We start from the raw sequence: 144179 nt of genomic DNA on the forward strand, positions 1-144179 counted from the left end.
AAATCGACAGAGACTCGGTGATGGAGCCTTCCATAATTAATCTTCACGACCCAGATTCTTCTTTATCAGACAGCGAAGATGAAGACGATGTTTTGGGACACCTGTGACAGTACTGCAATGATGCATTAACCATTTAAACATATATTGTAAATCATAAGCCTATATTATATAACTTGAGTCTAGGTTTGCCTGGCTAGTAAAGTAATTATAAAAGTATTTTAGTTTCTTACACAATTTCATTGTGGACTTTGTTTAAAGCTTGTCTTCAGTGATTACACTCTTCGATTTTCTTACTGAATTATCCGTCAAAATATGTAAAATTTCGTTTGTGTTTATGCTAGTCGGGCTGCTGTCTTCATTTCTGAAAAAGTAATTGTTCTTGCTTTCCCGAAAATTAGTCCCAACAAACAGCACATGGAAACTTGTTTTATATTATGTATGACAATAACTGTGTACAATAGACACAATATCAACAACTATAAATTATTTGTTGTAGTTGTGGTGTCTAGAAACAGAAAGTGCCTTTAGTTCTTTTAATAATAACGATTTTTAATGTATGACAGGCTCTTTTTTATTTTCTGAAATGTGATTCTTTCAGCTATGTGCCGAAAAGATGCTCTGCATGTAGACTGCTCAGACGTTTGCTCAGGTCACTTAAAAAACTGGTATGTAAAAATTTCACATGTGTGAATATTTCCCTTGCAATCCAAATAAATAATTTTGACTACAGATGGTTAGCCATCACAGGGTGAACGTATTCTCTGGGTTTGAAAGGGAGACAGAAATACCCCTGTATGTGCCACGATTTTTCCCAGTACTCACACGTATTGAAAAACATTTTATGTGTATTATAAAAATCGTTAGAGTATCAGTAGGTATACATTTTTTTGCGAGGTTTCTTCTACTTTTCTAATTTTATTTTTCAAGGCAGCACAAGAAGATTGTATTTTCTGAGTCAGAGTAGGAAAGATAAATAAATGCGCAGCAGTTTTCCCAGTTACCCAAGATGGTATTCTTGTGGTGATCGACAGACACAATAAACAATGTAAGTCTGTCTATTATTCTTGCCAATCTTGATAGCTTCTTTTTTTTTACACATTTTATACAACTCCATATTTTAAAGGCAGACGATTCGATGACAACGCCTTTCTCACAAAGACGTGTAGGGTAGGTGTTACTGCGTTCGTCTCCTTTCCTGCATGCGCGCGTACTGCAATGCGCGGCAGTCAGTAGCCGACTGTCGAATGGAGTGGAAACGCATAGTGTGGCTACATTGCCACGGCTGGCAGCTGAGCCCCCCCCCCCCCCCCCCCCACCACCACCGCCACTAACTGCTGGCTGTGCAGAACTCCCCCACCACCCGCCAACATACGTGACGCCCGCTCTAGGAGACTGCAACCCAACATTTGTTCTGATTTGTATCTTTACAATACCAGAAATAAAGAAAAAGTTTACATCAACAGCCGCAGAGCAGCACTCTATGAAAAGGGTCCACAATATGCAGGTTTAAAATTAGCCAATGCATTGCCCAGTAAAGTTATGACCCTATCCACAATTAACCTTAAATTTCAACTAAAGAAATTCCTGTTACAAAATCCATTTTTCGCATTATAAGAATACCATACTGACATGCAGAATAAGAAGTGCTTCGAAAAAAATATGTAAATAGTGTTAAGCACCATCATGTTTGTAATTTATTTATTCTGTTAATCAATGACATATTCAGAAGAATGTGTTATTGTGCTATGTATCAAGAATTGTAACCTGTTTTTATACATATGTAGTGAATCATTTGACATTGAATAAAATATTATTATTATTATTCTCCTGCCACTGCTAGCCCTCATTTCTCATATATATTTTATATAGAAAAGTGATTTAAACGTATATAGGCTGATCAAACAAGTATACATGGTCATCAGAAACAGACTGAAAAGCTTTTAAGTGTGTTCCAAGGAAGGTTGTGCTAAGAAATAACTGTTAAGAAAAAAATACGACAACTTGTGCCATTTACAACTTATTTGGCATTGACATTAGCCAGCAGGTCATTAAATGTGCAAATTAAAGCATTTTCACATGGTAAAAATGCAGTAATGCACAGATATCTGTGGGTCTGTGAGTTACTGCTTGTTTAGATGCTCATTACCAGTTGAAAATGTGCTTTTTCAGAAGTGATAAATTTAAGCTAGGTGAGAAAGTTACATTTGCTCTGTCTGAGGAAACCAAATGATGAACAAGTTTGGTGACATTATCTCTGGTGGGCTGCTTTATTGGCTAACTTAAGTGCTAAATAACTCAGAAATGGTGCAACATATCGAATTTTTTTCTTAACAATTACTTCTCTGCACAGTTTCCTCTGCAACACCCTTATAAGCTTTTCAGGCTGTTTCTGACCACCCTGTACAGAATGGTCTGTGATTAAAATGTATAAACTGTATATAGACTGAAAAAAAGCTATTGCAAATTAAATGGGAAACAGTGTTTAAATTCTTCTGTACCTGGTAGCATTAGTAATGTATATAAGTCTTCAGAAAGAAACTGTAAGAAAATGCTTTGTAAGTAATCCAATGTATACATGTCACAAGAAAAATTAGCTTTGCAAATTATTGTTTAACAGAAAAACAGGCTTCTAAATAAATCAAAAAAGGATTAAAAATAACTTTGCAAGTTATTGTTTATCAGAAACAAATAGATTTTAAAAGAAACCATCAAAAGAATAAAAATTGTTTGTAAAAAATCAAACAATACTGTTACAAATTGTATTGCCAAACTAATTGCTACAAATAAAACATAGCAAAAGGGATAGATGAAGAGATAACACGAAAAGTCAGAAAAATGTATGAGGGAAGTGAGAGTTGTGTGAAAGTGGGGAGGGAACGTACTGCATGGTTCAAGCTGGAAAATGGGCTGCGACAGGGAAGTGCACTTTCGCCTTTATTGTTTATTATTGTTATGGATGAAATCCTACAGCAAGTATCAGATGCAATTGGAGATCATAAAATGAAAGCAGTGCTTTTTGCCGATGACCTGATGTTATGGGGAAATTGCGAGAAGGAGGTGCAAGAGCAGTTAGATGTATGGGAGGCAACGGCAGCACAATATGGAATGCATTTCTCTGCAAAGAAAAGTGAAATAATTGTCACAACAAGGAAGAAGAATAGGCCAAATGTGGATATAACTTGTGGAGGGGAAAAACTACAAGTGGTAGAGAACTTCAAGTACCTGGGAAGCATGATTGAAAGTAAGGGAGGAAACGCAATGGAAATAAATGAAAGGTGCAGAAAAGCAGGGCAGTTCTACAAATGCATTAGGGGGCTTATTTGGAGCAAGGAGGTGCCACAGAAATCCAAGGGAATTATATACCGAACATACTTTGTCCCCATATTGACATACGGAAGTGAGACATGGGTAATGCACAAAAGCGACAAAAGTAGAATACAGGCTAGTGAAATGAAGTTCCAGAGGAGCAGGTTGCGTGTAACAAGACGAGACAGATTGCGAAATGTGTATGTGAGGGAAAGACTAAAGGAGGAACCAGTACAGGACAGGATAGAAAAATCAAGACTGCAGTGGTATGGACACATGAAGAGAATGGATGAGGGAAGAATTCCAAAGAGGATGTTTGATCTGCAACTGGAGGGGAAGAGGCCCAGAGGAAGACCAAGAGATAGATGGGTGAAGGGAGTGAAGGAATGTGTGACGAGAAGAGGAGAGAACTGGACGAAGGTGGAAGAGGGGGAATGGTGGAAAGACAGAACACGATGGAGAGGCTTGTGTTCCCGACAGACCCAGCCAGTGGCTGGAAACTGTCCAAGATGATGATGATGATGATGATTATTACTGTTATTTCTTGACCCTTTCACCACAGGGTTATTGTTAATATTAATATGTTTATAACAAACGGAATATCTTCCTGTGATGCGCAGACCTTGAATGAAGTGTCCTATGCAATTGAACACATTATGAAGGACAAGTGGGAGGAGGGGTAGTAACTTGAGTCTTTTTGGTTCATTGGGAGGAGGGGAGTGGGGAAAGGGTTGTGGGTACAGTGGGGGTTCTCCTCTGTGCTCTTGAACAATTTGAAGTGGTTCCCTGGGGTACAGCATTGAATCTAACTAGTCCTGACGCAAAAGGTGTTTATCTCCGACCATGAGATAATGTTAGTATCAATCTTAGAACTATTATAGATATGCCACTACTTATCAGCTACAGTGTTATCGTTTCAATGACCCTTTCTTGTCTTCTTTTGGTGTGTTTTGTGATCCATACATACACTATATAGCTACTTACTACTTAAACATCAAAACTATTCTATTGATGTCAGTCAGATGCAGACAATTATAGTTGAACTGTGGGGCAAAGCTCATCACCATACCATGGACATGTTTGCTCTCCAATGTGTTGTAACCATTTTCCATCGCCATGCAGACGTACCAGCTGCTCGCTTGGCTGCTGACTTCTGGAAAACTTATTGAGGCAACCATCTATGGAGGTGAAGCAAATCCTGCATGGATGACAGTCACCAAGATGTCAGGAAATCTCACTGACATCATCATCAACAGCCAACCTGTCCAGGTGCTAGTCAGCTCCTTTTCCTTAATCTCAGATGCTTATGGTAGTGAAAGAGAACTTTGGATCACTAAGTATCAAGAGCAGCTACAATTTATCCACAAAGGTACGTGCATAGGGGCAGCTGGACAGTCCAGTAAGGGCAGCTTAGTGTCATCAGTGATGAATTTGCTCCACTAACACTGCAGACAATGCAGGGCTGGAAGTTACTATTGAAGTGCCAATAATATTTGGCCTGGCAGAGGAACAACATCAGCTAGTAAAAGCAATTCTATGTCAATTTTCAGATGCTTTAAAATCCCAAAGTGGAGAAAATACAGACCAAGTGGCCCACAGGAAAACACTGTATCATTACTGGGTATCATCCAACAACTATCCCGTGCTCATATACACTCCTGGAAATTGAAATAAGAACACCGTGAATTCATTGTCCCAGGAAGGGGAAACTTTATTGACACATTCCTGGGGTCAGATACATCACATGATCACACTGACAGAACCACAGGCACATAGACACAGGCAACAGAGCATGCACAATGTCGGCACTAGTACAGTGTATATCCACCTTTCGCAGCAATGCAGGCTGATATTCTCCCATGGAGACGATCGTAGATGCTGGATGTAGTCCTGTGGAACGGCTTGCCATGCCATTTCCACCTGGCGCCTCAGTTGGACCAGCGTTCGTGCTGGACGTGCAGACCGCGTGAGACGACACTTCATCCAGTCCCAAACATGCTCAATGGGGGACAGATCCGGAGATCTTGCTGGCCAGGGTAGTTGACTTACACCTTCTAGAGCACGTTGGGTGGCACGGGATACGTGCGGACGTGCATTGTCCTGTTGGAACTGCAAGTACCCTTGCCGGTCTAGGAATGGTAGAACGATGGGTTCGATGACGGTTTGGATGTACCGTGCACTATTCAGTGTCCCCTCGACGATCACCAGTGGTGTACGGCCAGTGTAGGAGATCGCTCCCCACACCATGATGCCGGGTGTTGGCCCTGTGTGCCTCGGTCGTATGCAATCCTGATTGTGGCGCTCACCTGCACGGCGCCAAACACGCATACGACCATCATTGGCACCAAGGCAGAAGCGACTCTCATCGCTGAAGACGACACGTCTCCATTCGTCCCTCCATTCACGCCTGTCGCGACACCACTGGAGGCGGGCTGCACGATGTTGGGGCGTGAGCGGAAGACGGCCTAACGGTGTGCGGGACCGTAGCCCAGCTTCATGGAGACGGTTGCGAATGGTCCTCGCCGATACCCCAGGAGCAACAGTGTCCCTATTTTGCTGGGAAGTGGCGGTGCGGTCCCCTACGGCACTGCGTAGGATCCTACGGTCTTGGCGTGCATCCGTGCGTCGCTGCGGTCCGGTCCCAGGTCGACGGGCACGTGCACCTTCCGCCGACCACTGGCGACAACATCGATGTACTATGGAGACCTCACGCCCCACGTGTTGAGCAATTCGGCGGTACATCCACCCGGCCTCCCGCATGCCCACTATACGCCCTCGCTCAAAGTCCGTCAACTGCACATACGGTTCACGTCCACGCTGTCGCGGCATGCTACCAGTGTTAAAGACTGCGATGGAGCTCCGTATGCCACGGCAAACTGGCTGACACTGACTGCGGCGGTGCACAAATGCTGCGCAGCTAGCGCCATTCGACGGCCAACACCGCGGTTCCTGGTGTGTCCGCTGTGCCGTGCGTGTGATCATTGCTTGTACAGCCCTCTCGCAGTGTCCGGAGCAAGTATGGTGGGTCTGACACACCGGTGTCAATGTGTTCTTTTTTCCATTTCCAGGAGTGTAGAATGTCACAAGCTGAATGATGGATAATCCAGGAAGAAGTGGAGAAGATACTTCAAAATCGTTGAACCTTCAGAGAGGTCTTGGTCCTCTCCAACAGTTCTTGTGAAGAAGGACAGCGAATGCATTTCTGTGTCAACTACTGATGACTGAACAAAATCACACAGAAAGATGTCTGTCCATTGCCACACACCGATGACATCCTAAACTGCTTGAAAGGAGCAAAGTATTTTTCAAATGTGGATATGCAGGCAGGCGACTGGGAAAAGACTAGCTTCATAACTCCAGATGGCCTCTATGAATTCACAGTTATGGCTTGGCCAATGTAATGCTGCAGCCACCTTCACATATCTGATGGACAACCTGCTTTGACATCTTAAATGAATGATGTGTATTTTCTGTCTGGATGACACTGAGTTTCTTTGAAGATATTTAATGAACATCTCAGCCACCTGACAACTGTGCTGGAGTGCATTCAGACTGTAGGTCTCTGCCTGAATCCAAAATGTAATTCATGGTCACCCAAGAAAAAACAGTTTTGTGGCATCAAGTGAATGGTGATCGAGTCCATCCAGATAAATAGAAAATAAGAGCAGACACAGATGTATCGAGTCCTTAGCATATTTGTGATGTGAAAAGTTTTCTCGGAATTTACTCATACTGTTGGCGATTCATTAGGGACTTCTGTACTAAGACACCTCCCTTGCAAGATCTGCAGCAGGGAGATGAGAGTTTTTTCTGGAATGAGGTGCGAGAAAGCATTTTCCTTGTGCTAACAGCTTCTCCAGTTGTAGCAATGGGTGATGAAAATTATGAGACAGAACTTCACACTGACACGAGTGATTTTGGGATATGGGCAGTTCTAGTAATAATACAGGAAGGTGCTGGAAAGGTGATGGCTTAGCCCTCCAGATTACATTACTCTCCAAGATGAACTACTCTACAAAAGAGAAAGAGTGCCTTTTAGCTTTTTGGCCCATCCATAAGTTTTGGCCATATTTATTTGACAAACCATTCGCAATTGAGCCAGATCACCATTCTCTATGTTGGCTGACCAATCTGAAGAATTTTTTGGGCCAACTGCAAAATGGGCACTCACATTTCAGTTGAATGAAGTGCAGTGATCTACAAAAGCAGATGCCAGGATTCCTTTGGCAGAACACGGTGGCGTGGACGAAATCTCGGTCATCACTGCATTAAATGATATTGCTGGAGAATAGAGAGAAGATCTAGCATTGCTGAAAACCATAGAAGCCTTGAAGAAGGAGACACTGACCAAAGGAGAATTTTGATTAATAAACAGAACTTTTTTCAAGAGAAGCTAAGATCCAGTGTGGCAGAAATGGTTGCTCGTCATCCCAAATCACCTATGGCCAGCTACCCTGACACTCTGGTCTCCGGGAATATGTGACAACTCTAGAGAAAATCAGACGCTGCATTCATCAGGTCTCTACTGATCTGTTAGACACTAAGTGCACCTCTGTAAGAAATACCAATGGCAGAAGCAAGTGCTTCAATTACCTCTGGGGCATCTAGCACCTACCCTGCCAGCAGCAGCACCATCCCACCAATAATGGAACTGATCAGTATCTCATTTCCTCCTTGTATTTAACTTGACAGTACACACAAACACTCAGTTTACTCACCAGCAATCGGTTTACTTGCAACACAGAAACAACATTCTCGGAAATTGCAAAAATTATTATTTTTGAGTAATCAAATGGTAAAATATTCTTTCATTCGTGTTCAAATATAAGAATATAGGTGCAAAACGTGAACCTGATATGAATGGTATTAATATAATTACTTTTAAGATAATATAACAATTTTTCATGTATTTGATTTATTTCCAAATTCTAATTGATTTTGAAGTAACTAACATTGGAAGTGTTACTTATGATCTTTTAAAATAACTTCAAACAAAAGCGTATCAATACATAAGTCATTTGCTACTTAAAAAAATTTCTTTGATGTCTGTGGGAGTATCGATCTCAATGCTGTCTGTAGGGACTCTCTGCCTCAAGAAGAGAATGATTTTTTGTACTGTGCACATAGAGATCAGTGTGATCTGAGTCTTGGTCTGAAGTAGTTGCATGTATTTATGTTGGCTAATAATATTTATGTAGGTGTATTCGCTACAGATGTTATTTGTGGTAGTCATAAATACTGGCCCTTACTACAATCTACCCACATTGGTAACCAACATTAGTCGTGAAATGCATGGGTCTTTGCATTTTTGTCATTTCTAATCACAACAATGTGGCTGCCACACAACACTCTTTCTGAATAACAGTGACGAAAGGACTGCAGTGCAGAATGCGAAGTGTTGTCAGTGCGCAAATCGTTGAACCTTCATTACATCAACAGTGCCTGCCACTTATGAATCTATGAGTGCAACTCTGCTGTTAATTGTATTACTGGTGTACAATGATCCCAGAGTAAGCGTAGGAACATTGTCACGTGATCTGCACCTTCTGCATAGTGTGTGCAATATGAACATCCATGTACTGCCCCACAACAACCATTCATGTGTTATAAACAACTGCCCGCTGTGTTGCCTCGCACTATGGACCTGCTTTCAGATTTGCTGGATAGTGTGTTCACTGGCAATACAGCCATTGGAAAGTGAGTGGAACATATGTCTAACACAAACTGCATGCCTCCAGGGTCTTCTGCATCACGAAATGCAAAAGTTCAGTTGTTTACTGTTTCGCTGCAACAAACTGGGTTTCATGCACAATCTCAGCCACCTTGCCTGCTGCAAGAGACAGTGCTGCAAATTCGACCTTCACTGCATGTCTGAAGCTTACAATACTTAGTACTCACCTCAGATTGCCACCTAGTGATGTCACCCCACTATGTAGGTTGCAACAACTGACAAGATTGTTGTGAAAGAAGCTGAGTAGCACCGTGGTATAGTGGTTATGATACTAAACTGTTTAATTGGAGGGTTGTGAGTTCCAAACTCACCTGGACTGTACAATTTTAATTTCTATACTCGATTCAAGTACATTCTAGAAGCATCCACAAATGTCAAGAATCATTGTACTGGAATGTTCTGTAGTTGTATATACACTGTATGTGTTCTGGCCGGAGGCAGTTCACCCCATGCTCTTGTATGTGCAAGTGCTGAATAAACCTTCGTTAAGTGAAGTTAGTGTTTGTCATTCATCCAATTACTCCTTCTTCTACATGACATTATTTTGGTGGAGGCGGTGGGTATTGGAACTTGTGATAGCGCACATTATCGATGATGCAGTGGCTCCCATCAGGCCATGACAGAGCCGCCGTTTACGTGGCGAGAAACCCAACTTCGAGCCATATTCAGCAGATCGCAGTCTACCAGAGACATAAGAAAAAGAGGACGTTACGATGACAGCATCTGTGTGCCACCACGTGAGACATCCTTCTGGGTTCTCTTGTGACAATGGCCAAGATCCAAACAAGTGGCTGAAGGTATATGAGCGTACAGCCAAATATAACAAATGGGATGACACCGTGTGTTTGGATAACGTATTTTTCTACTTGGAGGGCACTGCCAAGCAATGTTATGAGAACAACAAGGAGAAGTTCACAAGCTGGGAAGTATTCCAGGTGGAACTGCACAAGTATTTCGGCGACACACAATGACAGAAGTGCAAGGCTGAAGATAAATTAAAGTGCGGGGCACAGAGTCCAGGAGAAACTACAGCACCCTACATTCAAGACGTCTTGGAGCTGTGTAAAATAGTGGATCCTAGAATGGAGGAGGAAGATTAGGTTGCACATCTCATGGAGGGTGTTGCTAAGGAGATGTATAAAGCCATACTCCTGAAGGAAGTTTCGACAGCAGACGACTTCATAAAATGGTGCCAGTATATCGAGACAATGCATCATAAAAAAATTACACGCAAGAAGTTTGAACGGCTTCCAAACGTCGTATCGATGTCTGTGATGGAGGAAGCAACTGATTTCACAAGTGTTTTTCATCAGATAGTGAGAGAGAGGAAGTTCAAAAGGCACTAGGATTGCACGGCGAGCAAAAAACCGAGACGCTTCAAGAGGTCATAAGGGAGGAAGTGGAACAGACATTGAACCCAATGTCTCGTCCTTCATTTCCCTTTAAAACGGTGAAAAAGTCGAGACCTAGGCGGAGTTATGTTCCTACAATGCCGCATGAGGAACCTGTTTGGGCACCAAGGAAGACTGACGTCTGGAGGACCCAGGATAACCAACCAGTATGTTTCCACTGTGGACGGCTGGCATATGTGGTGCGGTATTGTCGAGAAAGGCGGCAGATATTTGATGACGCCCGTGCCAGAAGACAGCAGACCAACCTTAGCCGACGCCAACTCCGGGACGACGACGATAAACAAGAAGTTGTGGGTGCAGGACGATGAAGGTCACCATCACCGCGAGCTAGCTGCTGGAGAGGACGCTCCACAATTCGCCGATCAAGGTCTCCATCGCCGTTTAGAAGCCCCAGCCGATCGATCCCCTAGCTGCTGCAGCAACCTGGAAAATTAAAAGGTGCGACCTTCCTTGGAGGCGAGGCTGCCGAAGAGAAAAATCCTCCGCCGTCGATCTCTACAAAAATGATAGGAAACTACGTCAGTATCCTCATAGATGGCTGACCAGCCCAAGCTCTGTGCACTCTGGAGCATCATATTCAGTCATTTCGGAGAAGTACTGTTGCCAGTAGCAGAAAACCGTATTCATCGACAGCAAAATATTTCTGCTGAAGGTGGCTAATGGGAAATATGTAAAACCTCCAGGAAGATGCACCATTCGTGTGGGTATAAGTGGACATACACAGCCCTTAGATTATGCTAGACGAGATGAGATACTGTGGACAGGAAGATGCCCATCCGAATGTGTGGAGACTATGTATGCTGGATGAAGTGATAATTCCTGCACTCAGCACTAGATTGATAACTGTCATGTGTCATGCCATGCATCAACCCATGGATCTTGTAGTGTAATGTAAGAGAAGCATACCATTGGAGAATAACTTGGTCATCCCAGCCTCTGTCATCTCGTTTAAGAACGGATTCGGTGAATTGTGGATAGTTAACTGTCGCCGAGAACCGCAGATCCTTCCAAGACGTATGTGCGTAGCAAACGCTGAGCTGTTAATTGCAGAACAGCTGAGTGTCATAGAAACCTCCCATGCCGAGTCTGTGGGCGAAATTAGTGCTACCACTACGAGACAATATCTTGTAGCTCGACTATCACCAAATCTCACTAAGGAACAACAGAAGGAGCTACTTGCCATTCTTGAAGAGTTCTCTGAATGCTTCATTCCACAGGTGAAGAGCAAATTAGATAAATCGACAGTGAAGCACCGGATTAGCACTGGAGACCATCAAACAATAAGCCAGAGAGCATACCATGTGTCAGCAATGGAACGTCGAATAATTCGCGACGAGGTAGAGCAAATGATGAAGAATGACATCATTCAGCCTTAGCAGAGCCCATGGTCGTCACCAGTGGTCCTCGTCAGGAAGAAGGATGGCAATTGGCGTTTTTTTGTTGATCACAGGAAGCTTAATAAGGTAATTAAAAAGGACGTTTACCCTCTTCCACTAGATTGTCTGATGGAGGCTAAGTTTTTCTCAGCCATGGACATGTACTCGGGGTGCTGGCAAGTCGAGGTAGATGAGGCTGATCGTGAGGAAACTGCATTCATCAACCCTGAGGGCCTGTATGAGTTTAAGATAATGCCTTTTGCTTTGTGTAATGCACCAGTAACTTTTGAACAGATGATGGATAATCTTCTACGTCACCTGAGGTGGACGATGTGTCTTTGTTATTTAGATGACATTATAGTGTTCTCAGAGACATTTGATGAACATATAAAAAGACTCAGGGCCGTTCTTAAGTGTCTCCAACAAGGCGGACTGAAAATTAATCCAAGAAAGCATCTCTTTCGAGCAAAAGAAATGAAAATACTTGAACACCTTGTGTCAAACGACGTGTGCGGCCAGACACAGGAAAGGTGAGATCTGTAACGAAATTTTCTATTCCTAAAAGTATTAGAGATGTGAGAAGCTTCCGCGGATTATGTTCTTATTAGCGTCGTTTTATCCAAGACCTTGTATCCACGCCAGACCACTCCAAGAATGGTTAAAAACCAATGCCAGATATTTTTCTAGCCAGGTTTATTTAGGAGTGTCTGTCACTATGTGTCGCACTGTAGAGAGTGCCAGAGGAGAAAGGAGTTCTTCATAAACCACCTGGCCGACTTATACCAATTCCACCAGCCGAAACGCCTTTCCAGCGTGTTGGGATTGACCTCATCGGACGATTTCCAAAGTCTACTAGTGGCAATAGATAGATTATTGTTTGCACTGATTATCTGACACGCTATGCCATTACAAAAGCAGTGAAAACAGCCGAAGCATCCGAGGTAGCCAAATTCATCGTGGAAGACATTGTATTAAAACACGGTGCCCCAAGTCGTTAATTATGGATCGAGGGAAATTTTTTCAATCGAATCTTGTGACAGAGATAAACCGTCGGTGCAACATTACTCATCACATGACGTCTGCCTACCATACGCAAACTACTGAGCATACTGAACGCCTTAATAAGACCTCGGCTGACATGCTATCAGTGTTCGTCAATGTTGAGCAGAGCAACTGAGATGAGGTGCTGCCTTTTGTGACGTTTGCCTACAACACCGCCAAACAAGACACCACAGGATTTACGCCATCTTTCCTGGTGCATGGGCTTGAGGCGACTACGACGATGGACACTGTGTTTCTGTTATGTCCTGATGACGTGAGCGAAGACTACATTGGCCAGGCGTTAACCAGAGCTGAGGTAGCTCGGCAGTTAGGTCAACTCCACACGCTGCAGGCTCAAGAAAACGATCACAGAAGGTATGACGCGAGCCACTGCCCTGTTGTTTAGCAGCCTGGTGACCTCGTCTGGATCTTCGCTCCTTTTCAGATGGTTGGTCTCTCTGAGAAGCTCCTCAGGCGCTAATTTGGACCTTATAAGGTTGTAAGACAGTTGTCTGATGTTACTTATTAAGTTGAAGATTTCGACCCCAACGCAAGGCGACAGTCCACGTCCTTTAAATGAAGCCCTACAAGGATCCTGCCACCCAGAGTAAATTCGAAGCTCTAGCAACAGGCAACAAGCGGAAAGGTGACGAAGAGCGTAATGGCAAAAGAAGTTCTAAGAAGATCACCGCCAGGGCGAGCGTCAGTCATCGGGAGTCGGAGTACGCAGGACCGATGACTCGTTCCCAGACTAGGACGACGTAACACCGACACACTGTTCTCTTAAGGAGGGAGCAATGTTGCGGAAGAAGCTGAGTACCACCCTGGTGTAGTGGTTATAATACTAAACTGTTGTATGGAGTTCAAAACTCACCTGGACTGTACAATTTTAATTTCTATATTCGGTTCGAGTACATTCTAGAAGTATCCACAAATGTCAAGAATCACTGTACTGGAATGTTCTGTAGCTGTATATATACTGTATGTGTTCTGCCCAGAGGCAGTTCACTTCGCACTTTTGTATGTGCAAGTGCTGAATAAACCTTCGTTAAGTGAAGTTAGTGTTCGTCATTCATCTAATTACACCTTCTTCTATGTGAAAATATTTTTGTACCAACAGGAGTTCTCAATGATGACATCAGTTTACTCTGCCATCCAGGAGGTCAACTGAAAGTCATCAGTTACATCATACAGCCACCATCGTAAGCAAAGTGTGATGCAATGAAGTCAACACTCCTACAATCCCTCTCACATACCTCTACACAACAAGTACAGGAGGCTATGTATGATCAGCTACAAGACAACACACTGTCACACCTCTGGCGATGTCTCCATGCAACCGTTGACCATGCCCTCATGCCAGACATGGTTTATGGACACTATAAATGGTTAAACTACTGATGAAAGTACAACAAGCGATGATTACGCATGAGTCTGAACCTCTCGACAAACGACTCATGCTAGCTGACCATGTGTTCTCCCTTATCCATCATTTTTAATTAATAAATAATCATGAAGATGTCAGACGAGGCAGCACACAGGCATTATTGTCTTCAATGCTGACCACTGCCAGCTGAACCAGCTCTATACAAACTGGGGATGGCATTACACTTGACCGTCTGACTCCAACATGCCACAACAACACCACCCTACCCCCACCATGGGACAAGGACACAACTGGTGATGTGGTCTCTTCACAACTGTGGTTTTTCTGGTTTCATACTATTTTCTGTCAGACAGTTTGAAAATGTTGAAAGCCATGTGAATCCCAAAATGCCTTCAGGCAGCTGAAATAGATCACCTGAAATAGATGCTTCAGCCCACTCGGCACAACACAGTCACCCATCATCCTTGCATGTTGCATGGGCTCACATCACTTCTACAGTGACCATGGATGGATGCATCTTCATTCAAGACCTAACTACAAAACAATTCTTCCTTTTGGATATAGGCTCTGATATCAATTCCCTGTGTTATGACAACAAGCCTGCTGCTGAGCCATTGTTGACTATTAATCTCCTCAGCAGTTTGATCTTATAGGAACTTACCAGAAATTTCCATTATTAATCTAGACTCTGCAGCTGACTCAGAGATCTCCATCCACAGCACCAGCTTGCACACTGTCCAGCTTAAACCAGATTTACAACGCACCTGGTCATTTTATGTATAGATGTGCGTGAGCTTATTATCAGCATGGACTCCTTATGCCAACAAAAACTTTCACCTGATGTAGTGCATTGACACATCAGATTTGAGGGTGATTCTCTAAGTCTGCACCCACTACACCTCGTTCTGCCAGGTGCGTTTCTACTCTTGAGTCTATGACAGAGGCAATCCATCAGTGTGTCTCTATGATTCAACTCAGCAGCAATAAACTGACTGCTTCATGGAAGCATGATTACTTTGCAACAAAAATTCTGACCTCTGTCACTGCATCACTGCGTCGGAAGCTGAACTTGCAACAGTACGTGAGCTTGCTTCACAAATGCCAGTTGTGGCAAACAGGATGCCATCCCATGCCACACATCCCCCTTGCAACCATGGTCTGGACTTAATAGGCATTTCATTGTGCCACCTGCAATTACCAGATATCGACAATAGTTTCAAACTGGCTGCTGCAGATGGGGAGCTCCTCCACCCTTCTTGCCACCAGCTTTGTCACCAGTCTCCAAGCAGAGCTCACCACAGCTTTTGACTGACACCAATGTACATCTCAAAGTCAGTGTGCTGCTACCTGCAGCGTTAACAAACAGTGCGCTGGCTCTGGGCACCACCTGCACTTGGGCTTATGCAAATACTGTATTTGATGGTACAGTGCATAGGATTGTGACAGTAGATGGTCCTCCCACAGATACAGACCTTGCTGCCTGTGTCCAGTAGGCTTCCAGTCAGCTAAATACACCACTCATAAACTTTTACAAGCAGGCATTGTCAAACCACATGGCAGCTTGTGGGTGTCATGAATTAAAATTGTTCCCAAGACAGGTGGTACAGCAAGACTTTGTGGCGACTGCAGAGTTCTTAACTTTAGAACAATCCATGACAGCTACACTGTCCCAGATCCCCATGACCTTATACATGTCCTTGCAAGTGTGACACTCTTTAGTGTCATCAACTGTATCATAACACGACTCAGACTTTATGAATACCTCTTTATGCCTTATAGCTTAAAGAATGCTGCACAAACATGGCAGTGGTTCAATTATGGTCTTTTCTGCCACTTCCCATTTTGTTATATGTGTCTTGACAATATTTGTTTTCTTGCATTCGTTAGACAAGCTCACATTTCACTTAGAATAAGTTCTGGCCATGCTGTGGCAGTGTGGTGTCATCATCAATGATGGCCAGTCACAGCTAAATCAGGCAGAAATAACATTTCTTGGTCACCTACTTAATGCATCCAGCACTAAGCCAACCACTGCATGAACGGATATAGTTAAAAACTTGCCTCTTCCTGAAACTTACCAAGACTTACATTGTTGAGACATCTCCCACATACTGCCAAGCTTCACAAGTCCCGTTACAGATGCATTATCAGGCAAGGACAAGCAATGTAAGAGGGAAACTGATTGGACGTAAGAGATGTCTGAGGCATTCCATAAAACAAAGAACAACTTGGCACAACTTGGCACTCTCTCTCCCTCTTTATATATATATATATATATATATATATATATATATATATATATATATATATATATATATATATATATATATACTGGCAGGTCGATAGACACACAAACAAACACAAACACGCACACAAAATTCAAGCTTTCGCACCAAACTGTTGCCTCATCAGGAAAGAGGGGAAGGAGAGGGAAAGACAAAAGGATGTGGGTTTTAAGGGAGAGGGTAAGGAGTCATTCCAATCCCGGGAGCGGAAAGACTTACCTTAGGGGGAAAAAAGGACAGGTATACACTCGCACACACACACATTTCCATCCACACATATACAGACACAAGCAGACATATTTAAAGTTTGGGCAGAGATGTCAGTCGAGGCGGAAGTGAAGAGGCAAAGATGATGTTGAATGACAGGTGAGGTATGAGTGGCGGCAACTTGAAATTAGCGGAGATTGAGGCCTGGTGGGTAACGGGAAGAGAGGATATATTGAAGAGCAAGTTCCCATCTCCGGAGTTTGGATAGGTTGGTGTTGGTGGGAAGTATCCAGATAACCCGGACGGTGTAACACTGTGCCAAGATGTGCTGGCCGTGCACCAAGGCATGTTTAGCCACAGGGTGATCCTCATTACCAACAAACACTGTCTGCCTGTGTCCATTCATGCGAATGGACAGTTTGTTGCTGGTCATTCCCACATGGAATGCACCACAGTGTAGGCAGGTCAGTTGGTAAATCACGTGGGTGCTTTCACATGTGGCTCTGCCTTTGATCGTGTACACCTTCCGGGTTACAGGACTGGAGTAGGTGGTGGTGCGAGGGTGCATGGGACAGGTTTTACACCGGGGGCGGTTACAAGGATAGGAGCCAGATGGTAGGGAAGGTGGTTTGGGGATTTCATAGGGATGAACTAACAGGTTATGAAGGTTAGGTGGACGGCGGAAAGACACTCTTGGTGGAGTGGGGAGGATTTCATGAAGGATGGATCTCATTTCAGGACAGGATTTGAGGAAGTCGTATCCCTGCTGGAGAGCCACATTCAGAGTCTGGTCCAGTCCCGGAAAGTATCCTGTCACAAGTGGGGCACTTTTGTGGTTCTTCTGTGGGGGATTCTGGGTTCGAGGGGATGAGGAAGTGGCTCTGGTTATTTGCTTCTGTACCAGGTCGGGAGGGTAGTTGCGAGATGTGAAAGCTGTTGTCAGGTTGTTGGTGTAATGGTTCAGGGATTCCGGACTGGAGCAGATTCGTTTGCCACGAAGACCTAGGCTGTAGGGAAGGGACCGTTTGATGTGGAATGGGTGGCAGCTGTCATAATGCAGGTACTGTTGCTTGTTGGTGGGTTTGATGTGGACGGACGTGTGAAGCTGGCCATTGGACAGGTGGAGGTCAACATCAAGGAAAGTGGCATGGGATTTGGAGTAGGACCAGGTGAATCTGATGGAACCAAAGGAGTTGAGGTTGGAGAGGAAATTCTGAAGTTCTTCTTCACTGTGAGTCCAGATCATGAAGATGTCATCAATAAATCTGTACCAAACTTTGGGTTGGCAAGCCTGGGTAACCAAGAAGGCTTCCTCTAAGCGACCCATGAATAGGTTGGCGTACGAGGGGGCCATCCTGGTACCCATGGCTGTTCCCTTTAATTGTTGGTTTGTCTGGCCTTCAAAAGTGAAGAAGTTGTGGGTCAGGATGAAGCTGGCTAAGGTGATGAGGAAAGAGGTTTTAGGTAGGGTGGCAGGTGATGGGCGTGAAAGGAAGTGCTCCATCGCAGCGAGGCCCTGGATGTGCGGAATATTTGTGTATAAGGAAGTGGCATCAATGGTTACAAGGATGGTTTCCGGGGGTAACAGATTGGGTAAGGATTCCAGGCATTTGAGAAAGTAGTTGGTGTCTTTGATGAAGGATTGGGGACTGCATGTAATGGGTTGAAGGTGTTGATCTACGTAGGCAGAGATACGTTCTGTGGGGGCTTGGTAACCAGCTACAATGGGGCGGCCGGGATGATTGGGTTTGTGGATTTTAGGAAGAAGGTAGAAGATAGGGGTGCGGGGTGTCGGTGGGGTCAGGAGGTTGATGGAGTCAGATGAAAGGTTTTGTAGGGGGCCTAAGGTTCTGAGGATTCCTTGAAGCTCCGCCTGGACATCGGGAATGGGGTTACCTTGGCAAACTTTGTATGTGGTGTTGTCTGAAAGCTGACGCAGACCCTCAGCCACATACTCCCGACGATCAAGTACCACGGTCGTGGAACCCTTGTCCGCCGGAAGAATGACGATGGATCGGTCAGCCTTCAGATCACGGATAGCCTGGGCTACAGCAGTGGTGATGTTGGGAGTAGGATCAAGGTTTTTTTAAGAAAGATTGAGATGCAAGGCTGGAAGTCAGAAATTCCTGGAAGGTTTGGAGAGGGTGATTTTGAGGAAGAGGTGGTGGGTCCCGCTGCGACATAGGACGGAACTGTTCCAGGCAGGGTTCGATTTGGATGGTGTCTTGGGGAGTTGGATCATTAGGAGTAGGATTAGGATCATTTTTCTTCGTGGCAAAGTGATATTTCCAGCAGAGAGTACGAGTGTAGGACAGTAAATCTTTGACGAGGGCTGTTTGGTTGAATCTGGGAGTGGGGCTGAAGGTGAGGCCTTTGGATAGGACAGAGGTTCCGGATTGGGAGAGAGGTTTGGAGGAAAGGTTAACTACTGAATTAGGGTGTTGTGGTTCCGGGTTGTGTTGATTGGAATTTTGAGGTTTTGGAGGGAGTGGAGCTGGAAGTGGGAGATTGAGTAGATGGGAGAGACTGGGTTGGTGTGCAATGAGAGGAGGATGAGGTTTGCTGGAAAGGTTGTGAAGGGTGAGTGAGTTGCCTTTCTGGAGGTGGGAAACCAGGAGATTGGATAGTTTTTTGAGGTGGAGGGTGGCATGCTGTTCTAATTTGCGGTCGGCCTGTAGGAGGATGCTCTGAATAGCCGGTGTGGACGTGGGAGAGGAAAGATTGAGGACTGCCTGGAACAGTTCCGTCCTCCGTCACACCGGGACCCACCTCCTCTTCCTCAAAATCACCCTCTCCAAACCTTCCAGGAATTTCTGACTTCCAGCCGTGCCTCTCAATCCTTCTTAAAAAACCTTAATCCTACTCCCAACATCACCACTGCTGAAGCCCAGGCTGTAGGGACTCTCTGCCTCAAGAAGAGAATGATTTTTTGGACTGTGCACATAGAGAATAGTGTGATCTGAGTCTTGGTCTGAAGTAGTTGCATGTATTTATGTTGGCTAATAATATTTATGTAGGTGTATTCGCTACAGATGTTATTTGTGGTAGTCATAAATACTGGCCCTTACTACAATCTACCCACATTGGTAACCAACATTAGTCGTGAAATGCATGGGTCTTTGCATTTTTGTCATTTCTCATCACAACAATGTGGCTGCCACACAACACTCTTTCTGAATAACAGTGACGAAAGGACTGCAGTGCAGAATGCGAAGTGTTGTCAGTGCGCAAATCGTTGAACCTTCATTACATCAACAGTGCCTGCCACTTATGAATCTATGAGTGCAACTCTGCTGTTAATTGTATTACTGGTGTACAATGATCCCAGAGTAAGCGTAGGAACATTGTCACGTGATCTGCACCTTCTGCATAGTGTGTGCAATATGAACATCCATGTACTGCCCCACAACAACCATTCATGTGTTATAAACAACTGCCTGCTGTGTTGCCTCGCACTATGGACCTGCTTTCAGATTTGCTGGATAGTGTGTTCACTGGCAATACAGCCATTGGAAAGTGAGTGGAACATATGTCTAACACAAACTGCATGCCTCCAGGGTCTCCTGCATCACGAAATGCAAAAGTTCAGTTGTTTACTGTTTCGCTGCAACAAACTGGGTTTCATGCACAATCTCAGCCACCTTGCCTGCTGCAAGAGACAGTGCTGCAAATTCGACCTTCACTGCATGTCTGAAGCTTACAATACTTAGTACTCACCTCAGATTGCCACCTAGTGATGTCACCCCACTATGTAGGTTGCAACAACTGACAAGATTGTTGTGGAAGAAGCTGAGTAGCACTGTGGTATAGTGATTATGATACTAAACTGTATCATTGGAGGGTTGTGAGTTCCAAACTCACCTGGACTGTACAATTTTAATTTCTATACTCGATTCAAGTACATTCTAGAGGCATCCACAAATGTCAAGAATCATTGTACTGGAATGTTCGTTAGTTGGTGCCAGAGGCAGTTCACCCCATGCTCTTGTATGTGCAAGTGCTAAATAAACCTTCGTTAAGTGAAGTTAGTGTTTGTCATTCATCTAATTACTCCTTCTTCTACATGACATTATTTTGGTGGAGGCGGTGGGTATTGGAACTTGTGATAGCGCACATTATCGATGATGCAGTGGCTCCCATCAGGCCATGACAGAGCCGCCGTTTACGTGGCGAGAAACCCAACTTCGAGCCATATTCAGCAGATCGCAGTCTACCAGAGACATAAGAAAAAGAGGACGTTACGATGACAGCATCTGTGTACCACCACGTGAGACATCCTTCTGGGTTCTCTTGTGACAATGGCCAAGATCCAAACAAGTGGCTGAAGGTATATGAGCGTACAGCCAAATATAACAAATGGGATGACACCGTGTGTTTGGATAACGTATTTTTCTACTTGGAGGGCACTGCCAAGCAATGTTATGAGAACAACAAGGAGAAGTTCACAAGCTGGGAAGTATTCCAGGTGGAACTGCACAAGTATTTCGGCGACACACAATGACAGAAGTGCAAGGCTGAAGATAAATTAAAGTGCGGGGCACAGAGTCCAGGAGAAACTACAGCACCCTACATTCAAGACGTCTTGGAGCTGTGTAAAATAGTGGATCCTAGAATGGAGGAGGAAGATTAGGTTGCACATCTCATGGAGGGTGTTGCTAAGGAGATGTATAAAGCCATACTCCTGAAGGAAGTTTCGACAGCAGACGACTTCATAAAATGGTGCCAGTATATCGAGACAATGCATCATAAAAAAATTACACGCAAGAAGTTTGAACGGCTTCCAAACGTCGTATCGATGTCTGTGATGGAGGAAGCAACTGATTTCACAAGTGTTTTTCATCAGATAGTGAGAGAGAGGAAGTTCAAAAGGCACTAGGATTGCACGGCGAGCAAAAAACCGAGACGCTTCAAGAGGTCATAAGGGAGGAAGTGGAACAGACATTGAACCCAATGTCTCGTCCTTCATTTCCCTTTAAAACGGTGAAAAAGTCGAGACCTAGGCGGAGTTATGTTCCTACAATGCCGCATGAGGAACCTGTTTGGGCACCAAGGAAGACTGACGTCTGGAGGACCCAGGATAACCAACCAGTATGTTTCCACTGTGGACGGCTGGCATATGTGGTGCGGTATTGTCGAGAAAGGCGGCAGATATTTGATGACGCCCGTGCCAGAAGACAGCAGACCAACCTTAGCCGACGCCAACTCCGGGACGACGACGATAAACAAGAAGTTGTGGGTGCAGGACGATGAAGGTCACCATCACCGCGAGCTAGCTGCTGGAGAGGACGCTCCACAATTCGCCGATCAAGGTCTCCATCGCCGTTTAGAAGCCCCAGCCGATCGATCCCCTAGCTGCTGCAGCAACCTGGAAAATTAAAAGGTGCGACCTTCCTTGGAGGCGAGGCTGCCGAAGAGAAAAATCCTCCGCCGTCGATCTCTACAAAAATGATAGGAAACTACGTCAGTATCCTCATAGATGGCTGACCAGCCCAAGCTCTGTGCACTCTGGAGCATCATATTCAGTCATTTCGGAGAAGTACTGTTGCCAGTAGCAGAAAACCGTATTCATCGACAGCAAAATATTTCTGCTGAAGGTGGCTAATGGGAAATATGTAAAACCTCCAGGAAGATGCACCATTCGTGTGGGTATAAGTGGACATACACAGCCCTTAGGTTATGCTATACGAGATGAGATACTGTGGACAGGAAGATGCCCATCCGAATGTGTGGAGACTATGAATGCTGGATGAAGTGATAATTCCTGCACTCAGCACTAGATTGATAACTGTCATGTGTCATGCCATGCATCAACCCATGGATCTTGTAGTGTAATGTAAGAGAAGCATACCATTGGAGAATAACTTGGTCATCCAAGCCTCTGTCATCTCGTTTAAGAACGGATTCGGTGAATTGTGGATAGTTAACTGTCGCCGAGAACCGCAGATCCTTCCAAGACGTATGTGCGTAGCAAACGCTGAGCTGTTAATTGCAGAACAGCTGAGTGTCATAGAAACCTCCCATGCCGAGTCTGTGGGCGAAATTAGTGCTACCACTACGAGACAATATCTTGTAGCTCGACTATCACCAAATCTCACTAAGGAACAACAGAAGGAGCTACTTGCCATTCTTGAAGAGTTCTCTGAATGCTTCATTCCACAGGTGAAGAGCAAATTAGATAAATCGACAGTGAAGCACCGGATTAGCACTGGAGACCATCAAACAATAAGCCAGAGAGCATACCATGTGCCAGCAATGGAACGTCGAATAATTCGCGACGAGGTAGAGCAAATGATGAAGAATGACATCATTCAGCCTTAGCAGAGCCCATGGTCGTCACCAGTGGTCCTCGTCAGGAAGAAGGATGGCAATTGGCGTTTTTTTGTTGATCACAGGAAGCTTAATAAGGTAATTAAAAAGGACGTTTACCCTCTTCCACTAGATTGTCTGATGGAGGCTAAGTTTTTCTCAGCCATGGACATGTACTCGGGGTGCTGGCAAGTCGAGGTAGATGAGGCTGATCGTGAGGAAACTGCATTCATCAACCCTGAGGGCCTGTATGAGTTTAAGATAATGCCTTTTGCTTTGTGTAATGCACCAGTAACTTTTGAACAGATGATGGATAATCTTCTACGTCACCTGAGGTTGACGATGTGTCTTTGTTATTTAGATGACATTATAGTGTTCTCAGAGACATTTGATGAACATATAAAAAGACTCAGGGCCGTTCTTAAGTGTCTCCAACAAGGCGGACTGAAAATTAATCCAAGAAAGCATCTCTTTCGAGCAAAAGAAATGAAAATACTTGAACACCTTGTGTCAAACGACGTGTGCGGCCAGACACAGGAAAGGTGAGATCTGTAACGAAATTTTCTATTCCTAAAAGTATTAGAGATGTGAGAAGCTTCCGCGGATTATGTTCTTATTAGCGTCGTTTTATCCAAGACCTTGTATCCACGCCAGACCACTCCAAGAATGGTTAAAAACCAATGCCAGATATTTTTCTAGCCAGGTTTATTTAGGAGTGTCTGTCACTATGTGTCGCACTGTAGAGAGTGCCAGAGGAGAAAGGCAGTACCTCATAAACCACCTGGCCGACTTATACCAATTCGACCAGCTGAAACGCCTTTCCAGCGTGTTGGGATTGACCTCCTCGGACGATTTCCAAAGTCTGCTAGTGGCAATAGATAGATTATTGTTTGCACTGATTATCTGACACGCTATGCCATTACAAAAGCAGTGAAAACAGCCGAAGCATCCGAGGTAGCCAAATTCATCGTGGAAGACATTGTATTAAAACACGGTGCCCCAAGTCGTTAATTATGGATCGAGGGAAATTTTTTCAATCGAATCTTGTGACAGAGATAAACCGTCGGTGCAACATTACTCATCACATGACGTCTGCCTACCATACGCAAACTACTGAGCATACTGAACGCCTTAATAAGACCTCGGCTGACATGCTATCAGTGTTCGTCAATGTTGAGCAGAGCAACTGAGATGAGGTGCTGCCTTTTGTGACGTTTGCCTACAACACCGCCAAACAAGACACCACAGGATTTACGCCATCTTTCCTGGTGCATGGGCTTGAGGCGACTACGACGATGGACACTGTGTTTCTGTTATGTCCTGATGACGTGAGCGAAGACTACATTGGCCAGGCGTTAACCAGAGCTGAGGTAGCTCGGCAGTTAGGTCAACTCCACACGCTGCAGGCTCAAGAAAACGATCACAGAAGGTATGACGCGAGCCACTGCCCTGTTGTTTAGCAGCCTGGTGACCTCGTCTGGATCTTCGCTCCTTTTCAGATGGTTGGTCTCTCTGAGAAGCTCCTCAGGCGCTAATTTGGACCTTATAAGGTTGTAAGACAGTTGTCTGATGTTACTTATTAAGTTGAAGATTTCGACCCCAACGCAAGGCGACAGTCCACGTCCTTTAAATGAAGCCCTACAAGGATCCTGCCACCCAGAGTAAATTCGAAGCTCTAGCAACAGGCAACAAGCGGAAAGGTGACGAAGAGCGTAATGGCAAAAGAAGTTCTAAGAAGATCACCGCCAGGGCGAGCGTCAGTCATCGGGAGTCGGAGTACGCAGGACCGATGACTCGTTCCCAGACTAGGACGACGTAACACCGACACACTGTTCTCTTAAGGAGGGAGCAATGTTGCGGAAGAAGCTGAGTACCACCCTGGTGTAGTGGTTATAATACTAAACTGTTGTATGGAGTTCAAAACTCACCTGGACTGTACGATTTTAATTTCTATATTCGGTTCGAGTACATTCTAGAAGTATCCACAAATGTCAAGAATCACTGTACTGGAATGTTCTGTAGCTGTATATATACTGTATGTGTTCTGCCCAGAGGCAGTTCACTTCGCACTTTTGTATGTGCAAGTGCTGAATAAACCTTCGTTAAGTGAAGTTAGTGTTCGTCTTCATCTAATTACACCTTCTTCTATGTGAAAATATTTTTGTACCAACAGGAGTTCTCAATGATGACATCAGTTTACTCTGCCATCCAGGAGGTCAACTGAAAGTCATCAGTTACATCATACAGCCACCATCGTAAGCAAAGTGTAATGCAATGAAGTCAACACTCCTACAATCCCTCTCACATACGTCTGCACAACAAGTACAGGAGGCTATGTACGATCAACAGCTACAAGACAACACTCTGTCACACCTCTGGCGATGTCTCCATGCAACCGTTGACCATGCCCTCATGCTAGACATGGTTTATGGACACTATAAATGGTTAAACTACTGATGAAAGTACAATTAGCGATGATTACGCATGAGTCTGAATCTCTCGACAAACGACTCATGCTAGCTGACCATGTGTTCTCCCTTATCCATCATTTTTAATTAATAAATAATCATGAAGATGTCAGACGAGGCAGCACACAGGCATTATTGTCTTCAATGCTGACCACTGCCAGCTGAGCCAGCTCGATACAAACTGAGGATGGCATTACACTTGACCGTCTGACTCCAACATGCCACAACAACACCACCCTGCCCCCACCATGGGACAAGGACACAACTGGTGATGTGGTCTCTTCACAACTGTGATTCTTCTGCTTTCATACTATTTTCTGTCAGACAGTTTGAAAATGTTGAAAGCCATGTGAATTCCAAAATGCCTTCAGGCAGCTGAAATAGATCACCTGAAATAGATGCTTCAGCCCACTCGGCACAACACAGTCACCCATCATCCTTGCATGTTGCATGGGCTCACATCACTTCTACAGTGACCATGGATGGATGCATCTTCATTCAAGACCTAACTACAAAACAATTCTTCCTTTTGGATGTAGGCTCTGATATCAATTCCCTGTGTTATGACAACAAGCCTGCTGCTGAGCCATTGTTGACTATTAATCTCCTCAGCAGTTTGATCTTATAGGAACTTACCAGAAATTTCCATTATTAATCTAGACTCTGCAGCTGACTCAGAAATCTCCAACCACAGCACCAGCTTGCACACTGTCCAGCTTTAACCAGATTTACAATGCACCTGGACATTTTATGTATGGATGTGTGTGAGCTTATTATCATCATGCACTCCCCATGCCAACAACAACTTTCACCTGATGTAGCGCATTAGCACATCAGATTTGAGGGTGATTCTCTAAGTCTACACCCACTACACCTCATTCTGCCAGGTGCGTTTCCACTCTTGAGTCTATGACAGAGGCAATCCATCAGTGTGTCTCTATGATTCAACTCAGCAGCAATAAACTGACTGCTTCATGGACGCATGATTACTTTGCAACAAAAATTCCGACCTCTGCCACTGCATCAATGCATCAGAAGCTGAACTTGCAACAGTACGTGAGCTTGCTTCACAAATGCCAGTTGTGGCAAACAGGATGCCATCCCATGCCACACATCCCCCTTGCAACCATGATCTGGACTTAATAGGCATTTCATTGTGCCACCTGCAATTACCAGATATCGACAATAGTTTCAAACTGGCTGCTGCAGATGAGGAGCTCCTCCACCCTTCTTGCCACCAGTTTCGTCACCAGTCTCCAAGCAGAGCTCACCACAGCCTCTGCCTGACACCAATGTACATCTCAAAGTCAGTGCGCTGCTACCTGCAGCATTAACAAACAGTGCGCTGGCTCCGGGCACCACCTGCACTCGGGCTTATGCAAATACTGTATTTGATGGTACAGTGCATAGGATTGCGACAACAGATGGTCCTCCCACAGATACAGACCTTGCTGCCTGTGTCCAGTAGGCTTCCAGTCAGCTAAATACACCACTCATAAACTTTTACAAGCAGGCATTGTCAAACCACATGGCAGCTTGTGGGTGTCATGAATTAAACTTGTTCCCAAGACAGGTGGTACAGCAAGACTTTGTGGCGACTGTAGAGTTCTTACCTTCAGAACAATCCCTGACAGCTACAATGTCCCAGATCCCCAAGAAGGCAAACTGCTAGGTCATTGGTCTCTAGTTCCGATTAAAATAATTCCACAAGGGTGGGAATAAACAGTTGGGACATACAAAACACAGCTGGAAGAAAGGAAAAAACCACTAGAACAACAGAAGGGCAACAAACACTAAAATGGACAAGAAAACCACAGAGAGACGCAAGAAACGGGTAGAAGCAATAAAAACAAGAAAGCAGATTACCACGGCTGGCTGATCATGAGAATAAAAAGGAGAAGCCAGCCACTCTGCAATACATTGAAACCTCCAACCTAAAAGCACTAGGGTGGAGGACACAGAGGGACAAAGGACATGTGCTAAAACTTAGATCAGATGATAAAACCCACCCTCACAAATAAAATGTAAAACTAAATCAGCTGATGAGGCGTTGTCACATAAAATTAGTGGCAACGAGTCTGTCAACCGAAGATTTCATAGCAGGGCAGTCAGAGTGGGACAGTGCACCATAATATAGGCCACTGTCAACCGGGCGCCACACAGACACTGAGGTGGGACTTCACTGTGCAGGAGGTAGCCATGGGTCGCCCAAGCAAGGCCAATGCAGGGCCGACAGAGAACCACAGAGTCCCTGTGAGAGGCCTGCATGGAGGACTTCCACACATCCATAGTCTTCTTAATGGCATGCAATTTGTTGTGTGTACAGAGGTTATGTTATTCCGTTTCCCAAAGCCGAAAAACCTGGTGGCTTAATTATGAATGCAGGTCAGACTCAGAGATGCCTGTATCCAGAAGCGGTTTCAGCATAGCCTGTTTGGCCAGCCTGTCAGCAAGTTCGTTGCCTGGGTTTCCGACATGTCCCAGGGTCCAGACATACACTACTGAATGACTGGACCGTTCCAATGCATAGATGGACTCTTGGATGGTCGCTGCCAAAGGATGACAAGGGTAGCACTGGTCGATAATTTGCGGGCTGCTCAAAGATTCAGTAAACAGAAGAAACGACTCCCCAGGGCATGAATGGATATACTGAAGTGCATGAGATATGACCTCCGGCTCTGCAGTGAATACACTGCAGCCATCGGGCAAGGAATGCTGTTCAGTATGGCCTCTGTGGACGTATGTAAAGCCAGCATGACCAACAGCCATCGAGACCCGGTGTAAACCACTTCAGAGCCCTGGAACATGTCAAGAATCGAGAGGAAGTGACAGCGGAGAGCTGCGGGAGTAACTGAGTCCTTAGGGTCATGCAAAAGGTCCAGAAGAATCTGCAACCTAGGTGTACACCATGGAGGTGTATGCGGATGAACCTGGATGGGAGGTGGTAAGGGGAAGAACTCCAGTTCAGACAGAAGGGATCGGACATGAATCACAACCGTGAGCCCTGACCTGGGCTGCTGATGCGGGAGATGAACCGCCATGTGTGGGAAAAGGAGATGTAATTCAGATGCACAGGAGAACTACGAACGTGTGCAATGTAACTGGCGAGCAGTTGTGCATGTCTAACCTTCAATGGAGGGTCTCCTGCTTCCACATGGATGCTGGTCACTGAACTCGTCCTAAAAGCACCTGTCGCTAAGCAAATGCCACAGTGGTGCACTGGGTCGAGTAAACGTAATGGCGAGGGCGCCATCGAACCATAAACCAGAGTCCCTTATTCAAGGCGGGATTGAACAAGGGCTCTTTAGAGCTGCAGCAGCATAGAGTGATCTGCACCCCAGTTGGTGTTGCTCAGGCAGCGGGGGGCATTGAAGTCCTGCCAGCACTTCCACTTAAGCTGACAAAGGTGAGAAGCCAAGTCAATTGGGTATCTAAAACCAGTGCTACTAATCGATATGTCTGCACTACAGTGAGTGGATCGTCATTAATGTAAAGTTCTGATTCCGGATGAACGGTACAACGCCAACAGAAATGCATGAAACACGGCTTTGCGGCTGAAAACTGGGATCCATGGGCTAGGGCCCATGACTGCGCCTTGTGGATGGCTCCCTGGAGGCACCACTCAGCAACACCAGTACTGGAGCAGCAGTACGAAATGCAGAAGTCATCCGCATACAGAGAAGGTGAGATGGACGGCCCTACAGCTGCCACTTGGCCGTTAATGGCCTCTAAAAATTGAGATACACTCCATACAGAGCCCTGTGGGACTCCATTCTCCTGGATATGGGGGGAACTATGGGAGGCACCAACCTGGATACGGAAAATAGGAGCGACAGGAAATTTTGGATAAAAATAGGGAGGGGGCGCTGGAGACCCCACTCATACAATGTGGCAAGGATATGATGTCGCTAGGTCGTGTCATAAGATTTTCATAAATCAAAACAGCCGGCAACAAGGTGTTGGCATCTGGAAAAAGCTTTTCGGATGTCAGACTCAAGGGACACAAGATTATCAGTGGTAGAGTGACCCTGGCAGAAACCGCCCTGGCATGGAGCCAGTAGGCCACATGACTACAGGACCCAACCCAACTGCTGACACACCATACGTTCCAGCAGCTTACAAAGAACATTGGTGAGGCTGACGGGCCGATAGCTATCCACATCAAGCGGGTTTTTGCTGGATTTGATGATTGGTATGATGGTGCACTCCCGCCATTGCGATGGAAAGACGCCATCGCACCAGATCCGGTTGAAGATGCTGAGGAGATGTCGCTTGTAGTCAGACGAGAGATGTTTAATCGTCTGACTGTGTATCCAATCTGGCCCAGGAGCTGTGTTGGGGCAATGTGCAAGGGCACTGAGGAGCTCCCACTCTGTAAATGAGGCGTTATAGCGTTCACTGTGGCGTGTAGTGGACGAGAGGACTTTTACTTCAAGCTGCTGTTTGAGAGTGCGAACGGCTGGGGGGTAATTCTCCGACACAGAGGCTCGAGCACAGTGCTTGGCAATCGTGTTTGGTTCGGTAAATAACACGCCATCAATGGTAACGCCAGGGACACCTGTTGGGGTCTGGTACTGCTTTAATGGTATTGTGCCAGCACTAGACTAACCCATAATTTTGGGAATGATAGATTTAATGTGCAGCCAAAGTGAGCAATCCAAGAGGCAACAAATTCACGAACAACAGTAACTGTGGTAATACCCGGAAGAGGAACAGCCTGGACTCGCCTGGTGATGTGGTCGACAGTTTATGTTCATAAAGTGCTTAATTTGTGCATATAAGTGTGTGTTAGTGATCTCCTCTGCCCAACAATTCACTGTAGGAAAAGTAATTGCCACATTGGTGGCCTCTGACATCTTCCTTTCGACCATGTTGTCATGTGTTGCATTTATGCCTTTACATCTAAGGTTACGCAATGGACTAGCTAAAGTTTTGTGACTTGGACTCTGTGATGGGTGCACAGACAGTGTTTTTTTGATAGTGACACTCCAATCGTTCAGCCTATACTTATTCTGCACTCGTGTGTGCCTGCCACCTTGCATCCATCCAGAAATGTGATGCTCATGTGTGTCTACAAGCTCACATCCATCCATGAGTGTGAACTATGGCTCGCAGTCACTGTGGTGGGAACTGCATACAGTATGTATTTGCACCCATGCGGGGGAAGAGGGCCGAAGAAGTTGAGATGGGCATATTGAAACTGTCTTTTGGTTATGTGGGACTGACCCAGGGGAGGGTGGGCATTGCATCCAACTTTACTGCATTGGCATGACAGACATGTATGTGTCCAGGTGCAACAGTCTGAAATAATGGCAGTCCAAATGAAATGTTCGGTAACAAGGTGAGTAATGGCCTTAATGCCCAGATGAGCAAAGCCGTGGTTCACTGAGAAGACTTTGCAGTATAAGGGACAGGGATGAGAGGACAGACTGTCAGACTGAGGAACTGTCAGATAGCTCCAGGTGTGAAGAAACAGATGGGCATTTTGGCTCAATAAGCAGTGAGGTAGTATCATCTCATTATAAATGGCCTATATTTGGCTCATGTTGTTGCAGCTGCATCAGTTCATCCAAGTCCAACAGTGAAGAGATGGTGCATATATGAAACATGTAGCTGGTGAAGACGTTCTTGACTCCTTTGATAGAACAAACATCAGTAGTATAATGGCAAATGAGGTCCATGTGTCGAAAGCCCCAAGGTGGCATGTCATTAGTAGGATTACAGATGGCATTCATGAGTGGTTTGTAATCTGTGCAGGTGGTTACAGACTGGCCTTCTATGTTCTTGTGCAAGTGGTGACCTCATCATATACCAGCAACAGTTCCCTAAAGAAGACAGATCAATCGCTAAAAATTATGTGGAACCAACATAATGGGTGTGTGGCATGCAGCGTCTGCTGCACATCATCCAAGCTGATGGGTGCACTGTGTGATCACTCGGCTAGGAAAGAAGAGTGAGAGGCAGGTGTTGGTAGTGCAGGCAGTGATGATACAACTTTTCTGAACAGCAGTAATGACCTCAGTAGCCCTAAAACTTTTGTTACAGAGACAATTGCTCAAGCATCATGCTGGTCTAAAGCAAATGGATTTTTGCTTAGTGAAAATAAATCTCAGCATATAGCATTTAGTCTAAAAGACAAGCTACCATCTGATGATCCTAGTTATGTTAAGTTTTTAGTGGTATATTTGGATGACAAAATTATCTTGGGGTCAACATGTCAAGTATCTTAGTAGTAAGTTGTCAAGGGTAATCTATCTGTTAAGATGACTAATGGATTATGTACCTAAAAATTATGTTAGAATATCCTATCTCTTATTCTTCCAAAGCATAATAACCTATGGTATCATTTTATGGGGAACTCCAGTTGTGTGCGTAACTTCCTTCTACTGCAGAAGAAAACTATTAGGGTAATTACAGGCTCATCATATAAGGCACACTGTAAACCTTTGTTTTCTGAGCAAAACATTATGGCAGTAGTAAACCTTTGTGTATAATATGTCTTAATTTATACGAAAAAGCAGCTACCCGAAGCTAAACGCAGAGAAAATATACACTGCTACAACATTAGGACGAACAGATGTATTTATACTCCATCGCACAGACTCTCAAAATCACTGAACAGTTATGAACTAATGGGGCACAAATTATTTAATAAACTTCCACTACCTATGCAAGATTTACGAGAGCAACCATTCACACAAGCACTGTATGACTGGTTAGTTGCCCATCCATTCTATGACATAAAGGATTTCATCAATTTTAATATTATACTGTAATAACAAACTGATTACTCTTTTGCAACAGGAATTATATAGTATTATAAGTATGAATTTGTAGGATTTCACCAATCGTAATATTACACTGTAATAACAAACCTATTGTTCTTTTGCAACATGAATTACATTGTATTATATGTATGATTTTGTAGGATTTCATCAATTGTAATATTACACTGTAATAAAAAACCTATTGTTCTATTGCAACATGAATTATATTGTATTGTATGTATGACTTTGTCTATTGCCTTAATGGCCTAATGACAATAAAAAAAATTCTATTCTAATGAGCTAGCAAATTAAATAAATAAATGTCCATTAGACTGACAAGGTGAGGACTTCTTTGGCATGATTCCATGTCACCGTAATGTGATGTGTGTGTTTTCTTTGACACCACCTGATAAAGAATAATCTGAGGCAACAAGACTCAAGCTATCAGCTGTATACTAACATAATCTTAGCTTCATTGCAACATGCTGCATGAGTTTTACAATGTTGTGGAGAAGGAAAAAAATGTTCTCACTTATTACCTTAACGAATATTTCAGCATATTCTCCAGAATAAAATGTAGTGAAAGTCATTCATGCTATATTTCTAGACACGAAATCCATTTTGATCTAATAAAATTTCTTCCTTCTAAGTGTAGAATGGACGTTTAGTTGGTTCTTCATCAGTTTTTGATCTTTTCATGTGTGTTGTAGAGACCTTTTTGTCTGATATTAAAACCTCAATGTCCAGTAGCACATCTTGTGAACTAACCCACATGTAATTGGCATTTAGCTTTTACTGTAGGAAGAATGCAGTCTGTTTTATAGGGAAGATGTGAGGTGCATTTGAAAACAAAGCTTAAATTGCACTTTTCTTTATCTCTTAATTGATATTTACATATGCAAATTTGTTTTCTGATGCCGCAGCTTTGTAATAATTGATTCATATATGTGTATACATTCTCAATGGAGTGAGATTGTTGCTGTAGATGTACTGTGTTATCACACACATCTTGCAACTGCAGAAGTAGACATTTTCCACTAAAATGAGAGATCCTTTAATGTAAATTCACACAATATGCTGTAATGGAGCTGGTCAATAACTTTATTATCACCACAAAGTGGAATTTGTATGCACAAACACAAATTGGAGTAATCGTTACACTCGGACAGATTACCATGTACACAAAAATATTTCAGAAATCATATAATTAAGTTTTCTTTGTTATGATTAAACAACTTAAAGAAAATTGTTTCACTTCAATACAAATATGCTAAGATGAATAATAAGAAAATATTTCAAAATGTGAAAAGTTGTGTCACTTTAATGTTGAGAGAAACATTTGAAATGAACCAAATCTAGCATTATTACTATCTAAATAAATATCGAATTCAGTTTTGAAGAACTTCTGTAATACAAATATCATAAAATATTACTGACTTATAAATTGTATCTTATGATGTAAATAATCAATATGTACGTGTAGCATCTTTGAGTTGTGATGTGACATAAGCATCGCTGGTCACTTTGTATCTGATTTGGTTTTGGCAAGGTATAGTGATCCGTGCTTGAGACTGTACTTTTAGAGAGTTCATGACACGTTCCATGATGGAGGTTGGAAGTGGCTGTAAAGAATTACTCTTCTATACTAATGTTTTATTTTATTTTATTTATTTCTTACACCATGGATCCAACTGTGACAATTTCACATGGATGTAGTGTGTGTCAATTTTTACATTGCCAATGACAAGTACTTGTACACTATGTTTACAGGTAAAGAATATAAAGTTACTTAACCACTACAATGATCCATAACACAATATAATGGAATGAGAATCCTTAGAGCTACAGATTACAGGTATAAAACAAAGTAAATTAAACCTGAAAAGGTCATATAACCCAGACTGTTAAATATAAGCAGTTAACACTAAAAGAGTTACATATGTGACAAGAATGTTCAGCTTAATGTTCAATTTATATGATAATACATCTTATTTTAAGGCCGTTTCTCACTGTGTTTCATAAACTCTTCCAAACTGTAAAATGACATGGCTAAAAGAAATTGCCTCAGAAGCTCTTTAAATGTAGATTTGTTGGCAATTTCACATTTGATTTCTGGATGAAGAGCATTAAATATCTTTATACCAGAGGACTGTACACCCTTCTGCACAATCTTCAAATTTTTACCTTCAGTGTGGAAATCATGTTTCCTCCTTGTGTTATACTGATGGTATTCACTGTTACATTTGTATAAATCAGTGTTTTTACTTATGAAACACATAAGTGAGTATATATATTGAGAAGTAGTTGTAAGAATTCCCAGATTCCGGAATAGGCTTCTGCAGCTGCATCTAGGATCTACACCAGACATCACTCTTACAACACGCTTCTGAGCAATGAATATTTTCTTTGCAAGAGGTTGATTTCCCCAGAAAATAATTCCATATGCCATCAAAGAACGGAAGTAACCATAGTATGCAGCTTTTTTAATGCTTAAGTTTGCACTGACAGAGATGATTCGCATTGCAAAAACTGAAGAGCTGAGTCTCTTGTAAAGATCTAAAATGTGATGGGACCAGTTTACTCTACAGTCAATCTTCACGCCTAGAAACTTTGTTACTTCCACGCTTTCTATGACCTGTGTGGCATATTTAACAGTCATTTCTTCCTCAGTTTTGGCAGTTGGGGTGAACTGAATATAATTAGTCTTACTCAGGTTAAGTGAAAGACCATTTGCAGTAAACCATTTCATTAAATCTATAAGAATAGTATTAACAGACTCTTGAACATTTTCACATTTAAGACCATTAACCATTATGTTAGTATCATCTGCAAAGATGGTAAAATTGCACTGAATCATTGAAGAATAAGGTAAATCATTTATAAATAACAGGAACAGTAAAGGACCAAGAATAGAGCCCTGTGGAACTCCACAATTTATGTCTCTCCATTCCGATGAAATCATTCCACCACACAAATTGTCTGACTTATCTAAGACTACTTTCTGTTTCCTCTCTGTCAGGTATGACTGAAGCCAGTTATTTGCTACACCACTTATTCCTAGATGGTCTGCCTTCAGTAACAGTATTTGGTGGTTCACAGTGTCAAAGGCTTTACATAAATCACAAAATAACCCTGTTGTCACCATTTTCTCATTTAGAGATTCCAAAACCTTATCTATAAAAGCTTGTTCAGTTGACAGACCTTTCCGGAAACCAAACTGATGTTTGCTGAGAATATTGAATTTATGTAGGTGTTCTAAAATTCTAGAATACATGAGCTTTTCTAGTACCTTTGAAAACACAGACAGGAGAGATATTGGTCTGAAATTTTTAACATCAGTTTTCTCCCCTTTCTTAAAGAGAGGCTTCACGATAGCATACTTTAGTCTATCAGGAACAATTCCTTGCTGCAAAGAGGCATTGAAAATATGACACAGTATATTGCTTACAGAAGTACAACACTGCTTTAACAATTTGCTAGAAATATTGTCTACTCCACAGGAGTTCTTGGTTTTCATGGAGGCAATTGTTCTTTCAATTTCTGATACTGTAACAGGTCTAATATGCATTTGGATGATTTTGTTAGGGAAAGCATTTCGCAAAAAGGTCAGGGCATCATTCACAGAACCCTTGCAGCCTATTTGCTCAGACACTGACAGGAAGTGTTTATTAAAGATTTCAGCTATGATCTCAGGATTTTGCACAAGATTCCCTTCATGTTTGATTATGAAGTTTTCTACAGCTCTTTTTTTATTGTTCCCTGTCTCCTTGTTAACTATTTGCCAGACAGTCTTCATTTTATTATTGGAGTTATCAATTTCTTTTACATAATACAGTGCTTTTGATGTCTGAATAACTTTCTTTAGGATTTTACAATACATGTTATAATGGCTGATTAATTCTCTGTCCCTTGACCCTCTGGTTGCAACATAAAGTTCTCTCTTATATTTACATGACACTCGAATACCCTTTGTGATCCATGGCTTCTTTAAGGACGAGGAAATATTGTTCCTAACAAACTTTTTAGGAAAAGCTTCTTCAAAGTGGGATAGGAATTCATTTATGAATATGTTGAACTTTGTATCAACATCATCTACTCTGCGAACTGAATTCCAATCTTCATGCTGCAGCTTATGGTTAAAAAATTCCAGGGTCTCTTTGTTCATAAGTCTGATTGCCTTCCAGGATGGGACTGCTTTCTTGACAGGTCTGTAGTCATGTAGAGTGAGGAGCTGTCCATCATGGTCTGATATGCCATTTACTATTGCAGTGACAGTGAAGTTCTGGTATAAATTTACATCTAAAAATATATTGTCTATCAGAGATTGACAGTCAGGTGTGATCCTAGTAGGAAAGTCAACCACTGATGTAAGATTGTAGGAACTCAGCAAATTCTGGAGCTCTACTTTGTTGTTGCATTCCATTGTGAAGTTGACATTAAAGTCCCCAAGTAAGATAATGTCATTATTTTTAGAGTCCGCCCCCGGTAGCTGAGTGGTCAGCGCGACGGACTGTCAATCCTAAGGGCCCGGGCTCGATTCCCGGCTGGGTCGGAGATTTTCTCCGCTCAGGGACTGGGTGTTGTGTTGTCCTAATCATCATCATTTCATCCCCATCGACGCGCAAGTCGCCAAAGTGGCGTCAAATCGAAAGACTTGCACCAGGCGAGCGGTCTCCCCGACGGGAGGCCCTCGTCACACGCAATTATTATTATTATTTTTAGAAAATAAGGTTGATAGTAACAATTCTAACTGAACCATAAAGACTGTGAAATTGGTTCCTGGTGCCCTGTACACTGTAACTACTATTAATTTGGAACTGTTTAATGTCACTTCTATTGCACACACTTCAAACTGTTGGTCACTGCAATATTTCCTTACATCTACAGATCTAAAAGTTAAATTATTCTTAATGAAAATTACTACTCCACCTTTTCTCATGCTATCTCTACAGTAGTAGGTGGCAAGGCTATAACTGTCTATATGTAACATTTCAATTCCTTCTGTAATATGGTGTTCTGAGAAACATAAGATCTGAGCATTGTTCATAAAGTTTTTGTTATTTATGTTAACTTCTAATTGATCTAGTTTGCTTCTTATTCCCCTTATGTTTTGATGAAAAATGGAGAAGTTGTTTGGATTATTACCTATTTTGGTGGTTTCTTCTTTCTCGTGCCTGTGGTTAAAAAATCCTTCAGATGAGGAGGACACACAACTTTACGTTTACCTCCTGTTCTCTGTGATGATGTCGATTTTTCTTCAGTAGATGCTTCCTTCTTTACTGAAGATGATGAAACTGATGACTTGCTTGTTGATTTACCTTGAGCTGATGCTGTCAATTCCCTTGGAGATGGTGAAGCTATTGACTTGCTTGCAGGTGGGGATAAGATTGCTGTTGTAGGCTCCAGGGGTTGTACTGCTGTTGCAGCTGGTGTTTCTGCTGGCAGTGATATTTTTGACGAACTGCATGTAGGCAGGTGCACAAGTGGTGTTGCTGTAGGTTCACAGAGTGGAAATGCTGCCTTTTCTTCTTCTGCAGTACGTGTAACCATTGAGTTATCTCTGTTTGGTGAAGAAACAGAATCATCTGAGCATCTAGGTACTGAAACTTCTGATCCATTCATTTTCTTCGTTTTTGTTATTAAGCATACTGGCAGAGGGATTACAGCACGACCTTCCACTGTGTTGCAGTTAATAGAATTTAACAATTGTTTGCACATAGCTTCCTTTCCCTGTGTGTTCCTGTGCATACCATGCTTTGTAAAGTGAGCTCTCTCCATGCTGTTTGCGTCAATAAAGGTAGCCTGTGGGAAACTGCAGCAGAGTTTTCTTATTTTCCTGTTGACTTTGTTAATTTCTAGGTTAACACACGAGCTACTTATTAAGTCATGCCTATGTGGAACACTAAGCACGAAAACTTTTATATGTGAGAGTTTTTCCAAAGTTTCTTTGAGTGCTCTTGTTGCATGATGGCTTTCATTACGATAAACATCGTTTGCACCACCTATTATGACACAGACAGAGGAATTTTTTGTTAGCTTTTCACAGTTTTTCACAATCTCGCCAAGAGGTGCACCTGATTTCACAACACTAGTAATTTTGTAGCGAGATTGCATAGCTATCATTATACTGGCTACTCCTTTGGCATGGCTATCTCCTAATATACATATTTCACTTTTATTTGGCACTGGAATGTGCCAAAGAAGATTAATTGCCCCTTAGCCAACAAAGACACCTAATCAAGGAAACAAGTTAATTAATATAATAATTGCTAAATAATTCTGTTCATTGCCAATAATACATAAACAGCTATACCTGTTTCTCTTACTGGCAAAATACATTATGCAAACAAATATACCCTTACATATTAGTTAAGATACAGAACATCTGAAAGAATATTCAGTCATACATAAATTTGGGTATTGTTCTTAAGTTATACAGGCGTCATATACAGACATACATAAATTTGGGTATTGTATTAAGTTACACTGTACTTACTGAGTATGATTAATCAATTGTAGAGATCACACAGTAAGGTTTAAGCACAAACAGGATATTCTATGCATTTTTGCTAAGAAATTCATCAATACTGTAACAAGATTATCTAAAAGGAACTGCTTCAGATTTTCTTTAAACTTTGGCATGTTTCCAACCAGATCTTTAATGTGCGATTGGAGGGCATTAAAAATCTGGCATTCTACGGATCGGAGCATGGAATGTCAGATACCTTAATCGGGCAGGTAGGTTAGAAAATTTAAAAAGGGAAATGGATAGGTTAAAGTTACATATAGTGGGATTTAGTGAAGTTCAGTGGCAGGAGGAACAAGACTTTTGGTCAGGTGAATACAGGGTTATAAATATAAAATCAAATAGGGGTAATGCAGGAGTAGGTTTAATAATGAATAAAAAAATAGGAGTGCGGGTAAGCTACTGCAAACAGCATAGTAAACACATTATTGTGGCCAAGATAGACACAAAGCCCACGCCTAATACAGTAGTACAAGTTTATATGCCAACTAGCTCTGCAGATGACAAAGAAATTGAAGAAATGTATGATGAAATAAAAGAAATTATTCAGATAGTGAAGGGAGATGAAAATTTAATAGTCATGGGTGACTGGAATTCGTCAGTAGGAAAAGGGAGAGAAGGAAACGCAATAGGTGAATATGGATTGGGGGTAAGAAATGAAAGAGGAAGCTGCCTGGTAGAATTTTGCACAGAGCACAACTTAATCATAGCTAACACTTGGTTCAAGAATCATAAAAGAAAGTTGTATACATGGAAGAAGCCTGGAGATACTGACAGGTTTCAGATAGATTATATAATGGTAAGACAGAGATTTATGAACCAGGTTTTACATTGTAAGACATTTCCACGCGCAGATGTGGACTCTGACTACAATCTATTGGTTATGAAATGTAGATTAAAACTGAAGAAACTACAAAAAGGTGGGAATTTAAGGAGATGCGACCTGGATAAACTGACTAAACCAGAGGTTGTACAGAGTTTCAGGGAGAGCATAAGGGAACAACTGACAAGAATGGGGGAAAGAAATACAGTAGAAGAAGAATGGGTAGCTTCGAGGGATGAAGTAGTGAAGGCAGCAGAGGATCAAGTAGATAAAAAGACGAGAGCTAGTAGAAACCCTTGGGTAACAGAAGAGATACTGAATTTAATTGATGAAAGGAGAAAATACAAAAATGCAGTAAATAAAGCAGGCAAAAAGGAATACATATGTCTCAAAAATGAGATCGACATGAAGTGCAAAATGGCTAAGCAGGGATGGCTAGAGGACAAATGTAAGGATGTAGAGGCTTATCTCACCAGGGGTAAGATAGATACTCCCTACAGGAAAATTAAAGAGACCTTTGGAGAAAAGAGAACCACTTGTATGAATATCAAGAGCTCAGATGGAAACTCAGTTCTAAGCAAAGAAGGGAAAGCAGAAAGGTGGAAGGAGTATATAGAGAGTCTATACAAGGGTGATGTACTTGAGGACAATATTATGGAAATGGAAGAGAATGTAGATGAAAATGAAATGGGAGATATGATACTGTGTGAAGAGTTTGACTGAGCACTGAAAGACCTGAGTCGAAACAAGGCCCCGGGAGTAGACAACATTCCATTAGAACTACTGACAGCCTTGGGAAAACCAGTCCTGACAAAACTCTACCATCTGGTGAGCAAGATGTATGAGACAGGTGAAACACCCTAGACTTCAAGAAGAATATAATAATTCCAATACCAAAGAAAGCAGGTGTTAACAGATGTGAAAATTACCGAACTATCAGTGTAATAAGTCAGGGCTGCAAAATACTAATGCGAATTCTTCACAGACGAATGGAAAAACTAGTAGAAGCTAACCTCGGGGAAGATCAGTTTGGATTCCGTAGAAATATTGGAACACGTGAGGCAACACTGACCCTACGACTTACCTTAGAAGCTACATTAAGGAAAGGCAAACCTACATTTCTAGCATTTGTAGACTTAGAAGAGCAGTTGAATGGAATAGACAGTGTCTTGAAAGGAGGATATAGGATGGACATCAACAAAAGCAAAACGAGGGTAATGGAATATAGTCGAATTAAGTCAGGTGATGCTGAGGGAATTAGATTAGGAAATGAGACACTTAAAGTAGTAAAGGAGTTTTGCTATTTGGGGAGCAAAATAACTGATGATGGTCGAAGTATAGAGGATATAAGATGTAGACTGGCAATGGCAAGCATTTCTGAAGAAGAGAAATTTGTTAACATCGAGTATAGATTTAAGTGTCAGGAAGTCGTTTCTGAAAGTATTTGTATGGAGTGTAGCCATGTATGGAAGTGAAACATGGATGATAAATTGTTTGGACAAGAAGAGAATAGAAGCTTTCGAAATGTGGTGCTACAGAAGAATGCTGAAGATCAGATGGGTAGATCACATAACTAATGAGGAAGTATAGAATAGGATTGGGGAGAAGAGAAGTTTGTGGCACAACTTGACTAGAAGAAGGGATCGGTTGGTAGGACATGTTCTGAGGCATCAAGGGATCACCAATTTAGTATTGGAGGGCAGCGTGGAGGGTAAAAATCGTAGAGGAAGACCAATAGATGAATACACTAAGCAGATTCAAAAGGATGTAGGTTGCAGTAGGTACTGGGAGATGAAGAAGCTTGCACAGGATAGAGTAGCATGGAGAGCTGCATCAAACCAGTCTCAGGACTGAAGACAACAACAACAACAACAACAGGCCATAAGTTGGTGAAAATAGCCAAAATATGCAGTTTCCATTGTGGTCATTTCCCTAGTGTCTGAAATTATTCTTAAGGCAAATGTTGCTGAGCTTAGCCTTTTGCACATATCTTGAATATGGTGGTGCCACTTCATTTTGCTATCTATATGCAGACCCAAGAATTTGGAGGACTCAACCTTCAATATCTCGTGCCCACCCATTTTTAGGTTCATTTCATTAGTAACATTTGTGTTAGAAGAGAAATGAATGTAATTTGTCTTTTTTAGGTTGACTGTAAGGCCATTGGTTTCAAACCAGTTTGTCAAATCTGCAAAAGCTTTATTTGCAGCCGCATTTGACACATTCCCTGAGAGATTATTAACTGATAAAGTGGTTTCATCAGCAAACATGAGTATTTTCCCATATTCTGTACATAGTGCTAAGTCATTTATAAATATTAGAAAGAGCAGTGGACCCAATACTGAGCCTTAGGGTACTCCTGCAGTAATGGAGCCCCATCCTGCAGATACCTGGCCGCCATGCAGTCCTTCCACGATTACTTTCTGCTTTCTACCACACAGATAGGATTCAAGCCACGTGCCTATGGTTCCACCGATTCCTAGGGTCTTGGCTTTACTCAAGAGAGTATGGTGACTTAACTGTCAAAAGCTTCCATAACATTGTCAACAAAGGTATGTATTGCATCCACAGTTGATACCCCTTTCCGAAAGCCAAACTGGCTACTGCTGAGGATGTTATATTTACTAAGATGCTCAACCATTCTGTTATGCATCAATTTCTCTAGTACCTTGGAGAAAACTGAGTGTAATGAAATTGGTCGATAGTTTGTAGCCTCAGTCTTTTCTCCCTTTTTATAAATTGGTCGTATAAGCCCATATTTTAGCCTGTCGGGAAAAATACCTTCTTCCAATGACGTATTACTAATATGGCAGAAGACTGTACTTATTTCTTTACAACAGTATTTCAGTAACTTGCTGGAAATGTTGTCAACTCCAGCAGAATTTTTACATTTTAAAGACATAATTATTTTTTCTAGTTCTATTACTGTAGTTTTTCAAAGATGCATCTCATCTTCTTTGTTAGTTAAGGTGTTATGCAAGTATTCTGTAGCTTTCTTTACAGAACCCTGGCATCCCATTTGGTTGGTGACTGTTAGGAAATGATTGTTAAAGATGTTAGCTACCATTTCAGGAGGATCCACCGAAAGGCTCCCAGTTCTTAAGCTAATCACTTCTTGGCAGATAGGCTTTTTGCCGTCTCGCTTTTAACATATTTCCATATGGTTTTCATTTTGTTATTTGATTTGTCAATTTCCTTTTTTAGGTACATACTTTTATATTTCTGGATCACCTTCCTTAATATCTTAGAGTACACTTTATATTGCCCCATCACTGCAGTATTGTTAGACTGTATGGCTGAGGCATACAATTCTCTTTTTGTTTTACATGAAATTTTGATGCCATGGGTAATCCATGGCTAATTTCAATTAGAAACAAAAAGCATGTTGGTGGAACAGAATGGAACAGCAGGCAATGTCACCATCAAATGGTGGTGTGTTCACACTATAGTGTACTGTCACTCCCACACCAGTGCCATTACTGATTCCACTCTGAAACATCACACGCTTTGGAGCTCTTAAGCTTGTTTGTCATTTAGGAGTGTTTCCAAACTAGCCAGACTCTTGTTGTTTGCTAGGGTATTTGTGTACCAGGTACCCATTCATATTGGCTAAACCCATGTGCAGAGGCCAGGTTATATTTGGGGTTTTAGTTATGTAATTAGGTATAAACCACATACCTTCTCATATGTTCCAGTCTGTTGTGGGATCTCAAGAGATTCCCACAGCCAATAGGATTCAACATGTCCAATTTAAACTTATCTCTCATCCCCATCACAACTCACAAACAGATGTAAAGCCCCAAGCTGCAGGTAATGCTGAACCTTCCAATGGTACTACTTCTGCAAAAAGAAAAGTGCCAGATGCCCCACTTCAAGACACCACTAATCATGACATCATAGAAGACATATTTGAAGGTACATTCATTTGCAACACTGTCACAGGACCTGGCAGGCAACCTAAAGATTCTCCAGCCCCCTAAACCAGTGGAATTTCAAATGCCACCTATTATGGTGTATAATATCAAGAAGTACATCAAAATCCTGTAAACCATTAAGCTGAAATGACTGTATATCTCTACTCAGAGGTTTAGAAAGAAACCATTACGTTCAAGTTCTTAAAATCTGCAGGCTTTCATGCTTTGTTCACATTTCTTAAATAATAACAGATACTTCTCTATATGCAGGGGTTGAATCCGATTGAATTCCTGAAAGTCATTATACACAGGCTTTTCCTGGACATGTCAAGCCAACTCAATCATGAGTGCCTGACTGCACTGAATCTTCCAATCAAATGGCAAAGCCTGCTGATAACGGAGCTGATAAACATTCTGTGTCTCTATTTGGTCAAAATGCAAAACAGTGATGCTGACAAATGAATTTATTATTTGAGTTCTGAGCTCCACATAAAAGTGATAGCGTAGTCACAAAAAGTTCCAAAGGCCTCAACACAGTGTCACAGCTGCCAGCAGTTTTATCATGGCTCAATGAACTGCAATTTATCTCCACACTGTGTTAGACACAATGACAGACACAAAACTGCCAACTGCAGGAAACTTCCTACAGTTCCTCCCAAATGCACAAATTGTGGTGATCATGCAGCCAATTACTGGAAGCAAGCACTTTGTCTATCCCAGCATCACAAATCAATGGCTGCACAGAATGTAAAATATTACCACACACCAAGAAAGCAACAGCCAGCCCCTCAGCTGACCTCTGCTCAATTTCCAACTCTACTGCACCGTGATCTACCGTACCACTTCTGAATTCCACTGAGCCAGCAACACAGAATGAAGAAACCACCATGTGGGTGTAACAGCCATCAGCAGATTCCTCACAGTCCACTGACGTAGGGGTGACCTGAAATTTCATCTTGGTATGTTCTCCCAAAAAATGACCATAAAATAATTTTAGCAATCAAGCAGAGTGTGCAAAACTCCATCATGCACCAGACTTATTTACAAAACTCAATATCATTTGCACTTCTGCCATTAACTTTTTCAATGGACTGGACTGATTATGCAACATCATCTAAGCATTGTAATGTCATTTAGCAAATTACACATCATAAGAAACTGAATTTTTGTACATACAATCTCAAATACATAATTCTGAAGAAGTATTGTTTAACTTGTTTGCATTTAGTGTCCAGAGTTAGCACAGAAGAAGTTATTAATAACTTATCTGGTTGATTGGGTATGAAATTTGTGCAGCAATAAAGTCAACATTGTGTTCTTCCCTCTTCTGTTGTGAAAAATGTATGATTGATTCCATTCCCCTTTTGAAATCAAAAGCATGATCTGATAAGATTTTTATTTGGTCCTGTTGAGTACACTACATACTGTTTTATTTGATTGTTCAAGTAGTACAGAGATACTGAATGAACTGAACTGGAAGACTATTAAAGACATATGTAAACTATCCCAAGAAATTCTGTTAACAAAGTTTCAAGAATCAGTTTTAAACAATGACTGTAGGAATATGGTACATTATTAATTTGCTTTTTTATATTGATAGGAACCTTATTGTATATCTGACTCAGTAACTCTCTTGCGTATTTTCATGAGAGTTGCACAGCCTTGTTGGAAATTATTTACCTCTCTTGTGTCATGGTTATGAATGTCACTATTTGTCTGGGATAGTTCCCTGTTGTTGACAGCAAACATCACCATATTGATTTGTACTAGTAAATATCCCGAGAAACTTGAAAGAAACTGCCCATATTAATCTAATGTTTGTTTTTTAAGTTTGAAGACTTTTGCAACTCATGCAGCATTTCCCAAGAAGATTACACCATAGGAGAAGATAGAACAGAAATATGCAAAATATTACAACATTCTATGAGGTTTCAAGACTGCAGACAGATCATGTTGACTCCTTGCCACAATATTTTGACTGGAAACGTTTCAGGCAGCTTCAGGTGAATGTGCGCCACTGAAGACTGCTAGTTCACAGTGTTGGCTTTATAGCAAAAATTGGCACAAACACGCATGCGCATTGGCGGCCATCACACCCTCTGCAAATACTTTTCCATCAATGGCATGCAGGTGCACATGTAAAGGTGAAACTACATGTCCACCCTCTGTCGGAATGTGCACTTGTGGCACTCAAAACAAAATGTCAGATGTGTCATTATAAATAAAATGTTTCCTCTCAGAAGAAATTAAAGAGATCACAAGGTCCCAAGCCTTGAACAGTTGAAATTCACCATCACAATCTATAAGATCTTGTGCTACACATGTTTCCACAGATTCTTTAATTACTGAATCCCAAAAGGATCTCACTGGGGCAAAGATTTTTGTGGCATAATAATTCACAGAGTGTTCTGTAGTAATATACAATGCTCAGCTATGGTCAACTTGCTGGGCTGGTTGCTTACCATTTTTCAACATCTTGGTTAGCAAGAAAGTGGATGGGTCATTAGGGCATTCCGTCTACTGCAAGCCCACAGATATGGACCTCTGTCTGCAAGCGTTCAGCTGCCATCAGCCTTCACAAACTACCAGCACACTTAGAACATTGGTGGATTGGGCATATGTGGTTTCTGATGGAAATAACCTTACAAATGAGTTAGAACACCTACAGTTGGTGTTCAAATATGATGGTTACTCTCCACATAAGATTAGTACAGTGCTAAGGAGGAAGAAATGTGACGACTCATAACATCAAAAAGAAGGAGCTTTTCACGTCCAGGGTATTTCTTCCATACATCAGAAACCAGTAGACAGGGTCCTAAAGAACATCAAATTAAAAAAAATATTCAGGCCACCAGCGAAGATTAGTGCTCTTCTTGGTTTGGTCAAGGATGACCTGGTACTGTGGAAGGCAGGAATTTACAAAATTTACATAGGTCAGATGATATGCACAGTGTGTGATAGGTGTGTTGAACATGAGTACAACACTCACCTTTCGCAGCCCAGTAAGACAGCTGTAGATGAGCATTACATTAGCATGGGACACTCTATGGATTATTCTGACTTAAAAATCTTGGCCCTGGCAAAATCCTTTTGGGATTCAGTAATTAAAGAACCTTTGGAAATAAGTGTAGCACAAGATCTTATAAATCGTGATGGCAGCTTTCAACTGAACAACGCTTGAGATCTGGTGATCTCTTTAATGTCTTCTGAGAGGAAACATTTTATTCATAATGACATGTGTGGCAACATCTGACATTTATTTTTAGTGCCGCAAGTGTGCTTTCCAGTAGAGGGCAGACATGTAGTTTCACCTTTATGAATGTGCCTGCACACCACAGATGGAAGAGTACTTGCAGAGGGTGCACATTTTGATAGAGGACACTCCTGTGATGGCTGCCAATGTGCATGCATATCCACGGCAATTTTTGCTATGAAGCCGACATCGTGAAGTAGCAGTCTTCAGTGGTGGACACTCACCCGAAGGTTGCCAGTCAAAATATTGTGGTGAGAAGTCAACATGATCTGCCTGCAATACCGAAACCTCATAGAATATTCAGTACACTATGAAAACTTCAAGAATCACATTATGACAACATTATTTCTCTGACAACAAAGTGAGAAATGGTTGTCAGTGCAAAGCATGCTAAGCTAAGTTTCTTGACCAGCTAATTAATTTGCTGTTTCTGCCTCAATTGATTGTCTACCTGGATGCATAGGAGTTTTGTATGTGTTGCTTCATTAAGTCTGATTTTTAATATCCTTTGCAGGAACTTGAAGTTTTTTATCTGTTGTCTGAAACTGTATAATATTGTGAATGAAAACACACACACCAGTGTTGTGTGTGTTTTCATTCATAATATATAAAATATTTTACCAAGAAGCACCAGAACAGTCAATCAATTTACAATACTAGTTTTTGAAAAATTTATGGTTAGGCTAATTGCTATGAAATATTTGTGTACATTGTTGGTGACTGTCAGGGATGTATCCTGCATTGTGGAGCTGGGCCCTTTGATCACAATACTTGTATCATTAGCAGACATGACTGAGCAAAACTTCTCATACATTATTATTTATAAATGTAGAAAAACAGAAGTTTCATGTACCATGGAGCAATAAGTATTTTCTACTTTGTCTTAAATCAGTTCAACAACTAGATGTCATACTTCTTGGATGTCTGTAAAGTAGTTCACCTACGATGTATCTCATTCTATGACTGAGTATGGAACGTCTTATGTTTGTGCTTGTGTGACCTGCTCAATTACACTCCACTCTTCTGTTCCCTAATGTCACATATCTTTTATCTAGAATCGCTGCCTTTATCTCTTATACAAACTGGACCAACACTTTATCTAATCTCCCTTTGAGTCATTGATACCAAGTGCTGTCAGTAGCAAGTATATGTTGTGGTGTGTGAGTACACAGTGTGCAGTAAATGGAGTACAGAGTTTCCTCTATCCTGTGTAGAGTCTGAACATCTCAAGTGGCCTTGCTTTCTCATATTGTAATAAAAGAAGGCCTTCATTCATCACTGCTTGAATCTGGGAACATGCTGGGTCTACTTGATAACAGGTACTGTATTTGGGGCTGTAGCCTGAAATTGGGAACTTCTAAATCCAAAAGAATCTAGTAGAGATGAATATTATATCTTTTAATCTTTGCTGGCTATTTCAGATATCTGATTTTACTGGAAGTATAAGACAGCAAACTGAACAAATTCAGTTTTCCAAATGAAAACATTATTGTTTATGAAAGAAGCAAATGAGGTTGCATTTTCAAACAGTCTTTTGATGCATGAATATGTTGACTAGTAAACATTCTTACAGCTGTTTACAGTACAATGTAGAACTTGTTTTGATGCTGATAGCAGTGAGATTTTTGGAGGAAATTTAAGAGTATATCAAAAGATTAGACTAAAGGGAAATGGAGGTGGTGTATTTGTTGCAGCAGACAAGATGCTCAAACCCAATGGGATATTGAAGCTGCATGTGAGATTGCTTCAGCAAAATTCAACATAAGGAATGGGCATAAAACTATAATAAGATCCTTCTATTGATCCCCAGATTCCCTTCCTGATGTCACCAAAAACTTAAAAAAAAAATCTCTCAGTTTGGTAATGTGCATATTCCCCAATTGTACTGTAAATGTGAGGAAACTTTAATCACCAAATAGTCAATTCAGAAAATTACAGTTTTATTAGTGGTAGGTGTGGCAAAACATCCTGTAAAACATCATTAAATTCCTTCTCTGAAAAGTAGCTATAACAGACAGTTCAGCAACCCAATCATGATGGTAATGTATTAGATCTAATGGCAACAAATAGACCTGATGTCTCTGGTGATATTCACATCGTAATTGATATCAGTGATTATGACATTGTTGTGGCAATGATGATCAATAAAGTACGAAAGGCAACTAAAACAAGTAGAAAGATGTATATGTTCAGTAAACTAGATAAAAAAAGCAGTACTGTCTTATCTCAGTGAGGAACTTGAAACTTTAAGCACAGGACGGGAACATGTAAAGGGGCGATGCCTCAAATTTGAAAGAATACTTGACCATGCACTGGTTAGATAAGTACCATGTAGAACTATATATAATGGGAGGGACCTTCCATGATATGCAGTCACTTTAAAGGCACTTCTAAAGAAACAGAGACTATTGGATAATCAATAAAGTATAGTGTGGTTTCAGTTGCCTGAGACTGTGATCATGTGTGTGAGTTGCATCTCCGCATGCACACGCACATGTGTGTGTATGTGTCTGTTGGCTATTTTTGAAGAATGACTTACTGGCTGAAAGCTTTATTTGTGACAGTCTTTTTGTTGTGCCTATCTGCGATTCATCATCTCCACTACATGGTGAGTAGCAGCTTTCCTTTACATGATACTGTTACAAAGCATAGGTCTATACATATAAAGATGCTGAATAAAATGCATTTGGCTGTCAAGAAAGCAATGCATGCAGTCTTCAATGATTACAAATACAATAGCAGGATATTGTCAAATTCTCTTTTACCAAACCCAAAGAAGTTTTTTGGCACCCATTGTTGTGATTGGATGTTCATGTATGTAATAAAATAGAACATCTACAGCCATCCTTATGATGTTATTTGTTATATGGCTGCCAGTTTTGGTGCTTCAGTTTACCATCTTCAGGCCTTAAGTGATGCTGAGGCGGTTAACTCCATCCATATACACAATTCGTCAGTGGCCAACATCTATGAACTGGTTTTCGCAAACTACCTGTAACAACGGTGAGATGGCTGGAGACACAACATTGTTGTTACAGAAACTTTATTATTACTTAATTACTTTATTACTATATCTTCGTCATTTACCAACCATGGCTGGACAGACTGCATCACAAATACAATGTTTACCAACTAACATTTATACAGCACCATATACAAAATTTATATTACAAATAAAAGAAAATATTTATGCAGTGCACAAAACACATAGAACATAGAGAAAATGAAATATAACTAAACAGGAAAGTAAAACTTCATAGCAGCAAATGAAAATACCATAAAGCAAAATGTTTACAAAACCATGTAGATCACACACACACAAATTTTCGTTTTAGCAAAATATGTACTTTACGTAAAACACAAAATTAAATGTGCAGTTAACTGAGAACATAAAAAGAAGATTAAATTTAGGCAAAATTATATATAAAACATAACAGTATTTATTATTTTGTCCATTCACTAGAACCACTGTTGAAAAACTCTTCCAAGGAATATAGTGGATGTTGTTTCAAGTCCTGAGCAATTTTTTTCCGAAATAATTCAGGTGGCAGGGATTTCACTTCTGGAGGCAGTTGATTGTACATTTTTAGGGTGACTGTTGGAAAGCTGTCTTCTGTACTTGATAGGCGACACCTTGGCACTTCTATGTTCCTCTTACAGTGAGTGTCATGATTATGAATTTCGTCTTATGCTAAAATTCCTTTGATTTTCTTTTATATAAATGAGACAGAAAAACACATACTGGCTAAAAACAGTCATTATGCCTAGCCTGGAGAAAATAGGCTTACAGTGGTCCAGTCTTTTGCTAGAAGATATGATCCTGATAGCTTTTTTTTGTAATAGCAACACATCTTTGCAGCCTGAGGAGTGTCCCCACAACAACAGTCCATAGCTAATGTGGCTGTGAAAGAGTGCATGATAGACTATTGTGAGAAACTGGTCAGTTATTACCCTCTTCAGCTTCCTCAGGAGGTATATCACATGAGAAAGTTTGGTGCATACATATGCAGTGTGATCATTCATGGAGAGTTTGCTGTCAATCTTGAAGCCCAGTAGTCTGACAGTCTCCAAGTTTTCTTGGTCTTCAATGTTGAATAGACTGCATATCAAATGTTGGGTTTTTTCTTCATTGATCTTCATTTTATTTATGATGAACCATTCTTTTATTTCTTCAAACATCAAATTTGATGCACCAAGAGCTTCTGCGGCTGTATGTCCTTTGGCAATAAGGGTAGTGTCATCTGCAAACTGCAACATTTGACTATTACAGCTCATATCATTGACATATATGAGGGATAGGAGAGGTCCTAAGACTGAGCCTTGGGGCACTCCATGTTCCAGTTTTTGTTCAGGAGAAGTTGCTCCGTGCACTCATACTACCTGCTTTCGGTTTTCCAAATAAGATTGGAGTGTTGATAGAACAACACCTCCTACACCATAGCATCTTAACTTGGCTGTTAGTGTTGTGTGTGAGATGCAGTCAAAGGCTTTGCTGAGGTCACAGAGTGTCAGTGCCACACTCTCTCTCTCTTCAAAACTCTGCCGAATTGTTTTTAATAAGTCCAGTGTGGCTGTCACTGTTGATCTCCCTTTGTGGAATCCGTGCTGTGTGTTTTGGAATACGTTGTTTTCCTCAAAGTAATTCAGTACCTGGCAGTGCATCACAGACTCAGTAACTTTGGCTAGTACTGGTACCACTGAGATTGGTCTGAAGCTGGACACCTCGCATGGATCCCCCTTCTTATATATTGGTACTGTGCGCGCCAGTTTAAGGAAGTCTGGGAAGACACCAGAAGATTGACATTTGTTTATTGCTATGGCTAGTGGCTGAGCTAATTCTGCAATAATTTTCTTTAGCAGTGTGCAGGACATGCCATAGATGTCTACAGTTTCTGAGTGTTTGTAGGAGTTCACAATTTTTATCATGTCTTCAGGGTGTACTTCCTTCCAGTTTTGAATACTGCAACTGTCTGCATTTCTAATGTTTGCTGTCGGATCTAGGTCAGAGTCTGGAATTTCACTCACTGACTTTTCCACTATTCTGACAAAATACTCATTGAAGTATCAGGGCTGCATGAATTTAAGCAGGAGGTAGTCTTCTTTCTGTTCTCATTTACAAAATTCCAGGCAGCTTTACAAGGATTTTGGGCCTCTTTAATGTATGTATCATTATATTTCTTTTTTGCTTCCTCTACTGCCTTCCTATAAGCTTTTTTGGCTATTGTCTGTGAGAGCCAGTTCATAGATGTTATTCACTGGTGAATCATGTATAAGGATGGAGTTAACACACGCTGGGTGGGGGGGTTAAGGGCTGAAGATGGTGCACTGAAGCACCGAAACTGGTAGCCATATAATAAAAAAAATGTTGTAAAGATGGCTGTAGGTGTTCCATTTTATTACATAAACCCAAAGAAATTCTGGTCATATGTAAAGGCTGTAAGTGGTATCAAAGCTATGTCCAGTCACTCATGGATGAAACAGGAACTGAAATTGAGAGTAGCAAAGAAAAAGCAACAATGCTTAATTCTGTTTTCAAATAGTCTTTTACAAAGGAAAACCCAGGCGAATTGTCCAATGAGTGAAATAACTATTAGTGGTGTTGAGAAACAGCTGACAGAATCCCTGTCAGATTTTGTACTGGCCAAGAAAGCCTTTAACAAGAAAAATTACCTTATTGGCGTTTTCTTGCTAAGGTCTTCGATTGTGCAGTGAAAAAAAGACTATTAGGGAATCTAAAATACCTTGGTGTTAAATGAATGCCCCTTGCACTGATAGATTCAAATATTACCAACAGAAAATTGAAGGTCACATTAGCAAATGATACCACACAAATAAAACAAAATTCTGAAAGAAGGAACGTGATATAACAAAGAAACTGGAGCACTCTTCAAAAGTATTTGCTGATGACACATGTATTCTGATAAATGACCCAATGAACACGCTTAGACCCAGTTATGCCAGGTCGTGTTAGAGTCCATGTCTGACTAGTACACAGTTAACAGATATATGTCGGACCATGTTAATATCAGCACATTACTATCCTAATGCTCACATTTATTTGTAGTTTAAAGTGACATTTTGCACCCCAAAGTAATATGTGCAATAAGTTCATTTGTACAGAAGGTGACCATGTGTAGTATCATTTCTCTTGAAAATTTCATGTGAAACTGTAAACTTGTGACGTCTGAGTACAATATTTATGAGACAATGTTATGAATGATGTTACTATGATAACTATTTCATGTACATTGTTCCAATCATTGATCCAATTCTGACAAATTATTTTGGTGTGTCACTGTGATCTTAAACTAAATTCATTAAGTTGTTTAGTTGTTGGGTGATCCTCCTTACTGTGGGATTACAAAGAATGACGTGGTTTCTATTTACTTGTGTATACTGTGAATTGAGAACTAGAACTGGCCATCGGTGTTAATACAGTGAAAATATATTGGATTAAACCACATTTAAAACCTACTTTGTGTACTGAAAACATCATTTGAATCTCACATACAGGTTATCAGTTCTCAGTGTTTCAGTCCATCAAGGTATGAGACTACAATATTCCATGAAACCAAATGCAACAATAAAACCACAGGTATGTAGGATGTTACAAGTGGCTAAGTGAACACTGAAACTGTTCCCTTATGAAGTGACAGCAGAGCAAGAACTGAAAAATGTGGACCATGAAAAGTGAATCCATTGCCAAAAATGATGTGCATCTTTTGCTGAGAGGAATACCATTGATATTCTTCATGTCACCTTCAATACAGATGAGGCCTTGTTCCACTTCTCTGGTAATGTTAACAGAGAAAACGCGTGTTTATGATCAATGGATAATCCTCATGCTGTGCTTGAAACATCATTGCATAGTTAGAAAATTGGAGTGTGGGTTGCAATATCCAGACAGCACATTACTGGAACTTAAGTTTTTGAAGAAACTATGAACACTGAAAGTTACTGTTTAATGATCCACAATTTCATTGGCTAGCTCATCTTCATTTGACAATGAAATCGAACCACTCATGGTTTTGGCAAGATGGGGGTACTGTGGACACAGCTAACATCACATATTCTGTAAGAGTTTTTTTGGGGAATGAGTCATCTCAGAAAACCTATACACCACTCGCTCATCAGATCTTATTCCACCACACTTTTTTCTTTGGGACCCAGCAAAATCTGTAGTGTATTGCAATCGCCCATGCACCCTTTGTGTCTTAAAAACAGAAAAAATTGCATGTGTGAGATGCATATCACAATCAGGTTTTCCAAAAGTGTTTTCTAATAAAATTAAGGAGTTCTGACTTGTATAGTCATCTGGTGATGTCTTTTCCCACTATGTTACAACAGCTTGGCAACTTGCCCTACACCATGTACTTGAGAATACAAGTTGATTTGTCTGTAATTAGAGGTCACCCACTTATCTCCACTTTCATAAGTTGATATTACTACAGCATACTTTAGTCTTTCAAGAAATAGTCCTTGACCTGATGACTGTTGAGAAAAGTAATTAAATGGAGGAACTATTGAGTCAGCCATGAATTTAGTACACTGGCTGAGATACTGTCATAGACAGAAGTATTCCCACATTTCAGTAAACCAATAATTTTTGTGATCTCTCTAACAGTAGAGCTGCCAAACATTATGCTTGCTGGTGATGTATACCAGGCCCATTTTAATAAAGTTGTAGGAACTATTTCCAACCACCGGTATTTTCTGCCTGTTTTTTCAGGTACTGTTAGGAAGGCTTGAAATTCATATGCACAAACAGATGAACCAGCACTTCGAACAAAATAATCAACATAATCTACTTAGTTCCTCACAATATGGTTTCAGGCCTCATCTTTCCACTGTAAAAGCAGTTGAGACTATCATAAAAAATGTATGATTCCTTTGAGACTAAGAAAAAAATCTAAAGATTGCTACAAAGAGCTCAGTATTGTGACAATCCCAGGCCTCTATATGTGTAGTTGCCTTCTGAGTGTTAAAGAGAATTTAAATAATTTTAACCTTAAGATGCCTGTATGTGGCCACAACACAAGAACTCAACAGTCAATTGATATACTTTACAGCAGGTTCTCAACAGCCACAAACCTCTAGGCCTCAGATTTTTCAATAGACTCCCAAAAGCTGTCCATTCTGTTCCCTATAGTACAGTTAAGGATGTTCTGGTAGAGTGGTTTAAGAAGGAAGCATACTACTCTATAAAACAGTATGAGAAATCAGATTTAAGTGACATGAAGTTCTGATTACTGTCATGCTAAGTCGTAGTAAATCACACTATATGTAACAATGTGTCGGTGATGTAAATATCATGAAATTGTTATGTGATTTATGTCTCTTAGCTTTATATGTAAATAATTACACTTCATTGTATTTGACTACCAGCATTGGAATGTCACATTACGTATATCACTGCTGCTGTCATCAGAGAGTTAAGCATCATTTGGGTAGAAACTTTCTGGCAGATTGAAACTGTATGCTACACCAAGACTAAAACCCAGAACTTTGCCTTTTGCAGCCAGTGCACTTATCACATGCAGGAGAGCTGCTGTGACATTCAGAAACTAGCAGGGAAGCAATGGCAGAAATAGAGCTGTGAGTGCACAATGGGTAGCTCAGTTGGTAAAGACATTGCCCACAAAAGGCAAGGTTCTGGATTTGAGACCCAGTTTGGTATGTAGTTTTAGTTTGCCAGGCAGCTTCAAAACTGTGCACTTCCAACTGCAGGGTGAAAAATACATTCTGGCTTACCAAACCACTCTTTATTGCTACCTAACAATGTTTGCAACAGTCTTTGCTCTGCTCCTGAAATGTTAAATTTTTTGTACAGAGTGCATGTACTTTTCTCTTTTTGATAATACAGCAAAGAATTTCTTAATACTACTTGCAGTGAATACTTAATTCTTGATCAGAGCTTCATGCAATAAAGCAGTAGCTTCTTGCCATAAGATACTTTGATCCTCAGTGTTAGCCACACTTTAACTAGGCTTGAGCTGTAATTGTGCCTGAGCTGTTATACAAGACAACTAGATTTTTGGTGTTCTAAAGAATATTAGAGGGGTAGAATTAAATTTCTCATATGTAGAGTGTTCTTGGTAATCTTCTTTCTATTGTTCATCCAGTAAATTCTGTCTGAATTGTTTAAATTAGTCAGTATTTAAGATTTTGTGAAATTGCACTTTTTCCTTAGTAGCTTATGCTGATTTATGGGGATTATCTCGATCATCATGGTAAGTGAGACTATTTATTATTGTACTCACAACTGTACCATGAATAACAGTTGTGTTTAGAAATAAGTTATCAGTCACTGTTGTGCTACGTCAATATATTTTTGTAGAGAATAATCATGTGGGGATCAAATTTTAGCTGGACATCAGTAACTTTAGGTGTCTAAGGTGAAATAAATAGTGGAATCTCCATAAACAGTGATTTCCTAGTTATTTTTACTCCTTTCTACTTCTTTACCAAGGGCCTTCTGTTTCTTGTGTTCTATTTTTAAGACTGAGACCCTGGCTTCAGTAGCTACAACATTCTTATGCATTGTCTACCACCAAGCATCATAATCAGAATTTTTTAGCTCGTAACATGCAAGTAAAATAATTAATATGCTGTAAAGGAGACTCATCAGCTTGCAACTATAATAGATTATACATGGAACACAATATTTCTTGTAATTAAACAGTCAATTCAATTCAATTCAATTTACTGAATATAATTTTTTATCCTGCGCAAAAGGTCAGGTCATCATTAAAAAAATTGTCAAATAGAGTAATAACATTTCTGTACCAGAGTAATATGTAAATAATTTTCTTTTTGTCTGCTCAGTTGCAGCCTTTCAGAAGTTTGTGTCTTTTTACACGTTGCATATTTTCATTCTCACATATTGTGGAATCTGTGCAAAAAGATTGAGTCTTGTGTCTAGGAAGCATGAAACTTTCTTTGCTCCTGTCATACTTATGCTGGAAGTTATTTGGAAGAAACAGTTCAGGATTATTATCTGTGAAAAAAAAGTATAGTGAAGAAACGCTCAGTGTATTTAGGTCCCCTAATGGTAGCTGATATGATTCTCTTGACCTTTTGCTGCACATATTTTCTGATAATTCTTTTCTGCAAATTTTACATCTACGTCTATAATTTGCAAGCCACATTACGGTGTGTGGTGGAGGGTACTTTGTATACACTGTCATTTCTCCCTTCTCCTGTCCATTGTGTTTAGTTCCTTGGAAGAACAAACGTTCGTAAGCCTCTGTGTGGGCTCGAATCTCTGTAATTTTATCTTCATGGTCTTTTTGTGAGATGTACACGGGAGGAAGCAGTACTGTATATTACATGATGCTCCTAGGAATGCAAGCTCTCAGAAATTTAACAGTGGACTATACTGTGCTGCAGTACACCTCTCTATTACTGCCTGTAACTGGATATGGCTGAGCATCTCTGTGAAGCTTTCGTGCTTACTAAATGAACCTCTAACAAAGCATGCTGTTCTTCTTTGGATCTTCTCTATTTCCCCTGCCCTTCTTATCTGGTCCAGATCCCAGACTGACAAGAAATATTCAAGTATTGGTTGAAAGAGTGTTTTGTATGTTACTTCCCTTGTTGATGGACTAAATTTCATTTCATGAGGATTTTTCCAATGAATCTGAGTCTGACATCTGCTTTACTGGCAATAAATGACATACTAAATGGTAGGATTCTGGGTAGTATTGATAGGGAAACAGATATAAATGAATGTCACGTTTGTTTGTGTGGCCATCATCTGCAGCAAGCACAGAAATACCCGTTTAGTAAATTGCAGCAAGAAAAGGCAGTTTTTATTTACAAAATGAATATAAATGAATGTATAAGAGAGGAAATGGAAGCCAATGACTGCTTTTTGTTTCCTTGTTTTGCACGTAATTAGAACCACACTTCATTCTGTGTTAATCCTTATGGAATAAAATTGCACTTTATGAATAAGAAAAATTAGTTGATCGCATAATTACCGTGCTTTTATGTAAGCAAAGCAATTACTTTTGAGGCAATACAGTTTACAAGTATATATATATATTTGTCTATATAATTTGTTATTTTGTGTTCAACAGAACATTCTTCATCATGATAAAAGAGTTCCCTGTTGTTGTTGATAAATGTGAAAAACCTTTATGTATAACAGAAACATGTTTTATATTAATCTGATGAAGTATTGGAGTGGCGTTTGATATATTTTTGTTTTGCGGTTTTTTAAATTTTACCTTTATTTTGAAGTAATGCATTTTCTAGCACTATGTGATAAGTCTGTATTGTTTTCTTTATTTATTTATTTTTTTTTGTATATCCCTTTGTTTCACGCTACAAACCAACAATTTTCGAATAAAACCTGAATTAAACATTGACAGTTTCAGCTTTGTTATAAATACTGTTTATTCTTAGGCAACAGACCGGAGGATAACTATGTAGAACTTCATCGCTTCCAGTTTTTGGGGAATCTAGTACGACGCTGTTCGCATACGCAAAGAAAGCGATTGTTATGACATAATGCCCGATAGGTACGCGACAAACCCAACGAACAGGTAATACAGATAGACTTTAATTGACCTGAGCTACTTGCAAAACTACCATAGCTACTTGTGGTAGCCTACTGTAGTTTTAAACATTCAGTTCCTGGTCTTTCCAGGGTCGTAGCTCGTAGCGTCTCGCCGTGCTGCCACTAGATGTCACACGCAGCGGGTCGTTGAGGGAGTGGCCAACGCCACTACTTTACGGCAGCCATGTTTCTGCCTACCTGGGGCGGGACGTACGAATGGGCGATAGCCGAGTGCAAACTCCACCTTTATACCTCTAGCATTGAGGCAAAGACATAAGATGAAATTGCGGAAAATACGCTAGTAATCGTGTTTTGAACTACTGTATGCTTATTGGATCCATAATGCAACTCCTTAGCGCTATTTTCGCGGACAATATGTGGAGTTCAATACCGTACATGTAAAGCATATTTATGGAGCTTCAAATTTCTGCTTAGAAGCTCGTTCAGGAGACAAATCACTGACCTAACACGAACACAGACTACAGATTTGGGTATTTTAAGATTTGTTTTCTTTGGAGGAACGAGCATACGAAATGCGCCAGTATTATTGATGTTATTTTCTGGAAGGTTTTAATAGGTGAGGAAGTTTAATTTCAGTGCACACTCCTCTGTAGAGCGAAAAGTTCAGTCTGGGTTATTATTGACGTCTATAAGTAATTTCACATGTCTATATCAAATTATATTTTGTTTCTTGTGACCAATAATTGAAAATAAGAAGGTGTTATCTTAATCAGAAAGTTATGATTCAATATTTGTTTATCATAATTTGTGCTTGACAAAAATATAGAATCTAAATTAAAGTAAACAATGCTGTAGGGGAGATTCGAACCTGAAACGCTTAAATTACCATTCCTCGAAGCTACAAGCATCTGTTTGACTTCGGTGAAAAATTTTATACTTAATAGAGCTCGGAAATCCTCTCATTTTTATAAGCAACGTTTTTGACTTTCTGTTTTGAAACATTGTGTCCCACTATATTAGGAAGCGATTTTTCACTTTCTCTTTTTTAAATTGTGTCGCACTGTGTTAGGAAACTGGTGATGTTTAAAATGTTTTTCTTTTCTTTATTGTAATTTCATTCGCCTGCCCCATATGGGCAAGGGAAGGCTGGCAGTGGCACAGTCCACTGCTCTTCAGCCAAATGGCTTTACAAAAATACAGAAAGTGGAATTCTTACATGAAAAGGGGGATAAAAATGGGAACATAAAATGCATATTGATTAGAATTAATTGGAGATGGTGTGAGTTAAAATATACACTAATATGGGGACATGCACTGGGGGACAGTTAAAAAGTCGACAAAATTAAAAGAAAACAGCTGGCAGATGTTTCAAATTTCATAAATATACACAAAGAAATCGAACAGGGTCAGTCGACAAGGTCCCCTTATGAGATAAGCGCACATGTGTATGTAAATTCTGAACAAACTGCTGTCTGGCCAGAATGCAAACACATACAAAGTGCGTAACAAATCCGACAATTACTCAAAATACATTGCGGTCATTTTCAAAGCTCTGGAAAAGAACGACTGGCTATATGTGACATCTAGCGGCAAGTTCTAGGTACTGGGGGCGCCACGTCACGAGCCGCGGCCCCAGAAAGCTCAGGATTTAATGCTGGATCTCGTGTTCTTGCAGAGTGAACTGCGTTTCACACGATCATTGTTTTCAGAGATCTTCGGTCTCTTGAAATGTCATCATACGAGAGCATGAAACATGTCCCAAAATTATACAATAGACCAACATAAGAAATGTAGGCCAATAGTTCTGTGCATCATTTCGATGACCGCTTTTTTCCAGTCATTAGGAACGTTTCGTTCATCTAAAGACATACGGTACACTGCTGTTATAAGAGGGCCAAGTTCTTTCGCTTAATCTGTGTAAAATCAAATTGGTATCCCCTGAGGCCCCTGTGGCGCGATCTTTGTTGAGTGCTTTCAGTTGCTGTTATATCCTATGGTCACTTATTTCGATCTCTGTCTTTTTCTCATTTGTTCGACGATTTAAAGGAGGAAACAGGCTCTACATGATCTTTCTCTGTGAAACAGTTTTGGAAACAGACGTTAAGTATTTCGGTCTTTTCTGTGTCATCCTCTGTTTCAGAGCCATTATGAGTAAAATAGGTAACAAAAATTTTATTGTCGTTCAACTGCTACAGCCATAGACAACGTCAAGTTGCAAATGTATATAAATATACAGTAGATACACAAAAAAGATTAATTCATAAAAGCTAAAAACTACAATAAGTTTCCAATAAAGTACAATATTTAAGTTAAAACGATTAGAACAAAACGTATTGAATTAACAATGTTATAGAAATTGTGGTACACTCTCCAAAGAATTGCCACTACGCTGTCACATTTTCACATTAATAAAATTCATTAATTGAGTAAAAGGAATTTGTGCAAGTCGAATGGAGCTTCTACCCATTCTAGAGGCAATTTGTTGAACGTTTTCAACCTACCATTTCATAGCTGTTCCATATTTCTTGCAGTCTGCAGTAAGTAGTAATAGTAGTAGTAGTAGTAGTAGTAGTAGCTTTATTCATCTGTAGATCTCTTTTTACAAGGATAAAGTATTCACAAGTTTAGACCAATTTTAAAATAAGCTAATCGTATACACACATATTTACAGACATCTAGTTAGAGACAATCATTAGATTTACTCCTGGAATGAATACCTTTTTTACAAATAACTTATTAAATAATGTAATGCCACACTATTTAATAAGTTGTTTCTGAAGAAGAGAAATTTGTTAACATCGAATATAGATTTAAGTGTCAGGAAGTCAGTTCTGAAAGTATTTGTATGGAGTGTGGCCATGTATGGAAGTGAAACATGGACGATAAATAATTTGGACAAGAAGAGAATAGAAGCTTTCGAAATGTGGTGCTACAGAAGAATGCTGAAGATTATATGGGTATATCACATAGTTAATGAGGAGGTATTGAATAGGATTGGGGAGAAGAGAAGTTTGTGGCACGACTTGACTAGAAGAAGGGATCGGTTCGTAGGGCATGTTCTGAGGCATCAAGGGATCACCAATTTAGTATTGGAGGGCAGCGTGGAGGGTAAAAATCGTAGAGGGAGACCAAGAGATGAATACACTAAGCAGATTCAAAAGGATGTAGGTTGCAGTAGGTACTGGGAGATGAAGAAGCTTCCACAGGATAGAGTAGCATGGAGAGCTGCATCAAACCAGTCTCAGGACTGAAGACCACAACAACAAATGCCACACTGTTCACACATATCTCACTATCAGTCACTGCACACACTATACACACATTGTTTCATAACACTTCACTCACTACACATATAAACACACACACACACACACAAACTGGTGATCTCTGGGCCATTTTCTGTACCACAACTTCCCATTTCCTATTCTGAAAAACTGAGTCAGCATCCCTCCCTAATGAGTGAGATGTTGAGCTCAGAAAGAGGGAGAGGTGTTAATATTGTTCTATGTATAGCTTGAGGGTAAGTATTTCTAGAAAGGAAAAAAGAAGGGAAAAAAAACATAAAGTGAAGGTGTTACATGGAATGTTGGATGTTTTATAATCATCATTATTATTATTTATTTGTATAACATTTTTATCAAACCCTACTCCATTTTATCTAAGTAATCCTTCAATGTATAAAATGTATTGCATAACAGGTACTTTTTGGCTGCCTTTTTAAATAAGTGTATTTTTGCAATTTCTTCAATCTCTTTTGGTAATTTATTGTACAATTTTATTCCTTGGTAGAAAATGCTGTTGTGAGTTTTATGTTTACTTTTTCTTGGTAAATGTAAGTTGAGTCTACCTCTTGTTGCATGGTCATGGAGAGAGCTGTTTGTGCAGTAATTACCAATGTTATTTTTTATGTGTACAAGTAACTGGTAAATGTATTCGCATGGAACAGTTAAAATCCCCAGTGTTTTGAACAGATCTTTACAATGAGAACTACTAGAATTTTTGGTTATTAATCTTATGGCTCTTTTCTTGAGTTTGAAAATTGTGTTCATATCTTGTGCGTTTGTTCCCCAAAAAAAGAATACCATAGTTGCGTGAATATGCCTATTATTTCCAGTGTCATGAGAGTGTAAATTCGGTCTAAGTTGGTATACTAATAAGTTATTCATTGTGTACAAGAAAAGAGTGTAAATGTACAAGTTTCTTGGCAAATATTTTTAGATCAATTAACAATGGTAGGCACTGGGAAAATTTTTCTGAGTTTGTAGTAATCCTATAACTTTCATTTGAAGTGCCAGAATATCCTGAACACGTGTGCTATTGCCCCAAAATAAATGCATGTAGGATACAATACTGTGAAAAAAAAGCAAAATAGGCTGATGTCACATAAAACAAAGGTAAACGATTTCTTAAATTTCTTCACATGTACACCTCTCTAGTCAACCTTGCACTAACATACTAAATGTATGGATCCCAAGACAACTTACTATCAATGACAATACCAAAAACTTTACCTAAACAGTCTTCTATTGGCTAATATCTTGAACTATATACAATTTGTCGAGTTTTACTCTCACTGAGCAAGTATCCACTAGCTCTAAACGACATTGGTACTTGTGAAAGAGTGTTTCCAGTTACAGTCTGAAGAGTCTCAAAGTCTGGACTGACATCGGAAAAAAGTGTATCACCAACGCAGAGAATGGAGTGAGTATTTATATAAAATGACAAAAATTTATCATTAGGATAAATAACAAAATTTCCAAAATTGAACCTTGTGGCGCACCACACTTCATTTCAGCTAGCTGCTATCTCTACTTCTTCTTGATACACACAATTTGTTTACAGTTATTAAGAAATAATTCAAATATGTTATCTGCTTTGTTAATGATTCCAACTAATTTGTTGAGAAGTGAATCATGCTGTACACAGTCAAAGGCCTTGATAGTGTCGCAAAAAGTAGCCTGAGCGAAGTTTTTCTGGGCATGAGCACTAAGCACCTTTTTAGTCAAAGACTCCATATCTTGAACAGTCGATCTGCCATTCCTAATGCCAAATTGCACAGCGGAAAGAATGTTATTACATTCCAACTAGTAATAGACGACCATGTGTCTGGACAGATAGCTGAGATCCGTTTACTGATTTAGCGTAAGACCAAAACTTATTAGGATTTTCTGTGGAATCGGTAGACAGAATTTTACTTTCATATTCGTTGAATGGTTCACACATGCACTGATTTTGACATTGTTTACATTTTATTTGTCTGAAAGACACTGGCTACGTTTAAATTTGCAGTGAACCTCTCTTTACTTTCGTAGCAGCTTTCTAACATGGTAGTTGAACCATGGAGGGTCTTTCATTTCATCACAGTTTTGTTTGGCACATACCTGAATATAATTTATCTTAGATGGTTTCGTCTTAAACTGCATCAGCTGTGTTTTTCAAATATTCAATTTAGGCAATTCAAATGGCACTGGACTTCTAAATTACCTAAAGTTTCTATGAAATTTTCAGGAGTTTCTTCTCCATTTTTATTTTCTGTCAGTACTGATGTGTCTTCAGCAAACGAAATTGAATGATAGTTTATGTTAATTGGTAAGTCATTCACATGAAAAAGAAACAGGATTGTGTCTAGAATTGAGCCTTGTGGTAGCGCCTGTGAAATAGTTCTTCACTCTGGGGAGTACTTTTCGTTGCTTGATATTATGACAGTTCTATGCTTTCTTGCTGTTAGATATGACTTACACCACTGTAAGGTACTACTAATAATTCCATACTTTTTCGTTTTGTGTAATAGTAAGGAGTATTTCACATGGTTGAACACTTTCGATAAATCAGAACTCCCTGCAGCTTTTTGTGATTTCTCTAAAGTGGAACTAACTTTATTCACGAGTCCATTAACTGCATAAATTGTACTTTTGTCGTTTTGGAAGCCAAATTAATTTTTGAGATTACATTAAATTTGTGACAAATTTTAAATCAGAACTGAATAGATTATTTCAAATACTTGAGAAAACAGGGGAAGAAGGGTAATCGTATGGTAATTTTCCATATCTTCTTTGGAGCCTTTTTTAAGTGGTGGTTTCACTTGTGCATAATTTGAAAAGTCTGAAAAGGAAGTTTTTCACGTGACTGATAATAATTTTGTACGGTGTGTGACCTATTGTATCTGAAGCTGCTTTAATAATTTTGGCAAGTATTTCATTCCATCCTACAGAATTTTTATTTTTTAGCTTTAATTCCTTTCTTTTCTACATGTTTTACTGTTTCTTTGTCAAATTTATTGGACTGTCAGTCAGTCTTGTTCTGATTTGAGCCAAATAATGAAAATTACTTCCACAGGAGTATACATCAGTATCAGATTTTGCTACCTTTATACAGAATTCATTAAAATTTTCCAACATCTGAGCAAGATTTACTATTATTTTGCTTGTATCTTTATTTTAAATCTTTTCTGATTGCTATGTTTGACTCCAAGTCCAGATTTGCGAACCTTCCAAATGACATTGGAGTTATATTTATGCTTTTTAATGAATTTAGAGTTTTCCATTCCGTTTGCTGCATTTAGAACCTCCATAAACAGTTTTTATACGATTTAACATAGTTAATGAACTGAGAACTCTTATTGGATTTCAGCTCAACATGTATCTGCCTCTTTCTAGTACCTAGATACTTTTATGCCAGTGGTAATCCACTGTGGTTTATTCGTTCTCTTTCACTGGTGGACCATGGGTGGAAGTATTTCTTTCAAAACATATGAAAAGCTGTTTGAAGACGTATCCAAATTTTTTGGACATGGGCTTCCATCTTGTATTGAACAATCTATCTCATTCAATCTGCAACTGGACAAGCATATGATTTTTTTTCACTGAACTGTTTTTTCCTGAAAAATCTCCTTCCATTTTATTAATTTATTTTTAGTAATAATTTTCCAGAACATCCAGAGAATCAAACACGTAAATTCGTAAAATTTTTAATTCACCCAATTTGTTTTTTAAATTCCAGACAATTGCACGAAGTTTTCAACAGAAGTTGTAGAGAATTCAATTCGGGATAAATGATGGTAATAACGTTAACTGAAACTGTATGAATTTGTCAGATAATCTGCTTTTATTAATGCCATAGCACACATGAATTCATGTTAAACTGGAAAAAACAAAGCTCAATGTTAAGGATGTTGTACAGTGTACATACAATTTCACAATGCTTTCACAACAAATGTTAAAAAATGTCTCCACCGAGTTCAATGTATTTAGCTGCACGTGTATGAACAGATTTTGTTGCTCGTTTCAGTTTCACAGTATTGTTCTTAATTTCGTCTATTGCATTCATACTGCGAGCAAGTAATGCCTCATGTGTATTGACTTTGTCCTCACAAACTGTCTTTCATCCATCCTCATACACAAAAATCCATTGGTGTTAAATTGGGCGGTCTGCGTGGCCACAGACATGTAGCACCACGAACAATCCATTTCTGGGGGAAATGTTCCTTTAAATGTGTAGTAACGGCGTTGGTGAAAGTTGGAGGCACGCCGTCACGTTGAAAATTTATTTGCAATCGCGTAGCAAGCGGAACATCTTCGAGCAAGCGGGGCATTTCTGCTTGAAGGAATTGTAAGTAGGCCTCGCCAGTTAGACGTCCTGGGAAAATGAATGGTCCAATAAAGTGTGTGTTGATTATACCACACCACATATTTATGCTAAATCGCTGCTGGAAATTGCGTTTCACCGTTGCATGTGGATTTGCTTCAGACCATACGTGCTCGTTATGTAAACTGTTTATACCACCTCGAGTAAACTGTGCCTCATCAGCAAATAAAATGAATTTGTGTAACCGCTGATTAGTATTTAACCAGTAGCACAACTCCAAGCCAAGGTCAGGATCTTCCGTATTTAAATGGAGCACTTTTAGGTTATGGTAAGTCAGTGTGCGCCATACTTTAGATTGTGAAATCTGTAATCGTTAAGAGATACTCGTGTACTGGTACCCGGGCTACGTTGAACAGCATCCATAATAACCTCATCATCTTCACGTATCGAGCGCTGGTACTGAATATGAACGCTAGGTAGAGAACCTTTCTTCCGTAACATTCGAAATACTCCGCTAATGGTTCGTGCATTCGGAATCATCGGAGCTGGATAACGTACGCTATGTTCGTTAACTGCAGCCGTAGCATTACCATCACATTTGCCATAAAGAAATGCAATATCGGCGTATTCCTCTGTCGTAAATTTGAAAGGCATCCCTGTTTCATAAGTAATCTACAAACTGCAACAGGTACTAGTGGTTTCACTTAAATACACTATTGTTATTACGTGGTTTCACTGAAAAATACAGAAAAATAACTCGTTTAAAGGCTAGGAAACGACTGAAACAACTCACTAACGTTTGCCAACAACGACATAAACGTTTCTACATTCTTAATGAAAGTAAACAAATTTACTTGTACAATAATCTTTGCTTCTCTGGATGCCCTGGAAAACTACTGCAGATACAAGCCAGGGGCATGTTTTATTAGATTCACCAGACCAATAACAACGAAATAAATGGAAATCGTGCTTTACTTTAACCTCATACAGTTTTGTGATGATTTCATATTAGTGAAGTTGCTAAATTTGAAGCAAAACCTTTTATTAGCCGAAACTCCGTAACTAAACATTTGCGGACCTATGATTATATGAACTTTCTTCTTTAGTTTCACTTATAGAATAACATATTAAAATATTTTCATATCTTTGTGAATTACCCTGTATATATTAAGCTCTCAAACATCTTTTTTTACTTCAAAGTAATTCATTCTGGCAAGTTAAATTTACCCTCTTTAAGCAAAAATAGCATAGGATTCTATATCATTGTAGTGATGGGCAGCTGTTGATACAGAGTAGAGAACATTTTTTTTAAAACCCGTGTCTGTTCTTGGGTGGCTCCGTAAACTTTCCCGGCGTAGTAATTGGTTGTATTCATGTCGGGTCTCCAGCCGCAACATATCGTCATCTGCATACAACTCTGTTCTTAATGAATATCTTGTTTTTTCACATCTTAAAAGTTCTCCTCTATGGTGGGAGCTGAAAAACATCAGGTGCTGTGCATTACTTGAAGTATATTTGCAGAAATAGTGATATAAGGGAGAGTAGTGTACCTAGAAGATGGTATACCTAGGAACACACAATGCGCTTTGGTAGGTACTTCAACCTAGTCACGAAGGAATACGCACTAGAAACTACCAAAAATGGTTTCCACCATTTTGTACAGATTTTATTTTTGTTAGAAATGAGGTTGTGTTTTGTTCAGATTTTGCAAATATTTCGAGTTCTACTCGTTTAAGTGCTGTGTTATGTAGTAAAGGTATTTGGAATATGTAAATTATCCAGGTACAGGATTTTGTGGTGAGTAAAATGCTATATATTTTTTGAATTATTTATATGGAATGTGGACAGTGAAGCCATACTTCATCGGACGTGTACCGTGTTGTACTTTGAAACAGAAGGTAGCTTTTGACATGGAACATGTGGTACTTGTTAATGAACTGAGCTTCTTTAATGTCTCAGAAACTTTACCTGTCTCGAAAATGAAAATGTGTGCTAGTGTCCAACAGTTAGTATTTCAAAATGTATTTAAAATTGTAAATGGTTTTTAATAAAACTGCACTTCAGCTTAATTTGATTTCACTTACTAATAACACGTGTGTAGTAGAATAATAATGTAACAGATAGGTGATTAAATATAATATTGACAAATTTTCTCGTTTCCAAGGCTTTTAAATTTAAACAGAGTATTTGTACCTAGGTAATGTTGAACCACATTTAGAAAAACCTTAATTTTCGGCAGTTATTTATGTAATTTCAGATTTATTTAGCGTATGGCACTACATACATGGTTTACACTTATTACATTATGAAATTATATGATAAAATACTCTATAAGATACGTAAGTGAAGGATACATATTCAGATAAAATATAATACATAAACACAATAGAAACTAACATCACAGGAGATTTTTGTGTTACACAAGTCTTCAAATTCTGACGTCCAAATTGGCGATCCATTCGAGGCAGGGTGGTGTGGTGCTAAAGAAGTCAGCTCGACTACCCTGGTAGGCTCTTGATTCACAGTCCTGGGCGATGTGCTGTATTGTTTGATTAGGTGCCCCACAGTCACAGCTAGGGCTGGGAAGCTTTCCCCACTTGTGTAGATTGTGTGCATATAGTCCATGTCCTGTTCGGATTCTGTTTAGGCTTTTCCATAGCTGTTGTGGAAGTTCAGAGCCCTTAGCTTCTCTGATGGACAGATAAGTTCACGGTTGTCAGGGGAGGCAATATCACTCCAGCTCTCTTGCCATTTAGTATCCATGCTGAAGTTGGCAGCTGACTGTTGTTGGGCCAGTCTTAAAGGGGGATTTCTGGAGCGGAGTCGTGTTCTTTCCAAAGTCGGGATATCTTCATGGATAGGAAGTAGGGTGTTATTCATTATTTTTGTGTATTCCTTCATCAGAGCTTCCTGTCTTCGCAGGGAGGGTGGGGTTATGTGACTAAGTGTTGGAAGCCAATATAGTGGGGTAGTCTTTATGCATCCAGTTATGGTTCTCATAGCAGCGTTGAGCTGGGTGTCCACCTTGTTTACATGCTTGCTGGTTAACCACCTAATTTCAGAAAAAGGCTGCTGCACGTGAAAAGTGAAAGAAGGTACAACACGCTCCCATATTCCATAAGAAAATATTTTGTGGCAGATGCAAAATATATAATAAAGTGATTTTGCATAATAAGAGACTTCTTTTTTAGGTTTTACCGTCAGGAGGTCGCACTTGGAAAAACTGGAATTTGCGGAGATTAATTCTTGCTGCAATGGGCAGGGAGGGCCTATTCGCAGTCCTGTACGCTGCCTCGGCAGTCTTGTCCGTCGTGACGGTCGCTGCATCCACCACCGTGTGGCTCCACTGGAGTGAGATCCTGGACAACTGCGCCTCCAGATACTGCGGCTGCATACTTAATGGGGAGAGTTCACCCATCATGTTTAGTGGCGGAGAAATCCAGCTGTGCCATTTTGTGTCATTTGCGCCGCTGCCTGTTTTTGCAATAGCTCTGATTTTGAGCTGTTACTACGGCTATCAGGCCTGCATGTACAAGAAAGTATCCAGAAGGACTTCTAAAAGAAGGTATCATGTTTTTCACCCTTACCATTGTTATTTACTTCATTACAAATGAATGGAGAGAACCTATATTATGCTACCTGTTTCTAACATTGTGACTCACACTCTCAGATTATCAGTGACCTTAACTGTCATTGATGAAACATCCTCATGACAACAAATTGTTATCAGACATTTATGTTCAGTCATACATCACTATTGGGCAGTAGTAAATCTGACTTGCAATATACTGGGTGTTTCACAGTTCACATTACAAACTTTTAGAGGTTGTAGAGAGAACTTAGTATATCAATTTTTACCTAGAAATCCATGTGTGAAAACGTTATCCAACGACGGTCCAGTCAAGGTTACAGGCGCCTGTAAATGTTATGTATATACTGGGTGATTCTGTGACGATCTTTCAAGACTTTCAAGGATGGTGGAGACGGATAAACGTATCAATTTGAAGTAAGGTCCTTGGTCCAGAAACTGTCGAGTCGAAAGTACAAGCGAAAATCATTCGATACCTCTCACAGTGGCAATGAAGTAGGTAAAAATGTAGGATATGGAACTTTCACAAGTGCCAGTATGGAGGAAGACAAGAAAAAATGCACTCTAAAAAGCATCCTGAGGAGCTGTAAGTACTTGTGCAGCTCCTCTAGAATGAAACACATCTCCACTATAGAACAAGTGCACATGGCCCCTCAGGCATGCATTTTGGAGCCCGCGTTTACTAGACGAAATTTGTAACATCTTCACGAAATCACCCCGTGGCGCTCTGTAGCGTCTTTGGAGGACGTTTCCGGAGATGGGTTCCTACGTAAAATTTGATCTATTAAGTCCCCTCTGAAACCTCAATAAGTGTGAAACATGTATTGCGAAACAGTCTGTAAATCAATATGTTTTAGTCCTGCATAGCTCTGCGTAAAATTATTGTTGTGACTTCCAAGTTAAGCTAAAATCATTTAAAAAATAAAATCTTGCTTTGAGTTATTCTAGTGCCAGCAGTCGATATTTAATAGAGAACTTAATATTCTGAAATTCGAGTTATTGAATGACTAAAGATCTGTAAAGTATTTTGACTCCAGCAGACTTCAGATAAAACACACTGTTAATCTCTATTGGTCACCTTATTTTAAAGAATTTGACAAATGCAAATGCCGGCCGGTGTGGCCGAGGGGTTCTAGGCGCTTCAGTCTGAAACCGCCCGACCGCTACGGTCGCAGGTTGGAATCCTGCCTCGGGTATGGATGTATGTGATGTCCTTAGGGTAGTTAGGTTTAAGTAGTTCTAAGTTCTAGGGGACTGATGACCTCAGATGTTAAGTCCCATAGTGCTCAGAGTCAATTTGAACAGATGCAAATTGTTATTTGATTGTTTCTAACATAACCTTTCATTGAACTGCACGGAGAAATAGTATTGCAGCTCTCGTGTTAGATAACAGTAATCAGATCAGGGTACAGTTCATTTTAAACTGAGATGTTAACGACTTACATGAGTAATGGATGATGCCTACTGGGATAGGCTCTAAGTTATAAAAAACACGCTGCAGTGTCACCAAAGATTTTATATGCAGTTGAATACTCGCTTCGCTGCAAAATGAGAACGAGAGACCGGTATGTACAACATGCAAAATACTTGGCTGCGATTTTGCACTTGTCCATTGTCAGGGTTTCATTGTTCACTGCACAGCACAGCACAGCACACCAGGAGCTACATCTCCCCAATCTTCTTTGTAATGCTATGTTCCTTACGCGAGACTACCGCCATCTGTGTAGGTGAATATCGCTATCACAAGTCTTCCGTCACCTCATTGTGTAAAAATTCAGCCTGCGTGTGTTTGTGCTCACAGAACTCGAAAAGCAGTCGCCTGATTGACTTGAAATTTTGACAAAACGTTGCAGTCGAATAAGCGCGTGGTTTTATTTACTTACTTTCTAAATGTATATAATATATAAATAAATATGTAATATATAAAGAGGAAACATTGTTACCAAAAATTTCAAAAAAGTTCTTGACCTATTTACTTCAAATTTTTAGACGATACTCTTATGAACATTTGGACTGACGTAGGGTACATATTCATAATGTGTGTAATATATAAATATGTATTTGTCTTCAGTCCAGAGACTGGTTTGATGCAGCTCTCCATGCTACTCTGTCTTGTGCAAGCTTCTTCATCTCCCAGTACCTACTGTAACCTACATTGTTCTGAACGTACTTAGTGTATTCAACTCTTGGTCTTCCTCTGCGATTTTTACTCTCCACGCTGCCCTCCTATACTAAAATGGTGATCCCTTGATGCCTCAGAGTATGTCCTACCAAGTGATCCCTTCTTCTAGTGAAGTTATGCCACAAATCTCTCTTCTCCCCAGTTCTATTCAATACTTCCTCATTAGTTTTGTGGTCTACCCACCTAATCTTCAGCATTCTTCTGTAGCACCACATTTCGAAAGCTTCTATTCTCTTTTTGTCTAAACTATTTATCGTCCATGTTTCATTTCCATACATGGCTACACTCCATACAAATACTTTCAGAAACGACTTCCTGACATTTAAATCTATACTCGATGTTAATAAATTTCTCTTCTTCAGACACGCTTTTCTTGCCATTGCCAGTCTTCATTTTATATCCTCTCTACTTCGACCATCATCAGTTATTTTGCTCCCCAAATACCAAAACTCATTTACTATTTTGAGTGTCTCATTTCCTAATCTAATTCACTCAGCATCACCCGATTTAATTCGACAACATTCCATTATCATCGTTTTGCTTTTGTTGATGTTCATCTTATATCCTCCGTTCAAGACACCGTCCATTCCGTTCAGCTGCTCTTCCAGGTCCTGCCTCTGACAGAATTACAATGTCATCGGCGAACCTCAAAGTTTTTATTTCTTCTCCATGGACTTTAATTCCTACTCCGAATTTCTCTAACATCGGGGATAGGCTACAATCCTTTCTCACTCCCTTCCCAACCACTGCTTCCCTTTCATGCCCCTCGACTCTTATAACTGCCATTTGGATTCTATACAAATTGTAAATAGCCTTTCGCTCCCTGTATTTTACCCCTGCCACCTTCAGAATTCGAAAGAGAGTATTCCAGTCAACATTGTCAACAGCTTTCTCTAAGTCTACAAATGCTAGAAACGTAGGTTTGCCTTCCCTTAATCTTTCTTCTAAGATAAGTCGTAGGGTCAGTATTGCCTCACGTGTTCTAACATTTCTACGGAATTCACACTGATCTTCCCCGAGGTCGGCTTCTACCAGTTTTTCCATTCGTCTGTAAGGAATTCGTGTTAGTATTTTGCAGCCAGGACTTATTACACTGATAGTTCGGTAATTCTCACACCTGTCAACACCTGCTTTCTTTGGGATTGGAATTATTATATTCTTCTTGAAGTCTGAGGGTATTTCGCCTGTCTCATACATCATGCTCACCAGATGGTAGAGTTTTGTCAGGCCTGGCTCTCCCAATGCTATCAATAGTTTTAAATAAATATAAATATATATGTAATATATGAAAGGGATACATGTTACCATATATATCAAAAAGTTCTTGACTGATTTACTTCAAATTTTAAACGATGCTCTACTAAGTGTTCTTACAGACAGAGACTATATATTTTTTTGAGCAACAATCTACAGATTGTGTATTTAAACTGACTGCAAGGAAGAAAATGCTCTGCTGTAAAAACGTACAATTTCGTTTCCTTTGCCACATACAGTTTTAACTGCGATAGCGCGACATTTAAATCATTTGACAAATTGTTTCTCGTGTACACTTTCTTTCCCACTATGTATATTTTTAAACATAAATTGTATACACAACAATATTCTGCTTCGTTTTCTTCCGCACACAGACGATTTTCACAGAAAACGGGAAAGCTGTGTTTCCGGCTCATCAGCTTATAATTGGAATACTACTACAGAATTCGAGTTTCCCATAAGAATAAGCTAGGCTTACAGTCAGAGGGCGAATTTGTGGGAGGGGGGGGGGGTAGGGGAAGAGGACAAGGACGCATCGATGCAAGGAAAAGGAGACAGAAGAAGAAGGAGATTGACAGAGAGGGGAGGGGTAGGAGGAGATGGAGAGGGGCAAGGTGAAGATGGATAGGAACGGGGGTAAAGAAGATTACGATGTACAGCCAATTGCAATACACGTTAGAAACGTGCGCTTTCTCTTTTCTTCCTTTTCATTGTAACTAGCCGGAGCCACAGCAAGGCGTGGCCGGGTACAGCTAGTGTACTTGTAAAACGAGAGACTACAGTTTTATGTACATATTTTTAGTTATTTTCATATTTATTTAAAATGTTAACACTATTCATGATCACTGCAACAAGTGCGGTATATCCTGTGATGTAGTGGACGTTCTATCAAAGGATTGTGAGGCTGCAACCACGCGCGAGGAAGTGCGGGAGGGAGGGGAATCGGATGCGCGCGCACCTCCATCGGGCGATCAATAAGTGGCGCCACCTGTCGCCCACGGCTACAAGCGCTGCCCTTACCTCTAGAACCAAATCATAATTCGATACTCATCAGCGAAGGAAAATTACTTCTATCGGATCGATTTTACGTGCATATGCGAGGAGTAAATAAGTGTCTGTTTGTGTCTAGGGCGGGTGAGGGGGGGGGGGGATCTACTGCCTTCCATTCCCCGCTCTTCCCCTTCGTTCGCCGGCCTGCTCATCTATTCGTCGGCCATATTGTCCTCTTGTCAAAAATTTGTTAGCTTTTATTGTGTTAAAGCGATTCCGAAATCTAAAGTATGGACATATTTCACCAAAATCAACGACACTGCGACAAAGTGCAACAAATGTTTTAAAACTGAAGTTTTGTGCCGATACCGTATGTCCAATTTATTGAAATACGCCAGTAATAGTACTTAATTTGTAAAATTGACCGCAGCTCATCTACTATACAACCCCTAGCCCCCCGCCCCCGCTCCTCCCACCACCCGCCTGGTCCCCTGTTACAAACATTTGTGATAAAACTTTTTTTTCTCTTTACAAAATACTGTTCTGAGATTCAAATTTTTACAATATCATTGCTTACAACCGCACCAATGAAACCAAAAGATTTCAGAAAGAAATTTTCACTCTGCAACGGAGTGTGCGCTGATATGAAACTTCCATGCAGATTAAAACTGTGTGCCAAACCGACACTCGAACTCGGGACCTCTGCCTGCAGGAGACCTTGGAGATCTTCTGTGAAGTTTGGAAAGTAGGAGACGCGGTACTGGCGGAATGAAGGCTGTGGGGACGGGTAGCTCAGATGGTAGAGTAGATTGCCTCGAAAGGCAAAGGTCTCGAGTTCGAGTCTTGGGTATACTACGCGCGCTCGCGCGCGCCCGAGCGCACGCACTCACACACACACACACAAATAAACAACACCTCGCCCCATGCCCCTGCTCATCGCATAGCGTTGGTTTCACGTTCACTCGTACTGATGCAGCAGCTAATTATAGTTACGTTTTAATTTATTACACGTGTGCTATTTTAAATGTTCGGTACCGACTTGTTACAGAGAGTTAAAAAATATTCCTGTAAGGTGTTGGAACACCGTTCCGGCGAGCACCGGCTGAAATTAAGCGCTGGCCAATACTCACGAGATGGTTTTGCTGTCGATTTGCAATATAAAAAAGTGAGATCTGCAACATAGATTATGACTGATATTAGGAATGAGTGTTAAAATTAACAGAGAATATTGTGGTTTGTATTGCACTAATTTTTCTGACGAGCATAAAAAAAACTAATTTTCAGAGTACTTCTTAGATCCGTGATCCTCAATATTTGTTACTTTAGAGCCAATAGTGACATAGTGGTGTGTCACCTCGGGCCGTATATGTGCCGAAATTATTAATTAGTAAGTAACCTACATAAATTAGTACCTTATGAGCCCCGAACAGACTACTTATACTGAGGGCGCGACAGGTTGGCTGCCGAGTCCCAAGTACGCATTGTTAAATGTCGGCACCATTTGGAAAACTTCCTATTGATTGTTCTATGTTTCAGATTGCTGCAACCCTAAAGTTGTGGCAGTGTAACTACCTGGCGAAGTGTTGTTTTTTCTATGTGAGCGGATAACCAACTGATTAATAACAGCAATTGTACTTACGCAACATGGGAAATGCTTAATAGATGTTTTGAATGTCATTTTCTTCTACTCATAGCGTTCTACATGGTGGTTGTAATTAAAGTGCAACTACTCACGGAGGTCCAGAGTGGAACGTAATGATCGAGTGGCAGCGAAACTTAATAGATACGCTAACACGTTAACGCGAAATCGATTCACGCTGGAAAAGAATTTGGTTCAAATTTTCGCAACCAGGTGCAAATCTGGCGCTGTACAGTATCTCGTCGACGTCTCTGGTGCTCATACTGAACAAATTGTCTATGTGGCCGTTGATAATAGAATCAACATTATACCTTTCAAACTTGTTTGACCTTTTCTGCCCACCTTCTTTCGTCATCCATTAGATATGAAATCATTTCTACACATCTTTCTTGGATTCACAGGGCCGGATTTGCACCTGCTGAACAAAATCGGAACTATTTGTTCCACCGTAAATCAGTTTCACAATAACGTATTGGAATTTCTACCAAATTTCGCTGCCATACGATAATTACAGCCCACAGTGGACATTGTGAGTGGCTGCATTTTAGTTATATCGACCTGGTATTACAACAGCGTTGATTAATTTTATGTCCCCTGCTACAAATAAGTACAGCATTTGAAGATAACCGTCTCTATAACGCAGATTCACGGAACTACTTTACTTCCGCGTCAAAATTTATACTTTTAAATGTTGGGCTCCATAAGCTTCCCTTTCTGTGCAGCGACCGTGGAATATAAAACTATAAAGATTGTAGTAACCAGCGATTGGTTGCTAAATTCTTTATAATTTTAAAATTTATACTGTAGCAGCTGATCAGAACGAGTCTCGCACACCTGTGAGTCGTCAGGAGCGGAAGACAGACTAGGACACACTCCCCCTCTCACAACCTCTAAGCCATCAGTGATCTGCTCCATTAAGTAAGCGACCAACTTTACTTAGCTCACTACCGAAGTCACTAGCGTCAATTAAAATTAATCACATCTTAAAATTTTACTGTCTCTGTAAGAATTTTTGTTTGTTACTGAGCAGGAAAATAACACTCTTGAGAAGCTCTTAAAGTTTGTCGGTGGTTTTGTATTTGGCTGTTAGTTGCTAGACGGAAATGCGGATGAGATCTGCAGGCCGTACGAATAGTCGATTCGGGCAGCATGCGGGCCGCAGTCCTCAGTTCGACGACCACTGTTTTAGGGTGATCGGAAATATCGATGTATAAATAAAATATAAAAATACGGAAAATTTTGGGAGCATAGCTTGATTCGTTCATAAATATCTGCTGAAATACACTAAAGTACCAAAGAAAATGGTACACCTGCCTAATATCGCGTAGGGCAGCCGCGAGCACGTAGAAGTGCCGCAACACGACGTGGCATGGACTCGACTATGCCTGAAGTAGTGCGGGAGGGAACTGACACCATGAATTTTACAGGGCTGTCCAGAAATACGTAAGAGTACAAGTGCGTGGAGATCTCTTCTAAACAGGACGTTGAAAGGCATCCCAGATGTGCTCAATAAAGTTCATGTCTGGGAAGTTTGGTGGCCAGCGGAAGTGTTTGAGCTTAGAAGAGTGTTCTGGAGACACTCTGTAGCAATTCTTGACGTGCGCGGTGTCGCATTGTCCTTCTGGAATTGTCCAAGTCCGTCGGAATGCACATTGGACATAAATGGATGCAGGTGATCAGACAGGATGCTTACGTACTTGTCACCTGTCAGAGTCGTATCTAGATGTATCGTGGGTCCCATATCACTCCAACTGCACACGCCCCACACCATTACAGAGCCTCCAGCAGTACGAACAGTTCCCTGCTGACATGCAGGGTCCATGGATTCATGAGGGTGTCCCGATACCCGTACACGTTCATCCGCTTGATGCAATTTGAAACGAGTTTCGTCCAACCAGGCAACGTGTTTCCAGTCATCAACAGTCCAATGTCGGTGTTGACGGGCCCAGGCGAATCGTAAAGCTTCGAATCGTGCAGTCATCAAGGGTACACGGGTGGGCCTTCGACACCGAAAGCCTATATCGATGATGTTTCGTTGAATGGTTCGCACGCTTACACTTGTTCATGGCCGAGCACTGAAAACTGCAGAAATTTACGGAAGGGTTGCACTTCCGTCACGTTGAACGATTCTCTTCAGTCGTCTTTTGTCTCGTTCTTGCAGGACCCTTTTCTGGGCGCAACGATGTCGGAGATTTGATGTTTTACCAGGTTCCCGATATTCACGGTACACTTGTGAAATGGTCGTACGGGAAAATCCCGACTTGATCGCTACCTCAGAGATCTATGTCCCAGCGCACGTGCGCCGATTATAACGTCACGTTCAAGCTCACTTATATCTTGATAACCTGTCATCGTGGCAGCAGTAATGTAACAACTGTGCCAGACACTTGTTGTCTTATACAGGATGGTCCATTGATCGTGACCGGGCCAAATATCTCACGAAATAAGCGTCAAACGAAAGGACTACAAAGAACGAAACCTGCCTAGCTTGAAGGGGGAAACCAGATGCCGCTATGGTTGGCCCGCTAGATTGCGCTGCCATAGGTCAAACAGATATCAACTGCGTTTTCTAAAGTAGAAACCCCTATTTTTTATTCCATATTCGTGTAGTACGTAAAGAAATCTGAATGTTTTAGTTGGACCACTTTTTTCGCTTTGTGGTAGATGGCGCTGTAATAGTCACAAACATGTGGCTCACAATTTTAGACGAACAGTTGGTAATAGGTAGGTTTTTTTTTAATTAAAAAGCAGAACGTAGGTACGTTCGAACATTTTATTTCGGTTGTTCCAGTGTGATACACGTACCTTTGTGAAATTATCATTTCTGAGAAGGTGATTACCTGTAAACACCACATTAATGCAATAAATGCTCAAAATGATGTCCGTCAACCTCAGTTCATTTGGCAATACGTGTAACGACATTCCTCTCAACAGCGAGTAGTTCGCCTTCCGTAATGTTCGCAGATGCATTGACAATGCGCTGACGCATATTGTTAGGAGTTGTCGGTGGATCACGATAGCAAATATCCTTCAACTTTCCCCACAGAAAGAAACCCGGGGACGTCAGATCCGGTGAACGTGCGGGCCAATCCACCTGTCATGAAATATGCTATTCAATACCGCTTCAACCGCACGCGAGATATGTGCCGGACATCCATCATGTTGGAAGTACATAGCCATTCTGTCATGCAGTGAAACATCTTTTAGTAACATCGGTAGAACATTACGTAGGAAATCAGCATACATTGCACCATTTAGATTGCCATCGATAAAATGGGGGCCAATTATCCTTCCTCCCATAATGCCGCACCATTCATTAACCCGCCAAGGTCGCTGATGTTCCACTTGTCGCAGCCATCGTGGATTTTCCGTTGCCCAATAGTCCATATTATGCCGGTTTACGTTACCGCTATTGGTGAATAACGCTTCGTCGCTAAATAGAACGTGTGCAAAAAATCTGTCATTGTCCCGCAATTTCTCTTGTGACCAGTGGCATAACTGTACACGACGTTCAAAGTCGTCGCCATGCAATTCCGGGTGCATAGAAATATGGTACGGGTGCAATCGATGTTGATGTAGCATTTGTAAGTAGGCTGTTTATGTTTTCTTATTGGTAACGCCACGTAGCGCTCTATATGAAAAATCACTGGCTGTGCTGTGTGCAGTCTGTGGCTGGTTTGCATTGTTGAAATTTGCTACTGTAGTGTTGGGCAGTTGGCTGTTAACAGCGCGTAGCGTTGCGCAGTTGGAGGTGAGCCGCCAGCAGTGGTGGACGTGGAGAGAGAAATGGCGGAGTTTTGGTATTTGTAAGAATGGATGTTATGAACTGCTATATATATTATGACTTTTGATGATATTAAGGTAAATACATTGTTTGTTCTCTATTAAAATCTTTCATTTGTTAACTATGCCTATCAGTAGTTGGTGCCTTCCGTAGTTTGAATCTTTTATTTAGCTGGCAGTAGTGGTGCTCGCTGTATTGCAGTAGTTCGAGTAACCAAGATTTTTGTGAGGTAAGTGATTTGTGAAACGTATAGGTTAATGTTTGTCAGGGCCATTCTTTTGTAGGGATTATTGAAAGTCAGATTGCGTTGCGCTAAAAATATTGTGTGTCAGTTAAACACAGTCAGGTATAATTGTTCAAAAAGGGAACGTTTCACATTCTCAACACCGACGTTCTTGAGATTCCCGATTCTCGCGCAATTTGTCTGCTACTGATGTGCGGATTAGCCGTGACAGCAGCTAAAACACCTACTTGGGCATCATCATTTGTTGCAGGTCGTGGTTGACGTTTCACATGTGGCCGAACGCTTCCTGTTTCCTTAAATAACGTAACTATCCGGCAAACGGTCCGGACACTTGGATGATGTCGTCCAGGATACCGAGCAGCATACACAGCACACGCCCGTTGGGCATTTTGATCACAATAGCCATACATCAACACGATATCGAACTTTTCCGCAATTGGTAAAAGGTTCATTTTAACACGGGTAATGTATAACGAAGCAAATACCGTCCGCACTGGCGGAATCTTACGTGATACCACGTACTTATAAGTTTGGGACTATTACAGTGCCATCTATCACAGAGCGAAAAAAGTGGGCCAACTAAAACATTAATATTTCTTTACGTACTACATGAATATGTAATAAAAATGGGGTTCCTATTTTAAAAAAAACTCAGTTGATATCGGTTTGACCTATGGCAGCGCCAACTATCGGGCCAACCATAGCGCCAACTGGTTTCCCCCTTCGAGCTAGACAAGTTTCGTTCTTTGTAGTTTTTTCGTTTGACGCTTATTTCGTGAGATATTTGGCCCGGTCACTGTCAATGGACCACCCTGTAGACGTTGCTGGGCGCAGCGTCTTATTCTGCCCGTTTACATATCTCTGTATTGGAATACGCATGCCTATACCAGTTTCTTTGGCGGTTCAGTGTACTTTATACAGTTTAAAAATGAACAGAAGTTCAAATGTTGCCGGAATCTGGAAGGTATTGTATATCTCGTGTATTGATAAAAAGGTTCCGTTACACCTTCTTTCCTTATAGTGAGTGTAGGAAAGGCGAGAGGTGGTGCGATCCTGTGGTGCGCCAAGACGTTAAGAAGATATCGTTCAATCAAGAGTTTTACAATCTCCCTGCCTTCTTCTGACAAGGGAACCTCCCCATCGCACCCCCGTCAGATTTAGTTATAAGTTGGCACAGTGGATAGGCCTTGAAAAACTGAACACAGATCAATTGAGAAAAGAGGAAGGAATTGTGTGGAACTGTGAAAAAAATAAGGAAAATATACAAACTGAGTAGTTCATGGGAAGATAGGCAACATCAAGGAGCGCCGTGGTGTCGTGGTAACGTGAGCAGCTGCGGAACAAAAGGTCCTAGGTTCAAATCTTCCATCGAGTGAAAAGTTTAATTTTTTATTTTCAGTTTATGTGACAAACTCTTATGTTTTCATCACTTTTTTTGGGAGTGATTATCACATCCACAAGAAAACCTAAATCGGGCAAGGTAGAAGAATCTTTTTACCCATTCGCCAAGTGTACAAGTTAGGTGGGTCGACAACATATTCCTGTCATGTGACGCCGTCACCAGTGTCGTATAGAATATATCAGATGTGTTTTCATGTGGAGGAATCGGTTGACCTATGACCTTGCGATCAAATGTTTTCGGTTCCGTTTGGAGAGGCACGTCCTTTCGTCTTACCAATCGCACGGTTTTGCGATGCGGTCGCAAAACACAGACACTAAACTTATTACAGTGAACAGACACGTAAATGAACGAACGGACAGATAATACCTATGTAAAAATAAAGAAAGTAAAATTTTCACTCGTGGGAAGAGTTGAACCAAGGACCTCTCCTTCTGCAGCTGCTCACGCTACCACGGGACCACGGTGTTCCTGTGATCACGTTCTCCTTGATGTTGCCTATAAGACCCATGGACTACTCAGTTTGTATATTTTGCTTATTTTTTCACAGTTCCACACAACTTCTTCCTGTTTTCTCAATTGAGCTGTGTTCAGTTTATCAAGGCCTATCCACTGTGCCAAGTTATAACTAAATCTGAGGGGGGTGCGATGGGGAGGTTCCCTTGTGAGTGCGGCCTTGCAGCGGTCGTGCTCTGCCCGCGTTGCACAGAGGCGCGGGCTAGGTAGGGCACCAGTGTTGGCGAGCAGTCAGCTGGAGCGACCCCTCGCGTTGTCTGGGGTCAGTGCTGCAGCCTGTTGCACCTGTGCACGACTGTCGGAGCCTCGGAGCTCCAGCTGAGCGCAGCTGCGCTCAGGTTCGGCCCAGCGACTCTGCATGCTCGTGTTGCCTGTTGTGATGGCGTGTAGGCGGAAGACCCAACACCGACACGGCGGACAGCGTTAGACGCAGTCCCAGCGTGCAGCCAGTAAGGCAGAACTCTCACTGCCCAGGAAAGGTGGCACAGGCGGCCTGCTCCCAAGTTGAGCAGCTCGCAGACAGGCAAACCGGTTCTCCATTCACGGAAGTAGCTCTGGCCGTCATCTTCAGTTAGTCACGGGTGTGACTGGACAGGAATGTAGCTCACAAAGTTGTACTTCCCTCCACAGCCGAAAATCTGTAGACTCGTAGCAGTAAACTCCAATCTGGTGGCAGTTGGTAAAACTTTGTCGTAGTCACTCGGTCCACCTGCAACTATTAGAGCTGGCCTTCGATCGGTATCAGTGATGCAGAGGAAGTGGCCAGATCGAGAGTGATTGGAAGGAAGGGAGTTGAGGGGAGTGCGATATGATGCTCCGTTACTGGTGACCAAATGTACTTCCGTTTTCTGAGCCTGTCAGCGTTCTTGGCTGGTCCGATGTTCAGTTTCGGAGCTTTACGGCGTTCTTTTATTCAAAGTTTGCAGCCTGAAAGGCGTTGTTGCGTTGTCCATACTTGTAGTTACTACATAGCGTTCTTTCTGCACTGCACTGTTGCCAAGGTGCTGAATTACGTGTGTTCCTGATGCTCTCTTTCCCATAGTCTGAGGCAGAGAGCTCCCTGCTCGTTTGTACTGCAGCTCTTGCAAGTCCTGACTCTGATTACGCAGACTTTGTGTATTCGACGTCCCTGCTCCACTTAGTGTTGTCCCGTCGGTTTCAACAACATTTTATTCCTCACTCAATTACTATTCTGCTGCGCAACAACATTTATTCAACATGGTTCAATAAGGGGTCTGTGCAACTTGAGTTTACTTTTAGAAACTCTGAAAATTAGTTTCAGGAGTTAGTCTATCATTAGAAGGGGTGCGCAGCCATTCTAGCACACGAATTAAAGCAATAGCTCATTATACCTATAGTTGGTACAGTCATTACAATTTTCGAAACTATTACTTTCTTTTCTTTCTTTTAGAGTGAGAATCTGTCAATTTAATTCTCGTTATTTACATAGGTACTACGAAAAATAAACTATAGAAACCTCCAATCTGTACTAATGACAAAGCTATAAGACCGTCATCGCTGTCTGTCGTTGAACACACAAATCTTCAAAACTAATGGAGGAACTTTCATGGGGTTTTCGCAGGTAACTTTGAGCATAGGTTTGGACACCATACAGGCTTTAGTTCATTAAAATCGGATCACGAAAAGAAGATATTCATACATATCATCAAGTATAGCGACCCAGATGCCTTCTACGGGCCAATTTGGCCGCCGAGACATCAACGTCAGTCCAGTATAATGCTCCTCAAACAACCGTAGCACTGTTCCGGCTGCGAGACGTGAACATCTATACTGCTGAGAGGTGACATCGCCGTCGGGAAAGGCATCAAGCATGAAGGGATGCAGGTGGTTCCCAGATGTCAGCGTGCCTTCGATTACTACCAAAGATCCCACGCAAGCGCAGGAGAATGTCTCTCATAGCGTAATACTGCTCCGACTAGCCTGCGTCCGCGGAGCGCTGCACGTTTCGAGCCGCCGTTGAAGCACATAACGACGTTCGTGGAGACGTCCGTCCGCCTAGCGTAGCAAAAATGTGATTCACCCGAAGAGCCGACACGTTTCCATTCATCGACGATCGAATCACCACGGTCTCGTGTTCACTGTAATCGTATTTGACAATGTCGTTGGGCCAACAAGTGAAAACACGTAGGGATGGTCTGCTGTGGAGCTCCATGTTCAACAATGTACGATGAACGGTGTGCTCCGAAACACTTGTGCGTGCAGCAGCGTTGTACTCTGTCGGCAGAGATGCCGCAGATCAGCACCTATCGTACTTTGCAGAGACAAGCCTCCGAACCCCACAACATGTGATGAGTCGTGGACTTTCAACCATTTAGCGCCTAGTGGTACTTTCACTGTCCTTCTACCTCATTCCGTAGATGTTCACGACAGTAGCAGGAGAACATGCGACCAGCTTTACCGTTTCCGAACTACTCATTCACAGGCTCTGCGTAATAAAGACCTGCCCTTTGTCAAAGTCGTTTATCTCAATGAATATCGCCATTTGCAGCCCGTTTCTTCGCTAGGGTGATCCCACCTTCCACGTCTGCTCCGCTTACGTACTTTTGTTACTGCGACACGTGCCCGTAACGCCACGAGGCGGCTTCCAGCGTCTCGGTGGGCGATGGTCATAATGTTTTGGCTTATGAGTGTATGTATGTATGTTTTTTTTACATCTCCTCCGAAACCACAGGACTGATTTCAACCACACGTACTGTCCGAAAACAACAGCTGTGGGGGGTAAGAACCACCTACCTTTCAAAAGGGTAGGGGTAAAAAAGAAATGTAGGCCACTACACGTGAATACCCAGATTTGATTCATCCAGGATTTGAGACCGAGAGGCACTTAGTGACTTGCAACAAACTTTACGCATAATTTCTAAGCTTTGCGAAACTTTTTCTCGCTGTCAACCCTCTCCGCACTGTTGAAAGAAAACGATTCTATTGCTGAAATTTCCTGGCAGATTAAAACTGTGTGCCCGACCGAGACTCGAACTCGGGACCTTTGCCTTTCGCGGGCAAGTGCTCTACCATCTGAGCTACCGAAGCACGACTCACGCCCGGTCCTCACAGCTCACAGATACCCACCAGGTATAACGTTTTCACGTATTACTTCTTTACTGCAAATTGTATTCACGATAGAATTTAGACAGTGTCTACATACAATGCTGAATATATGTGCAAAATTATATCACTGTCTACATAATTCAGGCGATTGACATCATAAAAACACTAAGATGCGTCAAAACCTACCGCATCGTGCACGACTATTGAATGTGATACTGACTATTTGCAACACATTTAGCACAAAGTATCCAAATATGCCGCTGAATATACCTAAAAAATTACATAATTATGCTGCACAGAGAGAGGGGGAGGAGGAATTGGGGAGAGAAAGAGAATCGGAGGGGATGGACGTAGAAACGAAAGAGGAGGAGATAGAGAGAGGGGCAGGAGGAGATGGATTGAGAATGGAGTTGGAGGATGTGGACAGAGGGGGAAGGGCGAGACTGACAAATATAACTAAAATAAATATATACCCGAACTACGCCGAGTGCTCGGCTAGTAGTAAATAAGTGCGCTGGTTGTGTGAAATATGTTCTAATTTTTGCGAAAAATTACAGCTCACTGTGAGAAAAACAAATTTCTCACGTTACACTTGAGAGTAATTAAAAAACAATGAGAAAAGACAGCAACAGAAAGATTCCTGGACCGACAATAGGTTACATTTCGTCTGCATATATACTTTAATGAAGACGTTTTTGTTTGGGAAAGGAGTCTCCGAAATTAACTAGCTTGTGTTTTTTATAGACGCCCGAGTATAAGCTATCTTTTAATTATCTTTCAAATGTGACACTCCTCGCTATGCATTTTATTCTTTGTGGCAATTCATTGGACTGATGACCATAGATGTTAAGTCCCATAGTGCTCAGAGCCATTGGCAATTCATTTTATCAGATGATCAGTGTGTTCTGAATATTTATCCGCATTTCGTGTTTCATGCTTAAGTTGTAAATTATTGACAATGATAGTTCACTCCTGAGAGACAGAGAGAGAGAGAGAGAGAGAGAGGAGGGGGGGGGGGGGGAGAGAGCACTCTTATAGGCACATAAGACCGAATACTGCAGAACGTACTTGTGTTCAACTGATAACAAAGTCCCAGAATCTTTTAAAAACGCCAAAGCGAATAAAAAAAATATTTGAAAGTAGTATGACGTGAGCTAGCTGGTTTACATTTCCTAACTCCATTTTGACAACTTTCGACCGTGTCTTTTACCTTAAATGTCATGAAAGCTTTAACCGCCAAGATGTCGTTATTTGACATTTAATTATAACAAATTATACCAAGAATGCGTTTCTGATAAATTTTCAATGTGGCGTTGCCTTGAAACGGCGGAATTTCGTAACACACAAGCTATAATACGAAAATAATCAAATACGAAAATTCCTTAACAACAAAAATGTTCAAATGTGTCTCAATTCCTAAGGGACCAAACTGCTGAGTTCATCTGTCCCTAGACTTACACACTACTTAAACTAACTCATGCTAACAACAACACACACACTCCCACATGCCCGCGGGAGGGCTCGAACCTCGGGTGGACCTGCCGCGCAATCCGTGACATAGCGCCTCTAACCGCTCGGCCTTTCCCCGCGGCTCCTTAACAAAAAGATGACGTTCAAATAACTTACGGGAATGCAGCCAAGTGACGTCGTGGACAACAGTCGATAATTTGAACGACTTTTTAGAACACCTGAATTCAATTAACACGAATATGCTTTTCACAATGGAGGTAGAAAGGGATGGGTGCCTTGCCTTCGTTGATGCGTTGGTCACGGAGAAGGTTGATGGAAATCTGGGACATAATGTTTGCAGGAGCCCTAGTCGCACTCACTTGTATCTACAGCCTGACAGTTTCACGATCGCCGGCCGGAGTGGTCGAGCGGTTCTAGGCGCTACAGTCTGGAACCGCGCGACCGCTACACTCGCAGTTTCGAATCCTACCTCGGGCGTGGATGTGTGTGATGTCCTTAGGTTAGTTAGGTTTAAGTAGTTCTAAGTTCTAGGGGACTGATGACCTTAGAAATTAAGTCCCATAGTGCTCAGAGCCATTTGAACCATTTTTGAGTTTCACGATCCCGCTCGGCGTGAATGGGTACTCCCTATCCTGGTTCACGTCATTTCAGACTCTTGAGAGTTTGCCAACTCAGTTAAGTCCTCCTTCCGCCGGAATGGATGTAATGAAATACAGATCAGACAGGCGCTGTGCTATCGACCAAGCGTGCGACAGGTGAGTGGTGATCTTGGCTTGTGTAAGGCATGTTCCTTGCTGTTGTGGCATGTCATGTGTAGATTATCAGGACAATGGAGGAGCGGTGCACTGAGAACTAGTGTCAAATGGCTCTGAGCACTATGGGACTTAGCTTCTAAGAGTCCCCTAGAACTTAGAACTACTTAAACCTAACTAACCTAAGGACATCACACAAATCCATGCCCGAGGCAGGATTCGAACCTGCGACCATAGTGTTAGCGCGGTTCCAGACTGTAGTGCCTATAACCGCTCGGCCACCCCGGCCGGCAACTAGTGTCACACACACAACAGCCTAGCAAATCGGCTGTTGCAGAACATTGTCTTGGCACCGGTCATTTTGTGGAACATAACTCGGAGATTCTGGCATGTACTTCCAGGACTGGGAAAGTGTTATGAAGGAAGCAATTGAAATTTAATTAGCAAATAACCTTGTAAATAGAGATGGAGTCTTTGCTTAAATTCTGCGTAGAATCCTGCTCCATCCCGTCTCAAAAAATAGAGGGACAAAATTAATGCTGTCTCGCACGTTGTTTGGTAATTTTCACTATCAAATGGTTCAAATGGCTCTAAGCGTTATGGGAAGTAACATCTGAGGTCATCAGTCCTCTAGACTTAGAAACTACTTAAACCTAACTAACCTAAGGACATCACACACATCCATGCTCGAGGCAGGATTTTCGAACCTGCGACCGCAGCGGTCGCGCGGTTCCAGACTGAAGCGCCTAGAACCGCTCGGCCACAGGGTCCGGCAAGAAAACCACAGAGAGACGCCAGAAACAGGGAGAAGGCATTAAAAACAACAAAACAGACTACCATGGCTGTCTGACCATGAGAATAAAAAAGGAGAAGCCAGCCACTCTGCAACACATTAAAACGTCCACCCTGAAAGCCCTAGGGTGGAGGACACAGACGGAAAAGGACAAGCGCTAAAACTTAGATCAAACGATAAAACCTAGCCTCACGAATAAAACGTAAAACTAAAGCTGCTGTAGAGGCATTGTACCCAACACCGAAGGTAGGGTGCTGAAAAAGTTAAAAGTCCGCCAGAGAGCGGCTAAAAGTGGGCAGACCAGCAAGAGCTGGACGGTCGTCATTCGTAAGCCACAGTGACACTGAGGTGGCTCCTCGCGATGGAGGAGGTAACCATGCTTTAGCCACGTATGGCCAATGCGGAGCCGACAAAGAAGGACTGATTCCCTGCAAGAAGCCCGCAGGAAAGACTTCCACACATTCGCAGTCTCCTTAATGGCACGCTGTTTGTTGTGCGTACAGTCTGTATGTACACTAATGCTCATAAATTAAGGATAATTGCAGAATGTGGTGCCACACAACGTGGCACTACACAAAACTGGCGCAAATAGCATAGGCACATAGGAAACACACACGACACGGATCTGTAAGTCTACGGTATTGGTGATAAGTTGAGAAAACCGTTCGGAAACACATCTACAAAACGCCACTGTTTCCTGCGCGTGTACCCCGACATCAGTATGCGATATGATCACCATGCACACGTACACAGGCCGCACAATGGGTTGGTACTCCGGAACAGGTGGTCGAGCAGCTGCTGGGGTGTAGCCTCCCACTGTTGCACCAGTGCCTGTCGGAGCTCCTGAAGTGTCCTAGGGGTTTGAAGACGTGCAGCGATATGTTGACCGAGAGCACTCCAGACGTGCTTGATGGGGTTTAAGTCTGGGGAGCAGGCAGGTCACTCCATTCGCCTGTTATCTTCTATTTCAAGGCACTCCCCCACGATGGCAGCTCGTTGGGGCCGTGCGTTATCATCCATCAGGAGGAAGGTGGGACCCACTGCAGCCCTCAAAAGGCGGAAATACTGGTGCAAAATGACCTCCCGATACACCTGACCTGTTACAGTTCCTCTGTCAAAGACATACAGTGGTGTACGTGCAGCAATCATAATCCCACCCCACACCATCAAACGACGACCTCCATACAGGTCCCTTTCAAGGACATTAAGGGGTTGGAATCTGGTTCCTGGTTCACGCGAGATGAAAATCCGGCGAGAATCACTGTTGAGACTATACCTGGATTCGTCCATGAACATATCCTTGGACCATGTGCTGCGTTCTTGACACCAGGCTTTACGGGCTCTCCTGTGACCAGGGGTCAGTGGAATGCACCTTACAGGTCTCCGGGCGAATAAACCATGTCTGTTCAGTCGTCTGTAGACTGTGTGCCTGGAGACAACTGTTCCAGTGGCTGCAGTAAGGTCCCGAGTAAGGCTACCTGCTGTACTCCGTGGCCGTCTGCGGGCACTGATGGTGAGATATCGGTCCTCTTGTGGCGTTGTACACTGTGGACGTCCCGTACTGTAGCGCCTGGACACGTTTCCTGTCTGCTGGAATCGTTGCCATAATCTTGAGATCACACTTTGTGGCAACGAGCTGCTGTGGTTGACCAGACTCCAGTCGCCCTAGTACTCTACCCCTCATAACGTCATCAATATGTGTCCTTTGAGCCATTTTCAACACACAGTCAACATTAGCACGTCTGAAAACTCCTGCACACATACTCCCTCCACCGCACTCTGACATGCACCAACACACCTCTGCGTATGTGGACTGCTGCCAGCGCCACCGTGCGACGACCGCAGGTCAAATGCACCGCATGGTTATACCCCGAGGTGATTTAAACCAGCAAACCACCCACCAGAGCGTTGTTTCACCATGTATCAGCATTATCCTTAATTTATGAGCATGAGTGAATCTACAGTGTAAGCTAAGCACGATCAGTTTATCATTGACGTCACCGTCCCACTCACGGTGTGGTAGGCGGCTGATTAACAGGCAAGCTCGTGACACGAAGCCACAGCAAGTAGCCGATTTTTACCAGAAACGTGTGAAATGGGCTCTAGTGCCTGGGCCACAGAAGTGGATTGATGGTATTACGTTGTTGTTGTTGTGGTCTTCAGTCCTGAGACAGGTTTGATGCAGCTCTCCATGCTACTCTATCCTGTGCAAGCTTCTTCATCTCCCAGTACCTACTGCAACCTACATCCTTCTGAATCTGCTTGGTGTATTCATCTCTAGGTCTTCCTCTACGATTTTTACACTCCACGCTGCCCTCCAATACTAAATTGGTGATCCCTTGATGCCTCAGAATATGTCCTACCAACCGATCCCTTCATCTAATCAAGTTGTGCCACAAACTCCTCTTTTCCCCAATCTTCTTCAACACCTCCTCATTAGTTATGTGATCTACCCATCTAATCTTCAGCATTCTTCTGTAGCACGACATTTCGAAAGCTTCTATTCTCTTCTTGTCCAAACTATTTATCGTCCATGTTTCACTTCCATACATGGCTACACTCCATACAAATACTTTCAGAATCGACTTCCTGACACTTAACTCTATACTCGATGTTAACAAATTTCTCTTCTTCAGTAATGCTTTCCTTGCCATTGCCAGTCTACATTTTATATCCTCTCTACTTCGACCATCATCAGTTATTTTGCTCCCCAAATAGCAAAACTCCTTTACTACTTTAAGTGTCTCATTTCCTAATCTAATACCCTCAGCATCACCCGACTTAATTCGACTACATGCCATTATCCTCGTTTTGCTTTTGTTGATGTTCATCTTATATCGTCCTTTCAAGACACTATCCATTCCATTCAACTGCTCTTCGAAGTCCTTTGTTGTCTCTGACAAAATGACAATGTCATCGGCGAACCTCAAAGTTTTTATTTCTTCTCCATGGATTTTAATTCCTACCGTTTCCTTCACTGCTTGCTCAATATACAGATTGAATAACATCGAGGAGAGGCTACAACCCTGTCTCACTCCCTTCCCAACCACTGCTTCCCTTTCATGCCCCTCAACTCTTATAAGTGCCATTTGGTTTCTATACAAATTGTAAATAGCCTTTCGCTCTCTGTGTTTGACCCCTGCCACCTTCAGAATTTGAAAGAGAGTATTCCAGTCAACATTGTCAAAAGCTTTCTTTAAGTCTACAAATGCTAGAAACGTAGGTTTGCCTTTACTTAATCTAGCTTCTAAGATACGTCGTTGGGTCAGTATTGCCTCACGTGTTCCACTATTTCTACCGAATCCAAACTGATCTTCCCCTAGGTCGGCTTCTACTAGTTTTTCCATTCGCCTGTGAAGAATTCGCGTTAGTATTCTGCAGCCGTGACTTATTAAACTGATAGTTCGGTAATTTTCACATCTGTCAATACCTGCTTTCTTTAGTATTGGAATTATTATATTCTTCTTGAAGTCTTAGGGTATTTCACCTGTCTCATACATCTTGCTCACCAGATGGTTGAGTTTTGTCAGGACTGGCTCTTCCAAGGCCGTCAGTAGTTCTAATGGGATGTTGTCTACTTCCGGTGCCTTGTTTCGACTCAGGTCAAACTCTTCACGCAGTATCATATCTCCTACTTCATCTTCATCTACCTCCTCTTCCATATCCATAATATTGTCCTCAAGAACATCGCCCCTGTATAGACCCTCTATATACTCCTTCCACCTTTCTGCTTTCCCTTCTTTGCTTAGAACTGGGTTTCTATCTGAGCTCTTGATATTTATACAAGTGGCTCTCTTTTCTCCAAAGGTCTCTTTAATTTTCCTGTAGGCAGTATCTATCTTACCCCTAGTGATATAAGCCTCTACATCCTTACATTTGTCCTCTAGCCGTCCCTGCTTAGCCATTTTGCACTTGCTGTCGATATCATTTTTGAGACGTTTGTATTCATTTTTGCCTGCTCAGAGCACCTGAACTGCTTTGTTAGTATCGAAGAAGGCTGATGCGCGATGACGTTTCCACAGGAGCGGCAGGAGTGTGGCAGTGGCGAGGTCGGCGGCGGAGGACCCGCAGGCCGGAGGCGGCCAGATGGCGCTCTCGTGGTGGCTGGTGCTGCTGGTGACGTCAGTCCTGTGCGCCGTGCTGCTGCTGGCCGCTGCCGCCGCCCTCACGGCGGGCTACCGCGCCTCGTGCTCGCAGTACCGAGAGACGGCGGTGCGCGAGCTGGCCGCTGTGGGGGACGCCGCCGCCGCCGTCTACGACCGCCTCAGCTGCGGCGCCATCTTCGACATCATGGACTTCGTGGAGCCCCACACGCGGCCCTTCCTCGCCAAGGTCGGACAGGAGGACTACTACCCGCTGTCGGAGCAGAGGGACCGCTACCGCGGGGACCCCGTAGACACCGGCGGCGCGCTCGTCACCGCCATCGTCAGCTCGTGGCTCAACTCTGTGGTCTGGCTGGTGCTGGTCGCGGCCGACGTGAAGCTCTACGGACGCTGCAAGTGCTGCTAGGCTCCGGCCACTTACTGACCGATCATCGACTGAGCGCTCGAGGGCTATTTTTTATAATGCACTATTCCAATATCGGCATTTTGCCATTTTGAAGTGGTCACGTTTGATAGCAACTGACACTGTCGAAGGACCACACAGTGACATGCGCAGTAGTTCGGTGTTATCTATAATAAAAGATGCCAGAAACAGTAACGGTGTTTGTAGCCGACGTCAAATTTATATTGTATGTAGTGTCGCTCTCGCTAATCGAAAGTTGTGATTCCAGTTTTCAAAACCCTGACAACATCCAAACACACCATCTCGGATGCGATTTACAACCGTATCTCACTCCCAAATCTCTATTACGACGGTCCCATTCTTCCTCCACATACTCTTTCCTTGCTCCAAGAATCCCACGACTTCCCTCCACGCAAAAATCAAAAGAGTATATCATCTGCTGTCTTTCCCTCCCTCCTCCTGCTCATTGCGTCAGAAATAGTCCACCAATCAGCATTACTCTTACAAATGGGGGAATGGCTAAGCGGACCAATCCACAAATATATAGCACCTGTGTTAGGCATTTACTGTCCACTTGTGAGAACTCTGAAACACCGCACCAGGTCCATCAAAAAAATGCGTATGCGAGAGATCCCTCAAACAACACAGCAGGTTTTGCTTTTAAGGTGAAAACGCAGGCCGTTATCCCTTTTCTCTGGCAAAGACTGCTTTGGTCCGTGGGCGGTCGACCGGCCGGCGCAGCTGCGAGCTAACTCACCCTCCTACGGACTTTCCAGCGGGCTGGCTGCCTCCGCTGAACAAACACTCCTGTGGCCATCGTGTCTTGAATTTTTGTGTACGCCAGCCTCGACTTTTTAATCTCCGTGTACACTTGCGATTTATTTATTATTGCATACCGATTAAATGGATATATGTAAAATTGACACTACTCTGTCGAGTTTGGGCTTGAATGAAACATCTTGATATGCACAATACAGTGGTGAGGTCGGAATATGTAAGAAATGAAGGTCAGGAGACCACGCCACCTTACTCCCCGAACGTAACTCCTGCAATATGCTGATGGCACTGCCTACCTAACCACTCATCATACCCTCCAATGGCCCTGAATCTCCTAGTTGACTGATGTAATACGTGGAAACTTCAACTAAACCGGCAGAAAAGCCAGGCCATCATCTCGGGTCATACCACTCGACGTTTCCATCTTCCAGATTTCCATCGTTCCATCTACAACCAACTCATCCCTTTGACTAACACAGAAAAGTATGTAAGGACTAACTCTTGACAGAAAACTAATATGCAAACCACATCTCCTTACCATCCAACATAAAGCCCAAAATCGACTAAAACTACTATCAGGCTGCATTTGGGGCCCACATCCTTCTACCACTATCATCATCTATAAATACCTCATCCACACCATCCTAACCTACGCTAATGTTGCCTGGATCTCCACCTCGCATAATTTCTGTAAGTCCCTTGAAATCGTGGAAAGACACACAATCTGCCTCGCCTTCCACATCCACCTACCTTCCCAAACTCGCATCCTGTACCAACTCATCCATTTCCCCACACCTTCTTCTCTTCCTAGAGAACCTTCGGATTCCATATATTAATCACAAAACCGAGTCTCAGCATCCAATTTCCCATCCACTAAACACCAATCCAGGTACCCAGCTGCGCCACTATATCCATATTCCACCTTCTATGCACCTCCATGCCTTATCCATCCCCTCCTGCTGGAATTTGAACCAACTCCCACTCCAGAACTATGAAATCCGTCCCAAGATATACCCCAATCACAACGCCCCACCTCAGACCATCCTCCAACTTTCTCTTTTCCCCTTCATCCACCTTGCTCGCTCCTAGTTCTACAGAGCCCCATAGTCATACTCATCATCACACCTTCATCATGCAACTTGTTCACGTGACACCTAGCCATCATTCACGTTCAAGAGTGACTGTGTTTTAACTGTAAAATAAAATGTCAAACGAGTTTTAAAAACCATCAGTACTTTCGTCTATGTGTATTTTACAAATCATTGTTTAGTGTCACTTGTTTTTACAGAAAAATTGCCACTGTCGTCCACCTATGTATTTTTTACAAAATCATTTGTTATTGTCACCTTTTATATGCTTTAACAATTTTTAAATAAAATTTTTATAACTTTTGGCTGAAGAGCGGTTTTTTCCGCTGCCAGCCCGCCCAACACTAAAGAAACAAAAATCACTAGCTCTCAGTGTAGAATCTATACAGGTATACGTTGAGCCAATGGGTGTGGACCGTGTGAGAATGATGTATACAGTGTGTTAGTACATTTCCGTTACAGACTTATAGGATTTGTAGATGGGAGTGAGTGGATAATATTTTGAATAGGAACCCATGTCCGGAAACGTACCGTTTCCGTGCTACACCCATTTGAAAACATGTTGGTAAAGCGGCCACTTTTACAATTAATTGGTTAGGTGTGACCCAGCGCATCACTTGTTTTACAGTTCCACTCATTAATAGCCAGAGAAATTTCTCTTGTACTTGTTGACGGGTTCTTTTCAACGTGATACAGTAGGGCCTCTTCCAATTCGGATATGCGGCGTCTCCTTGGAGCACAAGAGTTACGTCTGCTGACGGAGAAGGTACCCTTTCTCGACACCGTCACGTAATTGTGGCGGAAAGGGTAAGCAATGAAGTCGGACGTTGTGGAGAAGGCGAAGCAGCTCCTCCGATACCGTGACCTTAGCCGATCAGAAGGGTCATGTCAGTGAATTCTCCAAACATGTGTTCAACCATGTTGCTGTAACGCTCACAGACACGTGAATAAGGCTCGTACCAGGTCAGAGAGGTACGACTGACGTCAAAAGACATTAGACGATCCCATGTAACCATCCCTCACCATGATTACCCTGTTACATAGCCATCAAGCAAACATGTTTTCAAACGCCTGTAGCACGGAACCGGTACGTCCCCGGAGACGAGTTTCTGTTCAAAATACTATGTACTTACTCCCCTCTACAAGTCCTAGAAGCTTGTTACTGTAATTTCCGAACACCCTTCATGTATTACTGATATTTTGAAATTTTTGACATGTGCTTAAGCATATATTTTACTTAACAGTTCACTTGACGATGAGTAAATGAGAAACCACAATAATGTATTTCAAAAATAAATAATTTCTACATTATATGGCGAAATTTCAGTCTTTTACAAAGTTTTGTATTGTTGTGAATCCAAACCAGTAAAAATTAACCATCTACTGTTGTGTTAGAGGCATGTAGCTGTCGGTACTAAATCGATCTTAACATCTCGATCTGCAGCGATAAGAAATATGCTCTGGGCTTTCTCTCAAGAGTAATTCTGACGCAGAGATTGGAATTCACGCTCTTGAACGAATTACCCTTAAAATTACAAGTTAAAGTGAGATGTGGCCGAAAATTTCCTCCCTTCCAGAAATGTGTTCAAATATGAATACAACAAATTATGTGTTCTCTTGGAATAACTGTGACAGTAAAATCAGAGGAATTCGAGTTCTGAAAGAGTATAACCGATAGGTGTTCCTTTCTTGCACTATTTTCAGTTGGTTTGGAGGGGGGCGGGGGGACGGGGGAAGTGATAGCGCCGTCTTCAGTCATACACCATAGGACGACTTGTGGAGTAAAGAAGCTGACTTTGATTTCAAGCAGCCTCGTCGGTTTCTAGACCTGCTGACAATGACAAAAGCATGGGTAATTTTGGGTTCTACAGAAATTCCAAACATTTTTAATGAAAGTAGAAACGTAAATGTATTTCACAGAGTGTTGCCTTACTTTTTAAGGTTCATTTACTGTGCCTACATCCACTTGTATCTTCTGATCCAAAAGCCACCGTACAGTGTATTTCCTCTCTTTATGTCGCATTCGTGGACGATGTCCGACAGTGAAAATTGTCGGATCCTATGTACGGGCCCAAACTTTTTTCATTTCAGTACCATGGTCACAACGCGAAATATAAGCTGGATGCTGTAATAAGGTTCCTCACTTGCCTTGGAACATGGGCTCGGAATTTGTTTGGAGTATGCGACGTCTTGTGCAGCCTCCAGCTGCGGTTTGTTGAGCGTATTAGTGATACTACATGAAACGAGCGATGAGAAATTGTGTGGTCCTTCTTCGAATCTTTCCTGTCTTTACCATTAATTCAACTGGATGAAGGATCGAAACCAACAATCACTATTCAAGACCTGTTCGTTACATGGTGTTAATAAGTAACTTTAATAATCAGTGAACTACAGTTACTCTGGAATCGTCCGTTAAAACTGAGGTTGGAACGTAACTTGTCCATGTCTAGTTTTATGGGGCAATTCCACCTTAATCCGCTACAGACAAGGACTTGTATACTTATATACCTGAAGGTTCTGACTGAATCCAATGACTGGTCGCCGGTATCGACTCTTTCCGCAAATTTGTGCGCATGTCTGGAACATCTGGAACGAGGATGAATTATGTTGCATGATATACGGCGTTGCTTACACTGTGAAGTTTGTTGACGACCAGCTTCGAGCGCAAGCACCGATTATCACAAAATGAGATTTTGACTCTGCAGCGGAATGTGCGCTGATATGAAACTTCCTGATAGATTGAAACTTTGTGCCGCACCGAGACTCGAACTCGGGACCTTTGCCTTTCGTGGGCAAGTGCTCTACCAACTGAGCTACCCAAGCACGACTCACGCCCCCTCTTCACAGCTTTACTTCTGCCAGTACCTCGTCTCCTACCTTCCAAACTTTACAGAAGCTCTCCTGCGAACAAGAGACAAACAGAAAACAGAACACATTTCACAAAGGTAGTTCACAAGGCAGAATTTCAGGAGAGAAAGAAAACAACTAGACGAAAGTGGACTCAAGAAGAAAGGGAACAACACTCTAAAATGATGAAGGAAATTTGGAAACTAAGGAAATCTAATACAATGAAGAGTAGCCAAAGTTGATTCATCGTACCCTCCAAATGGGTTATTCGAAAGAAGAAGAAGAAACGTACCTATGTATTTCTTCTGTGTGTTTCTGAAAGTTTCAGCACAGTAGGGAATATTTTATCTTCGTAACAAAAATTGTGAGTGAGGTAGAGACAGTTGTTGAGCAGAGTAGGCTAATAGCGATACTCAGCAGTGTTAAAGCGGACGGTCGTGACTGATCTAACTATTGGCAGAACGAACAGTTGTATTTTGTAACAAGGAGTGTTTATTAGCAGTAACGAGAGGAAGCTGATGTGTGAAAGAAGAAAACGTGCATTGTGGGAGTACAGTAGTTCATGGCGGGACTTGAAGGTGTTATTATGGTCGAGCACGAATACGGCGGGACTTGAAAGTGTTATTACGGTCGAGCACGAGTGCAGACTATATTCGCCAGAAATTAGTTTGTGGAAAGAAAGCATTTTTCAGTAGTAGTGATGATGTTTATGTTTGGTTTATGGGGCGCTCAACTACGCGGACATCAGCACCCGTACAAAGTCCCAGTTTTTACGCAGTCCAATTTTTTCACAGTCCAGTCTAGCCACCGTCACGAATGATGATGAGGAAGAAATGATGAGGACACTACAAACACCCAGTCCGTGGGCAGAGAAAAATCCCCAACCCGGCCGGGAATCGAACGCAGAACCCCGTGGTCCACAGGCAGCGATTCTAGCCAGTAGACCACGAACTGCGGACTGTCAGTAGCAGTGGGGAAACCAGGAACCACATGGAGTGAAGATACCTCAAGATCGTTACAGAAGGTGCCAGGAAGAAGAAGCTGATAACACTCGAACAATCCAAAAGTAGTAGCAGTTACATTAAAAGCGTGGAATTACACCAAGACTTATTCAAACTGTAAACAATACATTGTTGATTGCCCACTTTTTATGAACTGCAGTTTAAGTTTCACAAATTTTAACAGTTCATTAGTCAATAGCGTTTGGTTGATATCCCTTCAGTGATGTCACTAAACGCGCCCAAAGATGTACACAATCGTGGATGAGCAGCGCCTATTGGACGTAGGGGGTCCGACGGCCGATCATTTCCAGTCATTCCATCAGGAAGGAGGTACGCGGTTTGTTTTGTCTGTAGTTCAATCATGCCTAGGCGGCCAATACCGGTTCGATAGCGTACGCATTGTTCAAAAATGGTTCAAATGGCTCTGAGCACTATGGGACTTAACATCTCTGGTCATCAGTCCCCTAGAACTTAGAACTACTTAAACCTAACTAACCTAAGGACATCACACACATCCATGCCCGAGGCAGGATTCGAACCTGCGACCGTAGCAGTCGCGCGGTTCCGGACTGAGCGCCTAGAACCGCTAGGTACGCATTGTTGCTTTGTGCCAGGAACGGCTCTCAACAAGGGAAGTGTCCAGGCGTCTCGGAGAGAACCAAAGCGATGTTCTTCGGACATAATTTTGGAACTGTCGATGACATGCCTCGCTCAGGCCGTCCAAGGGCTACTACTGCCGTGGATGACCGCCACCTACGGATTATGGCTCGGAGGAACCTTGACAGCAACGCCACCATGCTGAATAATGATTTTCGTGCAGCCATAGGATGTCATGTTACGACTCAAACTGTACGCATTAGACTGCGTGATGCGCAACTTCACTCCCGACGTCCATGGCGAGGTCTATCTTTGCAACCACGACACCATGCGGCGCGGTACAGATGGGCCCAACAACATGCCGAATGGACCGCCCAGGATTGGCATCACGTTCTCTTCACCGATGAGTGTCGCATATGTCTTCAACCAGACAATCGTCAGAGACGTGTTTGGAGGCAACCCGGTCAGGCTGAACGCCTTAGACATGCTGTCCAGCGAGTGCAGCAAGGTGGAGGTTCCCTGCTGTTTTGGGGCGGCACTATGTGGGGCCGACGTATGCCGCTGGTGGTCATGGAAGGCACTGTAACGACTGTACGATACCTGAATGCCATCCTCCGACCGATAGTGCAATCATATCAGCAGCTTATTGGCGAGGCATTCGTCTTAATGGACGACAATTCGCGGCCCCATCGTGCACATCTTGTGAATGACTTCCTTCAGGATGACATCGCTCGACTGAGTGGCCAGCATGTTCTCCAGAGATGAACCCTATCGAACAGGTCTCGCACAGGTTGAAAAGGGCTGTTATTGGATGACGTGACCCACCAACCACTCTGAGGGACCTACACCGAATCGCCGTTGAGGATTGGGACAATCTGGACTAACAGTACCTTGATGAACTTGTGGGTAGTATGCTATGACGAATACAGGCATGCATCAATAAAAAGGACGTGCTACTGGGTATTAGAGATATCGGTGTGTACAGCAATCTGGACCACCACCTCTGAAGGTCTAACTTTATGGTGATACAACATGCAATGTGTGGTTTTCATGAGCGATAAAAAGGACGGAAATGATTTTGTGTTGATCTCCATTCCAATTTTCTGTACAGGTTCCAGAACTCTGGGAACCGAGGTGATGCAAATTTTTTTTTTATGTGTGTATTTACGACGGAAGATCGGAAAGTTTTCGAATATTTACATAAAATTTCAGAAAGGTAGGACAATTTCGGAAGATTTACACAGAATTACGTATTTTCTGGAATAATTCAAAAATCGGAAGAATGGGGAACGCTAAAGAGAATGAAAGCGGAAGAGATTGCAACGGGCCTCTTACCAGGGACAGAGAGGTTTCTGAACAGCTTTTACACCTCAGCGCAGTGGGAACAGAGTGTGCCAGCTGGTGACGTAGAACGTCTCAATAAGTTTTTCTTTGAACATGCAGACGTCATAATATTGAATCTGACTAAACAGTATAGCTAAAATGAAGTCGGATAAAGAAAATATTGTTGCGACGTGAATAAAAAGACAATTTTTTCCACAACTAGCGCTTGGTGTATTATGGGTCGCAATTCAAATACGCCACCATTAGTGAACATCGCAGACTACGGCCAAAAGAGGCACCAGTCCATTTGTGGTGTCGCAACTAGTGCACGATCGCCCATTTGTCTATTAAAAGCTTTACTTCAGAATGTATGTGGGCTGCAGTGTAAGCCGGTAGAGTATTATACGGTCAGTAACGGACGAGTTGTGTCCTGCAGACTGACGTCACGACCATCTGTTGCAGCTTCGTGTGTGAAAGCAGTGGAGTAGTGCTGGCAGGCCACTTACATTATACGAAACTAAAAATATTAATAACTAATAAAGGAATAACCTGAGGAACGTCATATTTGATGTACATCCTTCTGTTGTGAAAACCAGCAATATGTCAAAGTCTGAGATCAAAAATAGTTGTATTTTGGAAGTTAGTAAAAGTCCATAAAAGAAACCTAATTTTCTGACAGTCAAAAATTTAAATAAATACAGTGTTGTAATAGTTCACCTTCAGTGATTATGTACGATGATCTGATAACACTTTCAGTGTTCATATATAGATTTGGGAAGTTTTTAGTTTCAGAAAACCTCTTTGACTTTTCTATGATAATAATTTCAAGAATTCTAAGTAAATATGTGTATTGTGTGTTAAGGTGCGTGTGAATGAGAATGCGTGCGGGGGAGTATGTGGGACGTTCGGCATTATTAAAAATCATTCATGTAATTCTCTACAGGAACTGGCAAGTGTTCCAACTCTGTAACGTGGGAACGAATCCACTAGTGGTTCCCCTACTAGTGAATGTCGGATGTCCAAGTATGTATGCTTACGTATAAGACAGCCAGAACATTCGCGATTACATAAATTTCCAGATGTAGATTAAAGCTTATAGTTCATTTTGTTCTGTTTATTTAATTAGTGAGTTTTGTGTTACTTAATTTGATGACGTCAATGAGCCTAGAGAAGTGGTTGGTGCTTGCTAGATTTTGGCGCGACCCGCGCCCTAGAAGTGAGTTCTCATTAGTCGTAAGTGCTGACAGCCAATGAGAAGCTAGATGGTTGGCCGCCTAGCGAGGAGATATAGTTTTGAGTGTGGGAGAGTGAGAAGAGGTTCGCGAGCTAGCTTTGATTGGAGGCGGTTATGCTGGATGTGACTTTTCGCATTATGTGTAAGATGAAGTCTTGGGATGACTTCCACGTTACGGTCCAGTGTTAATGGTATCTGGTAGTGACCAGAAACTGTTTATGAAAACTTTAGTGTCTTGTGATAATGCGTTTCGACGAAAATCGCGAGTGAACTTTGAATTATATAGCGTGGCTGTACTGAGTATATTCTTACTGAGTATTTTATGGCGAGCATAAACTTTAACTAAAGACAACCACTGAATATCGTGTGCAGAAGTAATTGGCCGATCATTGACTGTGTTACAATTAATTGATTTCGGAATTTGGGAAGGTAAAAGTTCTGGCTGTTTTAGGTATGGTGATAACTGTGAGCAGAAACTTTAGTAATTTTCGTAAATGTGGGCTGATGATCTTGCTTAACAGCAATAAAGATCTATTGAAGGTTTAAATTTGAACTTCATGTTTAAAGTACGAGTGACATCCCCTTTCCGAATCATTTCTTTAAAGTACATAGACAATTTTCAGCAAATTTTACTTATAGCGGCCTCCGGCGTGTAGCTATGAGGTTACAGTTTCCTCAACACTGCTTTTCTGTGATCTCGTAAGTAGCTGCAGTCAGGAGTTTACGTGCGAAGATCTACCGCTGTAAAGAGGTAGGTGAACAAAAATTATAAAAGAAATTGCATTGCAGCAGCAACGTATAACCCGTAGCAATTGGTGCATCGCACGCACACCCGTAAAAAATAAAAAAGGAAAAAAAAAATCCGTCGCACATTGTGCTCATTTCTTTCTGTAACCGAGGTTTTCGTATCTGTGCGCCGATTGAATGTAGGGATGCTTTGTGAGCTTCTTTAGCCAAGGAATTTCGGAAGACAGAACTTAGTGTAGAGTGTATTAAAAAGGTCGTAACAACTCTGAAAACTCGTACAAACGTATTCACATTACTTACAGACATAGTCTTGGTGTCACTGTAAACGAAAATAGGTCAAGTTTTAACTGTTTGGTAAGACGTCCGGGATTTCCTAAATGTTCGATCCACAGCAGTGGACGGATCGAGGTACGAGAATTGCATGGCCTCCACGTTCACTGGACGTGAGACCTCTTGGCCTTTTACTTTTGGGGAATCGTCAAGGGTGTCGTGTTTGTTCCACCCTTACAGTTTCTCTGTCAGAGCTCAGAGCTAGAATCTTATCTCGCATAAGTCATGCCTGACATGCTGCAGCGAGTTTGACTTCAGATGGGACTTTTGTGCCACATAACCAGCAGAATCAGTTTGAATCTCCTTAGGTATATGTTAAAAAATCTTGATGTAATGTTGCGATAAAATCACACCAAAACCCTGTCCTTAGGTTAAATGAGTAAATCAATATGAGTTTTCAAATCTTTAAAGTCCTTTTTGATACATCCTATATTTCTGGCTTTATTTTATTTTCTTCCGCTTCAATGAGACCATGGTGAACGTTCACATGCACAGATGACTTTTTCCGTTGAATAACTTGTACCAAAACCATTTAGGATTCCAGAATGAATTTTAACTCTACAGCGAAGTATGCTCTGTTTGGAAACTTCTTGGCAGATTAAAATTAAGTGCCACACCGAGACTCGAACTTGGGACCTTCATTCTGGAAATAATCCCTCAGGCTGCAGCTAACCCATGCCTCCGCAATATCCTTTCTTCTCGGAGAGCTAATCCTGCAAGCTGTGGAAGAACTTCTGTGAAGTATGGAGGGTAGGAGATATGGTAGTAGTAGAAGCAAAGCTGCGAAGGCAAGTTTTGAGTCGTGCTTGGGTATTTACATTTTGAGTCGTGGTCCAGTATACAGTTGTAATCCGCCAGAGCGGTTGGAAACATTTTAGGTTTTCTATGGCAACTCAGCGTGTAAGCTCTTCACTGTATAACAGGCCTCCCCGGTCTGTTGGAATCAACAATAGCAACACCGACAAACAGTTGGCAAAGCTACCCATTTATAAACAATGCGCCCATTTGCGTGATAATAAAAAACAAGCAAGTGACTGTTAAAAACAATATAATTTACTTATGTGTCGCTGAGGTAGAATTCTTCTTTGGCAGGCAGTCTAGTTCGATGATCTCGCTTGCTACGTGAAGGATGGGTTGTTGTTTTCATAAATGTTTGGTGAAATGTAGTATTGATGCAGGAACTGGGATTTCACTTCAAATTTTTATGTGTGTCGATTCATTCACTTCACAGTACAGGTACTCAAAACACTTTGCACAATTAGAAGAAAACATCTGTAAAAAAAGCCAACATTTACTAGAGCTCATCGTGCTTTTATTCATCTCATTTCATCCCAATTGTAAAATACTAGATTCCAGAGTTTAACCAACTACGCCATCAAACAATTACAGCTGACTCGGGATTCGACTATACTGTACTGTTACAGCAAAACAAATAACAAAGATACCATAGGTGGCAGCTCACGGATATCTGAATACATCGGTATATACATCCAGTGATATGAATATAGTATAGATATGCTCGAAATTATTTCCAAAAAGATACAAATATATCTAACATTTCATAAAAGCAATGATTATGGGAAACAATGAATGTTATATTAATAATGCATCCCGAGGGTCATCACTTTCACCTGTGTAGTAACGTAAAATGCGATACTTCGCGAAAAACGAGGTATTTCATTACAATTGATGGCCATTAAAATTTCAACACCAGGGAGGATAGCAATGAATGTAATTTTATTTTTTGTGCGTATATAATAAATTAGGAAGAATACACTATTAAACCTGTAGGTGATTTGAGGATATGCAGGGTGCAGAATTTAGCACATAGCGCTGCCACCACCCTCAGCACCAACGGCTCTAACCCTGCTGGTCACGGAGTCTAATCAGCTTCTGTGACAAATAAACGTACGTCATACCAAGTTGCGTCAACTCTAAGCCAGAGTTCAGCGAACGTAGTGGCTGGTGATCAGTAATGTGCCAATCTGTCGGCAACCCATGATAATGAGTTTAGTGCGCGTGTGTTTGGAGCTTACGATTGCTAGGTTATCAGCGCCCTTACGCACATTAAAAGAAACGAATGGGGATAAAATTACGAAAATGTTATCACACAATGAGGAGGGAACCTATGAAATGACACTCATGCACTCATTCACTCCCAGCTCACTCGAACTGACCACACGATCGTTGTACCTCACATGCACTAAGACAGTGGAGCAAGAGTAAAAGGAGCTATGCATGAGATTAAAACACAAGTAAATTGACAAATAAGCTAAAAGAAAGGCAAAGGAAAATCTCACTGGCTGACCACATGCAAGAAACATTGGTGAGACAGTCACCCTGTTAACACATTAAAACCATCTCCCTAAAATCTTGTAGAAAATGTTGGACAATTCACAAAACTTTAAAACTCCAACTACATTCGTTTGAAGGTAACCTGAAATAGAGGGCAGATCTGTCGGCAAATCCGCAGCGGGCCGCTGGTCGGAAAATGACACACATTCCCATAAAATAGGGCGCACGGTGATGTGTACGCCACGAGCCCCACACATTTGAGGGTCCTCTCGCCGGAGCAAGACATTATGCTTCATAGGGCATTGGCGTAGGACGATAAGGAGGTACGTCACGGTACAGAGCTTATTGTCTGTCACTTCCAGCCACTCATCCTCCCATCGACGTAGGACTCTGGATTTGAAAGGCGAGCAGGGGGATGGCACACTGGAAGAACTAAGGACCACGGCACTCCTCCTTGGCTGCTAGATCCGCCCTTTCGCCCCCGCAATACCCATGTGCCCTGGTACCCATCAGTTGTCGTATTTGGAGGAGGGCATTCTGGACATCTGGACTACTTTATTTGCTGGATACAAACGTTGTATGAAGAGCACTCAGAGAATCGGAGCAGACAAGGAATTTAGCACTGGATGAATGTCTCATCCCAGAGCCCTCAAGATCGCAAATAATTCTGCATCGAAGACAGTAAAGTCTTGAGGCAGTCGGATTTTGAGGACACAATCAGGGAATACAAGAGTAACGATAAGGCGTATGAAGTGGGTGAGACATTCAGGGAACGCGCTCGTCAGGGCAATAGTTGAATAGTTGAATACCTTCTGCCAGTTTAACCTGACTGTTAAAACCGCTCAAAATAACCGATTTCTGAAATAACCGGTTTTCGTTTTTTTAATTCCTATTACTTACTGTAGTAAATGTAGCAATCGATCAAACATTGTGAAATTTTGAATCCCTCAGTTTCGAAATACACAGAAGCCAAATATTTAATTAAATAGGTAAATAAAGGAAAACTTTGTCTGTCCACCGTTCGTTGCTTTTTTCGAAAAGTGATAAGTGGCTGAATACTACAAAAAAATAACAGTATTCTCCTATTGATTCTAACCTTTTGAAACTCTTCTCAAAAATCAAGTTGTAATCGGGGATCATACCACTATTTGGGCATTACGAAGGGTGGAAACCGAGGTTGAAGAAATCTGTTTGTTGTATTAATTTGTCCGTTTCCAAGAGCTACAAGCAAATAAGGGTATGCTATGTAGAAACAGGCACTAGATCAGCTACTTTCTATTTTTATTATATCATATGAATGAATTGTAGTTAATGTTTTAATTTATTACTGTTACCATAATTTCCTTCCTCTTTTATTATTTTATAAAAATGGCAGACAAATATATAATCTTTTAAAGCAAATGAAGCACTGTACTTCATTCCTTCGCCACTTCTTAAAATATTTCCAGGCTCGGGATGGTGCCATACTGCATAGAATAGATGCCCGGCGATGACAGCGAGAAACTACCATATAGACCAGGTGAGGGCAGGTCTTGCATACTGCTCGGACATACGTATCTCCAGGCACGATGCACGGCTAGGGGTGTGGCGGTACGCCACTTAACGTCATAAAAATGATATTAAATAACTTCGCAGATATACCAAAACAGACGTCGTAACGAAATATAAATATTATCTCTTCTCAGAAAAATAACGAAGACTATGTAATCAATTAATACGATCTGCGACTGTAATTGCAATCTCTGTTTTTTGCGAAAAAAAGATCTCTCTCTTCCCTTTTGTTTTCTTCGTAGTGTAAGAAGGCATTTTGTGATGAGGCACGAAAACGTGTAAGTTCCATGTAATATTTACCCTAAATATAATCAAATATTTTTATATGCATCACCATATTCATGAAGTGGTAGAATTAATTTCTTTATGCAGATTTTATGACGGAACATTGGTGAAGAAGTCAGCGTCATAGTTAGATTAGATTAGATTAGATTTACTTTCATTCCAATTGATCCATAGTGAGGAGGTCCTCCAGGATGTGGAACATGTCAGAAAAACAACAATACATGACAAATATTTACAACTAAAACAAATAAGCTAATGTACCATTCCACAGGTCCCAAGTGGAATGATCGTCATTTTTTAATGAACACTAAGAGTCATTTTACAAATACTAATGCACTGAATTTAAAATAAAAAAGTTTTTTATTTATTTATAAGGTAATAAACATCTAATACAACTACTGTAATACTAATTTACAATGAACACATTACTGCACTGAAATTGTGCAGAACTTAGATTATACTTACATACACACACACACACACACAAATTTTCAATGAACACATTACTGCACTGAAATTGTGCAGAAGTTATGTTGTACTTATATACAAATCAGTTGGTTTTACTAAGAAATTCATCAATGGAGTAGAAGGAGTTGGCCACCAATAAATCCTTTAGGCTTCTCTTAAACTGAATTTCATTGGTTGTTAAGCTTTTTATGGCTGCTGGCAAGTTATTGAAAATGTGTGTTCCTGAATAATGCACACCTTTTTGTACAAGACTAAGTAACTTTAAATCCTTGTGAAGATTATTCTTATTTCTAATATTGATTCCATGAATTGAGCTGTTGGTTTGAAAAAGTGATATATTTTTAATGACAAATTTCATTAAGGAATAAATATATTTGGAAGCAGTAGTTAGTATCCCTAGTTCCCTAAACAGGCTTCTGCAGGATGTTCATGAGTTCACACCACATATAACTCTTACTGCACGTTTTTGTGCCCAGAAAACTTTAGCTTGGCTTGATGAATTACCCCAAAAAATAATCCCATATGACATTATGGAATGAAAGTAAGCATAGTATGCCAGCTTTTTCATTTTTATATCCCCTATGTCTGACAAAATTCGCATTGCAAACAGATATTTGTTAAGACACTTCAGCAGTTCTGGTGTGCTCCTCCCAGTTGAATTTATTATCAAGCTGTAATCCCAAGAATTTAACACTGTCCACTTCTTCTATCTTCTTGTCATCGTATGTTAGACATATACTCTTGGGAAACCCCTTACAAGTTCTGAACTGCATGTAGTGTGTTTTTTCAAAGTTTAGTAGCAAAGAATTGGCTAGGAACCAGTGATTAATGTCCACAAATATTTTATTGGCTGATCTTTCTAAGACTACACTTGATTTGCTATTTATTGCAATGTTTGTATCATCGGCAAACAAAACAAACTTGGCATCTGGTAATGTTACTGATGAAAGGTCATTGATATACACAAGAAAAAGTAAGGGCCCCAAAATGGAACCTTGTGGGACCCCACATGTAATTAGTTCCCAGTTGGATGATGCCTGATAGCTTGATACATGTCTCTTTCCTAATAACACCCTTTGTTTCCTGCCAGAGATATAAGATTTGAATCATTTTGCAGCATTTCCTGTTACACTATAATATTCTAGTTTACTTAAAAGGATATTGTGATTTACACAGTCAAATGCCTTTGACAGATCACAAAATATACCAGTTGCCTGCAATTTTTTGTCTAATGAATTAAGCACATTTTCACTGTAAGTGTAGATAGCCTTCTCAATATCAGAACCTTTTAGAAATCCAAACTGTGACTTTGAAGTATGTTATTTGAGATAAGATGGTTATAAAGACGACTGTACATTACTTTTTCGAAAATTTTTGAGAATGCTGGCAACAGTGAAATTGGACGGAAATTTGATGCTATTTCTTTATCTCCCTTCTTAAACAGTGGCTTAACTTCAGCATATTTCAGCCATTCAGGAAATATTCCACTGATAAACGACTGGTTACACAGATAGCTTAATATGTTACTTAGCTCAGAATCACATTCTTTAATTAACTTTGTTGATATTTCATCATACCCACTAGATGTTTTTGATTTTAAAGATTTTATGATGGACATTATTTCTGTTGGGGTAGTGAGGGTCAAATTCATACTAGGGAAGTTACTTGAAATGTCTGGTCTAAGGTAATCCAAAGCAGCATCTACCGAACCTGACAACCCCATCTTTTCAGTAACAGTTATAAAATGTTTGTTAAAAAGTTCTGCAACACTATACACATCTGTCACCAATATATCATTTACTCTTAATGCTATTTGTTCCTCTTCATATCTGGTTCTACCGGTCTCCTCCTTCACTATATCCCATATTGTCTTTATTTTGTTATCTGATATGACTATCTTTTCCTTGTAATATATTTGCTTTGACATCCGTATTACAGTATTTAATATTTTGCAGTATTTCTTATAATGTGCTATAGCATCAACATTGGAAATGTTTCGGATTGACAGATACAGTTTTCTTTTTGTTTTACAAGATACCCCTATTCCTCGAGTAATCCATGGCTTCTTTGTAGACTTTGCTCTAACCTTGGTAAGTTTTGGGGGAAAGCAGTGTTCGAATAAGGTAAGCACTTTATTAGCAAAAATGTTATATTTTTCATTCATGCCATGAGCACTGTAAACATCAGTCCAGTGAATGTCTCTGAGGAGTGTCCTAAAATAATCAATTTTTGGCTTACTGATTACCCTCTTGAGCTCAGATTTAACAGATTTTATATCCTGTTCAGTATTAACATTTAACAGAAGGAACTGCATGTCATGGTCTGAGAGGCCATTGGCTATGTAATATAATTTTGTTCATTAGACTTTTCTATAAAGATATCATCAATGGCTGTTTGTGAGCAAGTGGCTATCCTAGTGGGGAACTTTACAGTGGGAATTAAGTTGAATGATAGTGTTACTAACTCAAATAAGTTCTTATTGGGAGAGTCTTTAAGGAAATCTACATTGAAATCACCAGCAACCACTATTTCTTTGTTTTTGGTTGTTAAATGGGCCAGTACAGCTTCAAGGTGGTTTACAAACAGATTAAAGTTACCTGCAGGTGCTCGATATACACTTAATATTATGAAGGATTTTTTGTGAAATTCTAATTCTGTTGCACATGCTTCGTTATGCTGTTCTAGGCAAATGATAACGGCCTTGAGTCGTAATAAATATCTTAATATTCACTAATTTTGACAAGTAAAAATACATGTAAATGTAGGAGATTTCTCTTGATTAGCGGTTCTTCCTTTGCAACAATAAAAGTAAACTGATTTCAGTAAATTTTTAAGATCCTCGCTCAACGAATTCGCGATAATCTCACTAACTTTGCATTTGCACAAAATTAAAAATAATTAAGAAAATCAAGTTCAATTACAAATACAGTCATATACCTGGACTTTGTTTGCATATTGGTCCACAGGTTTAAGGCCCTGGGATAGAAAACAAGCCATGTACATTGTAACATGTATGTGATGGCGTGTCGAGCAAATTAACTGCGAGAAGCACCGCAACGGAGTCACTCTCGTAAATAATTTTCCAGTTGTGAAGCAGGAACACTAACATTAGCTGCAACTTTTCATAATATATAAAAACTAATACATAAAGAACCAGCACAGATGGACATTATTGTCTCAACAAAGCTGTAACATCTTTTATTCCACATATTTGTTGCTCGTTTCTGTCAGAATTGGTATTAAAATAGCACTGATCGCTTTTCTCATTTTCTATATTAACGCAATATTTCAAACCAACACAAATTTTGCGAATTTCCCATTTTCTATAAAACGTAATTTTTGAAACCAATGCAAATTTTACGCATAAAAATTACGTCTTTTTTAAAAACGTTTAAATAAAAACGAAAATTTTTAGCATTTCTGCTAAGACTAAATGATAATTCGGTATTTTACTCAGTTATTAGTAAAAAAAATTAAAAAAACACCTTTTACAATCAAGACCAAACAAATACCGAAAAATACCGTTTATCAGAACTAAAATACCGGAATCGATTTTAACTAGTTAATTTTTTGTTCCATCTCTATATAGTGGTGGTCAGGACAGCGTGGGCATCACGCGGACTTGCGATATCTTGTTGAAAGATAACGTCAGAGAGACTTCGAAGACTGGGCACCGTCGGATCCCTTAAAACGTTATAAATGTAACGGCTGCTGTCCATGTTACCGGCTATTCGAACCAGAAGTGTCTGTTGTGAACCCAGGCAAGGTATACCATCGTGACAATTGCTGGACCCAATGAAGATGACGAATGCATTCTGGTAAGGTTCGTTCTGCTTGAAGTCCCTAGAATGGATACCTCCATCGTGATGCTATACACAGAACTTGAACGTGTCGGGAAAAACCACGTTCTGCGACACATGTGTTCTATGATGTTGAGCACATGACTGTGGGAGTGTTGCGACGTCAAGGAAACGAGCAATACTTCTTTTTTCCTTTTTTTTTTAAAAAAAAGAAACATTGTCTCGGAACTTTCCGGACGCATGGTGTATGTGACGTGGCTGTACGGTCCTGCATGGGCGAGCGAACACTATCACTTTCCTCTAGGACGCTAGATACGTGAGGGTAATAAAGATCCTAAGGTCAATCTGAACCCGTAGACTCTATATCTGCACGACGATCGTTAGATCACAACTGCACCTGCCCGCTTTCTTCCGACTAAAAAAAAAAGTCACCATTAAAGATAGCGATTGAAATAGCAGAGAGTTGGGTAAATGTACATCGCAGTAGAATTTTGACTCGTACACATGTCTAAGCGGTTGTTACACATCACTCCATTTATCACCCTTTGGCTAACTTGGCAGTAGAGTCATTAGATTTTTACTGAGCTTCCTAGCAGTTGATGAAATACGACAACAGTTGCAAAGAATATAAATAAAATACGAACATTAAGTAACTGATTTATGATTAAAATGGAATAAAATCATTTTAATTCAGTAACTGAATTCATAAGTGAATGGTGGCCTTACAACAGAAGAGAATTGGAAACGGATTTGACATGAACACTTCGCTCACCAAGATTCGTATGTGAGTGCAGTAAACCTAGCAGTACATCTGATATGAACAGAGCGAACTCCCACTCGAAAGCGATTTAATTCGGTGGTCGTAGGAAAGCGGTAAGAAACTGTCCAATCGTATCTGTTTAGTTTCTGTGTAGTACTAGTTGTTTGCCAGAAATTAATGTAAACAAGTTTTACAGTTCACCATTTCACACTTGGCGAGTCAGACGCCGCAAAAGTTCTTATTTTGGCTCACTTATTCCAAGCTCACTACTGACAGATCGGGACGATGACTACAGCGCCTAAGAACCCCGCGCGTCATTTATAAAGTGTTGCTGAATTCACATTACTCTTTCTAACAAAGAAATTTTCTTTTATGCGCAGCGTTTAAATATTGCAAATAAATCATTAAAACAATACATATACAAGCTGAGTCAGCCGGAAGTAGAAACAAACAATCGTATGCATCGCACTTGAGGTCTATCTGGTCGGGAGACTATCTCAAATTGGCCTACAATAACTGCCTAAGCTACAGCTCATGCGCGTTGCGAGAGATTTTCAATAGTATTGCTCTTCGCGCAAACTACTAGTCCTAGAGCAAAAATGTATAATACCTTTTTCGAAGGAAATTTAATGTAGTTTAATTTTGTTCTGCCCCACGTTTTCGCAGGATGGTGCGGTTTTCGAGTTATTCAAGAGAAACGTACAAAAGTGATGCTAAATGTGTTCTGTCTCGGAAACCATTAGGAATAGGACATATGTCCATAAGTAATCTTTTGTTGAGAATCACCAATACCGTCACCCGTCGAAGAATGTACCTTTCCTCCTGACTCACCCCAGTACACAGACAACCCTCTTCCTTGCAGTCATCAGCAGCCTACAAAATACAATACACGTCTATTGGTTTCCCTGTTATTAAAAAGAAATACCTATTGAAACCTTTTCGCAACACTGAATTACACAAATAAAACATGTTTATAAATTAAAGTAAAATATAAATGTGTATTTATTCCGATTCGTCTTTTTACGACCTATCACCTAATGGTCACAATATATGCACCACACGCACATAACGAAAGCCTTTATTAATGACCGGTTTAAAACAAAGTTAATATATCTATGAAAAACGGTCAATACTGTGTAATAACTAAAACAGGTCATGGACGTGCCCACACCACGCTGACTTCATAATAGGTGCTACTGGGGAGAGTTGCTATTTCTAGCCTAATTTGTTTAGCTGCAAAATTGTTTATTGCTTGTTTCGTTAAAACCATTAAATGCGTCTTGTCATGGGGCCAACAGGTTACAATATAAACGGGCATATTGCATTTTCCACCTCGTTTGAGTTCATAGCACCTCAGGTTCTCATGCAATTAATTTGTTAAGGAATTAGCATAAGAGACAGTTATTAATACTTTTGTAACTTGCGCATTTTTTGGCGTATGAAAGCATTCTAAGTGGCGATAGAGTCGTCAAATCAACATGCTCAGTTTGTTAGCTTTTGAATTAATGTAGCGTTGCTGGGTGGTGTGCTACTAAATATCTAAGATTTTCGGGTAGAAGTAGTTCATTTCAGTGAGTATTCTCGCCATTATTCCCCTTCTGTTCCGTGAGTGCAGATGGGGTGTATTTTGGTGGCAGGGAAATCCACCAAGCGTGGGCAAATCTTGCACACTGCTCGTGCACGCGTGCCGCCTAAATAGGCCACGACGCACGCCAACACGTACATTAGTGTCTCAGCAGTGCTATGCTGATTCTCATGTCATACAAATTTGTTGGTAGTTTCAAGCTGTCGGCGATCTTATTAAAATAGTACTGATCGCTTTTCCCATTTTCTACAATAACACCGTATTTCAAAGAGTTTGAAATTTTACGAATAAACATCACTCGTTGTTTTAAAAGTTTTATTTGAATACCGAAACTTTTAGATCTGCTACTGTGACAAAATGATAAGCCTGTTTTATACCCGGTAATTAGTAAAACATCCGGGTAAGCGCACGAAGGACTCACGCACAGAGGGTTCTGTACAAGCTTAATGAAGTACGTAGATAGTTCATCCATGCCGGGAAACCAGAATTTCGACGAGTTTTGTGTGTTCTCAGCCTCGTGATGACTGGGTGTTGTGTGGTGTCCTTAGGTTGGTTAGGTTTAAGTAGTTCTAAGTTCTAGGGGACTGATGACCATAGATGTTAAGTCCCATAGTGCTCAGAGCCATTTGAACCATTTTGTGTGTTCTCAATACCATATAGTTACAGGTAAGGTATTAAAACATGTGACATAAATGGTCGTATCTTTTGATTGCAATGAAGTCGAAGCTTTAGTGTTTCACACCACAGAGGGACTGTGAACCTTAGTATGTGACATAATTTTGAAATTGATGCGTCTACCGGTAACTAAGAAAATGGTTCACAACCGACGGACAGACAGACAGATAGATAACAAATAACGAAAAATCTTCTGAAACAATTAAAAAATTAATAATTTTCGATTTATATGTTTTTTAGTTGTACTGTGAAACCTTTCTACTTGCCAAATTTCATGATGCTAGGTCAACGGGAAGTATCCTACACGTTTTAATGAATGAGTTCTCGAGTATCGCAATATGTGACATAAATGACTGTGTTTTTTGACTGCTTTGACTTCCTCCTCAGATCCTCTACCCTCTAAATTTAATTTTGCTAAAAAAAATTGCGTTTTATTTGATGTTATGGTTGATATTAGCAAGGAAACGTTGTTCTTTCAAAAAATTTTTGATTGGTTTTTTGAGAATCTGATGTGTCCTATCCGACACACGTGTACAAAGCCTTTTGTAGAACAGTGAAAAATATTATTTCGTGGTTTTAAAATGCTCACATACCGAGCATTAGTATTTGCGTCAAACATTATGCGCGTTAAGGTAACACAAAATGTAAATAACTTTACATAGATGGGTACTTACAATATCTCGACATCATTTTGTCCGCCTTTTCACGCATGCACTCAGGAAACAAAGCTCACACTCGTCACTTTACGCGCCAGACCGCTAAAACTCACAGGAATCCATGCTGACATCTCGCAGACGTCTGGGAAACAACTTAGACATGTGTCTCTGGCGTTACATCGGAGCTGTGGCTAAACAAAGTTCACCAATTTGGTGTGTCGTATACGACACGCGGGATCTGAGGAGGTTAAGTATTTTAAACGGCCAAGGGACCATAGACCTCATCATGTGACATTAATTCATCTTCATGCGTCTACCCGTTCCTGAGAAAAGCCGTTCATAACAGACTGAGGGACAGGGAGACAGACAGTCTGATAAAAAACGACAATTTCCGTGTGAGGCAATTACAAATTAACAATTTTTGAATTTTTTCTTTTGTTTGTACTGCGAAACATTGCATCTGGCCAGATTTGATGGTTCTAGGGCAACGGAAGTACCATACAGGTTCTGTTGAGTGAATTTGCGTGGGTAAAATACGTGATCGTTTAAGGTTTTTAAAGCGCCAAGGGACTGTAGATCTTAGTATCTGACACGAATTTGAAATTGATTCGTCTGCCGGCTACTGAAAAAAGGAGTTTAAACAGACGAACGGACAGACAGATAAAATATGGCAAAATATTTTTCCCCTAAGATAATTACAGACTAACAGTTTTCGGATTTTTCCTTTAGTGTGAAACGTTTCTACTTGCGAAATTTTACGATTCAAGTCAACGGGAAGTACCCTATAGCTTTCGATGAGTTAATTTATCTGCTTCAAAATATGTGACATAAATTGCTGTGTCTTATGACTGCACTGACTTAAAAGCTTAAGGTTTTTAAACCGCCAAGGGACCATAGACCTTAGTATCTGGCATGAATTTGAAATTGATGCGTCTACACGTCACTGAGAAAAGGCGGTCTAAACAGACGGACAGACAGACAGTCGTATAACAAAAGACAAACAATTTTTTTTTCGTGTAAGATAATTACAGATTACCAGTTCTAGGATTTTTTTTCCCTTTAGTTATACTGTGAAGAATTGCTTATTGCCTAATTTGATGATGCTAGGTCAACGGGAAGTGCACTATAGGTTTTGATGAGTAAATTTTCTTGTACCAAAATATGTGACGTACATGGCCATAACTTTGATTGGATCGACTTATGAGCTTTAACCCTTTTGAACCGACAAGGGAACATAGACGCTAGTATGCGACATATTTCAGCATCATACGTCTTCCCGTTCCTGCGAAAAAGGGGTCTCAACAGATGGACGGACATACAGACAGTCAGACAGCAAATGACAAAAATTGTTTTCGTGTGAGAAAATAACAACTAAATAGTTTTCGGATATTTTCCTTTAGTTATATCGTGAAACCCTGCGTCTTGCCAAATTTCATGATTCCAGGTCAATAGGAAGTACCCTATAATGAGTATCAAACTGTGTGACATGAAAGGTGTGATTGAATTGGCCTATAAGTACATGATATTTAAACCGCCAAGGGACTATAGACATTACTACATGATATTAATTTGAAATTGTTGCGTCTACCTGTTACTGAGTAAAAGTAGTTTTAACCGACGGGTAGACAGACAGCCGAATAACACAAGACAAATAATTCTATTTTCGTGTAAGACAAAAACAAATTAAGTATTTTCGGATTTTTTTCTTTAGCTGTGTTGTGAAACATTGCTTCTTGTCAAATTCGATGATTCTAGTGTAATGGGGGGTACCCCATAGGTCTTGCTGAGTGAATTTCAGTGGGTCAAAATGTGTGACGTAAATGTCCGTATTTTATGATTGCATCGATGTAGAACCTTAAATGTTTTACACCACGAAAGGACCATGGACCACAGTATGTGACATAAATATCTTGTTGTGTCTACTCGTTCCTGAAGTAAAGGGGCCTCGACAGACGAACGGCAAGACAGAGAGACAGATAGCAAATGACAAATAATTTTTTTTCTTGTAACGTCATTACATCTTAATAATTTTCAGGTTTCTTTTCCTTCAGTAATACTGTGAAACCTTGCTTCTTACCAAATTCGTGATTCCAGATCAACGGAAATTGCCCTACAGGTATTGATCAGTAAGTTTGCGAGTATCAAAATACGTGATGTAACTGATCGTATCTTGTGATTGCTTTGTGTTAGAAAATTCAAGCTTTTACACCATCAAGGAACGTCATCTTAGTATGTTTCATACATTTCAACTTGATATGCATACCCGTTCTTGAGAAGAAGGGTTTTTAATAGTGGGATAGACAGACTGACAGACAGACGGGCAAGAAAGAGATTCTGTAAGGGATTCGTTTTTACGGTTGAGATACTAAACCCTGAAAACGAAAAAAAGTCTTATAACAGACGGCTAATAAATATCTAAAAATAAAGATTATTCAGAACTTTTCTCTTCCGTGGTCTCGACAAGCCAAGGTCCTGCTTCTGTCAAATAAGGACACGTGCTAGTAGACGTTTCCACTTCATACAGGAGGCGTAACACGATCTTCCCACTAACAACCAACATTCAAATGCAATTTCTGGATGAGAAACCCACTGTGTAATGCTGTAATCTTTCCTTTCATACAGTAAGTGAACTTCGTGCAACTCTACTGAAATGCTAAACACTTAGATATCCAGGCATGTAGCATATTCCATGCCAATTGATGATGACGCAATCTTAAAAGTCGAACAGTGTAGCTATTTTTGCCGGCCGGAGTGGCCGAGCGGTTCTAGGCGCTACAGTCTGCAACCGCGCGTCCGCTACGGTCACAGGTTCGAATCCTGCCTCGGGCATGGATGTGTGTGATGTCCTTAGGTTAGTTAGGTTTCAGTAGTTCTAAGTTCTAGGGGACTGATGGCCACAGCAGTTAAGTCCCATAGTGCTCAGAGCCATTTTTTTTTGTAGCTGTTTTTGTCAGCTGTGGTTCAGCTGCGTCTGAGTAGGTGCTACGCAGTGTAGGGAAGTAGCCTACTCACACCGTAGTAAATTCACATCAGTCTTTCCATTGTGTGCCAGCCAGTCTGCTGTAACTAGCTCTGACGTCATAAATGTTGCGCAATACTTTAAAAATCAAGCAAATAACCTAAAACATTTCTAGCATGTCAGGAGTAATACTAAATTAATATGTGTTGAATATCAGTTCGATAACTTTAGCCATTTTCGAAATTTGGACGTTTTTCTGTAAAAATCATTGGCGCAACAGAAAAGAGCTAGAGACTTCAAAATTTATAATTAGATTCCTTTTTCATAAATATTTAATAGAAACAGTCTTCTGGATCTCACAATTTAAGATTTTAGTTGAAATTCAATATTTTCTGGTTTTTGTCTTAAAACTTAAGGAAGCAAGATAGATTAAGTAGGCTAATAAATAAGGCTAGGATGTTTATATTTAAGTAGGTTGGAGATCCGCTATAGCTATGAAGATGTGAGAAGTTTCATTTGAATACCTATAAAACTATAGCGATAGCGTATCTCCAAAGGGCCAGTTCAGAGCTCGTCTACTGCGTGCAGTGTAATTAAATTAATTCTCTCGCCCAAAATATTTAACTTAGCCACGTCAAAATTTTATTATCAATACTTACCTGCGTGCTGAATGCACATTTAAATTAAGAGCTTCATAGGCCATCAGCAAGAGAAGCTATGATTTATTAGGTAACTTAAAGTGGTGCATTACTAGCCCAGCGGCTAGTCGGGAGAGCCGATTTGATTAGGCGTTCCCTTAGCCGTCCGCATCGCGGCTTTATATATAAGAACGCTGCGCGCGGAAGGAAGGCCCCAGTTCTCTCCAGACGCTGAATAGCACGTCATCTGTGTCGTGAGTCGCGTCGCGTCGGTATCATTGCTACAAACAGCCTCGGATGCCGTGTTAAGTTACTCGGGATACGTGTAACCATGAAATCATTTTCGAGTGAAGTGTTAATTCTGGGTTGACTTTAATTATCGATCTTCAGTTTGCGTATTGTCGTATTTTCACGTGCCACCGCGGGACAGACATTCTACCAAGTATTTAGCGTGGCGTTTGATGAACCTAATCATCAAATTATGGCGGGCATTCATTTAAACATTTAATTTGGACATTTATAGTTGCATCAGCGCATTAGACTCTGAACTGCTCTGTTAGTTAGATTGTGTGGATTCTTTTGTTTTCATCTGTGACTTTCAGAATACAGAACGTTTTTTTTTCACAACCGTTTTTGATTATAAATCCCGGACAATCTCCTAATTCCTCAGAGCTATAAGCTGTAACTCTAAGTGTATTCTCAGATGAAGTGGGCACTAGGAATTCTAATTACAGGCTTCACGTTTTGCTAATCACTTTCTGGTTGCCAATATTGTAGTTAGAGAGCCAGTGTTGAGAACGGCAAAAGACAGCATAAATAATAGGAACATTTTTAACAACAATAATTCCACCCGCCGCCGCACGTATGGTTAATCGGCCGGGAAATGCTGTGTCTACATTCAAACTTTTATATAACAGTTAATTCCACTCGCCGCTCCACAGCAGGTCTTTCTGGTTTCGTAGTTGGGTGCTAATACTGTTATCGATCCGTGACGGGTGCTTTCCGCGGCCGTGTTGTTGGACGGGGGAGTCCGCGTCGTGGACCTCGCTGGGGCGAGTTTCCACCCCTCGCCAGCTCCACCCCGGCGAGTCTACAGCGATCGATCGCCGCGCTCTTCGTGCCCGCCGCCCCCACCCACCCCTCCCTCCATCCCCTCCGTAGCCTCGCGTGAGTGCCACGCCCCCCGAAAACAAGCTCCAGCCCGTGCAGGGCGGGTACCGCGCTGTCCGATTCTCGCCCCGTCGCCTCCAGCCGGCTGGAAAGGCGCGCGGCGACAGACCTGCCACCTGCTGGACAGCCGCGCGGAAAATCTGTCCGACTGGCTTCACCCCCCGTCATGCTCACGCTAGCGTGCTGGCAGGCAATTTCGAGAAGGTGGTGATCAGAACTTGAATTGGAAATAACATATTATAGATCTTTTGAAAATCTCGAGTTCGCAACATTTACTCTCCTTGTAATTACGAATGAAGTAACTAGAAATTTGGCTTAATTCATATACATCGTTTCATTGGTATCATATGGTATAATTTTATTGGACAAAATTTCCATGACACATATAGGTATGTCAAAATAAACTCTGGTGTGCTAACAACAACTTCACAGGAGATCTGCTCTCTTATGGAGTCTGTTGTGAATACTCAAACGTCTTTTGAAAATAGTAGTAGCGCTCATAAATATAACACTAGGAACAAAGATAACCTCCACTATGTTCAACGTTATCCTACACAAAAAGGAGCAACGTACGCAGTCACTAAAATGTTTGACCACCTCCCTCGCTAATTAAGGGTGCTGACAAATAAAAGAAGTTGTGAAAACAAATTCATCTCCTTTTTAGCTCAATTTCTGAATAGATAGTATGTACATTTATCAAGTTTTGTTATTGATAAAGACCTTAGAAAATCCAGCTATGAAAACGGCCAGCATGTAGGCATGTTTCCACAGAGAAAAAGTGACTTTGTGTTGTGCCCTACGGCAGGTCTTGCCATGGGGGAAGGCTCGTCAGAGAGGTCCACCGCATGAGCGTCTAGGGAAGTCATTCCAGTAGTGGCTTCCCGTTGCCTTCCACTGACGATGAAATGATAATAACACAAGTCCCTGAGCGGGGAGAATCTCCGACCCAGCCGGGAATCGAACCCGCGGCCCTTGGCATGACAGACTGCCGCGATGACCACTCAGCTATCGGGGCGAACTTCCACAGAGAAGACGTATCTAATTTGCAAACCTAGTCACACGTTGCACGTCTACATCTACATCCACACTTATACTCTACAAGCCACCTTACGATGTCAGGTGATGGGTATTTCTCGTACTTCTTTATTTCCATCCCTGCCCTGCTCCATTCTCGAATGACGCAAAGAGAAAATGGCTCTCGGTTAGGCTCCGTATGACATCGAATTTTTTTATTTTTCTCATTGTGATCATTTCATGAGGGGTACATGGGAGAAAGTAATATACTGCCCAACTCTTGTTGGAAAGTAAGCTCTCGAAATTTCAACAGCGAACACATCCGTGATGTACAACGCCTCTCTTGTAGCGTGTGCCACTGTAGTTTGTTCAGAAATTCCATAATTCTCTCCCGCAGAATAAACGATTCCGTGACGAAATGCGCCGCTATTAGTTGGATCTTCTCTAGTTTTTCCACAAGGGCATGTTGAAAAGGAAATCCTCCGATTTTTTTATTTCACACTCTTAAGACTTTTCAAATAAAACAAACGTTATTAAAAAAAATGGTTCAAATGGCTCTGAGCACTATGGGAGTTAACATCTGTGCTCATCAGTCCCCTAGAACTTAGAACTACTTAAACCTAACTAACCTAAGGGCATCACACACATCCATGCCCGAGGCAGGATTCGAACCTGCGACCGTAGCAGTCGCGCGGTTCCGGACTGAAGCGCCTAGAACCGCTCGGCCACCCCGGCCGGCCTTTATTAACAGTCTATATCTCTACTCTTCATGTCTGCGTACTAGTTTCTCAACATAGTCACCCTGGCGACGAACACATTTCTCCCTAGAGACCAGTTTGCTGAGACTGTCACTGTAGGATGTTTGACTTTGTTGACGGAGCCACAACCTCACATCTGCTTGCACCGTTCATCACAGTCAATGTGAAGTCTTCGAAGGTGCGCTTTAAGTTTTGGAAACAGATGAAAATCGGCTGGGGCTAAGTCGGGACAGTATGGAGGGTGAACGATGGCAGTGAACCCAGGGCGTCGGATTGTTGCAGATATCTCAACGCTCATGTGTGGTCTGACATTATCACGCTGGAGGAGAAGGTACTACATCTGTCGTCGAATCTTCGAATTCGTGCTTTCAGTTTCCTGACGGCCTCGCAGTACCATGCAGAGACTATTGTGGTGCCTTTAGGCATGAGTAATTCCAAATGCACCTTACCTTGAACATCCCAGAACACTATGAACATGACTGCCTGCTGATGGCAAGTGCTTGAACTTTTTTTGACGGCGGTGATCCTTAACAGCTGATCTCTACTGATGGTCTCTTGCTGAACCGAGCTTTCAATAGCTGGCAGAAATTTTTAAGGAACCCATCACCCTCACGCTCAAAACGAGAAAGAAATTGTGGACAGATATCCAGTCTCCTCATGCACCTTGCGTCAACGAAGCGGGGCAAGTCGACCAAGTGATATACATTACATGTAATACCTCAACCAAGCTGTTTAGTCCCCCTTAAACATCCCAACAACCACCAACACCTCAACCAATACCGAGTAATATGCATTACGTGTAATACCTCAACCGATACCGAGTAATATGCATTACATGTAATACCTCAACCGATACCGAGTAATATCTGTTACATGTAATACCTCAACCGATACCGAGTAATATCCGTTACATGTAATACCTCAACCTGTATTGAGAACAAAAGGAAAAATTCGGAGGTATTACTTTTCAGCACACCCTCGTAATTTGTGAATAGTAACAGCCCTATAATATAATTTTGGGGTGCTCCACGTCATGACGATTTGTCACATGTATAACCCATGGACACCACTCGATCTTTCTCTTTTCTATCAGATTTATATATTAGGTTAACTACATTTAAATATAGCAGTCATACATTATACCTAGTCGAAATTTATTCCAAATCTGTCAGCACTTACTTACAAAAGCATCAACATCAGCGAACAACCTTATAACACTGCTCATGCTACCTGTTAAATCTTTTATGTGCTTATGTGAACAACAGAGGTTCTGTTACAATTCCTTCACACATGCCGTATTACTCTCATACCTGTAGAACATTCGCGCTCAGCAGAAAGTACTAAATCCAACGAGACAAATATTTGTTGAGTGCTCAAGGCAATCTCATGTCTGTAAGGCACTTCGTATGGTGGAATCTTGATTAACTGCCAACATTGCTTCTAGGCAGCTTGCTCTCGATCACCCTTAAATGCAGTCGGTAACAACAAAAGACACAGTAACATCGTTTAATTCATTCTGTCAAACTAAAGTTTTCCGAGACGGGGTGTCGCTTTGTTAGGCTGATCCATTTTACACATTGAAAAAAGATTGCAAATATATGCCGAAACACCAGTGAAAATTCACCTGAAAACTCTTACGAGATAATTCTCGTCTACATCTACATCTCTACTCCACGTACCACCACGAAGCGCATGGCAAAGGGCACTTCCCATCAGGGGTGTCTGCATAAATTTATGCACGGAGAGGCGTAGGGGGCGGGGGGCAACAATCTAAAATTGACATTGTTGATATAAATGACTTGGTCAGTTTCAAAACGAGTAATGCCACAAAATCTAAATGTTATTGGCGACACGAAAAGCTTTTTATATCCCAAAGAATTGAAGAGTAGGAGTCTTCTACCACGAATAAAAACTCTGTACTTCAGATTCCGGGATTGGTGACTGGGGGAGGGGGGGGGGGGATGCAGACAAGTAACACACGTTGCCTCCTCCCCCCCCCCCCCCCCTGCGGAGGGCTATGCTTTTCATTGTACATCTTCCCATTCCACTCACGTACGAAGCGATGGAAGCGTAGGAAGCACCCACTACCACACACTTGACAGTGATCTGCAGAATATTTTTGCAGATTTGAATGTAGAATATGTCGTAAAACAATACAGACTTACAAAAGAAGGAGATATGGTAATATTCCTTCCACAGATCCTAAGTGATGCGGCCTTCATGGATGTGGAATAAGTCAAAAAAGTGTTAAACGTACTTTTATTTAAGAGGTAATAAGAAAATTATCACAGAGCACGTAAACGTATAACACAAAGAGGTACGTATTGCTAATTCTTGCGCTATTGTAGGCACGCATCCACAAAGAGGAAACCAAATTAAATCACTTATTTACATAAATCATATTACTGCACTGAAGAAATTGAGAAGTCTGTATTTAAGTAATACTAACGTTACCTGATATTGCATTGGCGATATATACATCACTTTATTTTTCTAAGAAAGTCGTCAATGGACTAGAAGACGTTGGCTCCTCTTAAACTGAATTTTAATAATGCCTAAACTTTTTTGTGGCTGCTGGCAAGTTTTGGAAAATGTTTTTTCCTGAGTATTTAGCACCATCCTGGACTGAAGTAACTGACATTAAGTATTTACGTATATTATTCTTATTTCTAGTACTGATTCCAGAAACTGATCAGTTGGTTTAAAAAAGGTGTATTCCCGTATTTACGGCAATTTTAATTAAGGAAGAAATACAGTGTGTCCCAAAATAATGTATATACTCTTTGAAATGGAAGCTCTCTTTAATTCGAGCAGATATGAGATTTTTATGGGTAATAATTCAGAAGTCACCGAAAAATTTAGCATCGCTTCCTTTTGTTCCAGGGATGGGAACTAACATGACGTTATCGTTTGAAGAATTGAAATGGTGCTGAAATGTTACTGGAAAACAGAGAAAGTGAGTGTGGTTCAATGACACTGGAGAGTTGAATCTGGAACACCGCCGCCTTCACGATTAACAACTACAAGAATTCGAGACAAGTTTGACGTCGATGAAACACTGCATATGTGAAGACGAGCGTGGCTGAAGACCGAGACGTCCAACAGACGACGAAAATGTTGATGCAGTGGTTGAGTCGTACACACCGTCGCCGAGAACATCGTGACACTGAGCTCAGCAAAACCAGTGTTCTCAGAATTTTGCGTACTCAGGGACAGAAGTCTCACATTCTGACACTTCTTCATGTTCTCAACGAAAATGAACCCGATAGAAATATTTTTATGAGTGAGTCATCAACATTTGTGGAGATTAACGTTTCCAAGCTCTAATTTTTAAAGCTAAAGCGATATTTAAACTTAACGGAACAATTAACTACCATGATTGCATCTAATGGGATGACGAAAATTCTTATGCAACTGGAGAAAGGTATGTTAACCTACTAGGAATATATGTACTGCTGTAGTTTGTCGTCTAGGACAGCGTTTCTCAACCGCTGTGTCGTGACACACTGGTGTGTCATGCGTCATGTCATGCGTCTCGCGAGATTTTTAGTGCCTTCTAATTTTCCGCAGCTAATTTTCTGTTTGTGTTCGTGCTTTTATTGGTTGTCTTATGTTTACGTTCATATGCTCCTACTGAAGAGTCTTACACAATAAATTTGTATCTCGTTGTTATTCCATAATTTAAGAAAATGTATTGTACCGTACACGCTTTTGCTTGATTTTGTTGTATCTAGGAAAAAGTCGCCTTCGGGGCGTCGCAGAAGTCTGATGCGTACTTTGTTGTGCCCCAAAGGAATAAAAAAAGGATGATAAAACGCGGGTGCAGAGGGTTATTCGCTCTGTACTTTTTTGAACAGACTGCCAGAAATGAGTCTTATCTAGGAACGTTGCACATGATAATATCCGGTCTTAGTGACATTTTTGATAATGAAGATTATTACTTTCAACTTGATATGAGTATATTTCTCGAATACTCGTCCTTTTCGATATGCATAGAACGCAGAGGAACTGCCGTGGGGTATCCAGCTTGGTCACTGGATTTAACTCCTTCATACTTCCATCTTTCGGTTACTGTCAAGAACTCGGTGTACCCTGCAGAACCATAAATACTGGATCATCTAAGAGAGCTAATTAATACTATTCTATTAGAAGCAACGAACTGGTATTCGCCCTGCTCTACGAGTGAGTCGTTTTCGACGATGCATTGCTGTGGAATGTTGTCTTTTTGAGCATATGCCACCTTACATTTTAATACATTTGATGCCAAAGGTTTTTCATTTCTAGCTGCTGTAATTAAAGAGATAGTTTTTAAGAGTGTACATGTTACTGGCAAAGTCTAGAAGCCGGCATTTTATGGAATCCCTAGGCAGTATGTAGAATACTAAAAATCACGCAGGGTATGAAATGAATCTCATATAACGCTTTGCCTAGGTATTTAATAGAATGCCGGTTACGTTTAAAGCAAAGTATGAAGGATAATTTAAAATCGTATATGGGAAACCTCATCGTCACCGAACTCAACAGAGCGTTGCAAGAGCAGACCAGGACGTGGGAAATATGTTGAAAACATGGATACAGAGCTAACAAACACATTATTTTGGCACACTTACCATATTGGGAAGAAGTAATTACTATGCCCAGTTCCTTGAACAGGCCTATACCCCAAGTTCTAGAATTCACACAGCAAATAATTCAAATTAAAAGCTTTTCAACTCTGAAAACTTCAGCTTGGTCTGATGAGTTAAGCGATCTTTCTGTGTCTGTTGTTACCGACTGCCTTTGAGTCTGATCAAGAACAAAGCACCTACATACACAGTGCACTGAGTGACATATTAACAAACGTGTAGTACAGAACGAGTATGTTTAATTGTTGTAGAAAGTTCAGTGGAGGCAGAACAAATGTTCATGACGAATAGGGAAGTGGAGGACCTTCCATTTTGACTGATCTGGTGCTTCAAATGGAGGAAACTGTTCTTGAAGACCGCCAATTGAGAGTGGACGATGGCCGAGCGGTTCTAGGCGCTACAGTCTGGAACCGCGTGGCCGCTACGGTCGCAGGTTCGAATCCTGCCTCGGCATGGATGTTTGTGATGTCCTTAGGTGAGTTAGGTTTAAGTAGTTCTAAGTTCTAGGGGACTGATGACCTTAGAAGTTAAGTCCCATAGTGCTCAGAGCCATTTGAACCATTTTGAGAGTAGATGAAATTTCTGCGATGTTTTCTCAACTCTACAGGAAACTCTTACGACTCACTCACAGAAGCGCTGGGACACCGGAAACAAGAAACATCGGATCAGTAGCGTCCGCGAGTTTCTTGAGCGACTCAGATTAGGCGGTGAGGTTTCTCTGAGCTCTGTTGCGACTGAAGACGAAACGTGGGACGCTCATTACACGCCGGAGACAAAAAGAGAGTCGTCCCAGTGGTGTCACACCAATTCTGCATCTGCCAAAAATTCAAAACTCCAACATCGAGCAAAAAATATTAAGGCCTCAGTGTCTTGAGACCGAAAAGGCATCATTTTCTTCAAATTTCGGCCTCAGGAGGAGACCATCAACGTATAATGGTATTCTGAGACAGTAAAAATCTCAAAAGGTCGGGAATGCTGACAAGAGGAGTGTGATAGCTGCACGATAACGCCCGTCCTCACACAGCCGTAGCCATCAAGGCGCTCTTGGACTCATTTGATTGACATATTCTGAACCACCCCCTGTATTTCCCTGAATTGACGCCTTCAGATTATCATCTTTTCTCCTCCCTGAAGGCACACGTGAGTGGAATTAATTTTCAATCGACGAACAGTTGCAGAAAGAGGCTCTGATGTAGGGAAATGAGGTGACGGTTTAGTTTTTCGGGCAGGGCATAAAGAAACTCGTGCCACGGATCAACACTTGGGCGTTGAACGCGACGGCGATTGAGCGGAAAAATAAATAAGTGTACCAACAATAACCTGTACCTTTTTTATAATGCAGTTTTTCAAAAAAAAGTAAAAATCTAGTACATTTACTTTCTGAACATGTCTCGTAATTCCTGCATAAAGGGACGCATGTGGGTAAAAGAAATAGGCTAGAATGTTACCGATGTATTCGGTCAAGTTGTCGTGTGTGTTGTAAGTAGGCTGTTTAGGTTTTTATGTATGTAAGTAGGCTGTTTAGGGTTTTATGTTGGTATCGCCATGTAGCGCTCTATATGAAAATCACTGACTGTGCTGTGTGCAGTCTGTGGCTGTTGGAGGTGAGCCGCCAGCGGTGGTGGATGTGGGGAGAGAGATGGCGGAGTTTTGAGACCGGATGATCAGGACTTGTGTCCATCAGAGACTGTAAATTTGTAATACTGGATATCATGAACTGATATATATATATATATATATATATATATATATATATATATATATATATATATACATTCAAAAGTCATTATATATAATGACTTTTGAACACTATTAAGGTAAATACATTGTTTGTTCTCTATCAAAATCTTTCATTTGCTAACTATGCCTATCAGTAGTTAGTGCCTTAGAATTCTTTATTTAGCTGGCAGTAGTGGCGCTCGCTGTATTGCAGTAGTTCGAGTAACGAAGATTTTTGTGAGGTAAGTGATTCGTGAATGGTGTAGGTTAATGTTAGTCAGGGCCATTCTTTTGTAGGGATTATTGCGTTGCGCTAAAAATATTGTGTATCAGTTTAGTGTTGATCAGAATAAGTAAAGAGAGCAATGTCTGAGTACGTTCAGTTTTGCTCAGCTGTTTGAAAATCAAATAATGTAAGAGGTTTATCAGCACAGTAATTCATAAACTTTTTCTAAGGGGGGAGGGGGGGGGGTTTCTGTGTATTCGAACAACGTGGAACTGCGGAGAAATCGGGTGTCAACACCTGCGGAACTGTCCCCAACTATACTTTCCAACCTCCTCCCCCCCCCCCCCCCCCCCACTCGTCACCCTCCGAATTAATTCCCAACTGGGAGAAATAAGAACTCCGCAGAATCATAGGTATAGTAACAATAAAGAACCTGCAAAAGATATAAATTAGTAAGACCCAGCGAAGATGAACGGTCTCGAGAGCCCCGTCCCAATCCTTCTGGACGAGGAGGAAAAGATATTAAGAAAAAGTATGGTGAGTTTTCGGGGAGTTCCGCGGGGCGCCGCTGCGCGGCGCTGTACGCTGGCCTCTGCAGCCGCCTGGGATCTGCAGCTGCGAGTAATTGGCTTCGCCGCGAGTTAGCGGCCGCTTCGGGAACTTTCTGCAGGGCTCCGGCGCTCTGGGTCCTGGGAGACCGCGCCTTCCTGCGGCAGCCTTTGTGGCCTTATCTCTCAGCCCTCCGCTCGCAGAACTTGCTTTTTTGTTACACACTACGTACGTGGCCAGCCCACAGGGCAGAAAAAAAGATTATGTGTTTCCTGTGTCTGGCGATAGTTGCGCAACAGACGCGGCCTCCATTATGGAGTTTTTCCAGAAGTATTGAGAAGACAGGCTAAAAATTTACAAATACAAATAGACTAATGCACAAACGTATAAACTGGTCGTGCGATATAAAAAAGAATGCAAATAGCATGATGGACTTTTCAGTAGGGTAGACAGTATGACGATGAAACAGAATATCATGTGTTAGTCCACACCTACGTATAAAGGTTAAAGGTGAACCCAGCGAGGGGCAGCTGCCGTCCCCTTCCACCCCTTCCTCGACCCTAAGAAAAAAAAAATGATCTTAACTAACCGGACTAGTATAATACCCCACCGCACAGATATGCATATCAATTCAGTGTAAAGAATGCCAGAACAAGTATTATTTATCAGCTAGTAGCCAGTGTATCCGCAGCCATTTGTCGTGAATCTCAAAACAATTTCGCCGTTCGCTGCTCTTTTCATTAGAAATTAAAATACCAAATAAATGTGGATTCTAAAATAAGACTAAATAATGACAGCCAAAATCGCAATTTTTTAAATTGGTGATGAATGGTTTCGGTTATCATAGCCGTCAATATCGAGGAGCCGCTGTAAACTACTAAAAGTAGATGATGACGGCTACCTTTTGGTAACAGAAATAAAAGAAATTACGATATTGACTTTTAATAGCTGTTCTTTTATAAACCAAAAAATTCTGAAATTCCAACATCTTAGTACAATTTTTTTGGATTGTAAAAGTTTCCAGAGACATTGTATCTTGATCAGGAAAACAGGATAGTTAAATGACTGTAGGTTTATGAACATAAGAACATTCTGAGAATATAAAACACTACATTCTTTAACTTTGTACAATGAAAGAACCCTCGAGTCTAATTTTCTCATCCAGTACTAAGAAAATTGTTTACGATAAAGTTCTTGTCTTGAGATGGGCGAAACTCCGCTGACAGTTTAATACATTGTATTTATTTCGATCTTCAGTCCGAAGACATACCAGCTCTTCAGGTCTCTGCCCATGTGGATTAACAAAGACTGACTATAATGCCTTCAGAAGCCATTTTTCATACCGCTACAATGGCTCAAATCCTTCAGCATGTATTACGACCGCAAAATCTTTCAATCCGCAACCCATAATATTTCAGAGACGACATTTCAGTATATCCTCTCAATAGCCACACCAGAATTTATGAGATTCGATGCACTTCTCTGCACTTTATATATAAATTCCCATCACCTGACGTTGACACCACCTCCATGCCCACTCACAAGGCTACCCTGTCTGTGACTCCTCACGTCCTCTCCGCCACTCGAAGCTATCGGGTTATCCTAAAAACTGGGAAAGGTAAAACCAATAGTGGATGCCCTGCTTGCGTAACTGTTTGAAATTTGACTTTCCTTATTGCGTTCCCAAGGAATATTATAATCATTTCCAATAATATTTACATATTCTGTTATAATATTACAATATTATTTAATACACCTTTGAAATCTACAGTGTGAAAATTCTGAGAGAGACAGATATTGATTCATATCATTACATGGTAAAAATTAAAATTAAAGTCACCCCGTTGACAAAGCAAAAATCGGTTGCCAAAAAGAAGACAACCTAAGACCCTCATAAATTGATAAGTAACAGGGAGTACGAAGAACAAACAAGGAATATAAAAATAACAGATGAACGAGGGGAAACAGTTCCCGGTTGAAACAAATGGCTGAACACGTAGCACCAGTAAATCCAACGAAAAAACACCAATGGTGAAAGGATGTGCGTGATAAAACAGTGGTATACAGACACCAAGCCTGGTTAAGGTACCAGAGTCATAAAATAGAAGAATCACATTTGGAACTAATAGAACAAAGAAAGAGAATACAAAAAATAATAATAAGGGATAAACACCAGTACCAGAAAGATGTACTTCTAATGATAGAAATAAATAGCGATAAAACAAACTCAGGGGATTACCACATAACATTTAGCAAACAAATACAAACGTATGAGCCTCTGATGTTAAAGGGTAAAAATAATAAGATGTCCTACAGCAGCAGAAGAAGTAAGATTACAGAAGTTTTAGCAGAAACATTTAACTAAGTAATAAATTGCGAAGAACCTCACAGAACTACTACAAATAAACACAGATATTCCTTTTAAAACGTCAGCAGAAAACATAAACCCACCCACTGAAGATCTATGGATACAATCGTAAGCTTTTTTGAAGTCTACAAAGGTTATGACTTATTATTCTCTCCTTTTGTAGCAATACATTATCAATTTCCAATTAATTATATTTTCTGGGCAGCTTCTCCAAGATCTAAATCCTTGTTGGTATTCTTCTAGTTCCAACTGTAGTTGATCTTTCAAACAATTGTATAGAATTCTTGACGTGACTTTGTATGTGATATCGGAGAGGGAAATTGCTTCCACAAGGGAAATTCCTCTATAGCTGTCTGGATTTGATTTGTCTTCTCGTCCATGTTGTATGTTAAAATTTCTCCTAGATGTTTAAATTGTTTCACTATTTTTACTTTCCTGCTATGTAGTTGGTTACTAGTGGAAATGTTACCATTATCTCAGTATTTTCGAAGGTTATCTCGAGTCCTGCTTCTTGTCCTATATTTTGTAGGATTGTTATTTGATTTCTGGCCTCTTGAATGTTATGAGTAGTAACGCTAAGCCATCTGCGAATCCCAAGGATTTTTAGTTTATTTGTTCTATCTTGATTCCAATTCTTACATTTTTAGGATTTTTCTTGTACCACTCCCTCATAACGTCCTCGAGTGCATAATTGAAAAATAACACTGATAAATCATCTCCATGCCTTAACCCAGTTTTAATCGTAATTGGCTCAGCTATTTCTCCTCTGAACTTTACAATAGATTCTTTATTTGCGTGGCGTTATTGTCGGTAGATGCTTTACATTTCTGAATACGAAACGAAAAAATACCCTCAGAAACTTCATTTTAGATTTGACTTTTGTTAGAGTTAAGTTTATCATTTATTTGTCATTTATTTATCCATTTTTATTAATTTGGGATGGAGGCCGAAATTTCTTAGTATACAAATTTCTTAGTATACAAATCTTATATCGTCACCGAAGTGGAGAAGATCTAATATTTGTTATTGATAATCTTGTTTCTTGTGTCCTCATAATGTGACTTTTCCGTATAGTATCTGTAATGAGATCCAGTTTACTGTACACCTTTTCATCTGTCACTGTCCACCTTTCCTTCTATTTGATATTTCTTATTTGTGTATATTCTAGCTATTCTTCTCTCTACCTTTAGAATTTTGTCGAGTCTGTTTTTTCTGGGTGACTTTGAAAACAATTTCGTTTCTATATGTCAACTCTGATTGAACCACTGTCTTGTAATGTTCTAACTTAGTTTTGATTGACGGACTTTTTGTGTGTAGACAACGCTAATGTTTGATATTTTATCATTTTGTTAGTTCTTACTTGACATGCAGGTTTCTGTTCTGCATAATGGATGGATTATAGCTGTAGTCCAATATTCTGGTAGTTCTTCTTTGTTCCAGATTTTCACTATGGGTTGGTGTAATGATATCTCCACTGGTTCTGCAGAATATTTCCAAAGTTCTTACAAGAAAGATAACGTGAATTACCACGAAATTCTGAGTAACTCCCAATAAATCAATGAAGGTATTTCTAAATTCTGTCGCCAGTCCTGCTGGACAATCTCTGTTCATTAACGGTTGGATATTCTACTATTATTTTAACAGTAATTTTATTCGTTTACACTGATTTTCACTGTCTGCTTGTTACAGAACAAACTGACTGAGTGATTGATTGAGACATTGCAACTGAAGATTTTTGATCATTTTCTTTCCAATAAAATGAAACCAACATAAATTTTGAAATATGTTTCTGTCTTTGACAGATTAGATATTCGGTAATGACACTCGGTTCTGTCATAGTAGGAAAGACGCAGGATAGTGTAGGTAACAAAGACTAGGGTTAATGATAAGGTCGCGGAGTTGGAATTTTAGATGACAAGCGTTATTATTTATTCACCGGGTATGCGCGACAAAAATTCGTAGCTGATCTTATAGGTTGTCGACGCTGCTGAGACGACGGTGTCATGCTCTATTAGCTCCAGTTATTACAAGAGAACACTACGGTTAATCGTAGACGATTTTGAGGCGGGATCTTGATGTTGTTTGGAGCTTAATTCATCTGTCCACATACGTCGCTCCCACTGTCTCGTAAAATATTACTTGTAGTCACATTGACTAACTTCTCGTCTTCCACGAGCTACAGGCATCCACTCTGTACCGTGGCTCGTACTATTTTTTTCCAAATTTTGTACAACATTTATAACTTTATATTGTTATTTTTGTGGTACGTTATGGTTTATAGACAAGATTAGCACATATCTTTGGTTTTCAAATGGTGTATACAAATTTCCATTGAAACTAGAATCCCCTCGTATGTGTTTTATCGCGTGGTAATATGTTGGTTAAGAGCTTTGTCAGATTCCTTGTTGCGTGCTCTTGAGTCCGCTGAAAGTAACCGTGTTTATTTGCGGGTTTGTTCGCCAGCCTCTCTTCAACTCCATGTCGACGTAAGGTAGCTGAAGCTTTTTATAGTAATTCGAATACTTAGAAAGAATAATATTGACTTTCGAGTCTCACCTAATTGTTTATCAGAGAGAAACAATCGTTTATTTCTTCCTTGAATACAACTTTTCCTCTTACTATCGAGTTGTAATATATAATTTTCACAATTACAGTAGAACCTCGCTTAACGAGCACCTCCCATAACGTGCAATTCGCATAACGAGCAAAAAAAAAAAATGTTATAAGACGACTAGCTTAATGAGCGATGTTTCGCGCAACGAGTGACGACGATTTAGTGTGACGTCACCAGCCGTTCGCGAGCGGCGGGGGGGATGTTCAACAGTATGAATACCTTTCACCGTCGGCAGCGGTATATGGACAATGTCTTTAGTACGTACTGCAGTTTGGTTTAGCGCTCTTATGGCTACCATCTTAGTGCAGCTTGTGATTACACATTTTTCTAAACTTGTGTTCACACACTGTTCTTTTGTGTGCAAATTTTAATATCCTTCGTAGAAAGGTTCCCGTAGATAAAGCCGCAAGAAGATAAGCATAAGAGAAAGACAATGACCTTAGAAATGAAACGTAAAATCACTGAAAAACGCGAGCGTGGTGAGATCATTGCTGATTTAGCACACATCGGTCTAAATCAAGTATTTGCACTGTTCTCAAGCACAAGGACAAGAGTAAGGAGATGGATGCTTCAAATGGAGTGACAAGAGCATCTAAACAACGGTTTAGTACTCTGGACGATGTCGAAAAGTTGCTCCTTACGTGGATAAATGAAAAGCGATTGCAAGGCGACACTATCAACGAGAACATCATTTATGAGAAGGCGAGAACGTTCATCGTCGACCTCGTTAAGAAGAGGCCACAAGCATCAGCTGCCGAAGAAGTGTTTCGGAAAGTTTAAGAGAAGAAACGGCATCCAAAGCCCTGAGGCATGGTGAAGCAGCCATCTGCGACATAGACAGCAGAGAACTTCATCAGCAAATTCGAGATGCTCGTAGATTCTGCGCGTTATCTGCCGCAACAGGTTTTTAATTGTGACGAGACAGGTTTATTCCGGAAAAAGATGGCGAAGCGTACCTTTATAACAGCACAGGAAAATGCACTGCCCGATAACAAGCCAATGAGAGACCATCTCACACTGCTATTCTGCTCCAGTGCAAGTGGCAAGTTGAAAATTAAACCACTGCTTGTTTACCATTCACAAAGTCCACGAGCGTTCAAGAGGTGCAATGTCCAGAAGAGCAGGTTAAATGTGATGTGGAGATCCAACTAAAAGGCTTGGGTGACACGTGATCTTTTTTGTGATTGGATCAATGAAGTGACTGGCCCTTCGGTGAAAAAATGTTTGCTTGAGATGAATCTGCCACTTCATGTCTTGCTTGTTACGGACAACGCTCCTGCACATTCTCCAGGCCTACAAGCCCACCTCCTTGAAGAATTTGAGTTCATCAAGATCCAATTTTTGCCTCCCAACACCATTTGTTTACTCCAACCTATGGACCAGCAGACTATTTCTAACTTTAAGAAGCTCTACACTGAAGCACTCTTCGAACATTGCTTTGAGTTGACTGAAGTTACCAATCTCACTCTAAGAGAGCCTTGGAAATATCACTTCAACATCGCTGCCTGCGTCAGGATGATCGAAAAGTAGTGGTAAGGGATTAATAAGAGAACTCTCACTTCTGCTTGGAAGAAACTTTGGGTGAAACGAGTTGTCGAATGTGACTCTGAGGCATTTGAGTCAGACCTGTGGAGCCCGTAGTCAACGAGATTGTGTCTTTGGCCAAGAGCGTGGGACTAGAAGTGGATAAAAATGGTATCGATGAGCTTGTGCAAGACCACAGCCAAGAAATGACCACTGAGGAGCTTATGGAGTTGCAGTGTGTTTCACAGCAGGAATTTGTGTTCTTCAGAGGAGGAGGAAGAGGAAGAGGAGGAGGAGGCGGTAACAGCAAAGCAACAACCTTCTGGTGCAATAAGAGAAATGCTGAAAGCATGGGAACCGGTTGCATCGCGCAGTGAAAATTATCACCCCAAAAAGCAGTGGCTTCGCGCACTACAAATTTATTTGACGACAATGCTGAGTCGCATTTTTGCCAAGAGTTGAAGCGTCGGCAGAAACAAATGACGATGGATAAAGGCAAGCATTCCGTCATCAGGCCACAAGTGGCCCATCGGGACCATCCGGCCGCCGTGTCATCCTCAGATGAGGATGCGGATAGGAGGGGCGTGTGGTCAGCACACCGCTCTCCCGGTCGTTATGATGGTTTTCTTTGACCGGAGTTGCTATTATTGGGTCGAATAGCTCCTCAATTGGCATCACGAGGCTGAGTGCACCCCGAAAAATGGCAACAGCGCGTGGCGGCCTGGATGTCCACCCATCCAAGTGCCGGCCACGCCCGACAGCGCTTAACTTCGGTGATCTCACGGGAACCGGTGTATTCACTGCGGCAAGGCCGTTGCCCAAATGACTATGGATACGTTCCTCGGAAAAAAGAATTAATTATGTATCATGAATAATAAAATACTTAATACTATGTGTATAATATTCTTTGAATAAATGGCATGAATAAGATAAAACTTTTAGTACTTTTCCAGCATGCTACACATTATGGTATTTTACATTAATGTATATGGGATAAATTGTTTGATTCAATGAGTGTTTCGCAATACGACTAAGAATCTGGAACTAAATTTACTCACTATTCGAGATTAAACTGAATAAGTTCTCTCCGTCTTTATCAGAGCAAGAGCAAAATCGAAGTCATTAACATTACATTCAACAACAGAGATAATAAAAATGAGAGATAATGCAATGATAATATTCGCTTTTCTTGTGCAAGAAGTAACGTCTTTGGTTCCTACGTATACCACGCTATCTGACACAGTTATTTCCGTAGAAAAATGTGATACTAAAATTTTCACGTAATCACATCACTTACCGGAACGTAAGAGAAAACAAAACTCATTCTATAAGAAGTTATATACTCTAAAACAACAACTTGTGTGCCGAGAATGTCCATTCTGACTAACAAGACGTTGCTACCAACACAGATTACTCTCTGACGAATATTAAAAATTGCCTAAGTGCGAGTAAGACTGCGCACTGATGGTTCCATAAAAACTTAATTACATACATTGAAAGTTCATCCATTTCGAGAATCGAGGATTTCGATAATTTTTGCCTGTTATCGTCACTGATACTGGCATGATATCGGTCTCAGAAATTCAAATACTTTCGAGAACGTTTTCAAGTTCAAAGGCGGATGACAAATGACAAAAGAAAAAATTTTCGTGTGATGTAATAACGAATTAACAATTTTCTGTTTTTCCTTTATTTGTATTGTGAAACCTTTCTTCTTACTAAATTTCATAATTCTACATCGAGGCTAAGTAACCCTTCAGGTTTACGTTTTATTACATTTATCGTTTTCCATGGATCCCTTGGAGAGGAGTCTCTGGGATGTGGAAAGAGTCAAAGGTTTTTTCTTGTTTTCTTTTTTTACTCAGATACATGGATATCGTACAATTCTAATGCAGACAGAGTTATGAGCTGTAATCCTTGTGAAGATATTCACCGATGGAGTAGAAGGAGTTGGGCTTCAATTCATTCTGAAACCGATCTTTATCACTTACAAGACATTTGATATGCTCTGGTAGGTTATTGAATATACGAGTACCCATGTATTTGACTCCTTTTCGTACTAATGTTAAGCTTTTATAGCCCTTATACAGATTGTTTTGATACTGGTATTATAAACATGTTTTGCACCCTTTTGACTAAAAAGAGACGCGTTGTAAATGACAAAGGACATCAGTGAGTATATGTACTGAGAAGTAGTAGTTAGAATATCAAGTTTCTTCAAGATGTCCCTGCATGATGATCTAGGACTGACACCAGATATAATTCTAATGACTCGTATCTGAATTTTGAAAATGTTCTCTTTGTGAGAGGAGTTTCCGCAAAAGATGATTCCATAACTCATTAGTGAATGGAAGTAGGCTGAATAAACTAACTTCTTCATTTTTAAATCACCTATTTCTGATATCATGCATACTGCAAATGTAGCTGAACTAAGGCTTTTTATTAAGTCTAGAGTATGAGTTTTCCAATTTAGGGTGTGGTCAATTTGTAGCCCTAAAAATTTGAAACGGTCTACAGCTTTAATTTCATTGTCTGAGTACATTATACTTATAGGGTCAGGTATTCTTTGTGAGGTACTAAACTGTATGTACTGGGTCTTGTCAAAATTCAGTGACAATCCATTTGCTGTGAACCACCCATTGAAACAAATATTTGATTAGCTGGTTGCTCAGTGAGATCCAGGGTGCCGTTTTTTATACCAATACTTGTATCATTTGCATGTAAGACAAAATTTGCATTTTGTGACATTGCATATGGAAGGTCATTAGTATATAATGGGAACAACAAGGAACGTAAAACAGAGCCCAGGGGCACCCCTTGTCTGATGGTTTCATATTCTGAATGACTATTGTTATGTCGTAAGCCTGATACAGACACACACTGTTTTCTATTAAAAAGATAGGATGAGAACCATGAGCCTGCTACTCCTGTTATCCTCTAAAATTTTAACTTTTGTTTAAGGATATTATGCTTAACACAATCAAAAGCTTTAGCCAGATCACAGAATATTCCAAGTGGTAATACCTTTTGATTTATTGATTCCAACATATCATCTGTAACAGTGAATGTAGTTTGATCAGTTGACAATCCTTTCCGAAATCAAAACTGATTGTGAAGGAGAATATTTTTCTGTATTAAGTGTTGATAAAGTCTGTTGTACATAACCCATTCAAACACTTTTGAAAATACTGCCAATAATGAAATGGGATGGAAGTTTTCCAGTGATGATTTGTCTCCTTTTTTGAGTAATGGTTTGACAACAGCATATTTAAGCCTATTTGGAAAAGTACCACTGTGGAGGGGTTCATTACATAAGTAACTCAGTATGTCACAAAGTTCTGAGGAGCAACATTTAATTATGGTAGTGCTGATTGCATAATAACCATTGGAACCTTTTTTTTTTGAGAGGACTAATAATGTTAGAAATCTCTTTCGGTGAGATAGGGTATAGCTGAATTTTGTCAAACTTCTGCAGAAATGCATTTTTTAAATATTTTAAGCTGTCTTCTGAGGAACTATGCAAACCTAAGTTGCCTGCTACTGAAAGGAAAAAGTTGTTGAAAGTGTCTGCAATTTTGGAGGTATCACTAATGAACTCATTATTTACATTTAACATAATTTCTTCATTTGCCTGATTAGTTTTTCCTGGTTTACTTTCTACTATGTTCCATATAGTTCTTATCTTGTTATTAGAGAGATTTATTTTTTCTTGCAAATGGATACATTTTGAGGTTCTGATTACTTTTTTTAGAATTTTGCAATATGATTTGTAAAGTGTTTTAGCTCTGTAGTCATCGTTTTGCCTTGACATTAAGTACAGCCTTCTTTTTGTTTTGCAAGATACTTTTATTCTATTTCTAATCCAAGGTACTGAAAATTGAATCTACTTGCTTTGATTACTTTCTTAGGGCAGCAGTTTTCAATGTGAACCATGAACATATTAGAGAAACAGTTATATTTTTCATTTATTCCAGGTGAATTGTATACATCTTTCTCAAACAGTTACTTATACCTTCAGTTCCTGTTTCATTTATTATTTGTATAGTTTCCCACTTCCCGTTATTAGTTGAATCAGACCCCACTATATTAAATGTCAGCAACTGGGCATCATGATCTGAAAGGCCATTAAATATTGTATTTACGCTATGATTTGCTAGTGTAGTAGTATCTATGAAAATGCTATCGATAGCAGTGCTGCTGGTACCCATAGCCCTGGTTGGGAACTGAACTAAGGGAATGAGATTATAAGAAGTGGTAAGAGACTCTAGTATGGATCTTGAGTGACTATCCTCCAGAATATTAAAATTAAAATCTCCATTAGTATGAGTTCATTATTTTTAGAAGTTAAGAAATTTAATACTGCATCAAGCTGTTTAGTGAATAGCTGGAAATTACGAGTTGGAGCCCTGTATACTGCGCCTATAACTATTTTTCCTTTGCATGTTTCTACTTGTGTGGTACATGCTTCAAAATGCTGATCACTACAGTATTTAAGAATGTCAATGTTTTTATAATTGTGACCCTTTCTAATGTAAGTGGCAACTCTCCCTTTCTCCATCTCTTTTCTAGCATACTTGAAGCTAAGGTATACCCTTCCATATTAAGCATTTTAATTTCACTACCTAAATGATGTTCAGAAATACAAATAATATTAACGGGAGTTGTAGACTGTAGCTCATCTAAACAGATCTGATATTCATAAGTTTTGTTTTTTAAACCTCTGGTATTTTGATGTAGTAAATTTACTTTTACCTTTTTTTGTCTTCAGAAGTATTATGCTTAACATTTTCAGCCACATCATGTTTCAATATTGAATGTGTAGATAATGAGCTTAACCTAAAAAAGAACTACTTCCATGAGTTGCAGTGTCTTCCATTAAAGAATTTTCTATCAGCCCAGCCAGTAAATCCCTCCCTATTCTATTGAGATGCAGGCCATGAGAAGTAAAGCCCCACCTACCAATAGTGTCAACAGGGACCAAACCAATCCCTGACCCAGCACCAGGCCGAAGCAGTCGATCCAACTCCATACTGACGACCCTCTTCACAGAGCTGTTCAACTGGGGTCTATCGTACCGCTTGAACACAGGCACAAACTCAACATTAGTATGGTTCGTTGCTGATGTGACATAAATGGGAATATCTTTTGATTGCGCTGACGTAGAAGCTTGACATTGTCACATCAGCAAAAAACTACGGGCATCAGTATGTGATGTCAATTCCAACTTGATAAGTCATAAACCAAGTGTGGAATATACTATATGATTATAATTAAAGTGCAGCTGCTCACCAGAGGACCAGAAGGACTGTAATTATCCTATGGAAGCGAAACTTGATAGACATTCTAATGCATTATTGCGCAAACAATTTAAGCTGGAAAAAAATTGGTTCCAATTTTGGCCACCAGGTGCATACCTGGCGCTGTGAATACAAGAAACATGTACAGAAACGTTTCCATATGTAATGGATTAGGAACGAGATGTGGACAGAAAAGGTCAAACAAGTGAAAATGTTGATGTTGTTATTAACCTCTGCTTACACAGTTTATTCAGTATGAGTACCAGAGACATCGACGAGATGCTGTACAGCGCCAGATTTGCAGCTGGTAGCCAAACCTGGGATTACTTTTTTCCCAGCGTAAATAGGTTCCGCAATAGCAGATCTACCAAGTTTCGCTGTCGTACGATAATTACAACCCACACTGGACTGCCGTGAATAGCAGCACTTTAATTATAACGGCTCTGTATGTTAGAAACAGTGAAAAAAACTGTGCACAACTTACCGAACATATAAGGGAGAACATTTTTAAGCTTTTAAGGTCAGCATACGTTGGTTTGTTCATTCTGTCATCGCGCTTAACGTCACTCAAGGCGCACTTTCGTTTATACACTTCAAAAACACTTCACAGATATAGTTTAACGTGATATGATGAAGATGAAGTTTATCACGTAGCGTCAGCGATCTGTGTGCAGCCATTGCCATAGCCATAGTTATTTTGGTAACTGTAAAGACATTGAAATATTTTTTTCTTGCGTGTGTCAACTTCCTAATACTCAGATCTCTGACACTACATAATAAACTTCATCTTTGATCATATCATGTTAAACTACATCTGTGAAATGTTTTTAAAATACGTAAACAAATTTACGTCTTGGTGGACGTGATGTTCGATGACAACGAATAAACCAACGCATGCTGATCTTTAAAGGCTAAAACTCTTCTTCCTGGTTCGCGAGGTAAGATTTTTCACTGTTTTCTTTTTTTCTACTGTTTGTCACATATTTGACGCAGTTGATTCACGAAATACAAAAGCTAACATCTAACATTCTCGTAACAGGAACATGGATTTCAGTCGACTCAAATTGTGTGTTACACGATTTGCAGGTGACGGTGGAATCTCAGGGCCCAGTAATTTAAATATCTGCCAAACGTAATTATGTATGTATATAGTGCATGCATCCCGGAATTCGGGGATCTCGACGATTTTTGGCTATTATCGATATCGATACTTGCAATATATCGGCCCCAGGAATGTCATGACCGTTATCAAAATCTCTACAGTAGTTGCTAAAGCGAGCAGGGACCGTCAGTTTGTATGTGTAGACAGAGAAGATGTAATAAAATATTTTGATTTACTTACTAAAAACATGACTACGACTTACATTTTATGTTTCACGCAGTAATATCTGCCTATTGTGGTTTGGCGAATGGCGATTGCAATGTAAGTTCTGGTGGCAAACATTTATTTCTATTCGATGTGATTACGATTTTAGGAGTTTTCTCTTTACTTTTACTGTGAAACATAGCTGCTTGCAAATTCAGTGATTGAAGGTCAACGGGAAGTATGTGATATAAATTTCAACCTAAAACTCCTAACTGTTCCTGAGAATAACGGTCGTAAAACACGGAAGACAGTCGGACGATTAAAAATATGGCAAAAGGCATTTTTTCGTGTGATATAATTACGAGTACAAGTTAAATGATTAATGGAAAATCTCATATAAAGATGTGAAACAAATACTAACAAAGAGATAGAGGGGCTGGCCAGTACTTACCTCAGCTCATTACAGCCGATAGATACACAAAACAGAACAGAAAATTTACGTTCCTAGATTTCGGAACTTCGTTCCTTCGTCAGGGAGAGTCTCTCCTCCCTGACGAAGGAACGAAGTTCCGAAATCTAGGAACGTAAATTTTCTGTTCTGTTTTGTGTATCTATCGGCTGTACTGAAGTAAGTACTGGCCAGCCCTCTATCTCTTTGTTAATTACAATTTGAGAATTTTCGGATTTTTTCTTTACTTGTACTGTAAAATCTTGCTTATGGCGAAATTTCATGATTCCAGGTCAACGGAAATTTCCCTATGGATACTGATGAGTGAGTTTACAAGAATGAAATTATATCACGTAAACGGTCATTTCTTTTGATTGATTGACTTAGAGGCTTTAATTTTTTGTACCCCGAGGGACGAGATACCTTAGTATGTAACATAAATTTGAATATGATATGCCTACCTATCCCAGAGAAAAAAAAAGAGGGTTTAACAGACGGAGAAACAGACAGAAAAATCTGAAAAAAATATCTTTTCGTGTGATATAATTACAATTTAGCCATTTTCGTATTTTTTCCTTTACTTGTTCTGTGAAAACATGCTTCTTGCGAAATTTCGTGATTCTAGTTGTTGTTGTTGTGGTCTTCAGTCCTGAGACTGGTTTGATGCAGCTCTCCATGCTACTCTATCCTGTGCAAGCTTCTTCATCTCCCAGTACCTACTGCAGCCTACATCCTTCTGAATCCGCTTAGTGTATTCATCTCTTGGTCTCCCTCTACGATTTTTACCCTCCACGCTGCCCTCCAATTCTAAATTGGTGATCCCTCGATGTCTCAGAACATGTCCTACCAACCGATCCCTTCTTCTAGTCAAGTTGTGCCACAAGCTCCTCTTCTCTCCAATCCCATTCAACACCTCCCCATTAGTTATGTGATCTACCCATCTAATCTTCAGCATTCTTCTGTAGCACCACATTTCGAAAGCTTCTATTCTCTTCTTATCTAAACTATTTATCGTCCACGTTTCACTTCCATACATGGCTACACTCCATACAAATACTTTCAGAAATGACTTCCTGACATTTAAATCTATACTAGATGTTAACAAATTTTTCTTCTTCAGAAACGCTTTCCTTGCCATGACCAGTCTACATTTTATGTCCTCTCTACTTCGACCATCATCAGTTATTTTACTCCCCAAATAGCAAAACTTCTTTACTACTTTAAGTGTCTCATTTCTTAATCTAATTCCCTCAGCATCACGCGACTTAATTCGACTACATTCCATTATCCTCGTTTTGCTTTTGTTGATGTTCATCTTATATCCTCCCTTCAAGACACTGTCCATTCCGTTCAACTGCTCTTCCAGGTCCTTTGTTGTCTCTGACAGAATTACAATGTCATCGGTGAACCTCAAAGTTTTAATTTCTTCTCCATGGATTTTAATTCCTACTCCGAACTTTTCTTTTGTTTCCTTTATTGCTTGCTCAATATACAGATTGAATAACATCGGGGATAGGCTACAACCCTGTCTCACTCCCTTCCCAACCACTGCTTCCCTTTCATACCCCTCGACTCTTATAACTGCCATCTGCTTTCTGTACAAATTGTAAATAGCCTTTCGCTCCCTGTATTTTACCCCTGCCACCTTCAGAATTTGTAAGAGAGTATTCCAATTAACATTGTCAAAAGCTTTCTCTAAGTGTACAAATGCTAGAAACGTAGGTTTGCCTTTCCTTAATCTTTCTTCTAAGATACCCTATAGGTTTTGATGAATGAGTTCGCGAGTATCAAAATATGCGGCATAAATGGTCATATCTTATAATGGCATTGACTTAGCACCTTAAAATTTTTACACCGTCAAGGGGCCATAGACCGTAGTATGTGACACAGACTAAAACTTTATACGCCCACTCGTTCCCGAGAATGTGTTAGCAGATGGCCAGACAGACGGTTAAAAACCGACAATAGAAATATTTTTTTGTGATATTATTACAATTTAAAAATTTTCAAATTTTTTTTGTTTACTTGTACAGTGAAACCTTGCTTGTTGCCAAATTTCATGATTCCAGGTCAACGGGAAGTACGCTATTGATTTTGATGAGCGAATTTGCGAGTATGAAATTATATGACATGAATGGCCGCAGGTATTGATTGCAGAGGCTAAAATGTTTCACACCGTAAAGGGACGAAAGACCTTAGTATGTAATATAAATTTGAACTTTTTACGGGTACACGTTTCCGAGAAAAAGTGTTCTTAACAGTCGTACAGGGAGAAAGACGGACTACAAAGCTAACATGTAAGAATTCCGTTTTTACCGACTGAGGCAGGGAACCTTAATAAAACATGATAAAACTGCGACTGAAGGCGGTGTTTATTCGTACTCCCTGGATATTTTGAATCATTTTACTTGGAGCGCCAGTGATCGTTAGTCGGCGCCAGACACAGTGTGGGCGACCTGCAGACGGAGGGCGTGGCAACAGTCAGTTCTGTAGCTCCCGGACTCGCGACAGTTTTTTCACGTGCTGCTGTCGGAGCCCTGGCCTGTGTTCCCCTCCTTCTCTTTCTGCTGCGCTCCTCCCCACCACTCCCACCTTTCGGGTTGCCGGTATTGATTTCCGTGCTACCGCCCACCTGTATGAGCGAGTTGTAGCTCGTGGGAGAACGTTCGCTACTGAAATCAAAGCTGTTTTCCGCTACAAAACTCGGGTCAGTGCATGTACATGTCTTCATCACAGAAATTTATTTGTGGTAACTATAATAAGAATACGGTACCAATGTGAACACTACACTGTCTTTATCAAAACACACACACACACACACACACACACACACACACACACACACACACAC

At 41.0% G+C, this 144179-nt stretch overlaps 1 protein-coding gene and 1 pseudogene across 1 annotated transcript; one reads left to right on the plus strand and one right to left on the minus strand.

Annotated features, from left to right (window-relative positions):
* The first annotated feature begins 47949 nt into the window (after nucleotides 1-47949).
* LOC126240701 (uncharacterized) lies at nucleotides 47950-95270 on the plus strand. The gene is made up of 3 exons (XM_049947945.1): nucleotides 47950-48121; nucleotides 69102-69475; nucleotides 91611-95270. Exons 2-3 carry the CDS (start codon nucleotides 69165-69167, stop codon nucleotides 92095-92097), a joined length of 798 nt encoding a protein of 265 aa, XP_049803902.1. The 5' UTR covers nucleotides 47950-48121; nucleotides 69102-69164; the 3' UTR covers nucleotides 92098-95270.
* Nucleotides 95271-134978: 39708 nt separating this feature from the next.
* LOC126209362 (5S ribosomal RNA) lies at nucleotides 134979-135096 on the minus strand (annotated as a pseudogene).
* Between the last annotated feature and the right edge of the window lie 9083 nt (nucleotides 135097-144179).

The sequence above is a fragment of the Schistocerca nitens genome, chromosome 1, assembly GCF_023898315.1.
Source record: "Schistocerca nitens isolate TAMUIC-IGC-003100 chromosome 1, iqSchNite1.1, whole genome shotgun sequence".
NCBI classification, from domain to species: domain Eukaryota; kingdom Metazoa; phylum Arthropoda; class Insecta; order Orthoptera; family Acrididae; genus Schistocerca; species Schistocerca nitens.

Excerpts from the sequence above, each read along its gene's own strand:
- LOC126240701 (XM_049947945.1), top strand. The coding sequence starts at position 69,165 with ATGGGCAGGGAGGGCCTATTCGCAGTCCTGTACGCTGCCTCGGCAGTC. Across the intron at positions 69,476-91,610 it reads AGAAGGACTTCTAAAAGAAG|GAGCGGCAGGAGTGTGGCAG; the intron begins GTATCATGTTTT and ends ACGTTTCCACAG.